Consider the following 144179-nt stretch of genomic DNA (forward strand, 5'->3'; position numbering starts at 1 on the left):
CAAGTTCTCAAAAGAAGAATTAAAAATAATAGAAGCACTTTCATAACAATAGCAAAAACATTTTCTGGTGCATACAGCCTGAAGGATTTTACATGGGTTCAAGCCCCTCAGCATACTATGGTGGGAGTGCCTTACAGAGTGGCCTTTCCCCATTGAGGCTTTGTGGCAGCTGCCCCAAGCATTAGTGCATCCCTCAGCATGTAGCACTGAACCTTGGGATGTACCAGTCTGCAACACTTGGTCATGGACAACTCTTTGCACTGGAAGGCCAGCAAGTTTCGGGCAGACCAAAGTGCATCGTTTGCCGAGTTGGTGGCAGGGGTCGGCAACATATCCATACATGGACACCAGCATCCATGGTAAAAGCTTTTGAGGTCCGTAACTGGTAATTTCAGGGATGAGAAATTTCCCATTGGCTTCTTCAGACCGGCTTTTTAAAAAATTGTAGTTTCATAGTTGACATGCTGATGCAGAACAGTGCTTCCAAACTCCAGACAGATTTGTGGTTTTCCGGTGGTCCATTTCTTTTTAAAGTCCACTGGAAAACCGTGAATCTGTCAAGAGTTCGGACGCGCTATTCCCACTCTCAGCAACAGTCATAGAGAAAGTGAGACGGGGAGACAGAGCAGGGGAGAGAGAGTGGGAGAGTAGGGAGAAAGAGAGAGAGAGTGGGAGGAGAGAGAGGGGAGAAAGTGAGAGGGGGACAGAGAGAGAGTGGGAGGGGGACAGAGAGAGGGAGAGGTGGGGAACAGAGAGAGAGAGGTGGAGGGATAGAGAGAGGTGGGGGCAGAGAGAGAGAGAGAGGGGGACAGAGAGAACAGGGATGACACAGAGAGGGGGGATAACACAAAGAGGGGGACAGTGCTCTGCCCATCAACCATAAGCAGTGTCCAGCCTTCCTTTGGCCATTTCAGTTGTTTGGCTATCTTTTCAAAGGAAATGAAAATGTCTCTATGTCCCTTTCCTCAAACTCAGGGAGTGCTTGTATAAGTTTAAACAGCCTTTTGCTGGGTCCTGGGCTGGAGTCCACTTCTTCCTCACCAGAATCTGGCCTCAAGACCACTACGGTCACTGACCCGAAACATTAACTCTGCTTCTCTTTCCACAGATGCTGTCAGACCTGCTGAGTATTTCTAGCATTTCTTGTTTTTATTCAAGACCACTCTGTTGTCTTAGTTCCATCTTTTTAAATTTGAATTCCTTTCCCTCTCTTTCTCTTGCCCTTTCCCTCTCCTTGTCCTCAAACTCAAGTTTTTCATTGTCACTTCTTTTTCAAACTCAAATTTAAGTTTTTCTATTTCCTTTTCCTGTTCAAGTTTCATTATTGCTATTACTTTTTCTTTTTCCTGATGAAGCTTACATTTTTCCATTTCCTGTTCCTGCTGAAGTTTTTTTCATTTGTAACTGAATTTTAGCTCATTCAACCCTCTGATTTCCTTTATTCTTCTTCCAATTTCAAATGTTGGGCTATTACTTCAATTATCTCTGCTTTTTTAGCTCCTGATTTTAATTCTAACCCCAATTGTGCTGCCAAATCCTTTAGATTAACCTCGGTTAAGTTTTGCAAGTCACTGAGGGATACATCCTCTTCCCCAGAAAAGGTTCAACAACTGCTCCAGACATTCCAGTGGTGTAGCCTTTACTCTATTACCCAAAAAATATGGTTCTTTTATTTTCCTTTTTCAATTATTATTACCCCACTTACAATTGAACATTGTCAGCATTGGGTTTAAATCCCGACAAGAGCCCCCAATTAATATGTTACGACCAAGGCAGGAGGAGTGCACTGTTAATTCAGTCCCACTTCTCCACAGGTCACAACATATATTTAAATTTTCCCACTTAACCGAAACCATCAACCAGATACTCTATTTTTCCCCCAAAATAAAGCACACCAACCAGGTTTCTTTACTAAACAATTGAATTATCCGTTTATTATAAAACAAGTCTTAACCAATAATGAAGTAGAATACACACACAAATCAAAATATTAAAGCCACTTATTTTATCCTAGCCCTCATGCACACACACTTACATACATAACCGGTTAACAGGAATAAAAGGGATTTTTGTTCAAAGCTGTTACAAAGAAATATAAGGAATAAAAAATACTTAGGCTGAAAAGAAGGTATGGAGGTCCTTTGTTTTGGCGAGGTGGCCAAAAGGTGAATAGGCAGCTGTCAATGAAATCTTCCGAGAACAGTTCTTTCCAGGCGATGTTGATGGTCTGTTTGGTTAGGCTTCCAAAAATTTCAGCATGGAAAGCTCTAGTCAGGCTTTACAGCAGGAAGCAGCAACAAGGACTTTTCTTAAATAAAAACAAGAAATGCTGGAACCACTCAGCAGGTCTGGCAGCATCTGTGAAAAGAGAAGCAGAGTTAACGTTTCGGGTCAGTGACCCTTCTTCGGAACTTTTCTTAGGTTTTATAGCAGCAATATAGCAGTAAAGGTTTCTTCAAATACAGGGGAAACAGTACAACTTGATGCACGAATTCTTCAAAGTTTTTTTTATTCATTCATGGGATGTGGGTGTCACTGGCTAGGCCAGCATTTATTGCCCAACCTTAATTGTCCTTGAGAAGGTGGTGGTGAGCTGCCTTCTTGAACCGCTGCAGTCCATATGGGGTAGGTACACCCACAGTGGTGTTAGGAAGGGAGATTTTGACCCAGTGACAATGAAGGATTGACGATATAGGGTTCCAGGTCAGAATGCTGTGTGGCTTGGAGGGGAACATGCAGGTGTTGGTGTTCCCATCCATTTGTTGTCTTTGTCCTTCCAGGTGGTTGAGGTCACTGGTTTGGAAGGTGCTGTCTAAGGAGCCTTGGTGTGTTACTGCATTGCATCTTGCAGATGGTACACACTGCTACCACTGCACGTCGGTGGTGGAGGGAGTAAATGTTTGCGGATGGGGTGTCAATCAAGCGGGCTGCTTTGTCCTGGATGGTGTCGAGCTTCTTGAGTGTTGTTGGAGTTGCACCCATCCAGGCAAATGGAGAGTATTCCATCACACTCCTGACTTGTGCCTTGTAGATGGTGGACAGGCTTCGGGGAGCCAGGAGGTGAGTTACTCACTGCAGGATTCCTAGCCTCTGACCGGCTCTTGCAGCCAACGGTATTTATATGGCTACTCCAGTTCAGTTTCTGGCCAATGGTGACCCCCAGGATGTTGATAGTGGCGGATTCAGTGATGGAATTGCCGTTGAATGTCAAGGGGAGATGGTTAGATTCTCTCTTATTGGATATGGGGTCATTGCCTGGCACTTGTGTGGCATGAATGTTACTTGCCACTTATCAGCCCAAGCCTGGATATTGTTCATGTCTTGCTGCATTTCTACACGGACTGAAGATGGTTGGGCCGAGGACACTACCCTGAGGAACTCCTGCAGTGATGTCCTGGAGCTGAGATGATTGACCTCCAACAACTACCTTCCTTTGCGCTAGGTATGACTCCAACCAGCAAAGAGCTTTCCCCCTGATTTCCATTGACCTAAGTTTTGCTAGGGCTCCTTGATGCCATACTCGGTCAAATGCTGCCTTGATGTCAAGGGCAGTCACTGTCACCTCACCTCTTGAGTTCAGCTCTTTTGTCCATGTTTGAACCAAGGCTGTAATGAGGTCAGGAGCTGAGTGGCCCTGGCAGAACCCAAACTGATCGTAGGTGAGCAGGTTATTGCTAAGCAAGTCCTGCTTGAGAGCACTGTCGATGACACCTTCCATCACTTTACTGATGATTCAGTAGACAGGACATACCGGGGAATTTTCCACATTGCTGGGTAGATGCCAATGTTGTAGCTGTACTGGAACAGCTTGACTAGGGGTGCAGCAAGTTCTGGACCACAGGTCTTCAGTACTATTGCCGGAATATTGTCAGGGCCCATAGCCTTTGTAGTATCCATTGCCTTCAGTCATTTCTTGATATCACATGGAGTGAATCGAATTGGCTGAAGTCTGGCATCTGTGATGTTATGGACTTCAGGAGGAGGCCGAATGGATCATCCACTCGGCACTTCTGGCTGATGATTGTTGCAAATGCTTCAGCCTTATCTTTCGCACTGATATGCTGGGCTCCCCCATCATTGAGGATGGGGATATTTTTGGAGCCACCTCCTCCTGTTAGTTGTTTAATTGTCCACCACCATTCATGGCTGGATGTGACAGGACTGCAGAGCTTAGATCTAATCCGCTGGTTATGGGATCGCTTAGCTCTGTCTATCGCATGCTGTTTACGCAGTTTGGCACACAAGTAGTCCTGTGTTGGAGCTTCACCAGGTTGACACCTCATTTTGAGGTATGCCTGGTGCTGCTCCTGGTATGCCCTCCTGCACTCTTCATTGAACCAGGGTCGGTCGCCTGGCTTGATGGTAATGGTAGAGTGGGGGATATGCTGGGCCATGAAGTTACAGATTGTGTTTGAGTACAATTCGGCTGCTGCTGATGGCCCACAGCACCTCATGCTTGCCAAGTTTTGCACTGCTGGATCTGTTCGAAATTTATCTCAATTAGCACAGTGGTAGTGCCACACTGGAGGGTATCCTCAATGTGAAGGCGGGACTTCATCTCCGCAAGGGCAGCTCGGTGGTCACTCCTACCAATACTGTCATGGACAGATGCATCTGCGGCAGGTAGATTGGTGAGGACGAGGTCAAGCATGTTTTCCTCGTGTTGGTTCCCTCACCACCTGCCACATACCCAATCTAGCAGCTATGTCCTTTAGGACTGGGCCAGCTCGGTCAGTAGTGCTGCTACCGAGCCACTGTTGGTGATGGACATTGAAGTCCCCCACCCAGAGTACATTCTGCACCCTTGCCACCCTTAGTGCTTCCTCCAAGTGGTGATCAACATGGAGGAGTACTGATCCATCAGCTGAGTGAGTGTGGTAGGTGGTAATCAGTCGGAGGTTTCCTTATCCCAGTTTGACCTGATGCCATGAGACTTCATGGGGTCCGGAGTCAATGTTGAGGACTCCCAGGGCAACTCCCTCCCGACTGTATACCACTGTGCCACCACCTCTGCTGGGTCTGTCCTGCCGGTGCAGGGATTCTTCAAAGAGAGAAAGATATCAGCTGTCTTCTCCTGGTCGGCACACAGCAACTCCTTCCTTCTGTTTTTAGCCAAAGCAACTGGCTTTTTTAACAAAATGAAACCAACTTTTTCCAGAAACAGCTCTACAACAACCATAAATCCTGGCCTGTCATTCCCTTGCGAACATCCTTTCAGAGTCACAAGCACAAATCCCTGCTTGGTTATTTGCAAACGGATGCTCTCCAGCAAGACCTGTCCGCCAGCCAACCTTCTGTTCACCTACCATTTTGTTTTTTAAACCACAAAGTTCAGCGATCTCTGTATGACTCAATGTCCAGAATTCAACTATAGGATCTTGAAGACATATTTTACAAAAGAAACGGAAGTAGTCTCGTTATAATAGTAAATGGTTGCTTTTCAAACTGGAGGATGGTGGACAGTGGTGTTCCCCAAGGGTCAGTGTTGGAACCACTGCTTTTTTTGCTATATATATCAATGACTTGGATCTAGGGATACAGAGTAGAATCTCAAATTTGCTGACAACATCAAACTTAGAAGTGTGGCAACCAATGAGGATGATATGAACCGCCTGCAACAGGACATAGGTAGCCTTGCAAAATGGGCAGAGAGGTGGGAGATGGAATTTAAAACTGACAAGTGAGGTGATGCATTTTGCTGGAAGGAATAGGGAGAGGCAATATAAACTTAAGGGCACAGTTCTAAAGAGTGTGCAGGAACAGAGGGACTGGGGGTGCATGTGCATAGATCTTTGAAGGCGACAGGACATATTGAGAGAGTGGTTAGTAAAGCATATGGGATCTTGGACTTCATAAATAGAGGCACTGAGCACAAAAGCAGCGAGGTTATGCTGAACCTTTATTAAGCTCTGGTTAGTTTCCAACTGGAGTATTGCGTCCAATTCTGGTCACTGCACTTCAAGAAGGATTTGAGTGTCCTTGAGAGGGTGCAGAGAAGATTTACCAGAATGATTCCAGCAGTGGAAGATTTTATTTGGGTTAGGTTGGAAAAGCTGGGTTTGTTCTCCTGAGGAGATTGAGGCGAGATTTAATAGAAGTGAACAGGATTATGACAAGCTTAAATAAGTTAGACAAGGAAAAACTGTCCCATTAACAAATCGTACCAGGACTAGGGGGCACAAAATTTAAAATTTTGGACAAAAGATGCAGGGGAATATGAGGAGTCACATTTTTTTTCACGCAGTGGATGGTAATGGCCTGGAACTCGCTGTTCACAAGTGGTGGAAGCAAATGACTTCCAAGAGGAAGTTGGATGGCCACCTGAGAGTAATAGACTTGCATGTGTCATCGGATCCTGTCATCAGTACATGGGTAAAGGCCTGCTACCAACCCGACCCTAACGGGTCCCGACGACGTGTCGGGTTCGGGCCAGGTTGGGTCGAACTTACGGGTCCGGCATCGGGCTTGTTCGGGTTTCCTTTGCACACCTTTATTCCACCTGTACTGTAAATGACTCCATCACTCTGTCTCCACAGATACTGCCAGACCTGTGGAGTATTCCAGCACTTTCTGTTTCTATTACTGATTTCCAGGATACGCAATATTTTGCTTTTATTTTAATGCCCTGAACATATTCTGGGGAATCATTGTCCTTGAGCTTTGAGTTGTGTTGCATCTCCCAGTTGATGTCTATATGAACATGATGGAATCAGTGAATTTTACAGCACAGAAGGAGGCCTGTCCACCCGCCCAGCCTGGGCCGCCCTTTGAAAGAAATGTCAGTTTAATCCCACAATCCAGCTTTTCCCCATCACCCTGGAAACGAGTCCTCTTCAAGGACATGGCCAATTGCCTTCTGAAAGTTCCTATGAATCGATTCAGACAATCCGCTCCAGTTTTAAATCTTCTAACTCTGGAGAAATTTGCCCTCAATATCCTTTTGCTTTCTTTAAGAACCGTTTTAAACGCAGGACCCGTTTGCTCAAAGCAACCACCAGGTGGCGCATTACTCGCACTTGCGCAAATGCAGCATCATCGATTAAAACGTCACTGTCCTTGACGTCAGGGGCAGTAATAAAGATGGCGCTGCTCAATTTGATATAAAGCAAATCTCTTCGACGCTTCCGTCTGCTCGCCGCTCCCCTCTTGGGCTCCGCCGCTCGTATTGCGAAGTTCAATGGCGGGGCTTTGACGCAACATCCACCACAGTTGAGAATATTTCCCATGCCACAGCAGGCCTGTGCGCAGGCGCAGGACTCGTTTGGAGCATGCGCAGTTCAAGCCGCATCGACAGCCGGGGAGCGGCGGCTTCAGAAACACCCGGGTGTAGGCCTCAACACTCCCAATTAGAAGCTGCGGGTCCCGCGTTTGCACCGAGCGGAGCGGCAGTTGCAGGGCTTCTCCTGGTAATAGTCCCGGGTTAATGACCACCAGCTTTCCAGCGCTTTTGGAGGAACTAAGGATTAATAAACTGTAATATCAAAGAGCAAAACTTTAAAGGAAACTTAGCTCAGTTATAAAGGGGTCTGGGGGAGGGGGGAACCATTTGGGACACAGCACAGGGCAGGAGGTCCCCCTTCCTGCTTCCACAAAGACTCCTCTTGTACTGTGCTACACCTGGGCAGGGCTGGCTCAAGGTGAGCTCTGGACTGGGAGAAGTGGGGGATATCAGGGCAGGCACACACACGCACCCTTCCTGGGTTGTTTTCCTGGAGTTGTGTCGGTGAGTGTTTCTAAACCTTGTCTCCCTATTAATGCTGGTGGATTGCTGTGAGTGTTGGACTATATTGCCTCTGTCATCTTCCTCCTTCTCCCACTCCAAGTTCCAGACTGTAGGCTGCAGCGGCTCAACGCGCCTGAAACGTTAACTGTTTCTCTCTCCATAGATGCTGATGAACAGCTGAGTATTTTGAGCATTTTCTCCTTTTGAGATTTCTGGCATCTGCAATATTTTGCTTTTTTATTGCAACCATTGCTCACAGAACTGAGTCGAGAAACTTAGATGGACCAATTAAGAGCTGATTTGTACGGGGTGGAGGTTGGCTGTGGCAGTCAGTTCCCCCACCTCTTCAGGGTTTCCGAAGAAGGGTCACTGACCCGAAACGTTAACTCTGCTTCTCTTTTCACAGATGCTGCCAGACCTGCTGAGTGGTTCCAGCATTTCTTGTTTTTATTTTTAGTTTAGAGATACAGCACTGAAACAGGCCCTTCAGCCCACCGAGTCTGTGCTGACCATCAATCACCCATTATCTTCAGTATATCTTGTTTGTTGTATCAGTTTGAGCTGTAGTGGAGATGGAGGAGAAGCTGTTGGGTTTAATCCAAGTACGTTTAAGCCCAGTCGGGCCCAACAATGTCCAATGTTTTTTTATTTAGAGATACAACACTGAAACAGGCCTTTCGGCCCACCGAGTCTGTGCCGACCATCAACCACCCATTTATACTAATCCTGCATTAATCCCATTACCCTCTCACATCCCCACCTTCCCTCAATTCCCCTACCACCTACCTATACTAGGGGCAATTTATAATGGCCAATTTACCTATCAACCTGCAAGTCTTTGGCTGTGGGAGGAAGACCATCGAGAGGGGCAGATTCCAGGGGAGATGTATTTGCTAAACAGACACCAACCACTTAATCTAAAAGAGTATTGTTTTAGTAACAAGTATTTCTGTAGAGGTTTTTGATCCATTTTACATATATAGATTTTTTTGTTTCATCCTTGGGATATGGGCGTCACTAGCAAGGCCAGCATATATTGCGAATCTCCAGTTGCCCATTGAGAAGTGATGGTGGGTCTCTTTCTGGAACTGCTGCACTGTCCTATTAAACACTCACTGGATAGGGACAGCATTGGTTAGATACAGAATAAAGCTCCCTCTACACTGTCCCAACAAGCACTCCGAGGACAGATTTGGACATGTTACCAATACCTTCCCAGGGTACCATCTTTCCCTAGTGGACAATGTGCAGCAGGGTGCATGCGTGGCCATGAAGCAGGAGGAGAGAATGTTATGAATTTCTGTCCTATACTGACGGTGATGGTTTTTGTAAACTTTATAGGGTTTAATAGGGAGGATTTACACACTGCAAACTCAAGCCAAGAGGAATGTTAGTCTCTTCTGAATTTCGATCATGGACTGACACTGATGGCTTTTGTAAAATCCTTTTACAGGATATTAGAAGGGAAGAATTTGCAGACAGGAAACTCAACCAAGCATCACGTCAAGATCTGACAGTCACTCAATTCAGCAGGACCTGAATATTGGCTTTGAATGTAGAAGGAAAAAGGTTTGTCTGTTCTGTCTGTGGGAAAAGATTTTCAGGTATCAATGTGACTGGAAAAGCACCGAGATACACAATGTCCTGGTTAGACCACACCTGGAGCATTGTGTTTGTTCTGGGCACCCCACCTCAGGAGGAATATGGAGGGAATGCAGCATAAAGGTCTGCAAAGGAAACCTGACCGAGCCCAAATGCTGGACCCGGATGTGCGACCCGACCCGAACCATGTCACGGGTCAGGTCGGGTAGCAGGCCTTTACATCAGTCCATGGGTAAAGGCCAGTTACCTTACCTGACCCGACCCCGATGGGACCTGACGACGTGTTGGGTCGCCTTTACCTCACAGATAAGGCTATCTAACAGGGCATTGCAGTCCTTTAATGCAGCGTAGATTTACCTCAATTATATGTGGACTCCAAGGGTTAAATTACAAGAAGAGATTACACAAATAAGTCGTAGAGTCATTCAGGCACAGAAGGAGGACACTCAGTTTTTTGATTCCATGCCAGCTTCTGTAGACAATCCAGTCAGACCCATTCCCCTGCTCCATCTCCATAGTCCTTCAGGTTTATTTCCCTCAAGTCCCCATCCAATTTTCTTTTGAAATCATTGATTATCTCTACTTCCACCACTATCGTAGGCAGCAAGTTCCAGGTCATTACTACTCGCTGCGTAAAAAGAAAAACCTCTTCCTCACATTCACACTGTATCTCTTCCCAGAGCCTTAATCTGTGTCCCCTCGTCTCTGTCCAGTCAACTAATGGGAACAGCTTTTCTTTGACTACCTTATCAAAATCTGTCAATTTTGAACACCTCTATCAGAACTCTCCTCAATCTCCTTGGCTGCAAGGAGAAGGAGAACAACCCAAGCTTCTCCAACCTGTGCCCTCTCAAGGACCTTCATATCCTTCCTAAAGTGTGGTGACCAGAACTGGCCGCAATACTCTAGTTGTGGCCTAAACAGAGATTTATAAAGGTTCAGCATAAGTTCCCTGATTTTGCAATCAGTACCTCGATTTATGAAGCCCAAGATCCCAAATACTTGGCCAACTACTCTCCCAATGCCATCTTCAATAATCTATGCCTTAAATCCTGGTCATAAATCTCCAGGTCCCTCTGTCCCTGCACGCTCTTGAAAGCTGTGCCATTAGTTATGTATTGCCAGAATGCATCACCTCACTGTGAGGGTTGTATTCCCTGGAATTTAGAAGATTAAGGGGTGATTTGATCAAAGTTTTCAAGATATTAATTGTAACTGATTGGAAGTAGGGTAAATAGAGAGAATTAGGGATTTTTAAAAAATCTTTTAGGGGATGTGGACGTCTCTGACAAGACCAGCATTTGTTGCCCACTTGTAACTGCCCTTAACAACTGAGCGGGTTGCTTGACCATTTCAGAGGGCAGTTAAAAGTCAACCACATTGCTGTTGGTCTGGAGTTACATGTCGGTAAGGATTTCCTTCCCTAAAAGACATTAGTGAACCAGATGGGTTTTTATGACAGTCGATGATACTTTCATGGCACCATTACTAAGACTAGCTTACAATTTCAGATATTTTATTAATTAATTGAATTTAAATTCAATTAATCAGCTGCCATAGTGGGCTTTGAAACCATGTACCCAGGGCATCAGTCTGGGCCTCTGGATTTCTAGTTCAGTGACAGCACTACGCCTCCGTCTCCCTTCAATTTAGGATCTAGTACTAGCGGGCATAGGCTAAAACCTAGAGTCAGATCTTTCATTAATCCACTGTAGGCACTGTAAATGCGAGGTTTTTTCCAGCTCTGGGCCCTGTAAACCAAAGCATTAATCCAGCCCTGGACCCTTTAAGCCTTAATCCACCCCTGAGTCCTGTAAACCTGAGCATTAATCCACCCCTGAGCCCTGTCAACCTCAGCATTAATCCACCCCTGAGTCCTGTAAACCTGAGCATTAATCCACCCGAGTCCTGTAAACCTGAGCATTAATCCACCCGAGTCCTGTAAACCTGAGCATTAATCCACCCCAGTCCTGTAAACCTGAGCATTAATCCACCCGAGTCCTGTAAACCTGAGCATTAATCCACCCGAGTCCTGTAAACCTGAGCATTAATCCACCCCTGTCTTGTAAAACTGAGCATTAATCCACCCGAGTCCTGTAAACCTGAGCATTAATCCACCCGAGTCCTGTAAACCTGAGCATTAATCCACCCGAGTCCTGTCAACCTCAGTGTTAATCTATGTCTGCTGCTATAAACCCAACATTAATCCATTGCAAGCCTTGTAAACCAGAGCATTAATCCACCCCGAGGCTCTGGAAACCCAAGCATTAATCGATTCCTGGGCCCGATAAATCTGAGTATTAATCTACCGCAGGTCCTGTAAATACGAGCATTATCTCTGGGACTGTAAACTTGAGCATTAAGCCACCCTGGATCCTGAAACCCAAGCATTAATCCAACGAGTCCTGTAAACCCAAGCATTAATCCAGCACTGGGCCCTCTAAACTGAGCATTAATTAAGCCCTGGGTCCTGTAAACCCGAGCATCAAGCCGCCGAGTCCTGTAAACCCGAGCATCAATCCGCCCAGTCCTGTAAACTCGCGCATCAATCCGCCAAGTCCTGTAAACCCAAGCATCAATCTGCCGAGTCCTGTAAACCTGAGTATCAATCCGCCGAGTTCTGTAAACTCGAGCATCAATCCGTCGAGTCCTGCAAACCCTCGCATCAATCCGCCAAGTCCTGTAAACCCGAGCATCAATCCGCCGAGTCCTGTAAACCCGAGCATCAATCCGCCCAGTCCTGTAAACCCGAGCATCAATCCGCCGAGTCCTGTAAACCCGAGCATCAATCCGCCCAGTCCTGTAAACCCGAGCATCAATCCGCCCAGTCCTGTAAACTCGAGCATCAATCCGCCGAGTCCTGTAAACTCGAGCATTAATCCGCCCAGTCCTGTAAACCCGAGTATCAATCTGCCGAGTCCTGTAAACCCGAGCATCAATCCGCCCAGTCCTGTAAACTCGAGCATCAATCCGCCGAGTCCTGTAAACTCGAGCATCAATCCGCCCAGTCCTGTAAACCCGAGCATCAATCCGCCCAGTCCTGTAAACCCGAGCATCAATCCGCCCAGTCCTGTAAACTCGAGCATCAATCCGCCGAGTACTGCAAACCCGAGCATCAATCCGCCCAGTCCTGTAAACCCGAGCATCAATCCGCCCAGTCCTGTAAACCCGAGCATCAATCCGCCCAGTCCTGTAAACCCGAGCATCAATCCGCCCAGTCCTGTAAACCCGAGCATCAATCCGCCCAGTCCTGTAAACCCGAGCATCAATCCGCCCAGTCCTGTAAACCCGAGCATCAATCCGCCCAGTCCTGTAAACCCGAGCATCAATCCGCCCAGTCCTGTAAACCCGAGCATCAATCCGCCCAGTCCTGTAAACCCGAGCATCAATCCGCCGAGTCCTGTAAACCCGAGCATCAATCCGCCCAGTCCTGTAAACCCGAGCATCAATCTGCCGAGTCCTGTAAACCCGAGCATCAATCCGCCGAGTTCTGTAAACTCGAGCATCAATCCGCCGAGTCCTGTAAGCCCGAGCATCAATCCGCCCAGTCCTGTAAACCCGAGTATCAATCCGCCCAGTCCTGTAAACCCGAGCATCAATCCGCCCAGTCCTGTAAACCCGAGCATCAATCCGCCCAGTCCTGTAAACCCGAGCATCAATCCGCCCAGTCCTGTAAACCCGAGCATCAATCCGCCCAGTCCTGTAAACCCGAGCATCAATCCGCCGAGTTCTGTAAACTCGAGCATCAATCCGCCGAGTTCTGTAAACTCGAGCATCAATCCGCCGAGTCCTGTAAACCCGAGCATCAATCCGCCCAGTCCTGTAAACCCGAGCATCAATCCGCCCAGTCCTGTAAACCCGAGCATCAATCCGCCCAGTCCTGTAAACCCGAGCATCAATCCGCCCAGTCCTGTAAACCCGAGCATCATTCCGCCGAATCCTGTAAACCCGAGCATCAATCTGCCCAGTCCTGTAAACCCGAGCATCAATCCGCCGAGTCCTGTAAACCCGAACATCAATCTGCCCAGTCCTGTAAACCCGAGCATCAATCCGCCCAGTCCTGTAAACCCGAGCATCAATCTGCCCAGTCCTGTAAACCCGAGCATCAATCCGCCCAGTCCTGTAAACCCTGGGCCATGCTGCCTCCTCAGGCAGCTCCTCCTAGGTGATGGTGGCGGAGATGAATAGCCTGGGTCCGGAGACCCGGGCAGGGTCTGTACACAGGCAGAGCCACTGCTGGGCCAAGGGCCCAGGAAGACCACACCGGGAACGGAGTTCGGGCGGGAAGCACTGGTAGACATGCAGCTCGGCCGAGGTACCTCCATCTAGCTGAAGGAGCCAGAACATCAGGTACTGAAGAGCGTCTAGCATCTTGGTTAATGAGGACATGTGCAGTGAGGCGTCTTCACTATGTCAGTAAAGGAGCTGAAGCCCTGTCAGTCACGGAAAGTTTTGGCGGGCTGACAAAAGTCAATGGCAGATTTCCAACAGTAATTTTTCATCCTTGGCGGGCTGGATGCTGGCCTGTGGGCCGTATGTTGGACAACCTGCTCTAATACAATCCTTGATTTCTTTCATTAGCCTTGGTTGGAACACTTTTCTCGTTGGGTTTTTTTTGCATTAAATGAATGTTTTTTTGTTGAAAACTATGTATTAGTTCTTTAAATGTGAGCCATTGCCTGTCTGCCTTCACATCTTTTAACATAGTTTCACAATCCACCATAGCTAATTTGTCCCTCATACTTCATAGTTTCCTTTGCTTAGATTTAAGACCATAGTTTCTGATTGAACTACGTCACTTCCAAACTTAATGTAAAATGCGATCATATTATAATCACTCTTTCCTAAAGGCTCCTTTACAACAAGACTATTAATTAGCCCTTTTTCATTGCACAATACTAGATGTAACGTAGCCCGTTCCTTAGTTGGTTCCTCAACATACTGTTCTGGAAAACCATCTCACATACATTCCAAAAATTTGTCCTCCACAAAATTAGTACTAATAAAGTTTAACTAGTTTGCATGTAGATTGAAATCCCCTTGATTACTGTATTACTCTTGTTACATGTACCTCTAATTTCTTGATTTATACTGCGATTTACATTACCACTGCTGTTTGGCTTATAAACAACTCCCACCAATGTTTGCTGCCCATTGCTGTTTCTTAATTCCACGCAAACAGATTCTACGTCTTGATCTTTAGAACTAAGGTCATCTCTCACTACAGTACTAATGCTCTCTTTAATTAACAGAGCTACCCCCACCACCTTTTCCCAGCTTTCTGTCCTTCCTGAATGTCACATATCCTTGGATATTCAGGTCCCCCCTTTGGTTTCCCTGTAGTCATGTCTCTGTAATGGCTATCAGGTCATTCATATGAATTTCTGTTTGAGCTGACAATTCATCTGTTTTATGGCGAATGCTGCAGGCATTCAACTACCGAGCCCTTAATTCAGTTTTGTTTTACTGTTTTTGTAAACTCTGGCCCTATCTGCTGGCACACTCTGAAGTTTGCAATCATTGATATTCTGATCATCATTACCTTTATTGCTACCTTGATCATTTCCCTTTAGTTTACTCAGTCTTCCCCTGCATGATCCCTTCCCCCTCTATTTAGTTTAAAGCCCTTTACTCCCAAGTTATACGACTCACTAGAACACTGGTCCCAGCATGGTTCAGGTGAAGTCCATCCCAAAGGTACAACCCCCCACTATACCCAGTACTGGTGCCAGTGCCGCACAAACCGAAACCCACTCGTCCCACACCAGTCTTTGAGCCACCCATTCATCTCTCTAATCTTATGTACTCGAAGCCAAATTGCACATGGCTCAGGTAATAAGAGATTATTACCTTTTGAGGTTCTGCTTTGCAATTTGGTTCCGAGCTCCTGATACTCTTTCCTGGTCCTATTTATGTCATAAACGTTAGCATTAATCCACCCCGAGGTGTGTAAACAAAGCATTAATGCACCCCTGCGTCCTGTAAACCTGAGCATTAATCTACCCTTGGGTCCTGTAAACCTGAGTATTAATCTACCCTTGGTTCCTGTAAACCTGAGCATTAATCTACCCTTGGGTCCTGTAAACCTGAGTATTAATACATCCCTGGGTCCTGTAAACCTGAGCATTCATCTACCCTGGGCCCTGTAAACCTGAGCATTAATACATCTCTGGGTCCTGTAAACCTGAGCATTAATCTACCCCTGGGTCCTGTAAACCTGAGCATTAATACATCCCTGGGTCCTGTAAACCTGAGTATTAATCTACCCCTGGGTCCTGTAAACATGAGCATTAATCTACCCCTAGGTCCTGTAAACCTGAGCATTAATCTACCCCTGGGCCCTGTAAACCTGAGCATTAATCTACCCTGGGACCTGTAAACCTGAGCATTAATCTACCCTGGGTCCTGTAAACCTGAGCATTAATCTACCCTGGGTCCTGTAAACCTGAGCATTAATCTACCCTGGGTCCTGTAAACCTGAGTATTAGTCTACCCTGGGCCCTGTAAACCTGAGCATTAATCTACCCCTGGGCCCTGTAAACCTGAGCATTAATCTACCCCTGGGCCCTGTAAACCTGAGCATTAATCGACCCTGGGCCCTGTAAACCTGAGCATTAATCGACCCTGGGCCCTGTAAACCTGAGCATTAATCTACCCTGGGCCCTGTAAACCTGAGCATTAATCTACCCTGGGCCCTATAAACCTGAGCATTAATCTACCCTGGGCCCTGTAAACCTGAGCATTAATCTACCCTGGGCCCTGTAAACCTGAGCATTAATCTACCCCTGGGCCCTGTAAACCTGAGCATTAATCGACCCTGGGCCCTGTAAACCTGAGCATTAATCGACCCTGGGCCCTGTAAACCTGAGCATTAATCTACCCTGGGCCCTGTAAACCTGAGCATTAATCTACCCTGGGCCCTATAAACCTGAGCATTAATCTACCCTGGGCCCTGTAAACCTGAGCATTAATCTACCCTGGGCCCTGTAAACCTGAGCATTAATCTACCCTGGGCCCTGTAAACCTGAACATTAATCTACCCTGGGCCCTGTAAACCTGAGCATTAATCTACCCTGGGTCCTGTAAACCTGAGTATTAATACATCCCTGGGTCCTGTGAACCTGAGCATTCATCTACCCTGGGCCCTGTAAACCTGAGCATTAATACATCCCTGGGTCCTTTAAACCTGAGCATTCATCTACCCTGGGCCCTGTAAACCTGAGCATTAATCTACCCCTGGGTCCTGTAAACCTGAGCATTAATACATCCCTGGGTCCTGTAAACCTGAGTATTAATCTACCCCTGGGTCCTGTAAACATGAGCATTCATCTACCCTGGGCCCTGTAAACCTCAGCATTAATCTACCCTGGGCCCTGTAAACCTGAGCATTAATCTCCCCCTGGGCCCTGTAAACCTGAGCATTAATCTACCCCTGGGTCCTGTAAACCTGAGCATTAATCTACCCTGGGCCCTGTAAACCTGAGCATTAATCTACCCTGGGTCCTGTAAACCTGAGCATTAATCTACCCTGGGCCCTGTAAACCTGAGCATTAATCTACCCCTGGGTCCTGTAAACCTGAGCATTAATCTACCCTGGGTCCTGTAAACCTGAGCATTAATCTACCCTGGGCCCTGTAAACCTGAGCATTAATCTACCCTGGGCCCTGTAATCCTGAGCATTAATCTACCCTGGGTCCTGTAAACCTGAGCATTAATCTACCCTGGGCCCTGTAAACCTGAGCATTAATCTACCCCTGGGTCCTGTAAACCTGAGCATTAATCTACCCTGGGCCCTGTAAACCTGAGCATTAATCTACCCTGGGTCCTGTAAACCTGAGCATTAATCTACCCTGGGCCCTGTAAACCTGAGCATTAATCTACCCCTGGGTCCTGTAAACCCAAACATTAATCCACCCCTGGGCCTTGAGACTTAAACATTAATCCTCCGCTGCTGGACATACACAGAATTACAGACTAGAAACAGGCCGTTTGGCCACACTAGTCTGTGCTGTCGTTTCTCATCCACAAGAGCTTCCTCCCATTCTAATTACCTCATCCAACCCTGCTCACATATCGCTCTATTTCCTTTTCCCTCATAGATGTATTGAGCTTCTCCTTAAACATATCATTGCTATCTGCTTCAACCACTCCATGTGGCAGTGAGTTCCACATTCTCGGCAATCTCTTGAGTAGAGAAATTCTTCTAAGTTTTCGATTTAACCTGTTAATGTCTGTCTTATATTGCTGCCCTCTAATTCTGACTCACTGATAACTTTAAAAACCCCTATCAGATCTCTTCCTAGTCTTTTCCAGAGAAAGGAGCCCCAGCCTGCTCAATCTTGCTGGATAGTAGCATCCTCTCTGGTGACATCTTTGTAAATCTATTCTGCACTTTCTTCAGTGCTTCAATATCCTTTTTTAATATGGAGACCAGAACTGCTTACAGTCCTTCTAAGCGAGTCTCTATAAATTTAAGATTCCATCCCTGCTGTTGCAGTGTATTCCTCCAGAAAAGAACATCAGTTCTTTCTCTGCTCTCATTGATTTGTGTTGCTCCTTTTAGTGATTTAATTGGCTCTGTTCCCAGATCTCTTTGCTCCTCTGCTCCATTTAATTTCTTGCATTCTAACCAATAACTGGCCTCCTTGTTCCTCGTCCCAAAATGAACCAGCTCACATCTCACTATGTTGCATTTCATTTCCCATTTATCTGTCTAGTCTGCCAGCCTATTTATGTCTTCCTGGATTTCAATGCAGTCCTCTACATTATTAGTTCTACCAATAATTTGGTGTCATCTGCAAATTGTGAAGATATCCTTCTAATTCCTGAGTCCGTATCTGGGTAAAGAACATAAGTCCCAGCGTACTTCGCGCCATAGTTGAGGCTCACACACTCAGATTTCTGTATAGTTTATTCACTAATTTTGTTCATTGTCTCTATGGCCCCTCTGTCGATGGGATGACACTAAAATAATCATCCATTCAACAATTGGAGCTTTTAATGGTGGATTAATTACCCAGGATCCCCCACGGGTCAGAATGCCCCCTATTATTGGCTGCAGGAGCCCAATGCGCCAGCGCGGGATTGGACTGTGATTGAAACATATACGATCCTGAGGGGTCTTGACAGGGTGGATGTGGGAATTTCCCCTTGTGGGAGAATCTAGAACTAGGGGTCACTGTTTAAAAATAACAGGTTAAAAATAACATTTAAGACAGGTGAGGAGAAATTTTTTCTCAGGGTTGCGAGTCTTTGGAATTCTCTTCCTCAAAAGGTGGTGGAAGCAGAGTCTTTGAACATTTTTAAGGCAGAGGCAGATAGATTCTTGATGAGCAAGGGGGTGGAAGGTTATCGGGGGTAGGTGGAAATGTGGAGTAATCAGTTTAGCCATGAACTTATTGAATGGTGGCGCAGGCTTGAAGGGCCGAGTGGCCTACTCCTGCTCCTAATTCTTATGTAGTGCGGGTTGTGGAGATGGACTGAAGTGGAACAGATGGCTTGGGAGATGGGAGGAGATTATGGGTGTAGGGGACGAATTGGAGCTGTGGGTGAGCTGGGAAGCTTCATAAACACCTGGGGTAGGCTTGAGTCACCAAATAAGAGCCCACAGGCCCCTTCATGCCGCACGGTGAAAGACCTAGGCAAGCAGGGCACTGCCCGCCATCTTGGGGTCAGGATGCATACTCGACCATCTTGGTGATGGCACAGAGAGCAGGCAGGGCTTCAGGGTCTCTGTTCCCAACTGGGTCCTAGTGCCCGGGAGATGGAGCATCCTGGACAACAGGGTTTTCAGCAGCTTCACCCACTCACAGGCTGCATGTGATTTTTGCAGCCTAGAGGAGTCCATGGGCCATGGATATATTCAGTGTGAGAGGTTAAAGTCTCTGTATAGTTACCTGAAGGAGCTGCTGCTCAACTTAGAATCATAGAAATTCACAGCACAGACTTAGAATCATAGAAATTCACAGCACAGAAGGAAGCCGACAAGGAGCCACCCAGCCTGATTCCACTTTCCAGCTCTTGGTCCATAGCCTTGTTGGTTACAGCACTTCAAGTGCATATCCAAGTATTCTTTAAACGTTATGTGGGTTATGCTCCCAGGCAGTGAGTTCTAGCTCCCACCACCCTCTGAATGAAAACATATGTTCCTCCCCTCTAAACCTCCAACCTCTTACCCTAAATCTGTGCCCCCACGTTCTCGACCCCTCTACCAAGGGGAATAGGGCCTTCCTATCCTCTCTATCTGGACCCCTCATAATTTTATACACTTCTATTAGGTCTCTCCTCAGCCTCCTCTGTTAGAAAGAAATCAACCCTGGCCTATCTAATCTTTCCTAATAACTAAAATCTCCAGTCCAGGCAACATCCTTGTAAATCTCTTCTGTACACTCACTAATGCAATCATATTTTTCCAATAGTCCTGTGACCAGAACTGCATGCAGTACTCCAGCTGTGGCCTAACCAGTGTTTTGTATTGTTCCAGCATAACCTCCCTGCTCTTATATTCTCTGCTTTGGCTAATAAAGACAAGTGTCTGGTATGCCTTCTTGACAAGCATCTCTATCTGTCCAGCCACCTTCAGGGATCTGTGGACATGCACACCAAGGTCCCTCTGTTCTTCTATACTTCTCAGTGTCCTGTTGCTTATTGTATATTCCCTTGCCTTGTTAGCTGTCCCCAAATGCATTACCTCACACTTCTCCAGATTGAATTCCATTTGCTACTGTTGTGACCATCTGACTTGTCCATTGATATCTTCCTGTAGTCTACAGCTTTCTTCTTCATTATTAAGCACACAGCCAATTTTAGTATCATCTGTGAACTTCTTAATCGTACCTCCTACATTCAAGTCAAAATCATTGATATATACCACAAAAAGCAAGGGACCGAGTACTGAGCCCTGAAAACAGTCTTCCAGTCGACTATTACCCTTTGCTTCCTGCCTTTGAGACAATTTTGGATCCAACTTGCCACTTTGCCCTGGATCCTGTTGGTTTTACTTTCATGACAAGTCTGCCATGTGGGGCCTAAAAAAAAGCCTTGGTTACACTTAAACCCACTCTTCTGATCTTTGGTTGCTCAGTGTGGAGGGGTTTGGGTAAGTCGGAGGATCTTCTCCTGGACCTGCTGTTCGGCCTGGTTAAAACAGCAATGTGTAGGTCCAGGATGTGTGGGGACCATGTTGGGGGTGATGTGTCACTCTGGCTGCTGGTCCCTCTCTATGGTCTTGTCCGTGCCGGAGCTGCCCTGGAGAAGGAGCACACTTAATACCTTCTGCAACTGGTGGACACTTCAGGGTACAGTGTGTCTCACAGACACTGAGAACAACATTCTGGTTTAGTTGGGAGGTTCCCTTTGCTTTTTTTGTGACATTGTTATTTACTTTGGCATCTTTTTGTTTGAATGGACCACATATTTGCGGGGTGGGGGGGGAAACAAGAGAGGAAAGAATGTTCCATAGAAACATGAATAGTCTATTCTGAATTTCAATCCTGCACTGAGTGGCAGTTTTTGTAAACTCTTTTTACAGGGTGTTGGAAGGGGAGGATTTGCAGACAGGAAACTCAAATTAAACATCACATCAAGATCTGATGGAGTCACTCAATTCATCAGGACCTGAATATCATTGACCTTTGAATGTGGTAGGACAAATGTTCATCAATTCTAAGTGGGAAAAGATTTCAAACATCGTTGTGACTGGAAAAGCACCAAGACACACACACACACACACACCTGAGTGAGAGTGTTCCAGTGCAGTGACTGTGGAATGAGCTTCAACCAGTTACACAGCCTGAAAAAACATCGCATCATTCACAGCAGGGAGAAACCGTACACATGTTCTGTGTGTGTGGACGAGTCTTCAATTGACTGTCCAACCTGGGGAGATACAAGGAAACCTGCACCATGGAGAAACCTTGGAAATGTGTGGACTGTGGGAAGGGATTCAATTACCCATCCCGACTGGAAATTCATCGACGTAGTCACACTGGGGAGAGGCTGTTCACCTGCTCCAAGTGTGGGAAGGGATTCAATTACCCATCCCAGCTGGAAATTCATCAACGCGCTCACGCTGGGGAGAGACCATTCATCTGCTCTGTGTGTGGGAAGGGATTCACCCGGTCATCACTCCTACTGTCACACCGGCGAGTACACACTGGGGAGAGACCATTCACCTGTTCTGAGTGTGGGAAAGGATTCAGTCAGTCATCCCATCTCCTGAGACACCATCTGGTTCACTCTGATGAGAGATGTTTTGGATGTTGTGAATGTGAGAAGAGTTTTAAAAGCAAAAATGATCTGCTGTCACACCAACGCACTCACAATGGAGAGAGGCCGTTTACCTGCTCTGAGTGTGGGAAGGGATTCACTCAGTTATCCCATCTCCTGAGACACCAACTTGTTCACTCTGATGAGAGATGTTTTAGATGTTCTGAATGTGAGAAGAGCTTTAAACGCAAAAATGATCTGCTGACACACCAACGCATTCACACTGGGGAGAGGTCATTTACCTGCTCCGTGTGTGGGAAGGGATTCACTCGATCATCCAACCTGCTGACGCACCAGCGAGTTCACACTGGGGAGAGGCCGTTCGCCTGCTCCGTATGTGGGAAAGGATTCACTCTGTCATCCGATCTCCTGAGACACCAACTTGTTCACTCTGATGAGAGGTGTTTTGTATGTTCTGAATGTAAGAAGAGCTTTAAAAGCAAAAGGGATCTGCTGATACACCAACGCATTCACACTGGGGAGAGGCCGTACACCTGCTACGTGTGTGGGAAGGGATTCACTCGGTCATCCCACATGCTGAGACACCAGCGAGTTCACACTGAGGAGAGACCGTTCACCTGTTCCAAGTGTGGGAAGGGATTCGCTCGATCATCCCATATGCTGAGACACCAGCGAGTTCACAAGTGACTACAGGGGTTGGATTCTGCTTTTATTGTTGCTGTTAATCACATCCAGAACTGAACCATGATTGGAAGCCTGTTTCCAGTGGAGTTCCACAGGGCTCAATACCAGGTCCGTTGGTTTTGGGGTATTTATCAATGATGCAGATTGAGGAAAGGACAGGGATTGGCTGCAATTAACCAAAATATAAACTTAAACCAGTGTGAGTAATAGAGTAGATTAGGTTATAATGTGAGATGTTTATACCTATAATTGTGAAACTATAAGAAATAACAGGCAGGGTAGTTTACGGATAATGAGAAAAATGTTGAAGCGAAGTAACAGCTGGGAACCTGGGAATGTGTCCTTGTAAATCACAGATTAGAGAAGTTCCAGCTGTCTTTTCCTCACTTACTGCCAAAATCCAGCAGAGAAGACAAAGAAGAGTCAGGTACCAGAGCTGGATCACTACGAGGTATAAAAGTGAGAGGATACTGATGTATGGGGGCAGTCGGGACTGGAGACACCAGAGATCAAGCCCAGGGTGCCCGAGGTTCCATCCAGCAGGCTGACCTCGTATAAGTGACTGGACACGCGGAACTTGCATGTTACTCTGATTGATGGATCAATATCAGCTACGGTAGAGGACAGAGAATTGCTCAGCTTATATTTCTTAATAAAGAATTAAAGTTGTTGGCACTGGAACTCAAACATGTGAATTAATAAGACAAGGTGTAAGCTAGAATCTTACCGCTCTTTGCTGTTCTGCTCCTCTACACCTCTTCAACTTTTACCATTCAGTGCATATTTTATCTTTTTAACTTAAAAACAGTATCATCTTATATTTCCCTGTATTAAATTAAATCTGGCATCCACGTGTCCCATTTATTAGCCTGTGTATTCACACTGAGTCACTTAGATTATATTTCACAGTTTCCCATGCTCCCTATTTTAAAGTCATCTGGAGATTTTGATCTTGTGTCCCATATACCCAAGTCCAGATCATTTCTCTATATTGAGAAGAGCAATGGTCCCAACACTGACCCTGGGGAACACCACCGTTTCCATCCCTCCAGTCTGAAGAACATCCATTAACCACTTCTGTCTGTTTTCTGCCCTTTACCCAACTTCCTATCCATGCTGCCCCACTCCCTTTAATACCGTGAGTTTTAATTTTATCAACAAGCCTCCTTTCTGGCACCTTATCAAACACCTTTTGACAAAACATCTACACAACATCCACTGCATTTCCTTTCTCACTACACTGTTATTCCCTCAAATACTCCCTGCTGTCTGGCCTGAATGAATCTATTTCACTAACAAATGTTGAAATACTTGCTGCACACCTACAGTGTTTCATCTGTTTGGAAGCCACAACAGAAAGGGCCTGTTTGTTCCTGGAGTTTGAGACAAATCAGCTTTCAAAATAATGCAGAGTTTGGGCCAATGAGGGAGATCCGGGATCAGCCCCACCCACTGTGTCACAGGCCCCGCCCCTCACATACTCCGATTGGCTGGACAACCAACCGACTACTCGGTCTTCCAGCCGCCTCACTTTTCTGATCGGTCGGAGATCCCGCCAATGACCCGGGCAGTCAGAGTGTCCATAAATGAAGGAGAAATAATTCAGTATTTTTGGGAGGTTGGTTTGTGTAAACAAATAAATCCATGATTTTACTGAGACTCTTTTCCACGTCCCAGCTCCTGTAAATACTGGGTGTAAAGGGAGCGGACTCTCAGGAGCCTCCATCCTTAAGCCTGGCTACCTGACGACATAAATAAAAGCAAAATACTGCGGATGCTGGAAATCTGAAACAAAAACAAGAAATGCTGGAATCACTCAGCAGGTCTGGCAGCATCTGTGGAAGAGAAGCAGAGTTAACGTTTCGGGTCAGTGACCCTTCTTCGGAACCCTGACGACATGTCGGGTTCAGGTTGGGTCGGGAAGTCACGGGATCAGGCTTACCCATGATTGCCCACAACTCCAGCTGCAGGAATAACCTGCTGCTGGAACAGATGAAGGAGATTTGGGTCGGGCGTGGCTGTGGTTGGGTCAGGTTTAAATTTTATACCTGAGCTAGGCATTATTCCGCATCACTGGCTGCTCGTGCGTAAGTGATCTCCTATCAGATTAATGTGCTTCTGCTGTGTGTGTTTAATAAAGCGCCTGAAAGCCTCACTGTAACATTCTCACATTTCCTAGCTGCAGTGGAATGTCCGTGCTGTCTGCTTCCTCTCCAATATCACCCTGATCAAACTCAATGAGCAATCCCATCTCCAAAGGGAAATGTCTCTTTAAACCTGACTGTTTTGGCAGTTCTGCAGCTCATTTCACACTAAGTATGTCAGAATGAAAAGCTTTAACAACAGCCAATGTTTCACAAAGAGACAATGTGATTGACCCATATCTGTTCTCCAAAATGGCCAAGCAATCCATTTGTTTGTACAAACATGCTACATAAAAGATGAAAAAGAATAAAAAAGGATGGCAGTGACCTTGGCACCGGAAATAACAATAGCTAGGCAAGCCTTGTCAACCCTGCAAAGTCCTCCTTACTAACATTTGGGGGCTTGTGCCAAAATTGGGAGAGCTGTCCCACAGACTAAAGGCCTGCTCGGGTATAAAATTGAAACCCAACCCGCACGCGACCCAGGCCCGAGTCCTTTAATTTTTTTTCGCGCCCGTTCCGACCTGAATATTGCAATAAATTTAATGATATCAAACATGTTATTGTGCTCTACCTTGTCCAAGTAGTAATACTTGTGATCCTGTTCATCAGTTCTGGCAGCAGGCTACTCCTGCAGATGGAGTTGTGGGGAATCATGGTTGAGCCTTAATCCCGTGAGTTCCCAGAGGCAGCACAATCCAGCCCGACCCGAGCCCGACGGCTGGACTCGGAATATAGACCCGACCCGAACTTGACACGTAGTCGGGTTCGGGTCGGGTAGCCAGGCTTTACCACAGACTAGTTAAGCAACAGCCTGGCATTGTCATACTCAGCAAACCATACCTTACAATGTCCCAGACACCACCATTGCCATTCCTGGGTATGCCCTATCCTACCGGCAGGACAGACTCACCAGAGGTGGTGGCACAGTGGTATACAGTTGGGAGGGAGTTTCCCTAGGGGCCCTTAACATTGACTCTGGACTGCACCCAAATTATTGGAATCTATTCTGAGAGACAGGATAAACTGTCACTTAGAAAGGCACAGGCTAATCAACGATAGCATAGATTTGTTGAGGGTAGATCTTGTTTGACCAACTTGATCGAATTTTTTGAAGAAGTAACAAGGAAGATAGATGAGGGTAGTGCAGTTGATGTGGTCTGCATGGATTTTAGCAAGGCTTGTGAGAAGGTCCCACATGGCTGGCTGGTTAAAAAAAATAAAATCCCATGGGATCCAGGGAAATGCAGAAAAGGTGGATACAAAATTGGCTCGGTGGCAGGAAACAAAGGGTAATTGTTGACAGCTGTTTTAGCGACTGGAGGGCTGTTTCCAGTGGCATTCCATAGGGCTCAGTACTGGGATCCCTGCTTTTTGTGGTATATATTAACGATTTGCATGTAAATGTAAGGGGCATGATCAAGAAGTTTGCAGACGACACAAAGATTGGCTGTGTGGTAGGTAGCGAGGAGGATAGCTGTAGGCTGCAGGAAGATATTGACGGTCTGGTCAGATGGGCAGAAAAGTGGCAAATATTACTCAACCTGGAGAAGTGTGAAGTGATGCATTTTGGGAGGTCAAACAAGGCAAAGGAATACACGATTAATTGGAAAATACTGAGAAGTGTAGAGAAAGTGAGGGACCTTGGAGTGAATGTCCACAGATCCCTGAAAGTAGCAGGACAGGTCAATAAGGTGGTTAAGAAGGCATACGGAATCCTTTCCTTTATTAGCCGAGGTAAAGAATATATGAGCAGGGTGGTTATGCTGGAACCATATAACTCATTGATTAGGCCACAACTTGAGTACTATGTGCAGTTCTGGTCACCTCATTACAGAAAGGATATAATTGTACTAGAGAGGGTACAGAGGAGATTTACGAGGATGTTGCTGGGTCTGGAAAAATGCAGCTATGAGGAAAGATTGGATAGGCTGGGGTTGCTCTCCTTGGAACTGAGAAGGCTGAGGGGAGATCTGATTGAAATGTTCAAAATTTTAAGGGGCCTGGATAGAGTGGAGGTGAAGGGTCTATTCACCTTAGCACAGAGGTCAGTGACAAGGGGGCATAGATTTAAAGTGATTGGTAGAAAATTTAGACGAGAGATGAGGAAATACTTATTCACCCAGAGGGTAGTGGGGGTCTGGAACTTACTGCCTGAAAGGGTAGTTGAGACAGAAACCCTCAACTCATTCAAAAGGAGTCTGGATATGCACCTCAAGTGCCGTAATCTGCAGGGCTATGGACTAAATGCTGGAAGGTGGGATTAGAATAGGTGGATCGTTTTTCGGCCGGAACAGACACGATGGGCCAAGTGGCCTCTTTCTGTGCCTTAAACTTTCCATGATTCTTTGAAGTCATGGCATCAGGTTAAACATGGGCAAGGAAACCTCCTGCTAATTACCACCTACTGCCCTCCCTCAGTTGATGAATCAGTACTCCTCCATGTTGAACACTACTTGGAAGAAGCACTGAGCAGGGCAAGGGCACAGAATGTCCTCTGGGTAGGGGACTTCAATGCTCATCACCAAGAGTGGCTCAGTAGCTCCATGACTGACCGAGCTGGCTGGGTCCTAAAGGATATAGCTGTTAGACTGAGTCTGCGGCAGGTGGTGAGGGAATTGACAAGAAGGCAAAAACCTACTAGACCTTGTTATCATTAAACTACCTATTGCAGATGCTTCTGTCCATGATAGTATTGGTAGGAGTGATAACCACACCATCCTTGTGAAAACATCTTCACACTGAGGATACCCTCCATCATGTTGTGTGGCACTAATATCGTGCTAAATGAGATAGATTCAGTACAGATCTAGCAGCTCAAAACTGGGCATCATGAGATGCTGTGGGCCATCAGCAGCAGCAGAATTGTATTCAACTACACTCTAACGTGATGACCCGACATATCCCCCTCTCGTCCATTACCATCAAGCCCAGGAATCAACCCTGGTTCAATGAAGAGTGTAGGAGGGCATGCAAGGAGCAGCACCAGGCATACCTATAAATGAGGTGCCAACCTGGTGAAGCTACACAGGACTACTTGCATGCCAAACAGCGGAAGCAGCATGCAATAGAGCAAGTGATCCCACAACCAACGGATCAGATCAAAGCTCTGCAGTCCTGCCACATCCAGTCGTGAATGGTGGTGGACATTAACAGGAGGTGAAGCCTCCACAAATATCCCAATCCTCAATAATGGAAGAGCCCAGCACATCAGTGCAAAAGAAAAGGATGAAGCGTTTGCGACCATCTTCAGCCAGAATGCCGAGTGGATGATACATCTTGGCCCCTGAGGTCCCCAGCATTACAGATGATAGTCTTCAACTGGTTCGATTCACTCCATGTGAGATCAAGAAATGGCGAAAGGCACTGGATACTGCAAAGGCGATGGTTCCTGACAGCATACCAGCTGAGTGCTTAAGCATTGTGCTGCAAAACTAGCTGCACCCTTAGCCAGGCTGTTTCAGTACAGCTAAAACACTCGCATCTACTGGCAGTGTGCAAAATTGCCCAGGAATGTCCTGCCCACAAAAAGCATGACAAATCCAACCCAGCCAATTACCGCCCCCTCAATTTTATCTCGATGATCAGCAAAATGATGGAAAGTGTTGTCGACCGTGCTATCAAGCAGCACTTACTCAGCAATAATCTGCTCAATGATGCTCTGTTTGGGTTCTGCCAGGGCCACTTGGCTTCTGACGTCATTACAGCCTTGGTCCAAACATGAACAAAAGAGCTGAACTCAAGAGGTGAGGTGAGAGTGACTGCCCTTGACGTCAAGGCAGCAGTTGACCGAGTGTGGCATCAAGGAGCAAAATTGGAGTCAATGGGAATCAGGGTGAAAAGTCTCTGTTGGTTGGAGTCATCGATAGCACAAATGAAGATGGTTGTCGTTGTTGGAGGTTAATTATCTCAGTCTCAGGACATCACTGCAGGAGCTCCTCAAGGCAGTGTCCTAGGTCCAACCATCTACAGCTGCTTCATCAATGACCGTCCCTCCATCATAAAGTCAGAAGAGGGAATGTTTCCTTATGATTGCTCAGTGTTCAGTATCATTTGCGACTTCCTCAGATACTGAGGCAGTCCATGTCCACATGCAACAAGACCTAGACAACATTCAGGCTTGGGCTGATAAGTGGCAAGTTACACATTGCCAGGCAATGATGATCTCCAACAAGACAGAATCTAACCATCCCCCCTTGACATTCAAAGGTGTTACCATCACTGACTTTCCCCACCATCAACATCCTGGTGTTACCATTGACGAGAAACTGAACTGGCCCAGACACATATATGTTGTGGTGACCAGTGCAGATCAGAGGCTGGGAATTCAGCAGCGAGTAACTCACCTCCTGACTTCACAAAGCCTGTCTATCATCTACCAGGCACAAGTCAGGAGTGTAATGGAATATCTGCACTTGCCAGGATAAGTGCAGCTCCATCACTCAGGAAGCTTGACACCATCCAGGACAAAGCAGCCCGTTTCATCGGCAGCCCATTCACCACCTTAAACAGTCAATCCTTGCACCACCGACGCACAGTGGCAGCAGTGTGTACCATATACAAGATGCACTGCAGCAACTCACCAAGGCTTCTTTGACAGCACCTTCCATATCCGCAATCTCGTCCACCTAGAAGAACAAGGGCATCAGATGCATGGGAACACCATCTGCAAGTTCCCCTTCAAACCACACCCCATCCTGACTTGGAAATATATTCCCGTTCCTTCACTGTCACCAGGTCAAAATCCTGGAACTCCCTCCTGAACAGCACTGTGGGCGCACCAGCACCAGATGGACTGCAGCGGTTCAAGAAGGCAGCTCACCATCACCTTCTCAAGGGCAATTAGGGATGGGCATCAAATACTGGCCTAGCCAGCAATGCCCACATCCCATGAAACGAATAAAAACAAAAGAAAAGGTCAACAGACCGAAGGACATTTGTGGGCTTTGGTGTCACTGGGCTACAGGAGGCTATTTTTGATAGAAGGAAAACTCACTCTAACCCCCCTCCACCCTCTCTCTCTCTTTCGCTATTTATGGACACTGCTGCTGTAATTGTTCCTCTGACATTTCCTTCCTTTTCCCTCCTATACTCCTAATACCCAACCCTACACAATCTCCCTCCCCCTACATCCTCACTGTGCTGGAATCTGCACCAGGCTCCCCATCTGCTCCTTGCTCTCTCCCTGGATCCTACTGAAAACTACAGTACTCAGTCTTCCCCTCCTGAAGTCTACAGTGTCAGGAAAACATGATACGCCAAATGAGAAATATTAATTCATCAGTTGGAAACTTACATTAAACTTTTAATGGAAAAAAAATGCTCCAGTTAACTTAAACAAAACTGACAACTAAGATGGCCACCACAATTTGCATCTGAAATACCAGGAGATCGAATTGGAGACACAAGTCTAACAAGAAGTCCATCCAGGAAAATGCTTTGGCTAACTGAATAGATTATCCAGATCACCCTTGTTAGCGGAACATTCAAAACCATCTCAAAGCATTCACGAGTGGAGATGTCCCTCCAGGAAGTAAGCACTGAGAGAGGTTTTGGGTTTTAGACTTTGGACTTCATTAAAAACAAAGGGGAATGAGGGGACGCAGTGAGAAGATACATTTGCCTGAGTGAGAGACATTGCCAGAGTGAAACTGGAATTTGGTGCACATGGGAATTCGGTGCAGAGGGGAAAAGGGAGGGCTCCTTTTCCTAACTTTTTAGCCTCCAGCAGCTGGTGAGTCTTCTTCCTTTGACTCCAAGGTAGGTGATTGGTTGGTGAGTTTTTGATCCTTTACCTTTCAAAACTCAGGTCATTTTAGAAATTGTAAGGTTTTTATTTGGTAAAACTAGTTAAGCTTAGTCGATTGGGAAACAGTGATAGAGTTAAGAAAGTGATTAAGTAATTAAAGTGAATTAACTACTAGCATAAGTAACAATGGCAGGACAGGTGTTATGTTCCAGCTGTGGTATGTGGGAGCTTTTGGATGCCAAGGCGATCCAGGGCAAATAGGTCTGCAGAAATTGGAAGCAGCTAGAGGAATTCCGGATCAGGATTATTGATCTGGAAGCCGAACTGCAAACACTGCACAACATAAGGGAGGGGGAGAAATACCTGGACAGTTTGTTCCAGAAGACGGTGACACCTCTTAGAACAGGGTCATCTGTTTTGGTCAGCAGTGAGAGACACGAGGATGTGACCGTGAGTGAGGCAGGTAAAGGGACTGAGCAGACAGTAGTGGAGGAGCCTCAGACTTTGCAATTGTCAAACAGGTTTGAGGTGCTGTCAACCTGTGAGGATGAAAGCGAGGTCTGCAAAGTGGATGAGCAGACTGGCCATGGCACTGTGGGACAGGAAGCCATTCAGGTGGGGGGAGCAAAAAGGAATGTAGTGGTAGTAGGGGATAGTATAATGAGGGGGATCGACACTGTTCTGTGCAGCCAAGAGCATGAGTCCAGAATGCTGTGTTGCCTACTCGGTCACAGGGCTGGATAGGAACTTGGAGTGGGAGGGGGAGGATCCAGTTGTCGTGGCCCATGTACGTACCAATGACAGAGGCAGGACTAGGAAAGAGGTTCTGCTTAGACAGTATGAGGAGCTAGGCACCAAACTGAAGAGCAGAACCTCAAGGGTAATAATCTCTGGATTATTACCTGAGCCACGTGCCAATTGGCAGAGACACATAAGATTAGTGAAATGAATATGTGACTCAAAGACTGGTGTGGGAGAAGTGATTATCGATTCATGGGGCACTGGCACCCATACTGGGGAAACTGGGGGTTGTACCTTGGGACAGTCTGCACCTGAACCATGCTGGGACCAGTGTTCCAGCAAACTATATAATCAAGGGCTTTAAACGAAACAAGGGGGGGTGGGTGAGGGATCAAGCCTGGGTAGATGTAGCAAACCAAAGGGTAGAGTCAAGGCAGTAGAGCTGAATAGTAAAATGGGAAATGAAGGTCAGAGAATGGCAGGAAGGGACAGAGAGAAAAAAATAATAATAACATACCAACAGTCAAGACTAGATGTTACAAAGATAACAAAAGGACAATGTTACAACCAGGTGAGAAAGGTGTCTAGGGGTCCCTTTTAGTCTTCACCTGGTCTTACTGTACAACGATTTAATTTTTAAACACAGCATGTTTTGAGATCCCCCTTGTTAAATCCTTAGAGTCATAGAGTTATAGAGCACAGAAACAGGCCCTTCGGCCCATCATGTCCGTGCCAGCCATCAAGCAGCTAACTATTCTAATCCCATTTTCCAGCACTTGGCCCATAGCCTTGTATGCTATGGCATTTCAAGTGCTCATCTAGATACTTCTTAAATGTTGTAAGGGTTCCTGCCTCTACCACCCCTTCAGGCAGTGCGATCCAGATTCCAACCACCCTCTGGGGGAAAAAACTTTTCCTCAAATCCCCTCTAAACGTTCTGCCCTTACCTTAAATCTATGCCTCCTGGTTATTGACCCTTCCGCTAAGGGAAAAAATTTCTTCCTATCCACCCTATCTATGCCCTTCGTAATTTTGTACACCTTAATCAGGTCCCCCTCAGAACTTCTCTGCTCTAAGGAAAACAACCCTAGCCTTTTCAGTCTCTCTTCATAGCTGAAATGCTCCAGCCCAGGCAACATCCTGGTGAATCTCCTCTGCACCCTCTCCAGTGCAATCACATCCTTCCTATAGTGTGGTGCCCAGAACTGTACATAGTACTCCAGCTGTGGCCTAACTAGCATTTTATACAGCTCCATTATAACCTCCCTGCTCTTATTTTCTATGCCTCGGCTAATAAAGGCAAGTATCCCATATGCCTTCCTAACCCCTTTATCTACCTGTGCTGCTGCCTTCAGTGATCTATGGACAAGTACACCAAGGTCCCTCTGCCCCTCTATACTTCCTGCGGTCCGACCACCCGTTGTATATTCCCTTCCCTTGTTAGTCCTCCCAAAATGCATCACCTCACACTTCTCAAGATTAAATTCCATTTGCGCTGCTGTGCCCATCTTACCAGCCCATCTATATCGTCCTGTAATCTAAGGCTTTCCTCCTCACTATTTACGACACCAGCAATTTTCATGTCATCTGCGAACTTACTGATCATAACTCCTATATTCGCGTCTAAATCATTAAGAAACACTACAAACAGCAAGGGTCCCAGCACCGATCCCTGCGGTACACCACTGGTCACAGGCTTTCAGTCGCAAAAACAACCCCAGACCATCACCCTCTGCCTCCTGCCACTAAGCCATTTTGGATCCAATTTGCCAAATTGCCCTGGATCCCATGGGCTCTTACCTTCTTAACCAATCTCCCATGTGGGAACTTATCAAAAGCCTTACTGAAGTCCATGTAGACTACATCAACTGCTTTACTCTCATCTACACATCTGGTCACCTCCTCGAAAAACCTAGTCAAGTTAGTTAGACATGATCTCCCCCTGACAAAGCCATGCTGACTATCCTTGATTAATCCCTGCCTCTCCAAGTGGAGATTAATCCTGTCCCTCAGAATTTTTCCAATAGTTTCCTTACCACTGATGTTAGACTCACTGGCCTGTAATTACCTGGTTTATCCCTGCTACCCTTCTTGAATAATGCTACCACATTCACGGTCCTCCAGTCCACTGGCACCTCTCCTTTGACCCTGCTAAAACCGCTAATACATCCTCCCTTTCAATGCTGATTTGTTCAAGTATATCACAATCCCCCTCCCTGATCTCTATACCTACATCATCCTTCTCCATATTGAACACAGATGAAAAGTAATCATTTAAAACCTCACCTACGTCCTCCAGCTCCACACACAGATTGCCACTTTGGTCCCTAATGGGCCCTGCTCTTTCCCTGGTTATCTTCTTGCCCTTAATATACTTATAAATGTCTTAGGATTTTCCTTTATCTTGCCCGCCAGTGTTTTTTCATGGCCCCTCTTCACTCTCCTAATTACTTTTTTAAGTATCCCCTACACTCCCAAACTCCTCTTGGGCTTCCGCAGTTTTCATCCCCTGAATCTGCCATAAGCCTCCTTTTTTTTCCTTATCCAATCCTCTATATCCCTTGACATCCGGGGTTCCCTGGACTTGTTGGTCCTGCCCTTCACCTTTACGGGAACATGTTGGCCCTGGCACTATTTCCTTTTTGAATGTTACTGTTCCCAGTTATGTACTGGCTCTAAAAGCTCTCCTGTATGTACTTTAAGAATTCTGCCCCTTTTAAGCCTTTTGCACTTAAGACTATCGCAGTTAATATTGGGGAAGTTAAAATCCCCTACTATTATTAGCCTATTATTTTTACATCTCTCTGAGATTTGCCTACATATCTGTTCCTCTGTCTCTCCTTGACTGTTTGGAGGCCTGTATGTAGTACACTCCCAGCCAAGTGATTGCCCCCTTTTTGTTTTTATGTTCTACCCATATGGCCTCATTTGAGGAACTTTCTAAGATGTCATCCCTCCTTACTGCAGTAATTGACTCCTTGATCAATAGTGTTCGCTTGTGCCTTAACAGGTCTATATTTGCTTTGCCTGCCAACAGACTTAATTTCTCTTCTATATCTGGCAGTGCATCACCCCCTACTGTACCTCCACTCTGCATCCTATCCCCCTGCCAAATTAGTTTAACCCCCCCAACAGCACGAGCAAACCTCCCAGCAAGGAGGTGGAGGGGTGAACCGTTCTGGTTCAGGTGCAACCCATCCAACTGTACAGGTCCCACCACTTTCCAATTATAAGGCAAAGAAATGAGCGCAAACAGGCTTTCTTAGGTTTAAAGAAGAAAAGTGAAATTTATTAAAACTTAAACTCTAATTCGGTTAACAGGTACACGCCGTGCCCCACGCTTGCATGCATATGCAATATGCGCATGCAAATAGAGACAGAAAAGAGCAGAAGAAAAATAAAGTAGAGAGGTTTGAGGCAATCTCTGAAGAGAGGTTTTTGTTACTGTGCTTCAAGCTCGCTGTAGTCCTTGCTTGTAGGTAGATCTTGCTTTTTGTTGGGGCCCAGTATTCTTCTTAAACCTTGTTCACTGTAGGAGACTTTTCTCTTTTGGGGTTCCTGTGTCTTCTGTGGTTTTCAGTTCCGTGGGAAAGAGATGGAAGCAGACAGGAGTGGCTGCAGCAAGCCAGCCACGAGAGTTCTTGTCAATCCAGGAGCAAACAGCCTTCTGAGTTTTAAAATTCTATGGCAAGTTCAAATTCAAAAAGCTTCGACAGCCAGTTCGAAATGTGACTAGACTGGTCGGTCACGTCTGTTTGTGTATTCGGCCATCTTAACAGTTAACCTGGAATGCCAGCTTCTCTACCTTCAACGTCTGGTAATCAAAAATTCCATTGTGGATTAAATTAGAGCAGGGAGTGGCCCCTTTGCCCTTTCCAAGTACTGTCTGTTACTATACAAATGTCTTTCCAGTGAAGGGTCTGGTGATTTGTTTCTTTAAAAAACAAGTTATTTCTGTACTCGAGTAACAGTTTAAAAGTCAATGCTCGTGTGGCAAAATTAATGTGTCTCATTCTTGGCAGGTGGGGGCCTACAAAGAACAAAGAACAGTACAGCACAGGAACAGGCCATTCGGCCCTCCAAGCCTGCGCCGATCTTGATGCCTGCCTAAACTAAAACCTTCTGCACTTCCGGGGTCCGTATCCCTCTATTCCCATCCTATTCATGTATTTGTCAAGATGCCTCTTAAACGTCTCAATGGTACGTGCTTCCACCACCTTCCCCGGCAACAAGTTCCAGGCACTCACCACCCTCTGTGTAAAGAACTTGCCTTGCACATCCCCTCTAAACTTTGCCCCTCTCACCTTAAACCTATGTCCCCTAATAACTGACTCTTCCACCTTGGGAAAAAGCTTCTGACTATCCACTCTGTCCATGCCGCTTATAACTTTGTAAACCTCTATCATGTCGCCCCTCCACCTCCGTCGTTCCAGTGAAAACAATCCGAGTTTATCCAACCTCTCCTCATAGCTAATGCCCTCCAGAGCAGGCAACATCCTGGTAAACCTCTTCTGTACCCTCTCCAAAGCCTCCACGTCCTTCTGGTAGTGTGGCGACCAGAATTGCATGCAATACATGACACCTCCACGCCCAGGGGAATGAAATGTGATTTGAAAAAAAGTCACACGTCATTAAAAGGTTTGAGAGAAATATAGGATACAGAAAGAAGAACCATGCATTTCTCTCATTCATTCCATTCATTCATCAATCTTAAAAAGCCTATTAAAATCCTCTTTTCTGGGTGCCAGTGCTGCTTTGATTTCCCCTTTTTTAGCATCCCAGTAGCCAGGTGGTTCTTTGGGGAAGCTTTTCTTCAGTTTTCCCATTGCCATGACTGCCTAGGGTTTTGTTCCTGTTGAGGTAATGTTTTTTTTCCAGGAGAGTTGGTATTGGGCAGGTCTATCCTGAGCTGTCTTTCAGTGCTTTGCTAAGTCATGCAAAGGCTTTTGGCTTCAGAGGATGGGTGGTTTCCTTTTCCTCTGACTGTGAGGGAGGATTCTTTGTTAATCTCCCTTTTGTTCTCTGGGACATTCCTGCCTGCAGGTATTCGTGCAGACTAAACTGCACTCTCCTGTGGCACTTTGACTAGTTGACGCAGCACTCTCTCAGTTTCTGTGCCTCCTAGAGGACTCTCTTTGTCTCTGCAGGTTCCTGTAAATGCCGTCAGCAACTCTGGTGGGGTGCTTCTAGAGTCTGCATTTACGTAGGAAGGTGTGGGGTCTAACTTTTCACATTTTTCGGGGGTGGCTGACCAAACAGTAAGGGTTTTCATTTGGAATTCCTCCCCGGCTTCCTTTAACCTGCCCTCTTGGTCACTTTTTCCCCTTCTCGTTCTAAACTTTTGCCAGCCATGTGTCTGCCTGTCCCCTTTTGTTCTTGGCGGGGGTCCCTTACAGTTCACCAGCCCTCTGCTGGAGGGTCCTCCTAACACTGGTACAGGACTTAGGGGTGCAGGTTTCACTGTAGGTTGGGGTTTCCCCTCAACCTGGCACATGTGGCAACTCCTGCAGTACTCCACTGCATCTTTGTGGAGTTTTGGCCAGTCAAATTGCTGTCTAATGTGGGCTTTTGTCATTTGTATACTGGCATGTACAGCTGCTGTAGTTTCGTGGGCCCTTCTTAATATTTCTCTCCGGTACCTCTGCAGCAGCAGGAACTGGTGAATTACTGTGCACTCCTTGCTCTCAGGTCAGTGAGGAGAACTCCATTTCCTCATCAGTACCTCATTCTTTAAATAGTAGTAATCAGGGACTTCCTCTGCTTCACTTTTAGACTGGGCAGCCTGTGCTAACTCTTGCAATACTGGGTTGGCTCGCTGAAGGTTGAAGGTTGATAAATCCCCTGAACCAGATGAGCTGCATCCCAGAGTATTGAAGGAGGTGGCTATAGAGATAGTGGATGCATTGGTGGTTATCTTTCAAAATTCTATAGATTTGGAAAAGGTTCCTTCAGACTGGAAAGTAGCAAATGTGACCCCGCTGTTTAAGAAGGGAGGGAGAATGGAGAACTGCAGACCTGCCAGTTTGACGCCAATAGTAGGGAAAATGTTGCAATCGATTATAAAGGATGTGAGAACTGGACACTTAGAAAATAATGATATGATTGGGCAGAGTCAACATGGATTTACGAAAGGAAATCATGTTTGACAAACCTGTTGGAATTTTTTGAGGATGTTACCTGTAACATAGATAAAGGAAAACCAGTGGATGTGGTGTATTTGGAACTTCAGAAGGCTTTTGATAAGGTCCCACACAGGAGGTTAGTAAACAAAATTAGAACACATAGGATTGGGGGTAGACATAAATGGGTCATTTTCTGGTTGGCAAGATGTAATGAGCGGTGTGCGAAAGAGATCAGTGCTGGGACCTCAACATTTTACAATTTATATAAATAACTTGGGTGAAGGGACCGAAGATATGGTTGCTAAATTTGCTGATGACACAAAGAAGTAAGAAATGAAGTTGTGAAGAGGACATGAGGCTACAAAGAAAGGTTAGGTGAGTGGGCAAAGATCAGGCAAATGGAGTATAATGTGGGAAAATGTGAAATTGTCCATTTTGGGAGAAAGAATAAAAAAGCATATTATCTAAATGGTGAGAGACTGCAGAGCTCTGAGATGCAGGTGGATCTGGGTATCTGAGTGAATCACAAAAGGTTAGTATGCAGGTACAGCAAGTAATTAGGAAAGCTAATAGAATGTTATCATTTATTGCGAGGGTAATTGAATACAAAAGTAGGGAGGTTATGCTTCAGTTATATAGGGCATTGGTGGGACCGCATCTGGAGTACTGATCTCATTTAAGGAAAAATGTAAATGTGTTGGAAGCAGTTCAGGGAAGGTTTACTAGACTATTACCTGGAATGGCGGGTTGTCTTATGAGGAAAGGTTGGACAGGCTAGGCTTGTACCCACTGGAGTTTAGAAGAGTAAGAGGCAACTTGATTGAAACATATAAGATTCTAAGGGATCTTGACAGGGTAGATGTGGAAAGGATGTTTCCTCATGTGAGAGAATCTAGAACTAGGGGTCACTGTTTAAAAATAACGGGTCACCCATTTAAGACGGAGATGAGATTTTTTTTCCCTCAGAGGGTGGTGAGTCCTTAGAACTCTCTTCCTCAAAAGGCGGTGGAAGCACAGTCTTTGAATATTTTTAAAGCAGAGGTACATTCTCGATAAACGAGAGGGTGAACGGTTATCGAGGGTGGGAATGTGGCGTTGAGGTTACAATCAGATCTGCCATGATTTTGTTGAATGGCAGAGCAGGCTCGAGGGGCGGAGTGACCTACTCCTGCTCCTAATTAGTGTGTTCATAATATACTAGTATGGATTGAGAATTGGTTAACAGACAGAAAGCAGAGAGTAGGAATAAATGGGTCATTCTCAGGATGGCAGGCTGTTTCTAGTGGGGTACCGCAAGGATCAGATTTAGGGTCGCAGCTGTTCACAATCTGGATAAATGATTTGGATGTGGGGACCAATTGTAATATTTCCAAATTTACTGATGCCACAAAAGCAGGTGGGAAGGTAAGTTGTGCGGAAGATGCAAGCGGATTTGGCTTCAAGCGGATTTGGACAGGCTAAGTGAATGGGCAAGAACATGGCAGATAGATATGATGTGAATAAGTGTGAAGTGATCCACTTTGGTAGAAAAACAGAAAGACAGAAAATTTCTTATGGCGAGAGGTTGGGAAGTGATGTGTCCAAAGGAACCTAGCTGTCCTTGTTCATGAGTCACTAAAAGCTAGCATGCAGGTGCGGCAAGAAGTTAGGAAGGCAAATGGTATGTAGGCCTTCATTGCAAGGGGTTTCCAGTACAGAAGTAAAGTCTTGCTGCAGTTGTAGAGAGCCTTGGTGAGACCGCACCTGGAGTATTGTGTACAGTTTTGGTCCCCTCATCTAAGGAAGGATACACTTGCCATAGAGGAAGTGCAAAGGAGGTTCACCAGACTAATCCCTGGGATGGTGGGATTGTCTTGTGAGGAGAGATTGAGGAAACTGGGCCTGTATTCTCTAGAGTTTTGAAGAATGAGAGGTTATCTCATTGGAACTTACAAAATTCTTACAGGGCGTGATAGGGTGGATGTAGATAGGATGTTTCCCTTGGCTGGTGAGTCTAGAACAGGGGACATATTCTCAGAATAAGGGGTGGGCCATTTACGACTGAGATGAGGAGGAATTTCTTCACTGAGGGTGGTGAATGTTTGGAATTCTCTACCCCAGAGGGCTGTGGAAGCTCAATCACTGAGCATGTTCAAGACAAAAATTGATAGATTCCCAGAGACAGTGACATCAAGGGATATGGAGATAGCACAGAAAAGTGGCATTGAGATAGATGATCAGCCTTGATCTAATTGAATGGCGGAGCAGGCTCGATGGGCTCAATGGCCTACTCCTGTTCCTATGTTCCTAATGTTCACTGTTTTATATTTGGGCCTGGGGGAAACCTGTCACCAGGTTTCTTGGAGGCACCCAAGATCACGCCGTTGGCACCAGCTGGACCTCATCGTCACAAGGCGAGCCTCTCTAAACAGCGTTTAAATCACACGCAGCTTCCACAGTGCGGACTGCGACACTGACTACTCCCTGGTGTGCAGCAAGGTTAGCCTCAAACCAAAGAAGCTGCATCACTCCAAGCAGAAGGGCCTTCCGCGCATCAACACTAGCAGAATTTCACATCCACAGCTGTTACGTAAGTTTCGAAATTCACTCGGAAAAGCCCTTCAGAACACTCCCACAGGGGATGCAGAGACCAAGTGGGCCCACATCAGAGACGCCATCTACAACTCAGCAATGACCACCTATGGCAAACGTGTGAAGCGGAATGCAGACTGGTTTCAATCTCACATTGAAGAGCTGGAACCTGTCATAGCCGCTAAGCGCATTGCACAGCTGAACTACAAGAAAGCCCCCAGCGAGCTAACATCCGTATCACTTAAAGCAGCCAGAAGCACTGCACAAAGAACAGCCAGGCACTGCGCAAATGACTGCTGGCAACACCTATGCAGTCATATTCAGCTGGCCTCCGACACCGGAAATATCAGAGGAATGTATGATGGCATTAAGAGGGATTTTGGGGATTGCCCCCCTCAAATCTAAATTAGGGGACACATCACTGACCAACGCAAGCAAATGGACCGCTGGGTGGAACATTACCTAGAACTGTACTCCAGGGAAAATGTTGTCACTGAGACCGCCCTCAATGCAGCCCAGTCTCTGCCAGTCATGGATGAGCTGGACGTACAGCCAACAAAATCGGAACTCAGTGACGCCATTGATTCTCTAGCCAGCGGAAAAGTCCCTGGGAAGGACGGCATTACCCCTGAAATCATCAAGAGTGCCAAGCCTGCTATACTTTCAGCACTGTACGAACTGCTTTGCCTGTGCTGGGATGAGGGAGCAGTACCACAGGTCATGCGCGATGCCAATATCATCACCCTCCATAAGAACAAGGGTGACCGCGGTGACTGCAACAACTACCGTGGAATCTCCCTGCTCAGCATAGTGGGGAAAGTTTTCGCTCGAGTCACTTTAAACAGGCTCCAGGAGCTGGCTGAGCGTGTCTACCCTGAGACACAGTGTGGCTTTCGAGCAGAGAGATCCACCATTGACATGCTGTTCTGCCCTCGACAGCTACAGGAGAAATGCCGTGAAATGCCCCTCTATGTTGCTTTCATTGATCTCACCAAAGCAGACCTTGTCTCACCTTGTCAGCAGACGTGGTCTCTTCAGACTAGTAGAAAAGATTGGATGTCCACCAAAGCTACTAAGTATCATCACCTCATTCCATGACAATATGAAAGGCACAATTCAGCATAGCAGCGCCTCATCAGACCCCTTTCCTATCCTGTGTGGCGTGAAACAGGGCTGTGTTCTCGCACCTTCACTGTTTGGGATCTTCTTCTCACTGCTGCTCTCACATGCGTTCAAGTCTTCAGAAGAAGGAATTTTCCTCCACACAAGATCAGGGGGCAGGTTGTTCAACCTTGCCCGTCTAAGAGCGAAGACCAAAGTACGGAAAGTCCTCATCAGGGAACTCCTCTTTGCTGACGATGCTGCATTAACATCTCACACTGAAGAGTGTCTGCAGAGACTCATCGACAGGTTTGCGGCTGCCTGCACCAAATTTGGCCTAATCATCAGCCTCATGAAAACGAACATCATGGGACAGGACATCAGAAATGCCTCATCCATAAATATCGGCGACCACATTCTGGAAGTGGTTCAAGAATTCACCTACCTCAGCTCAACTATCACCATTAACCTGTCTCTCAATGCAGAAATCAACAAGCGCATGGGAAAGGCTTCCACTGCTATGTCCAGACTGGCCAAGAGAGTGTGGGAAAATGGCACACTGACACGGAACACAAAAGTCTGAGTGTATCAAGCCTGTGTCCTCAGTACCTTGCTCTACGGCAGCGAGGCCTGGACAACGTATGTCAGCCAAGAGCGACGTCTCAATTCATTCCATCTTCGCTGCCTCCGGAGAATCCTTGGCATCAGGTGGCAGGACCGTATCTCCAACACAGAAGTCCTCGAGGCGGCCAACATCCCCAGCATATACACCCTACTAAGCCAGCGGCGCCTGAGATGGCTTGGCCATGTGAGCCGCATGGAAGATGGCAGGATCCCCAAGGACACATTGTTCAGCGAGCTCATCACTGGTATCAGACCCACCGGCCGTCCATGTCTCCGCTTTAAAGACGTCTGCAAACGCGACGTGAAGTCCTGTGACATTGATCACAAGTCGTGGGAGTCAGTTGCCAGTGATCGCCAGAGCTGGCGGGCAGCTATAAAGGCGGGGCTGAAGCGTGGCGAGTCGAAGAGACTTAGCAGTTGGCAGGAAAAAAGTCAGAAGCGCAAGGAGAGAGCCAACTGCGTAACAGCCCTGTCAACCAATTTTATCTGCAGCACCTGTGGAAGAATCTGTCACTCCAGGCGCTACTTCACAAACCACTGACCACCTCCAGGCGCTTACCCATTGTCTATTGAGACAAGGAGGCCAAAGAAAAAGAAAGAAAGAAAGAAAGAAAGGGATAACCTTCACTGTTTTATATTCGAGTCTGGGGATTAATATTCACTCAAATCATAGTCTTAGAATGCTTACAGAAGGAGGCCGTTCAGCCCGTCATATCTGTACTGGCTCTGAAGGAGCAATTCAGTTGGAGCCACTCCCCTGCCTTCTCCCTGTCGCCCTGCACATTCTTCCTTTTCAAATAACAATCCAATTCCTTCTTGAATGCTTCAACTGAACCTGCCTCCACTATACTCCTATAAACCCCGGGGCAATGCGGGATCCACACACAGAGTGCAGCCCCAGGCCCCAAAAAAAGAATAGGGAAAAATTTCTGATTTATAAACACCCGTTGAGGCCTCAGACCCTGAATAAGAAGTTCCAGGTCTCGAGTTTGCACTGAGCAGGGCAGCAGCTGCAGGGCTTCTCCCAGTGGCAGTACTCTTTCTAGGGGACAATGTGCAGCAGGGCACATGTGCAGCCATCCTGGGCCAGGAAGCAGGAGGAGAGAATGTTGTGAATTTCTATCCTGGACTATCAGTGATGGCTTTTTTCAACTCCTTTTCCAGGACCCCAGATACCTGAGTGGTGACAACGTATATTCAGTGAAAACAATAAGTGATGTTACAACGCAACAGATAGGTGATTGGTTCGTGAGTAATACAATTGTCTATATTTCTGTAAGTGAGGGCAGAGGGTTAAACTAAGAACTTTAGTTAATTGCCTGATACGTTTTTAAGTTTGGTAAATTTTAAATTAGGTCTGTTTAAGTAGGCTCAATTCGAAGTAAGTCTTAGGTATTATTTAAAATAACCTCCCTATAAAATAAAGTGATGTCAGTGGAGTGGAAGCAGTTACTAGTCTAATAAATAGAATTATGGTAGGTCATCTCAGTCCTGTTAGATACACATCCTGATCCATGTGGGAACTCCAGGAAACTACCCGTGTACTGGATGGGTAGGAAGTAAGGGGCGGCACAGTGGCGCAGTGGTTAGCACCGCAGCCTCACAGCTCCAGTGACCCGGGTTCAATTCTGGGTACTGCCTGTGTGGAGTTTGCAAGTTCTCCCTGTGTCTGCGTGGGTTTTCTCTGGGTGCTCCGGTTTCCTCCCACAAGCCAAAAGACTTGCAGGTTGGTAGGTAAATTGGCCATTATAAATTTCCCCTAGTATAGGTAGGTGGTAGGGAAATATAGCAACAGGTGGGGATGTGGTCGGAATATGGGATTAGTGTAGGGTTAGTATAAATGGGTGGTTCATGGTCGGCACAGTCTCGGTGGGCCGAAGGGCCTGTTTCAGTGCTGTATCTCTAAACTAAACTATTGTCAGCTTGAGTCCTGGGTTTCGGAGCTTGAGCAGCAATTGGTGTCACTGCGGCTCTCCCGCAAGGCTGAGAGCTATGTTCATAGCACGTTTCTAGACGTAGTCACCCCACAGCTTAAGAGTGAACGGGCATAGGGGGAGTAAGTGACGACCAGGCATGTAGTGCAGGAGTCCCTTGAGTGCAACTCATTTTCCAATGCTAATTGGAGGAGAAACCTTTTTATACGGTGAATGCTTAGGATCTGGAAGTCACTGCGTGAGAGTGTGGTGGAGGCAATTTCAATCATGGCTTTCAAAAGGGTTTTAGGTAATTATCTAAAGAGAAGAGATTTGCAGGACTATGGGGAAAATGCAGGGGAGTGGAACCAGTTGAGTAACTCTTAGAGATCTGGCACAGACCTGATGGGCTGAATGGTCTACTTTGTGCTGTAACCATTCTATGATTTTAGGTGATGGTATGCCTTCCTCTTGAATCACTGCAGTCCATGTGGTGCTCCCACAATGGTGTTAGGGAAGGAGTTACAGGATCTTCACTCAGCAATGATGAAGGAACAGCGATATATGTTCACGTCAACAAGAAGTTGTATTTATATACCTATTAACATTATGAAACATTCCAAGGTGTTTCACAGGAGTGTTCTAAAGCAACATTTAACACTGAGTCACCCTCAGGATATATTAACACAAATGACCAAAAGCTTGGACAAAGAGTTAGATTTTAAGGAGTGTCTTAAAGGAGGAAAGTGAGGTAGAGAGGTGGAGAGGTGTAGGGAGGGAATTCCAGAGCTCATGGCCTTGGCATGACCACTAATGGTGGAGCAATTAAAATCGGGGATGCTCAAGATGAGCCCTGATATGTCGGAGGGTTGTAGGGTTGGAGGAGATTATAGAGATAGTGAGGGGCGAGGCCATGGAGCCATTTGAAAACAAGCATCAGCATTTTAAAATTGAAGTGCTGCTTAACCAGGAGGCTGTGTGGTCTTGGTGATGGCGGGAATATGTGGTCAGAAGCTGACCATAGATGCTGCCTGACCTGCTGAGTATTTGCAGCACACTCTGTTTTTATGTCAGAAGCTCATCTTGGGTTCAGATATGACACCAAGGTTGTAAACAGTCTGGTTCAGCCTCAGTTGTCAGGAAGAAGGATGGAGTCAGTAGCTAGGCTGTGGAGTTTGTAGTGGGGACTGAAGACAATGGCTGCAGTCTTCCTAATATTTAAATGGAGAATTTCTGTTCATCCAGTACTGGATGTCAGGCAAGTCAGGATGGTGTGTGACTTGGGGGAGGGGGGGAATGGTGTTCACATACACCTGCTACTCTGGTCCTTCGAGATGGTAAAGGTTGAGGGTTTTAGAGGTCAAAGTTCTGGTTGAGTGCAGATATATAAAATCCCTCTCCTTTCCCCCTGCCGCTCCCACCTGTCCCCCTGCCCCTCCCATAGAGGTTAGAGTCTTGTGTAGGCCCAGACCGGGTGGTGGATTCCCTTCACTGAAGGACATCAGTTGGGTTTTTACAACAATCCAACAGCTTTCATGGTCACTTTTTCCTCGTGCCGGCCCCACAGATTACCAGATTCATTCAGCTCCATTTCACAAACTGCCTTTGTGTTTTTGTGTTCTCTCACGCTCCCTTTTTTTCCTACTTTAAATGAATTCCACAGGGCATTGGAAGGGGAGAATTTTCAGTCAAGAAACTCAAAGAAACATCACACCAGGATCTGATGGAGTCACACAATTTATTATAACCTGAATATCTTAAGATTTTGAACATGAAAAGTAAGAGCACCATTCACAGTGGGGAGAAACCATACACGTGTTCTGTATGTGGAAGAGGCTTCAGCCATTCATCAGGCCTGTCGCAATGCAAGCAAAATCACACTGGGAAGAAACCATGGGAATGTGGGGACTGTGGGAAGGGATTCAGTTATCCACTTCAGCTGGAAACTCATCAGCGCAGTCACACTGGGGAGAGGCTGTTCACCTGCTCTGCGTGTGGGAAGGGATTCACTGATTCAACTAATCTGCTGCGACACCAGCGAGTTCACACTGGAGAGAGGCCGTTCATCTGCTCTGTGTGTGGGAAGGGATTCCCTCAGTCATCCAACCTGCTGACACACCAGCGAACTCACACTGAGGAAAGGCCATTCACCTGTTCCGACGGTGGGAAGGGATTCACTCGGTCATCCACTCTTCTGAAACATCAGCGAGTTCGCACCGGGGAGAGACCATTCACCTGGTCTGGGTGTGGGAAGGGATTCACTCAGTCTTCCCATCTGCTGAGACATCAGCGAGTTCACAAGGAACTACTGTGGTTTTATTTTCCTGTTAATCACATCCAGGACAAAACTATGTTCAATGGATTCTGTTTCTGCTGATAATAAACTCCAGCCCAGTTATAGGGGCTAATATTCTGGATAAAAGTCAAATAAATCAGTTTTGTGTTAAACACAGTGTGTGGAGTCTTCTTAATATCTCTCTAATACAACTTACTTCCTTTTGAAGTGTTCAAGGTTTTGGAGAGGAATGTCTCCCCGTCTCCTCCATCCTCACCTCCCACAAGAAGTGTTGTCACTATCATCTAATCATCTCCCTCTGCTGCTTCCCTCCCTTCCACTGACCCACTGGGCCAAACTGCCTCTAAAGCTCCCCTTGTCTGAGCCCTGAACTCACATCTTTCTTTAGTTTCTCTCATTTCTCCCTTCATGCCCTCTCACACCTCATCTTGTCCATGAGACCCACATCCTGCTCTCTTGACCATATTCCCACTAAACTGCTGACCACCCAACTTCCCCATGTTAGCTGATATTGTTAATGGTTCTTTCCTTTCAGATACTGTCCCATTCTCCTTTAAATTTGCCGTCATCACCACACTCCTCAAAAAAACTCCTGACCCCAGCATCATTGCAATCTACTGCCTTCTCCAGCCTCCCATTCCTCTCCAAAACCTTGAACATGTTGTCCACTCCTAAATCTGTGCACATCTTTCCCGGAACTCCATCTTTGAATCCCTCCAATTAGGTTTCCACCCCCGCCACAGTATTGAAACGGCTCTTATAACAGTCACAAATGACATCCTGTATGGACTGTGACTGAGGTAAACTATTTCTTCTCATCCTTCTCTACCTGTCTGCAGCCTTTGGCACATCTGACAACACTATCCTCTTCCAACAACTCCACTGTTCAGCTGGGTGGGACTGCACTCCCCTGGTTCCATTCTTATCTATCTAATCACATCCAGTGTATCACCTGCAGTGGTTTCTCTTCCCACTCCTACACAGATACCTCTGGTGTCCCCCAAAGATCTATCCTTGGCCCCATCCTACATTCTGCACCTCACCGACATCATCTGAAATCAGAGTTAGTTTTCACATGTATGCTGACCACATCCAGCTGTACCTCACCACCACCTCTATAGGTGAGATTTCTCTTTTTATTGAGTCTTTCTCACTTCTAACTCTTGTCCAGACAAGACCATGACCACTGCGCCACACCATCCGCGAGGCAGAGAACCATGTGGATAGCACGTTTCAGGAGGTAGTCACACCAGAGCTTAAGAGAGCACAGGCAGAGAGGGACTGGGTGGCTGCCAGACAGACAAGAAGGTCAAGGCAGGTAGTGCAGGAATCCCTGGAGGGCATCCCACTTTCTAACCGGTATTCAGTTCTGAATACCGATTGGAGAGAGGGTTCCTCTGAAGAGTGCTGTGAGACCCGGAGCTCAAGCTTCTGAAGCCGGTGACACTTGCTGCAGATGTGTTTGTCAAGGACACATGATATGTCTACGACTTCCCACATGCCACTGGAGGCACATTCCGCTTGGCCAAGCTGCCCTGTCATTACTTAGCTTGACAAATTAATTATTGCTTGTGTAATAAGTGGAATAACTTACCAGTTATTTGCCAATCAGCTTCTTCCCTTGTACCTTGGAGGCTGAAAAGGCAGAAAAGTAAAGAAAGTCAGCAAAGAACACCTCCTTCTACTCGTCTGTGAAATCCCTCACACACGACTCACAGCCTCACGCTGTCCAAACAGCACTATTCTAATTAGTAATTATTAATAAATTACACTAATTAAAAAACCTCAGTAGTACTAACCTTCTCACTTACAAGGTAGTTATTTGAGGGTTTTTTTAAAAAATATTTTTTTTTCTCTAATTTTCTTAAAGCTATTTACAGGCAAGTGGAACACAAAAAACAGTGCACTCTTCCCACCTCGGTCATAACATCGAATTGTAGGCTTGTCTGGGATACCCAAAGTCGACGATGTAAGTGGGGTGATACTAACTGAAAAGAGGAAAAGAAAAAACTAGGTGTCTTGTGCATTAGAGTAAAGTTTACACTACCGGAATGTCTTTGTCAGTTACTATGACCTTTCTGGGGAAGGAGGATGTATCCCTGAGTGATTTGAGAAACTTAACCAAGGCTAGGCTAAAGGATTTGGCAGAATTGTTGGTGTTAGAGGTAAAACCAGGAGCTAAGAAAGCAGACCTAATTGCAGTAATAGCACAGCATTTGCAATTAGAAGAAGAGGAAGGCAAACCAAATGGTAGTACAGTTGAATTAGCTACAATACAGTTGGAGATGAGGCAGCTTGAACTTGACCAACAAAAGAAAGCAATAAAATTGGAAAAACTTAAGCTTGAATTTCAAAGAAAAAGTGAGGAGGAAATTTCAATTAAAAAGATGGAACTAAGATAAAGAGTGGTCATGACTCCAGTGAAAATTTTGGTGAGGAAAGATCTGACTCCAGCCCAGGACCCAGTGGAGAGCTGTTTAAATTTGTACAAGCCCTCCTGAAGTTTGAGGAAAGGGACACAGAGGCATTTTTCATTTCTTTGGAACAGATAGCCAGACAGATGAAGTGGCCGAAGGAAAGCTGGACACTGTTTATGCAAAGCAGGTTGATAGGCAGAGCTCATGAAGTTTATGCCATGCTTTCTGAGGAGGCTTCTGCAGATTATGAGATGGCAAAAAAGGCCATTCTCGCTCCTTATGAGTTGGTTCCTGAAGCTTATTGGCAGAAATTTCAGAACCTCCGGAGACAGCCTGGGTAAACTTATATAGAATTTGAGAAGGTAAAGCAAATTAATTGTGATCGTTATGTGCAGGCACTAAAGGTAGAGGACATGTGTGAGAACCTTAGGGAATTAATTCTCATGGAAGAATTTAAAAGTTCAACCCCTCTGTTATTAAGAACTCATGTAGAAAACCGGAAGGTTTCAACAGACAGACAGGCAGCGGAAATTGCTGATGATTACGAACTTGTTTACAAGCCCAAGCCCTTTGTCTATCACTCCCACAAATCTGAGAAGGATAGAAGGTGGGAGGGTGAAAGCAAGGCAAGTAGCTGAGGACAAGAAAAGACAGCTGGGAATTCCCCAGGATCTCCTCCTAAGGCCAGAAATGAAGGTGCTGAGGGTGGAAGAGAGGTCCAAAAGCCTAAGTGTTACCATTGCCACAAGGTGGGACAGCTTCATGCAGAATGCTGGAAGCTGCAGGGTAAACCTATGGGACTTAATGGAGTGTACAGGGCCAATGCAGAGAAAAGGGCCCTGACTGGGAGTATGTGAGATCAGGTTGTAGCTCTGACTGCAACTGTAAGGCCATGTACAAAAATTATTGTGAGTGCTGGAGACATGAACAAGATACCTGAGAGTTATAGGGAATTCTTGTAAAAAGGAAAAGTAACTCCTAAAAATAAGCCAGGCTTATTTTATTGCCTCTTTTTCGCCTGAGGTTTGTCTGGGACAGTTATGTGCTTCCAATGGGTTTAAAGTTTCTCTAGTATCAATTTGCAATAACCTGGGATGGGCATCTTAATAACCATGTGGTTGTGGGGGAATCTTGGTGTCGACAAATTTCCATGATTGTCTAAGGTGAGCTCTCCTGCATGCACAAGCTTTAACCCCTCAGCTGCTGTTTCTGCAGCATGTGGTTCTAACTCTTCAGGTTCCAGTACCTTGACAATTTCTCTCCCTATGGTGGTATTGGGTGATAAATTGGTTTTAAGCCCCTGTGAAATATCTGAGATTCCTTCTGGGCCCTTGTTCTTCCTGGAGTCTGAAGTGATGTTGTTGGATTTGATTAGCTCTGGGCTTGAGCTCTGATCATTGGATTCAGCAGTGGATATATCCACCCTCACTTTGAGTCTTCTGGTGAGTCACACAAGTGCTGCTCACTTTAGGGCATTTTTGTTCCCCTTTTCTCTATCCTGTGGGGAGGGTCTCTTTTATAATTTCCCCCATGTCCTCTGGAACATACCTGCTCGCAGGTATCTGTCCAGCTTCCACTGCAGTCCCCTGCGGCACTTTGACTAGGTGAGGCATCACCCTCACTGTTGGTTTGCCTTTTTGGGAGCTTTCCTTGTCTCGGCAGGTTTCTGTAAATGCTGTCAGCAGCCTTGGTAAGGTACTTCTCTGGCCTGCATTTACATAGGAGGGTGTGGGGCCTAATTTTCCTACCTATTCAGGGTTGGCTGACCGGACAATAGGAGGTTCAATTTGGGAATTCTCCTTTAACCTGTCCTCACTATCCTTTTTATCCCCTTCCTCCCGAACTGTCTGCCAGACGGGTGGTTGTCTGTCCCCTTTTGTTTTCGACAGCGGTCCCTCACAATTCACCAGCCCTCTGCTGGAGGGTTCCCCAAAAGCTGGTACAGGAATTAGGGGTGCAGAGTTTACTGCAGGTTGGGGCTTCCCTACAACCTGGCACATGTGGCAAGTTTTCCAGTACTCCGCTACATCTTTGCGAAGTTTTGGCCAGTCAAACTGCAGTCTTATGCGGGCTTTGGCTTTTCGTACATTGACATGTACCGCCAGTGTAAACTCATGGGCCATTCTTAGTATTTCTTTACGATACCTCGGCGGCACCACTATCTGGTGAACCACTGTCCACTTTTTGTCCCTAGGTTCATGAGGAGCGCTCCACTTCCTCATCAGCACCTCATTCTTTGCATAGTAGCAATCAGGGACACCCTGTGCTTCAGTTTCAGTTTGGACAGCCTGTGCTAACTTCCTTAATACTGCGTTGGCCTGTTGAGCCTCAACTAGGGAGATTGGTTTAACCCATTCCCTGGGTCCTCTAGCTCTCTAAAGAAAGTCTCAGACAACCTGACAGCATGGTCATCTGTCTGCAGTGCCAGTTCAGTCACCTCTGAGGGAGCTGGTTTGGCTATGGCCCAAGTCACTACCCAATCAGGGGAAATGCAGGGGACCATCTCCTGCAACTGCCCTGTCTCTCTGTCCTCCTTTGGTCTCTCTACCACTATTGGGGAGACTACCACCTTCGCCCCCGCTAGATCATTACCCAGGAGCAGGTCGACCCCATTCACAGGCAAACTAGGGACAATCCCTTTCGTCCTGAAACTAGGTTGCACTCCAAGGGTATCTGATATAAAGGTACGGGTGTACACCACCCTCCGATACCATTCACTATCATTCTCATATTCACTGCACTCTCTGGGGGGTAGGTCATGCTTTTTCCCAGCAAAAGGGATCTGGTGGCCCCTGTATCCCTGAGTATGACGATGGGCTTGCTTGCCCCACTCGAGGGGTATGGAGTTACTCTCCTTTTGGACACAAAATCCTAATAACCTTCAGGGATCTGGTTATATTTTCCTGCACCCATAGCAGTATTTTTTCTGGGTCTTACTCCTGTTGCAGTTAAAGCCACAGCCTGCTCTGCTGTGCTTTCCATCAGGGCCCCTTCTCCTGCACTGATTAATCCTGCAGGCTTTTCCCGCGGTTTCCAGCAGTCAGCTCGGAGGTGACCTGCCTTGTTACAGTGGAAACGCACAGGTCTCCAGGTCTCACTGCTGCTCTCAGCACTGTCTTTTTTGGCTTGAGGAGGGCCCCCTGTATGTCCAGCTTTCCTCTCTCTCCCAGGACTGTTTAGGTTCCTATCACCACCAGCCCCCACCCCCCCACCACAACCATTTATCCTTTCCGGGTTGTGGGGATGACTAGGGAAGGGTCTTCCTTGGGGTATGGACTTATATATGAGAGCAAACTCATCAGCTAGAACTGTGATTTGCCTGGCCTTTTGAACCTTTGCTCCTCCACATGGGTTTTTATGGAAAAGGAAGAGTTTTTAAATTCCTCAAGAAGAATCACCGCTCTGAGATTTTCATATGTGAGCTGTACTTTAAGGGCCCTTATCCACTGGTCAAAAGCCAGCTGCTTACTCCTTTCAAACTTGAAGTAAGTTTGGTCAGGCTGTTTCTGGAGGGTTCAGAATTTCTGGCGGTACGCTTCCGGTACTAGCTCATATGCCCCGAGGGTAGCATTCTTAGTCAAGTCATTTCTAATGAACTTTCATCTAGCAACACTGATAAACCTCATGGGCTTTTCCTTGCTTTGTAGCAGTCGGGTCCAGCTCTCGGTCGGCAGTTTTAACTGTTTTGCAAGCTTTCAAACGTGACAAAAAACGCTTTCACATCCCCCTCATTGAACTTTGGAATCAACTGGGAGAACTTTAAGAGTTCAACCACACAGTCCTGAGTTAAGTGTAGCTTCCATACTGGCCATGCTTTCACTGGGGTTACTGTGTCGCCCCCTAGCTAATTCAAGCTGCCTTAGCTCCCTTTCCTCCTGCTCCTTCTGGAGAATTCTTTCTCTCTCTCCCTCTTTCCCAGTCTTCCAATTCGAGTTTCCTTGGTTCAAATTGTATTTTCGCTAACATTACCCTGTCTGAGTCTGACTCCAATCCTGTCTCTGAATCTTCAGGCTCAAGTGAAAAATGGTTGGCCACAAGTCTTAGGATTTCGGATTTCTTAGCTTTTGTCTGAAACATAATCCCAAACTGCCCAGCTACATTCCTCAACTCTTCCCTCGATAAACTTATACCAAGTTACTTCACCCTGGCTTGGGAAGGTACTGGCTTCGGATGCAGACATGTTAGTATTCGAGTAGCAAAACGACAAGAAAAACTGTATTGAAGTTTTTTTTATATAGGGATCAATTTGGTTTCCCACTTGCAATTTCTTGTTTGTCTGTGAGTAACAATCACAGACTAAAGCCCCCAAATTTCTGTTAGGACCAGATGAGGAGGGGAGTCTCAGGCTCCCCTTTTGCCCCTTCTCTGATTTGACCACAACAGGTTTTATCCTTTTTTAACACAGTGATTGAACCTACCACCTCAGTGCGCTTGCTCCTGCTCCTCTAATATAATTGCCAAAGAACCAATCAGACAGGTTTTCTTGACTTTAAACAAGAAAGATATGTTTATTATTCTTAACACTCTAAACCAGTTAAAATACGCTATGCATCCATGCCTACATTCACACAGAGTCTCACAGACACAGACAAATAGATTACAGATAGAAAAACAGAGTTGGGTGGTTGGAGTAGAGTCCAGAATAAATGGAATTTAAATACTGTTTATCAGTCCCAGAGTCCTTAGTTGAAACTGTAGTCCTGAAGTCCTCGCTGGGCCACATGCATGGGGATTTGATCTTTGCCCCCTGAGTGTTGGTTCTGCTGGTCTGTAGCAGTTGCAGCTGGGTCTTCTCTGGATCTGTATTGGAGAAAGAGAGATAGAGAGAGATGTTCTGTGGATGGCTTCTTGGTTACTGTCCTGGTTTCTGTCTGAAAAAAAATCTTACTGTCTCTCCAGAGCTGCGTAACAGTCACTTGACATTCCCAAACCTCTTTATGTTTGTTTTAAATGAGGTCCTTCTAGTAGCTTCTCTGATATTCAAGGCTTTACCTCCTCAAGCTTTCCAGTCACACTAGATGGGGGTTGGCTCTTTCAATGTCAATGGGTGTCAATGGCTCCTGACAATTGTGTTGAAGAAGTCATTTCAGGTAATTTAATCAGAGAGTACCCCATTGTTATGGCTAGGTTGCCTCATTCATGTTGTCTCCAGTCTTCTCTGTTGATGTTTCATATGTAAATTGCAGTGGCCATCTTAGCTGCCAGCTTTTCTTTTTAAAAGTTATTTGTAACACTTTCCAGTAAAAGTCTCAGGCAAGGTTCCAACTGATGAAATTAATATTTCCCATTTGGCATGTAGGGTTTTCATGACACTTGCCAAAAATCAATTTGAAAAAGGGAGAGTATCCTACCTCAGGCATAGAGTCAGTCAGGTAAGGACGAGTGCTGCCAAGAACAGCAAAAGTACAAGCATTGGTGGAGTTCCCTACCCCTAAGACAAAGCAAGATATCATGAGGTGTTTGGGATGTGTGGTCTGCAAGTTTGTACCAAATTTTAGTACTATAGCTTCTCCACTGACAGATTTGCTACAAAAAAGGAACCCAAGGTAGTGAGGTCAGGGGAGTGTCAAGCATCTTTTGAGAGCTGAAAACCATTTTGATTTCTGAACCAGTGCTAGTCCAAATTTCACTTATTCCTTCAAGATGGCAATTGATGCTAGTGACCTGGGGGTGGGTGCAGTCTTGTTACAAGATGATGAGTCAGGCATAGAAAGGCCAATTGCAATTCCAAAAAGCTAACTTGAAACCAAAAAAGATTTTCAACCATGGAAAATGAAACCAAGGGCTTATTACCAGCTCTTGAGCATTTTGAGGTCTATGTCCACCATGACTACAGACAAACACTGGTATACACTGATCATAGCCCCCTAGCCATTGTGGAAAATTCAAAAACTAGAATGCCAGACCATTTTGATGGATATTACAACTTTAATACTTAAAGATTATCCACATTGCAGGGAAAAAATAATGTAATTGCAGATGCTTTGTCTAGAATCTATGTTTGCTTTGAGTTTTCTGAATGCCAAGATGGTACAGAGCTGTACTGTATTAGCTACAGGTAAAGAGTGAATTAGAGTGTAAATGTGTTTTAATAATGTTTCATTTTCTATCTTTTCACTCTTTGTAGTGAAACACATTTAAAAATGGTGTTTCATTCCTCCAAGGATGGAGGTGTCTGGAAAGTGCTTCCATTATTTTTAATATTTTTATATTTTTGAGGACTCCATGGATTTTTTTTTTACCAAGTTCATCAACAGGACATGATGTTGTTTGAAAGCCACCTGTGCTGGAGGCCACCTGTGATTTGGGCTTAGAAAACTCTTGGAGACTTGGGGGGCTGGGGGGCGGGGGGGGGGGGGGGGTGGTGGGGTGGTGGTGGAATGGTTACAGAGAAGCCACATGTCAAGGTTTGTGGAGGTCAGGAGGTCAATTCACTGTTTGGGGTTTGAACATTGTTTTCAGTTTTAGTTCTGGTATGAACTGTTTGAAGACAGTTGGTGTTTTCCTGACAAGGAGAAAAGAAATCACCCAGCTCACCTCCTTCTCTACCTTTCTGAAGAAATCCTGCCAGGATCCAATGTGGAAAAAAGGTCCCTGGTCCGTATAGCTCCTGAGCAGCTGGAAAAATATTGCAATTCAAGTATGTGCTGGCAGGAGAAACTTGATGCCTCATTTCTCCTAGAAAGCCTACTAGAAAAATTCTTGACATCTCCAGAAAGGACTGCTTCTTAAATTGATCCCAGTGACCCATCTCCGTCTACCCAGATGCCAAACCAAAAAACTGACAACTGACTTCCTTCCATATCTTCTTTCTTTTTTCATCAAGAATTAGCAAGTATTTGCCCAAAGTAGTTTTTTTGTAACAGACCTCTGCACTGTGAATTTCTGTATTTTTTGCAGTGTGTTAGTGTAGTTGGGGGATTTTTAAAAAAGGGATATTTCATACTTTAATCTGTGTTAATGCTTTGCTTTGTTACTGGTTAAGTCTTATTTTATAATAAACTGATAATTTTGTTGTTTATTAAAGAAACGTGGTTGGTGTATTTTCTTCTGGGATAAAAATAATAAAGTATATGATTTGCTGTAACGGTAACCGGGTAAACATTTAAATAGATGTTGTGACCTGTGGAGAAGTGGAACTAGAAAAGACAGTGCACTCCTCCCATCTCGGTAGTAACAATTCGCAAACTAGTTGGGTTTTTATGACAATCCAACAGGTTTCATGGTCACTTTTTTCTGGTGTCAGCTGCACAAATTACCAGATTTTTTCTGCTCAATTTCACAACCTGCCTTTGTGTTTTTGTGGGTTCCCTCACACTCCCTTTTTCTGTTTCAAATTAGCTGCGTTTGCTGACAATGCAACCACTAGGTGGCGGAGTACTTGCACACGCGTAAATGCAGGCTCTTCAACTACAACGTCAGTGTCTGCAACGCTCAGGCAGCTTCCAGGAATAAAGATGGTGCTGCTCAATTTATCACAGGAAATGCTTATGGCTAGATCGTTCCAGCAAATTAACCTTACATTAAGTCGGATGGAAGCCCAGTAATATGCTACTATGTAGTTATAGGATAATAACGGTAATCCTCAGATCCACTTAATATTCCAGAATCCTATTAAATATAAAAGGAATTTTATGATTGAATTTCCATTGGAAGATAGTGAATTGGCACCCCGATCAATGGAAAAGAAAATCAGGCAGAGTATAAAATGTGCTGCCAATTCATTATGTGATTTGTTTATATGACTGACCAGGGCTGATTTCACCCGAACGCAGCTACTAGCTCCTGCCTCACTGGCCACTCTACCCCCTTGGCAACTCGTTTTCTCTCCCTCCTCCCTACCAGCCGCTTCCCACACCTCCCCACCCCCCAAGCCACTCGCTCCAGACCTCACTGCTCCGCCCCAAACTTCCCTGGCTGATTGTTCCCCGCTCGTGCCACCCCGCTCTCCGACTGCTGGCTCCCCCCGCCCCCCCAGACACTCGCTCTAGGTCATGCTGCTTCCCTCCTCTCGGCCACTCAATCCCACGTTTCAGCAGTCACCAGGCACCGCCCGAAGAAGTGAGGGGTGATGTAGGAGCGAGTGGCTGAGTGGAGGGAAGCGGCGCGGATTAGAGCTAGCGGCTGGAGGGAGGGTGGGGAAGTGGGGAATGAGTGGCCGATGAGCGGGGCGGCATGAAGCGAGTAACAATCAGCCAGGGGAGTGGGGGGAGCAGCGAGGTCTGGTGCAAGCGGCTGAGATGAGGAAGCATTGAAGCCTGGAGCAAGTTGCCGAGGTGGGGGGTTGGGGGGAGGGGGGGGGGGCGGTGCGGGGGAAGAGCTCCAGCCTCAAAGTCTCCCATTCAGCCGCTTCCTCCAGCCGAGTGGGGGCTGGATACCTGATGACGCTTTATCGCGAATGCGTGAAGGTGGACCTGCCGTGGATACGCTATGACCTTGGTGCTGCGCGATGACGTCATCCCGCCCATGCACCAGTAAGTCCTGGCAAGATGTTGCTGCGCATGTGCGCAACTTGGCGTACTCTGATGATGTCAGTGGGCTGTTGCATTGCCAGAAATCATTTTGTTTTAAATTTGCAGACCGGAAACTCAAACCTCACATTACGTGAAGATCTGACAGAGTCACTCAATTCATCAGGACCTGAATATCATTAGATTTTGAATATGGAAGGGAAAAGCACTGTTCACAGTGGCGAGAAACTGTACATGTGTTCTGTGTCTGGACAAGGTTTCAATTGACCATCTGGCCTGTCCAGACACAAGTGCAGTCATACCAGGGAGAAACTATGGAAATGTGGGGACTGTGGGAAGGGATTCAATTACCCATCTGAGCTGGAAACTCATCGGCGCAGTCACACTGGGGAGAGGCCGTTCACCTGTTCTGTGTGTGGGAAGGGATTTACTCAGACATCCAACCTGCTGACTCAAAAGTATTCATGCTGTTGAGAGGCTGCTTAACCGCTCTGACTACGAGAACAGCTTTAAAAGCTCTCTGACTTTTGTTATTAGTTGTTTGCAGGACGTGGACGTCGCTGGCTACGCGAGCATTTATTTCCCATCCCCAATTTCCCTTGAACTCAATGGCTTGCTCGGCCATTTCAGAGGACATTGCTGTGTGGCTGACGTCACATGTAGGTCTAAAGGACATTAGTGAAACAGATGGGTTTTTACAACAATCAACAATGATTTCATGGTCATCATTAGACTAGTTTTTTAGTTCCAGGTTTATTAATTGAATTCAAATTTCACCATCTGTCGTGGTGGGATTCTAACCCATGTCCCCAGAGCATTAGCCTGGGCTCTAGATTACTAGTCCAGTGACATTACCACTACGCCATTATGACTTTGTCAAGTACCAGTTCATTCATATTGAGAGAGAGTTCTGTTGCTCTCACCGTGGTAGGTGTTTAAACGATCACAGAACCCCTTGAACACGAACATACTTGCACTGGGGAGAGGTCATCCATCTGCCCCGTGTGTGAGAATGGATACATTCATACGATCATCCCACATTGCTACACAGCAATAACAGACCTTTCAAATGTTCTGAATAGAGAGCTATAAAACCACAAGTGAACTGCTGATACACCAGCGTGTTCACAATGAGGAGAGACCGTTCACCTGCTCTGAGTGTGGGAAGGGATTCTCTCATTCAACCTATCTGCTGAGACACCAGCAGGTTCAGAAGTGACTGCAGGGGTTGAATGCTGCTGTTTTGCTGCTGTTGTTCATTCTGACAGTTGGGATTTGCATCTGCTGATGTGAATAACCCCTATAACTGGACAGGAGTTTAATTTTTTGAGATCTGTCAAATGAATTAATGTTGTTTAAATGAATACTATTTCAGGTCATTAATTTCTTCAAGATAAGGGGAGACTAATTGATGTCCTGGTATTGACTGTTCACATCCATGCAAGAATTTTAAAAATGTGAGCATCGCTGGCAAGGCCAGCATTTATTGCCCATCACGAACTGCCCTTGAAAAGGTGGTGGTGAGCTGCCTTCTTCAACCGTTGTAGGCCATGTGGTGCAGGTACACAAACAGCGCTGTTAGGGAGGGAGTTCTTTGATTTTGATCCAATGACGGTGAAGGAACAGCGATATAATTCCAAGTCAGGATTGTGTGTGGCTTGGAGGGAAACTTGTAGGTGTTGGTGTTCCCATGGTTCTGCTGCCCTTGTTCTTCCAGGTGGTAGAGGTAACGAGTAGATTAGTGAGGATGAGGTCAAGCAGGTTTTTCCCTCTTGGTTCTATCACTACCTGCTGAAGACCATGTCTGGGAGATATGTCCTACAGGACTTGGCCAGCTTAGTCAGTAGAGATGCTACCGAGCCACTCTTGGTGGGCATTGAAGTCCCCACCCAGAGTATATTTTGTGCCCTTGCTACCCTCAGTGCTTCTTTCAAGTGGTGTTCAGCATGGAGGAGTACTGATTCGTCAGCTGAGGGAGGACGGTAGGTGGTAATCAGCAGGAGGTTTCCTTGCCCAATTTCACCTGATGCCTTTGGAATTCATAGGGTCTGGAGTTAATGTTAAGGATTGCCTCCCAGGCAAATCCCTCCCGACAGTATACCACTGTGCTGCCATCTCCGGCAGGACAGGCCCAGCAATGCTGATGGAGAAGTATAGGATATTGGCTGCAAGGTATGATTCTGTGAGCCAACTACTATTACGAACAGGCAGTTAATTTAATATTTTTCTGTCTGATCAAATTTCTATTTTTGTCAACCACCTGTCCGTAACTAGATTAGTAATTGAATTTCGTTCCTGCCCTTAAACCCTCATAGTAAATGACCAGTTCAACAACACGGATTTTAAAGTTAAAAGTGAACTGGACTAAACTGGAGGGCAGAGTGGGTCAGAGGCTATGAATCCTGTGACGAGTAACTCACCTCCTGACTCCCCAAAACCTGTCCACCATCTACAAGGCACAAATCAGGAGTGATGGAATACTCTCCACTTGCCTGGATGGGTGCAGCTCCAATAACACTCAAGAAGCTCAACACCATCCAGGACAAAGCAGCCCACTTGATTGGCACCTCATCCACAAACATTCACTCCCTCCACCACCGACGCACAGTAGCAGCAGTGTGTACCATCTACAAGATGCACTGCAGCAACGCACCAAGGCTCCTTAGACAGGACCTTCCAAACCCGCAACCTCTATCACCTAGAAGGACAAGGGCAGCAAATGCACGGAAACACCACCACCTGCAAGTTCCCCTCCAAGTCACACACCATCCTGACTTGGAAGTATATCGCTGTTCCTTCACTGTTGCTGGGTCAAAATCCTGGAACTCCCTCCCTAACAGCACTGTGGGTGTACCTACTTCACATGGACTGAAGCGGTTCAAGAAGGCAGCTCACTACCACCTTCTCAAGGGCAATTAGTGATGGGCAATAAATGCTGGCCTAGCCAGCAACGCCCACATCCCATGAATGAATAAAAAAATAGGTTTTATTAACACTCAAACTCGGGAAGGGGTTTAACTTCGCCAAGCACGCTTACATTCAGGGAAAAGTTAAAGGCATAAAAAGGCAAGGACATTTATTAAATGGAAACTTATCTTAACTACGAGCTAATATGGATTTCAGTTAAAACTAGTATCCATGAATATTAAAAAGTGTCCAAAAGTTGGAGATCACCAATTAGAAATGAAGAGTAGAGGAGGAGCTGTTGGAAATATCTCTTCTCTTGCATATTTCTTTTTCTTTGCATTCTCAAAGGAGACCGCTAAATTGCTGAAGTCACCTTATTTTAGACGGAGAGAACATTGGTAGAAATCAGACTTTTCTGCTGTTACTGCAGCTTGTCTTCGAGCTGGTTTGTTTCTTGCTGGATTTTTCAATGTGTGGCTTCTCTTTAATTTTTCTTGTTGAAAAGGCCTTAGAGAGAAAAGTCAATGCAGCTTGAAGACAGGCTGTGGCTTCTTGCAGGGAGATGTGTCTCTAGCACACGGCAGCTGTATAATAGAAGACAGGCTGTACTCAAACAGTTACAGTTCCGAGTCCACACAGGTTGAAAAGGGATTTCCTGGGTCCTAAAGCTAGATTCTTCACAAGTGGCTGTCCTACCTGACCTCACGCCTCCATTTTTACAATCAGAACACAGAAGTACAAACTTAGAACATGCCGTATAAAATGGCAGTTGACATTAATACTCAAATGCACAACATAATTCACAAGGGGGTTCGCATCCATTCATGACACTATGTCAGGCTATTGCTTTACTAGTCTGTGGGACAGCTCTCCCAATTTAGGCACAAGTTCCCAGATGTTAGTGAGCAGGGTTGACTGGGCAGGTTATGCCATTGTCATTTTCAGGGTTTAGATTGTTGGCAGGTGGCCTGTCCAGTTTTATTCCCACTTGACTTTTCTGATACAACTGAGTGGCTTGTGTCAAGCAGGTTGCAGTAGTCTGGAGTCACAGATAGGCCAGACTGTGTGAGGATGGCAGATTTCCTTCCCTAAAGGACATTAGAAAAGCATTCCAGTACTTTCAGGATCACAACTAGCTTTTTATTTCCAGATTTATTAATTAATTGAAATTAAATTTCTCCAGCTGCTGGTGGGATTTGAATTCATGTCTCTGGAGCATTAGTCTCAGCCTCTGGATTACAATTCCAGTAACATTACCACTAAGCTACCATTCTCTTCCAGGCTGATGTGATTCTGTTAAACTGCCGATGTGCTGTTTTTCTGCTCCACATTTTGCCTGCAATGGAAAATGACTGAATCTTTGTCCCAGTGTAACCTATGCTGTTATGAAATGTGAGTGTAGATTAATGAGCTTCACATCCTTGCTCACGTTTGCTGTGATTGTGTACACAGGGGATGTGTAAAGAGTTGGTCTTTGCCTGGAGATGTGAGACAATGTCCCAGACACCGCCATCACCATCCCCAGATTTGTCCTGTCCCACTGGCAGGACAGACCCAGCAGAGGTGGCAGCACAGTGGTATGCAGTCAGGAGGGAGTCACCCTGGGAGTCCTCAACAATGATTCTGGACCCCGTGAAGTCTCATGGCATCAGGTCAAACATGGGCAAGGAAACCTCCTGCTGATCACCACCTACTGCCGCCCCCCCCCCCCCCCTCCACCCCCTCAGCTGATGAATCAGTGCTTGTCCATGTTGAACACCACTTGGAAGAAGCACTGAGGGCGGCAAGGGCACAAAATGTACTCTGGGTGGGGGACTTCAATGTCCATCACCAAGAGTGGCCCGGTAGCACCGCTACTGACCGAGCTGGCCGAGTCCCAAAGGACATAGCTTCTACACTGCGTCTGCGGCAGGTGGTGAGGGCACCAACAAGAGGGCAAAAACATTCTTGACCTCGTCCTCACCAATTTGCATGCCGCAGATACATCTGTCCCCGACACTATTGGTAGGAGTGACCACCACACAGACCTTGTAGAGACAAAGTCCCATCTGAACATTGAGGATACCCTCCATCATATTGCATGACCACCTTGCTAAATGGGATAGATTTAGAACAGATCTAGCAACACAAAACTGGGCATCCATGAGGCGCTGTGGGCCATTAGCAGCAGAAGAATTGTATTCAACCACAATCTGCAACCTCATGGCCTGGCATATCCCCCACTCTACCATTACTATCAAGCAGGAAGATCTACCCTAGTTCAATGAAGAGTGCAGGAGGACATGCCAGGAGCAGCACCAGGTGTACCTCAAAATGAGGTGTCGACCTGATCATGCTACAACTCAGGACTACTTGCATTCCAAACAGCGGAGGCAGCATGCATTAGACAGAGTTAAGCGATCCCACAACCAACGGATCAGATCCAAGCTCTGCAGTCCTGCCAGATCCAGTCATGAATGGTGGTGGACAATTAAACAACTGACAGGAGGAGGTGGCTCCACAAATACCCCATCCTCAATGATGGGGGAGCCCAGCACATCAGTGCGAAAGATAAGGCGGAAGCATCTACAACAATCTTCAGCCACAAGTGCCGAGTGGATGATCCATCTCGGCCTCCTCACAGATGCCAGTCTTCAGCCAGTTCGAAAAAAAACTCCACGTGATATCAAGAAACAACTGAAGGCACTGGATACTGCAAAGTGTATGGGCCCTGACAGCATTCTGGCAATAGTACTGAACACGTGCTCTAGAACTAGCCGTGCCCCTAGCCAAGCTGTTCCAGTACAGCTACAACACTGGCATCTAACTGGCTATGTGGAAAATTGCCCACATATGTCCTGTACACAAAAAGCAGGACAAATTCAACCCAGCCAATTCCTGCCCAATCAGTCTACTCTCAATTATCAGTGAAGGAAGATGTCGGCAACAGTGTTATCAAGAAGCACCTGCTTAGCAATAACCTGCTCAGATTGGGTTCCACCAGGGCCACTCAGCTCCTGACCTCATTACAGCCTTGGTTCAAACATGGATAAAAGAGCTGAACTCCAGAGGTGAGGTGAGAGTGACTTCCCTTGACATCAAGGCAGCATTTGACTGAGTATGGCATCAAGGAGCCCGAGCAAAACTGGAGTCAATGTGAATCAGGGGGAAAACTCTCCGCTGGTTGGAGTCATACCTAGCGCAAAGGAAGATGACTGTGGTTGTTGCAGGTCAATCATCTCAGCTCCAGGACATCACTGCAGGAGTTCCTCAGGGTAGTGTCCTAGGCCCAACCATCTTCAGCTGCTTCATCAATGACCTTCCTTCAATCATAAGGTCATAAGGGGGGATGTTCGCTGATGATTGCACAAGGTTCAGCACCATTTATGACTCCTCAGATACTGAAGCAGTCAGTGTAGAAATGCAGCAAGACATGAACAATATCCAGGCTTGGGTTGATAAGTGGCAAGTAACATTCAAGCCACACAAGTGTCAAACAAGAAAGAATCTAACCATCTCCCCTTGACATTCAATGGCATTACAATCACTGAATCCCCCACTATCAACATCCTGGGGGTTACCATTGACCAGAAACTGAACTGGAGTAGCCATATAAATACCATTACCTGAAACGTTAAATCTGCTTCTCTCTCCACAGATGCTGCCAGACCTGCTGAGTATTTCCAGCATTTCTTGTTTTTACATGTTAAATATAAATATTGCCAGGTAGCTGCAGCTTGTTAGATCAGACCTCGAGAAGAGAGAGCTCTGAATCCACTGTATTATCTCTGCTGAGACCAAGTGGGCCCACATCAGAGACGCCATCTATGAGTCAGCTTTGACCACCTACGGCAAACGTGTGAAGAGGAATGCAGATTGGTTTCAATCTCATATTGAAGAGCTGGAACCTGTCATAGCCGCTAAGCGCATTGCACTGTTGAACTACAAGAAAGCCCCCAGCGAGTTAACATCCGTAGCACTTAAAGCAGCCAGAAGCACTGCACAAAGAACAGCCAGGCGCTGCGCAAATGACTACTGGCAACACCTATGCGGTCATATTCAGCTGGCCTCCGACACCGGAAACATCAGAGGAATGTATGATGGCATTAAGAGAGCTTTTGGGCCAACCATCAAGAAGATCGCCCCCCTCAAATCTAAATCAGGGGACATAATCACTGGCCAACGCAAGCAAATGGACCGCTGGGTTGAGCACTACCTAGAACTGTACTCCAGGGAGAATGTTGTCACTGAGACTGCCCTCAATGCAGCCCAGCCTCTACCAGTCATGGATGAGCTGGACATACAGCCAACAAAATCGGAACTCAGTGATGCCATTGATTCTCTAGCCAGCGGAAAAGCCCCTGGGAAGGACAGCATTACCCCTGAAATAATCAAGAGTGCCAAGCCTGCTATACTCTCAGCACTACATGAACTGCTTTGCCTGTACTGGGACGAGGGAGCAGTACCTCAGGACATGCGCGATGCCAATATCATCACCCTCTATAAAAACAAATGTGACCACGGTGACTGCAACAACTACCGTGGAATCTCACTGCTCAGCATAGTGGGGAAAGTCTTTGCTCGAGTCGCTTTAAACAGGCTCCAGAAGCTGGCTGAGCGCATCAACCATGAGGCACAGTGTGGCTTTCGTGCAGAGAGATCGACCATTGACATGCTGTTCTCCCTTCGTCAGATACAAGAGAAATGCCGCGAACAACAGATGCCCCTCTACATTGCTTTCATTGATCTCACCAAAGCCTTTGACCGCGTCAGCAGACGTGGTCTCTTCAGACTACTGGATAAGATTGGATGTCCACCAAAGCTACTAAGTATCATCACCTCATTGCATGACAATATGAAAGGCACAATTTAACATAGCGGCACCTCATCAGACCCCTTTCCTATCCTGAGTGGCGTGAAACAGGGCTGTGTTCTCGCACCCAAACTTTTTGGGATTTTCTTCTCCCTGCTGCTCTCACATGCGTTCAAGTCTTCAGAAGAAGGAATTTTCCTCCACACAAGATCAGGTGGCAGGTTGTTCAACCTTGCCCGTCTAAGAGCGAAGTCCAAAGTATGGAAAGTCCTCATCAGGGAACTCCTCTTTGCTGACGATGCTGCTTCAACATCTCACACTGAAGAGTGTCTGCAGTCTCATCGACAGGTTTGCGGCTGCCTGCAACGAATTTGGCCTAACTATCAGCCTCAAGAAAACGAACATCATGGGACAGGACATCAGAAATGCTCCATCCATCAATATTGGCGACCACGCTCTGGAAGTGGTTCAAGAGTTCACCTACCTAGGCTCAACTATCACCAGTAACCTGTCTCTAGATGCAGAAATCAACAAGCGCATGGGAAAGGCTTCCACTGCTATGTCCAGACTGGTCAAGAGAGTGTGGGAAAATGGCGCACTGTCACGGAACACAAAAGTCCGAGTGCATCAAGCCTGTGTCCTCAGTACCTTGCTCTATGGCAGCGAGGCCTGGACAATGTATGTCAGCCAAGAGCGATGTCTCAATTCATTCTATCTTCGCTGCCTCCGGAGAATACTTGGCATCTGGTGGCAGGACCATATCTCCAACACAGAAGTCCTCGAGGCGGCCAACACCCCCAGCTTATAGACATTACTGAGTCAGCGGCGCTTGAGATGGCTTGGCCATGTGAGCCGCATGGAAGATGGCAGGATCCCCAAAGACACATTGTACAGCGAGCTCGCCACTGGTATCAGACCCACCAGCCGTCCATGTCTCCGCTTTAAAGACGTCTGCAAACGCGACATGAAGTCCTGTGACATTGATCACAAGTCGTGGGAGTCAGTTGCCAGCGTTCGCCAGAGCTGGCGGGCAGCCATAAAGGCTGGCTAAAGTGTGGCGAGTCGAAGAGACTTAGCAGTTGGCAGGAAAAAAGACAGAAGCGCAAGGGGAGAGCAAACTGTGTAACAGCCCCGACAAACAAAATTTTCTGCAGCAGCTGTGGAAGAGCTTGTCACTCTAGAATTGGCCTTTATAGCCACTCCAGGCGCTGCTCCACACACCACTGACCACCTCCAGGCGCTTACCCATTGTCTCTCGAGATAAGGAGGCCAAAGAAGATCTCTGCTCTCCAGATGAGGTAACTATACTCTGTCTGTGTTATTGTAGTGCTGTTAATAAAGTCAATAAGACACAACCTGTTGTTGTAAGCTTGATTATTTGGTGTCTGAACTGACAAGATTTCATATTTACAGTCAACAAGATGAACAAGAAAACACCTCAGAGCCCAATATTTCAGCTCAATATTCACAGGTCTTTTATCTAACACCTTGAGTGGACAGAATAGAGAAAGATCCCAACTGTAAGAAACCCTTGAATCATTTGAAAATATCTTTCAAATGCTGACAGGTTCCAACTGTCAGTTTCCATTACATTTAAGTCAATGGAAGACGAGAGGGCAGTTTTTCTGGAACTGTACAAAACACTAGTTAGACCACAGCTAGAGTACTGGGTACAGTTCTGGTTACCACATTACATGAAGGGTGTGATCACACCAGAGAGGGTGCAGAGGAACTTTACGAAAATGTTGCCAGGTCTGGAGAATTTTAGCTATGAGGTGAAGATTAGATAGGGGGATTATTTTCTTTGGAACGGAGGAAGCTGAGAGGAGATTTAATCAAGGTGTATATAATTAGGAGGGGCCTAAATAGAACGGATAGGAAGGACCTATTTCCACTAACAGAGAGGTCAATAACCAGGGGCATAGAATTAATGTAATTTGTAGGATTAGGGAGGAGTCGAGGAATCGTTTCATCCAGAGGCTAGTGGGGTCTGAAACTCATTGCCTGAAAGGGTGGGAGTGGCAGAAACCCTCATCACATTTAAAAAATACTTGGATATGCATCTGGGGTTAGGTTGAATAACTCTTTTTCACTGGCACAGATACAATAGGCTGAAAGGCCTCCTCTGTACTCCAAGTGTTGATGTGATGGTTCAAGCCAAGAGATGCCAGGTACCGGGAGCAGCAGGAGCAGTAAATAAAATCTAAATGTCAGTAAGTACCGATACAGTTTATCTGCATCTAGTTCTATTTGAATAACTACTGCTGAATGTGGCCCTCACCCAGTGCCAGGATATCAGATCAGACCCACCATGGAAGATGAGTTTGACATCCCTGAAGTAGACAATGTCAACCGGGTCCTCCATGTCTCTGTAACCTCCTCCAGCCCCACAACCCTCTATGTAAATACAAGCTGTTGTTGTTGGATTACACCCCTTCGATAGACAATGTCAACCGGATTCCTCTCATCCATCAACGCAGCAACTTCATCACAAAACACAAACAAGTTGGTAAGACAATCTTCTTTTCCGGAAGCCGTGTTCCTTCGCTTGCCCAGTGATCAGAAACAGCATCGCTTAGGATCCCATCATGCATCTTGCCTGTGATCGAGCTAACACTAATGGGCCTGTAGATCCCTGGCTCTGATTTGTCCCCGATTTGGAAAATGAGAATTACGTGAGTTACCTTCCAATCTCAGGGAACAATCCTGGACTCTATTGAGCTGTTGAAGATATGGGCAAGGGTCTTCCAGAGCACTCATCCCATCTCATAAACACACTTGGGAGGATATCATCAGGACTTGGAGCACCATCTAATTTGGGATTTCCTATTTTATCCAGGATGACAATCCCTTTCTATTTTAATATTTATGACGTTATTGTCGACAGCACATCCCACAGCTGGAATCTGAGCATCATCCACAGGAGTGCAGACAGACGTGAAATTGCCGTTTAACAGCTCTGTCATACCTGGCAATCTATTCAATCTGTCCTGAACTGTCTCTCAGTGACTCTAAACCATCTTTAACTGCCTTCTCACTCCTGATGTAACTGGAAAAGCTTTTGCTATTATTACCACAATTATGCACCATCTTTTTTTCCAAAGATCTCTTAGCTTCTCTCATGGCTGCTTCTGTCTCCCTTAATTGTGGGTGATATTTGTCCCTATTCTCCTGGAAACTGAATTCATCTTGTTCCAAACTGGGTTCAGTGTAAGACAGTTTGGGGAGTCAGGCATCATTCACCCCTAGACCTACTGACAGGTAAAACCCAGACAGTTCCTTAGTAAGGATTCCTCTGATTCTTCACCATGTATTTGTCAGGATACTGAAACCCAGCTTTCTTACAGTCCACTCCTGGAGACCACACTCCCTGAGCCTACAATCCTCAACAGGGTCAGTGGTGGAGTTTCACAGCAGGAGTGATCCCAGAGTAACTGTCGGGATCTCACCCCTGTGGACGTTCTGAGTTGTGCATTTTTAGTTCTCCTCGTGTCACACATCAATAAAACAGGAAATTCCTGAAAACATGCTGCAGGTCCTTCTTCATCTGGAGATCTGCTGTATAATAGTACCAGAAGTTAACAGGCTCCTGTGAACTCCTCCATCTACTATTTTAATGCAGACTTTAACCAATTTATTTCAAACAGGTTTATTTTAAATGATAGACTAAGTAGACTCAGGACTCTCACAAAACACGTTAAATCTTCATGGAATAATTACCACAGCCATTTTAGGACTGGAAACTTAAACCTACAGTTTCAATTGCAGTCAGGAAAAAAAAAATCACAGTTTTACACCAATCTCTGATTTGACAGCATGTTTCCAGCATTCACTGTTGTTCTTCCTGATTCCAAACGCAGTTGTAAAGGAGCCTTCTGTTTCATGCTCAGGAGTTCTGAACCATGGAACAGAGCGGCTGGGACACATTTCTTACATGCCTCAGGATTAACCCGCATGGGGACTTTGCTGTCAGTGAAGAGAGACAAGAAAGACCAAAGTGCATTTGTCCCTCTCAGTGTGACTCTGAAGCATTGTTCCCACCACCATCCACCACCCCCCCCCTCAGATTGTCCTTTCTAAGCTCCAGCCAGGTGATGCTAAATACGTAGGTAGGAAGGACAAAAACCTACAACAATTGTTTAAACAAAAGCTGAATTATTTGACAGATATCCAGAGTATTAAACTCCAGCTCAGTTATTGGTTTACAGATCAGAAACAAACCCTAATGGTCAGAATGAAAATGATTCAGTTCTGTTTGTGATTCACAACAGCGATAACTGTAGAATGCAACCCCTGCAGTCAGATGTGAAATTGCTGGTGCCTCAGTAAGTGAGAGGAACGGGTGAATCCTTTCCCACACATGGAGCATGTAAACGGTTTCTCCCCAGTGTGAACTCGCTTGTGCCTCAGCAAGTGGGATGAACGGGTGAATCCCTTCACACACAATGAGCAGATAAATGGTTTCTCCCCAGTGTGAACTCGCTGGTGTGTCAGTAGATCCTTTCTGCTTTTAAAACTCTTCTCACAGTCAGAACATTTAAAAGGTCTCTGATCAGTGTGTACAAGTTGATGTTGAATGAGGTGGGATGACTGAGTGAATCTCTTTTCACATATGGAGCAGGTAAATGGTTTCTCCCCAGTGTGAACTCGCTGGTGTGTCAGCACATTCTTTTTGCTTTTAAATTTCTTCTCACAGACAGGACACTTAAATGGTCTCTCATCAGAGTGAACAAGTTTGTGTTCAGTGAGATGGGATGATTGAGTGAATCCCTTCCCACACATAGAGCAGATGAATGGCTTCTCCCCAGCGTGAAAGCGCTGGTGTGTCAACAGGGCAGATGACTGAGTGAATCCCTTCCCACACACGGTGCAGGTGAATGGCTTCTCTCTAGTGTGAATACGGCCATGGGTTTCCAATTCTAACAGGTAGTTGAAACCCTTCCCACAGTCTCCACATTTACAAAGTTTTTCGCCAGTGTGACTGTTTTTATGTCGCAGCAGGTGGGATGGACGGGTGAATCTCTTCTCACACACACAGCAGGTGAACGGCTTCTCCCCAGTGTGAACTCGCTGGTGTCTCAGCAGGTGGGATGAATCAGCGAATCCCTTCCCACACTCGGAACAGGTGAACGGCCTTTCGCCAGTGTGAGTGCGCTGGTGGGTCAGTAAATCCTTTTTACTTTTAAAATTCTTCTCACAGTCAGAACATTTAAAAGGTCTATTATCAGTGTGAACAAGTTGGTGTGTCAGCAAGTTGGGTAACTGCGTAAATCCCTTCCCACACACAGAGCAGGTGAATGGCCTCTCCCCAGTGTGAGTGCGTTGGTGGATCAATAGATCCTTTGTACTTTTAAAGCTCTTCTCGCAGTCAGAACATTTAAACGGTCTCTTATCAGAGTGAACCCGCTGGTGTGACTGGAGGTTTGACAAAGCATTAAATCCCTTTCCACATTCAAGGCAGGTGAATGGCATCTCTCCAGTGTGAAGTCGCTGGTGTGTATAGAGGCTGGATGACTGAGTGAATCCCTTCCCACACACAGTGCAGGTGAACGGTCTCTCCCCAGTGTGACTGCGTCGATGAGATTCCAGGTCTGACGGGTAATTGAATCCCTTCCCACAGTCCCCACATTTCCATGGTTTCTCCATGCCCTTGTGTGTCGCCAGGTTGGATGATCAGTTGAAGCTTCATGCACACACAGAACACAAGTATGATTGCTCTCCACTATGAATGGTGTGATGTTTTCTCAGGCTATGTAACTGGTTAAAGTTTTTTTCCACATTCAGTGCACTGGAACACTCTCACTCGGGTGTGTGTGTCTCAGTGCTTTTCCAGTCACGCTGATGTTTGAAATCTTTTTGCACAGACAAATATTTCTTCTTCCACATTCAAAGGCCGATGATTTTCAGGTCCTGAAAAATCGAGTGACCCTATCAGATCTTGATATGGTGTTTGGTTTGAGTTTTCTGTCTGCAAATCCTCCCCTTCCAAGATACTGTAAAAGGAGTTTATAAAAGTCATCACTGGATAGAAATTCAGGACAGACAATTCCAGTTTCTGTGGAAAATTCTTTCTTCTCTTGTTCCCCCAAAGTTGTAAATCCCCATTCCACACACACTCCCTCCTCCCTGTGCTGAATCCAAACCCATCGCACCATCTCCGCCACTTCTTTCTTCCACCGCCAGTTTTCTCTCTCCCTCTACTCTGGCTGGGTTCAGTTCTCCAGCCCCTGTGTGCAGAGTGAGAATAAAATTAAGGAATCAGTGAGATTGATAGAATTTTGTTAACCAAAGATATTAAGGGATATGGAACAAAGATGGGTATATAGAGTAAGGTCACAGCTTAACCTTGATCTCATTGAATTGTGGAATGGGCTCAAGGGACTAAATAGCCTCCTCCTGTTCCAACAATTCTATGCTCGGGCAGATAGGGAGAAAGTATTGCCTCTGGTGGGGAAATCAAGAAAGGGACATAATATTAAAATTAGGATTCGGCCATTGAGAAACATAATAAGGAAACAGTTTTCACAGAAATGGGAGCAGAAATCAGGAATTCTCTCTCCCTAAAAGGCTGTGGGTCAACTGGAGCTTTCCAGACTGAGATGGATGGATTCTTGTCAGCGGAAGGTAATAAGGGATATGGAGCTAAGGTGGGTAAATGGAGCTGAGGTGCAGATCAGCCCTGATCTAATTGAATGCAGGCGCAGACCGAGGCACCTGAATGGCCTCCCCTGTTCCTAAACATCCTGTCAACACCCACTGTCCTGACTCACAGGTGAAGAGTGGCTAATTAACTGGTCCTGGAGCTTCAGCGGAGCCTGTGGAACAGTGTCTTCAGGAGAGGAGGAGAGAAATTGGTGAGAAAACCCGAGTGCAGAGTGACAAAAGAAATGAGTCAATGACCTTCTCTTCCAGACTCATTGAGATCAACTATTTCAGATCAGAACCACTGATCCCATTTTTTCAGACTGCAGCAGCTGTTGGTAATGCTTCTGCTGCTGCCATTTACACTTCCTCTAGAACCATCTTTTAGTTTTAGTTTAGAGATACAGCACTGAAACAGGCCCTTCGGCCCACAGAGTCTGTGCCGACCATCAACCACCCATTTATACTAATCCTACACTAATTCCATATTCCTACCACATCCCCACCTGTCCCTATATTTCCCTACCACCTACCTATACTAGGGGCAATTGCTAATGGCCAATTTACCTATCAACCTGCAAGTCTTTGGCATGTGGGAGGAGACCGGAGCACCCGGAGGAAACCCACACAGACACAGGGAGAACTTGCAAACTCCACACAGGCAGTGCATAGAATTGAACCCGGGTCGCTGGAGCTGTGAGGCTGCGGTGCTAGCCACTGCGCCGCCCACTGTTTCTTTACTTGTATCATTACACCTTCTGCCTTACACCATCCTCCCTTTTATTATTTAATCTCTCCCTCTCCTGCCTTCCACCCTATCACAAACCTTCCCTTTTGTTGCAGCACAGAAGGAGGCCATTTTATCAAATCTCTTCTTAACCTTATGTTCTCCAAGGAAAATAATGCCAACTACTCCAATCTATCCACATAACTGAAATTCATCATTCCTGGAACCATTCTTGTGAATCTATTCTGTACTCTCTATTAAGGTAGAATGTTTAGATTGGAAGAGGGCTAATTTCAACACAATGAGAAGGGATCTAGCCAGGGTGAAATGGAACCAAAGACTGACAGGAAAAGCTGCATCAGAACAATGAGTTATCTTTAAGGAAGAGATACTTCAAGTACAGGCTAGGAACATTACAACAAGGGTGAAAAGAAAGGGAACCAAAAACAGGGCTCCTTGGATGATGAGGGAGATAGAGATTATGAAGAAACAAAAAAAGGTGTACGATGCATATCAGGTGAATTTTCCAAGTGAAAATCAGGCCATATGCAATAAGATGGGAAGGGAGGTGAAGAGGAAAATAAGACTGGCAAAGAGAGAATATGAGAATAGAATGGCAGTTAACATAAAAGGGAGCCCAAAAATCTACTGGCATGTAAATAGCAAGCGAGAATTGAGAAGATGAGTGGGGCCTATTAGGGAGAGAGAGGATAATATATGCTTAGAGACGCAGGGCAAGGCTAATATACTTAATGAATACATTGTATCAGTGTTCGCTAAGGAAATGGAGGATGACAAAATTGCTTGAAACGGAGAGAGTAGAGGCAAGGGATCGTGTAAAAATTGAGAGGGCAGTACAAAGAAGGCTGGCTATGCTTAAGGTCAACAAGTCACCTGGTCTGGATGGCTTGCATCCCAGGTTGCTAAAGGAAGTGGGGATGGAGATAGTGGAAGGGTTTGCCATAATCTTCCAATCTTCCCTGGATACGGGGGAAGTGCCAGAGGATTGGAGAGTGATATATATATATTTTTTATATAAAGTTAAATATCCGTTTCATGTAAAAATTGTTAGCATGATCTGGTTCAAAGTGAAGGGACCTTCACTCCAAAGTCCCTTACTTCCTCTACACTTCTCAGTATTTCCCCATTAATCGTGTATTCCTTTGTCTTGTTTGACCTCTCCAAATGCATCAGTTCACACTTCTCCAGGTTGAATTCCATTTGCCAGTTTTCTGCCCATCTGACCAGTCCACCAATATCTTCCTGCAGCCTACAGCTATCTTCCTCGCTATCTACCACACAGCCAATCTTTGTGTCCGCTGCAAACTTCTTGATCATGCCCCCTACATTTACATCCAAATCGTTAATATATACCACAAAAAGCAGGGGACCCAGTACAGAGCCCTGCAAAACAACATTAGAAACAGCCCTCCAGTTGCTAAAGCGCCCATCAACAATTACCCCTTGTTTCCTGCCACTGAGCCAATTTTGTATCTACCTTGCTGCATTTCCCTGTATCCCATGGGATTGTATTTTTTTAACCAGTCTGCCATGTGGGACCTTGTCAAAAGCCTTGCGAAAACCAGTACTCTGTTTCCTGTCACTCAGCCAATTTGGTATCCAAGTTGCTATTGTCCCTTTTATTCCATAAGCTATAAATGTGCTCACAAGTGCAGCACTTTAACAAATGCTTTTTGGAAGTCCAGGTACACCACATCAACGGCATTAAGCTCATCAATCCTTTCTGTTACCCCAAAAAACTCCAGAAAGGTAGTTAAACGCGATTTGGCCTGAACAGATCCGTGCTGGCTTTCCCCAATTAACCGGAATTTGCCTAAGAGACTAATTTTTTCCCTGTCTCTGTATTTGATTAAAATCTATTCCTTCTCTAACTATTCGCAGTTCTGATGAACAGTCACAGATCTGAAACGTTAACTCGGTTTCCCTCTGCACAGATGCTACCAGACCTGCTGAGGATTTCCAGCGTTTTCCATTTTTCTCCGGTGCGGAAACGACGGGTCGAATGGCCTCTTTCCGTGCTGCAACAATTCTGTGATTTCCGCCTTTGTCTCAATGATTTTCTTTCCTGGTCACTGCAACCGTGAAGCCACACACACTGTGTCGTCAGCAAAGTGACTGCACATGCGCCCATCTCCCTGAACGAGATTCACCTTCCTTTACCAAGCTGGCGGCAAGTTGCCTGGGTAACCCGAACCTGACACTGCAGGGGAAGCCTCCCTGATCTGCCCTGACTTCTACTTGCAAGATGGCGGCCAGTGACCATGATTGTTCGGGCCTCTCACCGCGGAGGAAACATGAGACCTGGAGGTTCTTATTCAGGGCTTGCAGCCTACACCAGGTGTTTCTGAAGCCACTCCGCCCACCCGCCAGCTCCATTCCTCCCCTGCGCCCCGCCAACTCTCACCCACTACAAATGTGACTCCAGTCCGCGCACTGCTTCATCAAATGACAGTGCGCATGCTCCAGATACAGTCTAGCACCTGCGCGCTGGGTTCCTATAGTGTGAATAGACTATAGTCACGTCTGCGTGGAATGCTGGGACATAGCTCCGTCATTGCAATACCCGGTCCTGGAAGTGGTTAATAACCGATTGTGAACTCTTTTGATCTCATTATCGAAGGAAGGAGTGAGGGTAATGAAGATTCACTGGACTGATGTGGGATATTGAGCTTAATAAATAGACCTCTCATAAATAGAAGTATGAGATACAAAAGCAGGGAGTTTATGCTGAACCTTTATAAAGCTCTGGATCGGCTGCTACTGGAGTATTGCGTCCAATTCTGGTCACGACACTTAAGGAAGGATGTGAGGGTCCATGAGAGGGTGCAGAGGAAATTTACCAGAATAGTTCCAGGGATGGAGGATTTTAGTTACAAGGTTAGTTTGGAAAAGCTGGGTTTGTTTGCTTTAGGACAAATGCGATTGAGGAGAGATTTAATAGAAGTGACAGGCTTAGATAAGTTAGACAAGGAAAAACTGTTCCCATTAACAAATGGTACAAGGACTAGGGAACACAGATTGAAAGCTTTGGGCAAAAGATGCAGGGGGAATATGAGGAAGCACTTTTTACGCAACAGGTGGTGATGACCTGGAACTCGCTGCCCACAAGGTTGGTGGAAGTGGAGACAATCAATGACTTCAAGAGGAAGTTAGAAAGCCACCTGAGAGAACTAGACCTGCAGAGTTATGTAGATCAAGCCGGGGAGTTTGACTACTGCACAGCTATGTGGAGAGCCGGCATGGACTCGATGGGCCAAATGGCCTCCTTCAGTGCCATGAATATAACTATGATTCTTAGAGTCATAGAGAGATACAGCACTGAAACAGGCCCTTCGGCCCACCAAGTCTGTGCCAACCAACAACCACCCATTTATACTAATCCTACATTAATCCCATATTCCCTACCACATCCCCAGGCATACCGCACAGGCAGTACCCAGAACCAAACCTAGGTCTCTGGAGCTGTGAGGCTGCAGTGCTAACCACTGTGCCACCCCGTGCCACTAGCCTACATTCCCTCGAGTTTAAAAGAATTTGAGGTGACCTCATTAAAAACATATAAAATTCTTAAGGGTCTTCAGTTATGAAGACAGATTGGAGAAGTTGGGGCTCTTTCCTTGGAGAAGAGAAGGCTGAGAGGAGATTTGATAGATGTGTTCAATATCATGAGGGGTCTGGACAGAGTAGATAGGGAAAACTGTTCCCACTCATGAAAAGATCAATAGCGAGAGGGCACAGTTTTAAAGTGATTGGCAAAAGAAGCAAAAGCGACATAAGGAAAAATGTTGTCACACAATAAGTGGTTAAGGTCTGGAAGGCACTGTCTGAGAGTGTGGTGAAGGCAGGTTCAATGGAGGCATTCAAAAGGGAAAAGGAGAAATGAAAAAAGGAAAAGGAAGAATGTGCATGGTTACAGGGAGAAGGCGGAAGAATGGCATTGGTAAATTGCTCATTCAGAGGGCAGACACGAGGGACTGAATGGCCTCCTGTGCTGTAACAATTCCATGATTCTGTGATTATATGACAGACAGTAGACATTATTTGAGGGACTAACAGTGTCATGCAAAAGGAAATGCAGTGGGTGTTGTGTAGATGGATTGTCAAAAGGCATTTGATAAGGTGCTGGACAGGAGGCTTGTTGATAAAACTAAAGCTGACTGTAGTAAGGAGACAGGCTTGTGTTGCTGGTGCCAGGGCCCTACCGACACATCTGCCTTATCCTGAAACAGACCAAGGTTCCTTGGGACAGAGCCGTACAGACCCATCTCTCTTATCCTGTAACAGATTGGGGTTCCTGGGGACAGGTCCCTACAGACTTACCTCCTTTATCCTGTAACAGGTCAGGGTTCCTGGGGACAGTCCCTTACAGACCTGGTGACTGGGCCATACAGCCACATCTCCCTTATCCTGTAACAGACCAGGGTTCCTGGGACAGACCCATCTCTCACCTCAATGGTGACCCAAGAATATTGTGTAAAACTTGTGAATGGGTCTGATTCGCTATTTCACCACCCAATCAGACAGGCTCCATCTGAAGGAGACTCTCTGATGAAGTCTGATGACTATTAAACTCTCCCCAGGTGGCAGGTTCTGTGGAAGATCCCAGCCTTTGTCATCTCTCTTGGTTCTCAGAGGACTTTGTCACGAGTTGAGTCTCTCTGCAGATGGTGCTGGAGTCGATGGGGTTTGAAACCTTAACTCAGTGGGTCTCCTCACTCTGCTCTCACCCGCAACCTTTAATGATCAGCAATGGGATTGAGTCTGTCCCTTTTCAACTGTTCAGCATCCTGGCAGGGGGCCCATTGCCCCTTGGTGTTTGCATTGACCAGTGAATGGTTAGCTGTGCATCTGTGCACTTCCCCAGATATCCGAGGGATTTGAATGGTGGGAGAGAACACAAGGTGTCTCTTTATATAAGGGGGCGTCCTTCTCTCACCCGACTGGGGCTCAAGGGCTGAAGGAGGTGAATCCAGGGTGGGGGCTGATGCTGCTTTGAACTGTGTGGGCGATGTGAGATATCAGGGCTGAAACTCCTCTCCTGGCCCATTGTTGCCACTGGTACATTTCACCATGAATATGGTGGACTGTCTGGGTTACAGTGTCTCCTCATTTAAACATAGATGATGCAGTGTAGGAGATGAGGAAGGAGGCTGCTAATTCCCAGGGGCAGTTCAAAGTGTTTTGACTGGTGAGTCCAGCAGTGAAACTGAAACCAAACCAAAGGGAACAAATAAAGATCCAATCCAAGGGAACAAGTAATGGGAAAATAGGAAGAAACCAAAACCAGCTGGAAATGGGTTTGATTTTTCAGGGCAATTTCACTGACTGTTAGGGTTAGGTGTTTGGTGAAACGACAGGATGTGTAAGATTCGTGTCTCTTAACTTTGTAAAATAAGTTCACCGGGGCAGTTTTGAGATAAGGAGTGGAACAAGGAAGAACAGGATGAAAACAGTTGGCATCTGTTGTTTTGAAGGAAATTCATCCTTTCTCAGATCTTGTTCACAGACGATAAAGATCTCAAAGCTTTCCTTAACAAGTTGTAGAGTCAGGATTGGAAGGGAGCAACAAGGTTACGTTTCTACCCAGGAAAAGGAAAAGTGGCAGTATTGCTTATTTCTCTAATATAAAAGCAAAATACTGCGGATGCTGGAAATCTGAAATAAAAACAAGAAATGCTGGAACCACTCAGCAGGTCTGGCAGCATCGGTGAAAAGAGAAGCAGAGTTAACGTTTCGGGTCAGTGACCCTTCTTCGGAACTGACAAATATTAAAAAAGTCACAGGTTATAAGCAAGTGAGGTGGGGGTGGGGCAAGAGATAACAAAGGAGAAGGTGCAGATTGGACAATGCCACATAGCTGACCAAAAGGTCATGGAGCAAAGGCAAACAATATGTTAATGGTGTGTTGAAAGACAAAGCATTAGTACAGAATAGGTGTTAACGGACTGAACATTGAACAGCAGCAAGTACAAACATGAAAAAAAAACAGTGGGTAAGCAAACTGAACAAACTAAGATTAAATGAAATAAATGCAAAAAAAAAAGGTTGTAAAAAATGTAAAAAAGAAAAAAAGAAGAAAAAAGAAAAAATAACTAAAAATGAAAGTAAAATGGGGGGCTGTCATGCTCTGAAATTATTGAACTCAATGTTCAGTCCGGCAGGCTGTAGTGTGCCTAATCGGTAGATGAGATGCTGCACCTTGAGCTTGCGTTGATGTTCACTGGAACACTGCAGCAATCCCAGGACAGAGATCTGAGCATGAGAGCAGGGGGGAGTGTTGAAACGGCAAGCAACCGGAAGCTCAGGGTCCTGCTTGTGGATCGAGCGGAGGTGTTCCGCAAAACGGTCACCCAGTCTCCGCTTGGTCTCCCCAATGTAGAGGAGACCACATTGTGAGTAGCGAATACAGTATACTACATTGAAAGAAGTACAAGTAAATCGCTGCTTCACCTGAAAGGAGTGTTTGGGGCCTGGGATAGTGAGGAGAGAGGAGGTAAATGGGCAGGTATTACACCTCCTGCGATTGCAGGGGAAGGTGCCATGGGATGGGGACGAGGTGGTGGGGGTAATGGAGGAGTGGACCAGGGTGTCACGGAGGGAACGATCCCTTCGGAATGCTGACAGGGGAAGGGAGGGGAAGATGCGTTTGGTAGTGGCATCACGCTGGAGGTGGCGGAAATGGCGGAGGATGATCCTTTGGATATGGAGGCTGATGGGGTGGAAAGTGAGGACAAGGGGAACCCTGTCACGGTTCTGGGAGGGAGGGGAAGGGTTGAGGGCAGAGGTACGGGAAATGGGCCGGACACGGTTGAGGGCCCTGTCAACAACAGTGGGGGGGAATCCTCAGTTGAGGAAAAAGGAGGTCATACCAGAAGCACCGTCATGGAAGGTAGCATCATCAGAGCAGATGCGTCGAAGACGGAGAAACTGGGAGAATGGAATGGAGTCCTTACAGGAGGTAGGGTGTGAAGAAGTGTAGTCGAGGTAGCTGTGGGAGTCGGTGGGCTTATAATGGATATTAGTAGACAACCTATCCCCAGAGATGGAGACAGAGAAGTCGACGAAGGGAAGAGAAGTGTCAGAGATGGACCATGTAAAGGTGAGAGAAGGGTGGAAATTGGAAGCAAAGTTGATAAAGTTTTCCAGTTCGGGGCGGGAGCAGAAAACGGCACCGATACAGTCATCAATGTACCAGAAAAAGAGTTGGGGGAGGGGGCCTGAGTAGGGCTGGAACAAAGAATGCTCAACATATCCCACAAAAATACAGGCATAACTAGGACCCATGCGGGTACCCATAGCGACACCTTTTACTTGAAGGAAGTGCGTGGAGTTGAAGGAGAAGTTGTTCAATGTGAGAACAAGTTCAGCCAGGCGGAGGAGGGTGGTGGTGGATGGGGACTGGTTGGGCCTCTGTTCCAGGAAGAAGTGGAGAGCCCTCAAACCATCCTGGTGGGGGATGGAGGTGGAGAGCGATTGGACGTCCATAGTGAAGAGGAGGCGGTTGGGACCAAGAAACTGGAAATTGTCAAAATGACATAGGGCGTCAGAAGAGTCACGAATGTAGGTGGGAAGAGACTGGACCAGCGGAGAAAAGATAGAGTCAAGATAGGAGGAAATAAGTTCAGTGGGGCAGGAGTAGGCTGACACAAAGGGTCTGCCGGGACAGTCCCATTTGCGGATTTTGGGAAGGAGGTAGAAGTGGGCTGTCCAGGGTTGCGGGACTATGAGGTTGGAAGCTGTAGGGGGAAGATCTCCAGAGGAGATTAGGTCAGTGACAGTCCTTTGGATGGTGGCTTGATGTTCGGTGGTGGGGTCATGGTCCAGAGGGAGGTAGGAAGAAGTGTCTGTGAGTTGGCGTTGAGCTTCTGCAAGGTAGAGGTCGGTACGCCATACAACAACAGCACCACCCTTGTCTGCAGGTTTGATGACCATGTCGGGGTTAGACCTGAGAGAACGGAGTGCCTCAAGTTCAGAGGGGAACAGGTTAGAGTGAGTGAGGGGGGCAGACAAATTGAGATGACCAATGTCTCGCCGACAGTTTTCAATGAAGAGGTCAAGAGCGGGTAAGAGGCCAGGGGGAGGGGTCCAGGTAGAGGGAGAATGCTGGATGCGGGTGAATGGGTCTGCTGGTCGGGAGGAGGACTCCTGGTCAAAGAAGTGAGCCCGGAGGCGGAGGCGATGGAAGAAGAGCTCAACGTCATGCCGAGCACGAAATTCATTGAGGTGGGGGCGTAAGGGGATAAAACAGACCTTTGCTGAGTACAGAACGTTCAGCATCAGAGAGGGGGAGGTCAGAGGGTATAGTGAATACACGGCAAGGGGTCAGATCAGAAGGGGTGGGGTCAGAGGGAAGTGAAGCGGAAGGAGGATCTGGAGGAGGATTCGTCCCCATCAGCTGCTGGAGCTTGCGTTCCTTGACATCTGAAAGAAAGAAAAAAAGTTTTTTGTTAATGTGTCAGATGAGATGAAAGATGAAATGAAACTGCGGAGTAGAACAGCTTTGAGATAAGGTGAGGTGGTGCTGCTGGAGAGAGAGGTCCAGTGTATGCATGTGGTGGCACATAGCACTGAGGGGAACAGTAGGCAGGGAGCAGATGATGAACGCAAAGGGACTGGTGGTCTGAGGTGCATTTGTTTTAATGCAAGAAGTGTAGTAGGTAAGGCAGATGAACTTAGGGCTTGGATTAGTACCTGGGAGTATGATGTTATTGCTATTACTGAGACTTGGTTGAGGGAAGGGCACGATTGGCAACTAAATATCCGAGGATATCGATGCTTCAGGCGGGATAGAGAGGGAGGTAAAAGGGGTGGAGGAGTTGCATTACTGGTCAAAGAGGATATCACAGCTGTGCTGAAGGAGGGCACTATGGAGGACTCGAGCAGTGGGGCAATATGGGCAGAACTCAGAAATAGGAAGGGTGCGGTAACAATGTTGGGGCTGTACTACAGGCCTCCCAACAGCGAGCGTGAGATAGAGGTACAAATATGTAAACAGATTATGGAAAGATGTAGGAGCAACAGGGTGGTGGTGATAGGAGATTTTAATTTTCCCAACATTGACTGGGATTCACTTAGTGTTAGAGGTCTAGATGGAGCAGAATTTGCAAGGAGCATCCAGGAGGGTTTTCTAGAGCAGTATGTAAATAGTCCAACTCGGGAAGGGGCCATACTGGACCTGGTGTTGGGGAATGAGCCCTGCCAGGTGGTTGAAGTTTCAGTAGGGGACTACTTTGGGAATAGTGATCACAATTCCGTAAGTTTTAGAATACTCATGGACAAAGATGAGAGTGGTCCTAAAGGAAGAGTGCTAAATTGGGGGAAGGCCAACTATACCAAAATTCGGCAGGAGCTGGGGAATGTAGATTGGGAGCAGCTGTTTGAAGGTAAATCCACATTTGATGTGTGGGAGGCTTTTAAAGAGAGGTTGATTAGTGTGCAGGAGAGACATGTTCCTGTGAAAATGAGGGGTAGAAATGGCAATATTAGGGAACCATGGATGACAGGTGAAATTGTGAGACTAGCTAAGAGGAAAAAGGAAGCATACATAAGGTCTAGGCGGCTGAAGAAAGACGAAGCTTTGGAAGAATATCGGGAATGTAGGACCAATCTGAAACGAGGAATTAAGAGGGCTAAAAGGGGTCATGAAATATCTTTAGCAAACAGGGTTAAGGAAAATCCCAAAGCCTTTTATTCATATATAAGGAGCAAGACGGTAACTAGAGAAAGGATTGGCCCACTCAAGGACAAAGGAGGAAAATTATGCGTGGAGTCAGAGAAAATGGGTGAGATTCTAAACGAGTACTTTGCATCGGTATTCACCGAGGAGAGGGACATGACGGATGTTAAGGTTAGGGATAGATGTTTGATTACTCTAGGTCAAGTCGGCATAAGGAGGGAGGGAGTGTTGGGTATTCTAAAAGGCATTAAGGTGGACAAGTCCCCAGGTCCGGATGGGATCTATCCCAGGTTACTGAGGGAAGCGAGAGAGGAAATAGCTGGGGCCTTAACAGATATCTTTGCAGCATCCTTAAACACGGGTGATGTCCCGGAGGACTGGAGAATTGCTAATGTTGTCCCCTTGTTTAAGAAGGGTAGCAGGGATAATCCAGGTAATTATAGACCGGTGAGCCTGACGTCAGTGGTAGGGAAGCTGCTGGAGAAGATACTGAGGGATAGGATCCATTCCCATTTGGAAGAAAATGGGCTTATCAGTGATAGGCAACATGGTTTTGTGCAGGGAAGGTCATGTCTTACCAACTTAATAGAATTCTTTGAGGAAGTGACAAAGTTGATTGATGAGGGAAGGGCTGTAGATGTCATATACATGGACTTCAGTAAGGCGTTTGATAAGGTTCCCCATGGTAGGTTGATGGAGAAAGTGAAGTCTCATGGGGTCCAGGGTGTACTAGCTAGATGGATAAAGAACTGGCTGGGCAACAGGAGACAGAGAGTAGCAGTGGAAGGGAGTTTCTCAAAATGGAGACGTGTGACCAGTGGTGCTCCACAGGGATCCATGCTGGGATCACTGTTGTTTGTGATATACATAAATGATTTGGAGGAAAGTATTGGTGGTCTGATTAGCAAGTTTGCAGACGACACTAAGATTGGTGGAGTAGCAGATAGTGAAGGGGACTGTCAGAGAATACAGCAGAATATAGATAGATTGGAGAGTTGGGCAGAGAAATGGCAGATGGAGTTCAATCTGGGCAAATGCGAGGTAATGCATTTTGGAAGATCCAATTCAAGAGTGAACTATACAATAAATGGAAAAGTCCTGGGGAAAATTGATGTACAGAGAGATTTGGATGTTCAGGTCCATTGTTCCCTGAAGGTGGCAACACAGGTCAATAGAGTGGTCAAGAAGGCATACGGCATGCTTTCCTTCATTGGACGGGGTATTGAGTACAGGAGTTGGCAGGTCATGTTACAGTTGTACAAGACTTTGGTTCGGCCACATTTGGAATACTGCGTGCAGTTCTGGTCACCACATTACCAAAAGGATGCAGATGCTTTGGAGAGGGTGCAGAGGAGGTTCACCAGGATGTTGCCTGGTATGGAGGGCGCTAGCTATGAAGAGAGGTTGAGTAGATTAGGATTATTTTCATTAGAAAGACGGAGGTTGAGGGGGGAACCTGATTGAGGTGTACAAAATCATGAGAGGTATAGACAGGGTGGATAGCAAGAAACTTTTTCCCAGAGTGGGGGATTCAATTACTAAGGGTCACGAGTTCAAAGTGAGAGGGGAAAAATTTAGGGGGGATATGCGTGGAAAGTTCTTTACGCAGAGGGTGGTGGGTGCCTGGAACGCGTTGCCAGCGGAGGTGGTAGACGCGGGCACGATAGCGTCTTTTAAGATGTATCTAGACAGATACATGAATGGGCAGGAAGCAAAGAGATACAGACCCTTAGAAAATAGGCGACAGGTTTAGATAGAGGATCTGGATCGGCGCAGGCTTGGAGGGCCGAAGCGCCTGTTCCTGTGCTGTAATTTTCTTTGTTCTTTGTTCGAGTGTGGATCTCAGGATGCGGTGAGAGTAGCAGTCCGAGGAATGTTGTATTTCTCGGAGATAGCTGTAGTCCTGGGTGGATTCAAAGCATGATGGGTGAAACTGCAGTTGGAATCCACGTGGAATAAGTCGGAGCCGGAGACAGTCACTGAGGAAGGAGATGTGGCTGTGAAAACGAGTTTTGGTAGAAACTTTATCAAACACCAGGAGGGAAATAGAAAGCAATGAAGGTGAACAAGGTAAAAGATTATTTTATTGCTTATTTCTCTGTCTGTTTCATTAGAAAGGAGAAAAGATCAAAAATGGAACAGTTGATAACAGGATCCCGATTAGTCTCCTCTTTCTTTAGAGAAATCAAGACTTGACACACCATGTGTTGGAAAAAAAGCTGATTTATTTGACATTGATCCACTATATTAAACTCCAGCTCAATTATGGGGGTTATTAACGTCAGCAGAAACAAAGCTCAACTGTCAGAATGAACATCATTCAGTTCTGGATGTGATTAATAGAAGCAACAACAGCGGAATCCAACATGCAGTCACTTATGAATTCGGTGGTGTGAATTAGCAGGGTGGATGAGTGAGTCAATCATTTGCCACACACAGAGCAGGTAAATGGCCAGTATGAATTCGTTGGTGTATCAGCAGATCCTTTGTCCTTTTAAAACTCTTCTTTCAGACTGAACATGTGAATGGTCTCTTATCAGTGTGACTAAGTTGCTATCTCTGCAAGATTGATGATGGAGTGAATCCTTTCCCACAGATGGAGCAAGTGAGCAAATGAATGTTCTATCCCCTGTGGGAACTTGCTGGTGTGTGTCAGAAGGCTGAGTGAATTTATGAATTTCTCCCACAGTCAGAGCAGGTGAACAGCCTCTCCCCAGTGTGAACTCGCTGGTTTTTCAGCCAGGTGGATGAATGGGCGAATCCCTGCCCGCACACGGGGCAGGTGAACGGCCTCTCCCCAGGTGACTGCTTTGGTGTTTCAGCAGATCCTGTTTCTTTTTAAAGCTCTTCTCACAGTCAGAACATTTAAAAGGTCTGTCACCAGAATGAACAACTTGGTGTCTCAAAAGATGGGATACCTTAATGAATCCCTTCCTAAACAGCCTCTCCACACTGCGTCGATGAATTTCCTGCTCTGGGATGGGTAATTAAAACCCTTCCCACAGTCCCCACATTTCCATGGTGTTGGTGTCTGTGTGTCTGTCCAGGTTGGATGATCAGTTGAAGGCTCGTCCACACACACAACACATATACAATTTCTCCCCGCTATGAATGGTGTAATGTTTTTTCATGCTGTGTAGCTGGTTAAAGCTCATTGCACAGTCAATGCACTGGCATACTCTCGGTTGTGTGTGCCTTGGTGATTTTCCAGTCACACTGATGTTTGAAACCTTTTCCAAAAGACAGAACAGTCAAACGTTTCTCCTTCTACTTTCAAAGGCCAATGATATTCAGGTCCTGATGAATTGAGTGACTCTATCTGATCTTGGTGTGATGTCTGGTTTTAGTTTCCCATCTGCAAATCCTCCTCTTCTAATACCCTGTAAAAGGAGTTTACAAAAGTCATCAGTGTAAGTACAGGATAGAAATTCAGAACAGACAATTCTAGTTTCTATGGTACATTCTTTCCTCTCTTGTTCCCCCAAAGCTGTAAATCCCTGTCCCACACACTCTCCCTCCTCCCTGTGCTGAAATCCAAACCCATCACACCATCTACACCATTTCTTTCCTCCACTGCCAGTTTTGTTCCCTCCCTCTACTCTGACTGGGTTCAGTTCTCCAGCCCGTGTGCAGAGTGAGAATAAAATCAATGGACGGAATTTTACGGTGACTGGAGGGGAGCTGTCCACTGACTGAAAAGTTGGTGGCAATCCTGCCTCTACTGGGCCTGGGGATCCGGATTGGATTTTATGGTCCCCAGGCTCTTAACTGGTCTCGGTGGGACTTCCTAACTCATTGAGGCAGGAAGCCCTGCCTAATGGAACCGCCGGCCAATTGGGACGGCAACTCACAATCCCAACAGCTTTACTGGGAGTGTGGCCACTGCTAGGATTGCATCCCAGCTGAAAACTGAAGATGTTGGCGAGCCCTGGAAAATGGGGAATGGGAATGGGGCCTCGCTGGGGGTGATCAGTCGGGCCCCGGCGAGGCGTGGCTCGATTCATGGGGTGGGGGCCGTGTTGGGCATTGGGAGTGGTTGGGGCAGCGGGGGCGGCCCTCTGTTGGGCACAGGGTACCCGATCAGGAGGGTCACCTCCCAGGACGTCAAGCAGCTTGCCTGAGGCCTCGGCTGCCCACCTGCCTTTTTCGCCCGCTAACAGCCCGCTCTTTGGGGGCGCATAAAATTCCGGCCAATAAATCAATGATTTTCTCTACTTGACACTGGGACTCTGAAGCCCTGCCCACTCTGTGTCGTCACCAAGATGGCAGCACATGCGCACTGCACATCGCTCAACCAAGATGGCGGCCGTTACCGGGAAAAAGTCCCGGAGCTGTTAACGCGGTACCTGGAAGTTGTTATTCGGGGCTTGCGGCCTGCACCAAGTGTTTCTGAAGCCTCCCACTCACCGGCTCCATTCCTCCCCAGCACCACTCCGACTCTCACCCGCTGCAAGGCAAGTGCACTCGCACAGCTCTGATCACAGTGACACTGCGCATGCTCTAGATACAGTCCAGCACTACGCCTGCGCGCTGGGCTCCTCTGAAATGATTGGGGGAACATTCATTTCTTAACCTGATGATAACATGTTAACATTCTGGGTTAGATTTTTTTATTAAAATGGAACACGTTAACTCATTAAATCATCTTGTGAATGATGTCATCCTCTTTAGTCAATCAGTGCAATAGTAATTCTCACAGTTTGTCCCTGAATATCTCATCTCTTTCTGATAAGTTTGTATTCAATCCATCTTCTGAGCCTCTGGCTTGGTGCCGAAAACATATCGTGTCTGTCCTTTCAGATCATTAATCTATTAACGTCTGTTCACAGGTTTCAATCAATCGGACCTCTTTGAACCTGCGGATTCTTAACTTTAATGTGTGTAAGCGTCTTAACTATTGAGAAATGTTGAATAAAGTTATTAGAAACAGGAACATAGGACTTAGGAGCAGCAGTAGGCCATTTGGCCCTTCACGCCGGTGCCGTCATTCAATATGATCATGGCTGATCCGGTTGTGGATTCAACTCGGCCCCCATGACCATTGACTCCCTTATCAATCAAAAATCCATCTCACTCAACCTTGCATATTTTCAATAACCCAGCCTCCACTGCTTTCAGGGGAAGAGAATTCCACAGACTAACGATCCTTCCAGAAAAACGTTCTCCTCATCTCTTATTCTTTAACTGTGTTCCCTAATTCTTGTCTCCCCCACAAAAGGAAACATCCTCCCTGTTTCCACTCTATTAAGTCCCCTCAGGATCTTATATCTTTCATCCATCTAAATTCCAAAGGGTATAGGACCAATCTGTTCAACCTTCCTCAGGTTATTCAGGTCTTCTCTGCCTGGCCCACCTAGAGTCATAGAGAGATACAACACTGAAACAGGCCCTTCGGCCCACTGAGTCTGTGCCAACCATCAACCACCCATATTATACTAATCCTACATTAATCCCATATTCCCTACCACATCCCCACCTTCCCTCAATTCTCCTATGACCTACCTACACTAGGAGCAATTTACAATGGCCAATTTACCTATCAACCTGCAAGTCTTTGGCTGTGGGAGGAAACCAGAGCACCCGGCAGAAACCCACACGGTCACAGAGAGAACTTGCAAACTCCACACAGGCAGTACCCAGAACCAAACTCAGGTCGCTGGAACTGTGAGGCCGCGGAGCTAACCACTGCGCTGCCGTGCCACCTCTCTCTTCATTTCCCACCTCGCGGCTCTAAAAGATTCTTCCTTTTGTAGCCTCAAAGCTTATCTCTATTTCTATTTCTCCTTGTAACCTATCTTAGAATTCTATTCATCAAACAGACCATCAAATATAAAAGTAATTAGCATCATCTGGAATACCAAGAGAAAAGCTGAGGCTGTAATTACCTCGGGATGTTGTCCTGTAATGTATACTCTTTCCCACCAGGGCTGATCACCCATGGTGATAATAAACCGCTCAATGTTTTCATTTTTGTTGTTGCCTCTGTCCCAGATGTTGTTCAATATAGATTTAAGGTTCAAAGGGATGGAATTGGAAGATGAAAACTTCTGACAGTTCCTGGAGAGCAATCACAGTATTGCTGCAGCACAGGAGGCCATTCGGCCCATTGTGTCTGTGCTGGCGCTCCGACAGAGCAACTTACCTCGTGCCAATCCCCCCATTCTCCCCATAACCCTGCATGTTCTTCCTTTTCAGATAACAGCCCAATTCCCCCTTGAAAGCTTCGATTGAACCTGCCTCCATCACACTCTCATGCAGTGCATTCCAGATCCATACCACTCGCTGCATAAAATTTTACATTCAGTTTGAGGGAGAGAAGAGTGGTTCCAAGACTAGTGTTTTAAACTTAAATAAGGGCAATTATGAGGGCATGAAAGCGGAGCTAGCTAAAGTGAACTGGCAAATCAGGTTAAGGGATAGGTCAGTAGAGATGCAGTGGCAGACATTTAAGGGGATATTTCAGAATACGCAGAATAGATACATTTCAACGAGAAAGAAAAATTCCAAGGATGGTACCGTCATCCATGGTTAACTAAAACAATTAAAAGTAGTACCAAACTTAAAGAAAAAGCCTATAATTGCGCAAAGATGGGAGGCAGGTCAGAAGGTTGGACAGAATATAAAAAACAGCAAAGGATGACTAAAAGATTGATAAGGAAGGTAAAATTAGAGACGAGAGAAAGCTAGCTAGAAATATAAAGACAGTAGGAGTTTCTATAGATATTTAAAAAAGAAAAGAGTTAACAAAGTGAGCGTTGGTCCTATAAAAAGTGAATCTGGGGAATTAATAATGGATAATAAGGAGATGGCAGATGAATTGAACAGATATTTTGCATCGGTCTTCACTATTGAGGATACAAGTAACATCCCAATATTAGCTGTAAGTCAGGAAATGGAAGGGAGAGAGGAACTCAAGAAAATTACAATCAGCAGGAAAATGGTACCAAACAAATTGTTGGAGCTGCGGGCTGACAAGTCCCCGGGTCCTGATGGACTTCATCCTAGGGTCTGAAAAGAACTAGTTAGTGAGATAGTTGATGCGTTAGTTTTAATTTTCCATAATTCCCTAGATTCAGGGAGGGTTCCTTTAGATTGGAAAATAGCGAATATTCAAAAAGGGAGAGAGACAGAAAGCAGGAAACTACAGGCCAGTTAGCTTAACATCTTTCTTAGGAAAATGTTTGAAGTGATTATTAAAGATGTTATAGCAGGGCTTTTAGAAAAATTCAAGGTAATCAGGCAGAATCAACATGGTTTTGTGAAAGGGAAATCATGTTTAACCAATTTACTGGAGTTCTTTGAGGGAGTTACATGTGCTGTGGATAAAGGGGAACCAGTGGATGTATTGTACTTAATTTCCAGAATGCTTTTGATAAGGTGCCACATCAATGGTTATTGCAGAAAATAAAAGCTCATGGTGTAGGGGGTAACATATTGGCATAGATAGAAGATTGGTTAGCTAACAGGAAACAGAGAGAAGGCATAAATGGGTCATTTTCCGGTTGGCAAGATGTAATGAGTGGTGTGCCACAGGGATCTGGGGCCTCAACTTTTTACAATTTATATAAATAACTTAGAAGAAGGGACTGAATGCATGGTTGCTAAATTTGCTGATGGCACAAAGGTAGGTAGGAAAGTAACTTGTGAAGAGGATGTAAGGAGGCTACAAAGGGATATAGACATGTTAAGTGAGCGGGCAAAGACCTGGCAAATGGAGTATAATGTGGGAAAGTGTGAAATTGTCCACTTTGGCAGGAAGAATAAAAAAGCATATTATCTAAATGGTGAGAAATTGCAGAGCTCTGAGATGCAGAGGGATCTGGGTGTCCTAGTGCATGAATCACAAAAGGTTAGTATGCAGGTACAGCACATAATTAGGAAAGCTAATAGAATGTTATCAATTATCGTGAGGGGAATTGAATACAAAAGTAGGGAGGTTATGCTTCAACTATACAGGGCATTGAGACCACATCTGGAGTACTATATACAGTACTGGTCTCCTTATTTAAGGAAGGATGTAAATGCATTTGAGGCAGTACAATGAAGGTTTACTAGACTAATACCTGGAATGGTGGACTGTCTAATGAAGAAAGGTTGGACAGGCTAGGCACATATCCACTGGAATTTAGAATCAAGGAATCACAGAATAATACAGTGCAGAAGAGGCCCATCGAGTCTGCACCAATGTATTAAAGACACCTGATCTGTCTACCTAATCCCATTTGCCAGCACTTGGCCCATAGCCTTGAATGTTATGACGTGCCAAGTGCTCATCCAGGTACTTTTTAAAGGATGTGAGGCAACCCGCCTCTACCACCCTCCCAGGCAGTGCATTCCAGACCGTCACCACCCTCTGGGTAAAAAAGTTCTTCCTCAAATCCCCCTTAAACCTCCTGCCCCTCACCTTAAACTTATGTCCCCTCGTAACTGACCCTTCAACTAAGGGGAACAGCTGCTCCCTATCCACCCTATCCATGCCCCTCATAATCCTGTACACCTCGATCAGGTCACCCCTCAGACTTCTCTGCTCCAGCGAAAACAACCCAAGCCTATCCAACCTCTCTTCATTGTTTAAATGTTCCATCCCAGGCACCATCCTGGTGAATCGCCTCTGCACCTCCTCCAGTGCAATCACGTCCTTCCTATAATGTGGCGACCAGAACTGCACACAGTACTCCAGACTTCTTAACTAATATGGCCTCACCAAAGTTCTATACAACTCCAACATGACCTCCCTGCTTTTGTAATCTCTGCCTCGATTGATAAAGGCAAGTGTCCCATATGCCTTTTTCACCACCCTATTAACCTGCCCTTCTGCCTTCAGAGATCTATGGACAAACACGCCAAGGTCCCTTTGTTCCTCGGAACCTCCCAGTGTCAGGTCATTCATTGAATACTTCCGTGTCACATTACTCCTTCCCAAGTGTATCACCTCACACTTTTCAGGGTTAAATTCCATCTGCCACTTTTCTGCCCATTTGACCATCCCGTCTATATCTTCCTGTAACCCAAGACACTCAACCTCACTGGTAACCACTCGGCCAATCTTTGTGTCATCCGCGAACTTATTGATTCTACCCCCCACATCGTCATCTATGTCATTTATATAAATGACAAACAGTAGGGGACCCAGCACAGATCCCTCTGGACGCCACTGGATATTGGCTTCCAGTCACTAAAACAGCCGTCTGTCATCACTCTCCGTCTCCTACAGCTAAGCCAATTTTGAATCCACCTTATCAAGTTACCCTGTATCCCATGTGCATTTGCTTTCTTGATAAGTCTCCCATGTGGGACCTTGTCAAAGGCTTTGCTGAAATCCATGTAAACTACATCAACTGCTCTACCCTCATCTACACACCTGTTCACATGCTCAAAAAATTCAATCAAATTTGTTAGGCATGACCTCCCTCTGACAAAGCCATGCTGACTATTCCTAATCAAATTTTGCCTCTCCAAGTGGAGATAGATTCTCTCCTTCAGAATTTTCTCCAATAGTTTCCCTACCACTGATGTGAGACTCATTGGTCTATAGTTCCCTGGCTTATCTCTACAACCTTTCTTAAATAGTGGGACCACATGAGCTGTTCTCCAGTTCTCTGGCACCTCCCCCGTGGCCAGAGAGGAATTAAAAATTAGGGCCAGAGCCCCTGCAATCTCCACCCTCACCTCCCACAGCATCCTGGGACACAAATCATCCGGACCTGGATATTTGTCTACTTTTAAGCCTGCCAAAACCTCCAATACCTTGTCACTCCCTATGACAATTTGCTCAAGAACTTCACAGTCTCTCTCTCTGAGTTCCATATCTACATCCTCTTTCTCTTGGGTGAAGACAGATGTGAAGTATTCATTCAACACCCTACCAATGTCCTCTGGCTCCACCCACAGATTTCCCCCTTGGTCCCTAATGGGTCCTACTCTTTCACTGGTTATCCTCTTCCCATTGATATACTTATAGAATATCTTGGGATTTTCCCTACTTTTACCAGCCAGAGCTTTCTCATATCCCCTCTTTGCTCTCCTAATTGCTTTCTTAAGCTCCATCCTACACTTTCTGTACTCCACTAATGCTTCCGTTGATTTGCTCTCCTTGTATTTGCTAAAAGCCTCTCTTTTCCTTCTCATCATACCCTGAATGTTTATGATTATGATTATGATTAGAGATACAGCACTGAAACAGGCCCTTCGGCCCACCGAGTCTGTGCCGAACATCAACCACCCATTTATACTAATCCTACACTAATCCCATATTCCTACCAAACATCCCCACCTGTCCCTATATTTCCCTACCACCTACCTATACTAGTGACAATTTCTGGTCATCCATGGTTCTCTGGGCTTGTTGCTCCTACCTGTTACCCTAGAGGGAACATGTTGGGCCTGTACCCTCCCCATTTCCTTTATGAATGCCTCCCACTGCTCGTCAGTAGATTTACCGACAAGTAATTCTTTCCCGTCTACCTTGGCCAGATCCTGCCTTATTTTACTAAAATTCGCTCTCCCCCAATCCAAAACATTTTTTTGCAACTTGTCTATTTCTTTCTCCATAACAAGCTTAAATTGTACCATGTTGTGGTCACTATCACCAAAATGCACCCCCACCAACACATCAACCACCGGTCCGGCTTCATCCCCCAGAATTAGGTCCAGCACTGCACCCTCCCTCGTTGGATCCTGTACATATTGAGCTAAAAAGTTCTCCTGTATACATTTTAAGAACTCCACTCCTTAACACAATGACTATCCCAATTAATGTTGGGAAAGTTGAAATCACCTAATATAATTACCCTATTATTATTTTTACACACCTCTGCGAATTGCGCACATATTTGCTCCTCAATTTCCCGCTGACTATCTGGGGGTCTATAATAAACACCTAACAATGTGGCTGGTCCTTTTTTATTCCTAAACTCTACCCATAAAGCTTCATTTGATGCCCCCTCCAAGATATCATCTCTCCTTACTGCAGTAACTGACTCCTTAACTAATATTGCAATGCCCCCTCCTCTTTTACCCCCTCCTCTGTCTCGCCTGAAGATTCTATATCCCGGGATATTGAGCTGCCAATCCTGCCCCTCCCTCAACCATGTCTCCGTGATGGCTACTATATCACAATTCCACGTGTCAATCCTTGCCCTTAACTCATCCGTTTTACCTGTAAAACTCCTGGCATTAAAGTAGAGGCCTTCAATCCTGTTCTTACTCCCTTGAAACTTACTTCCGCTGTATTCCCTCTGACCTGTTTGCTTTCCTGTGTTTAGCTGTGTCCCTATTCTGCTAGGAGTCTGCGTCCCCTCCCCCTGCCAAATTAGGTTAAACTCTTGATTAAACGACTTGATTGAGACATTTAAGATCCTGAGGGGTCTTGACAGGGTGGATGTGGAAAGGATGTTTCCCCTTGTGGGAGAATCTCGAACGAGGGGTCACTGTTTAAAAATAAGGGGTCGCCCATTTAAGACAGAGGTTAGGAGAAATTTTTTCTCTGAGGGTCCTGAGTCTTTGGAATTCTCTTCCTCAAAATGCAGTGGAAGCAGAGTCTTTGAATATTTTTAAGGCTGAGGTAGATAGATTCTTGATAAGCAATGGAGTGGAAGGTAATCGGGGGTAGGTGGAAATGTGGAGTAATCAGTTCAGCCATGAACTTTTTGAATGGCGGAGCAGGCTCGAGGGGTCGAGTGGCCTACTCCTGCTCCTAATTCGTATGTTCATAATTTTTTCCCCCCTCCTGTCATCATTAATTAATGTATATTTGCCCATTAATAAATGTTCACTTGAATTTCTCTAACATTGTGGCCCTTGCAGCCACCGATTCTTTATCCCAATTTTACTCAAGCTGGTTGGTGTGAGGCAAAGTGTTGTGCATCGGATGGAACAAGAAATGTCCCCGTGTGTGTTTGTGCTGATTCTAATTAGCTGCATTACAAACCTTCCTCTCTCCGAGCAGACGATGTTGGTCCTCTGAGAATCCCATTGAGTGATTTGAATGGTACAATTAAAAGATTTTTCATCCAGGGTGAAACCACAGGCTGACCGTGTGCTGTGTAAAACCTAGCACCAATACAACCAGGCCCCACTTCTCCCGGAACACATGAAGTGTTTGGTGCTTTCTAGATCCCTTCCTTTCCCTTCATTAATCTCCTCGGATAATTCACAAATTCCTGTGTACATCATCTTCCAATACGTCTATGATCTCCACTTTAAATCTTTCCATCGATCTTACCCAACCGATGGCAATGCCGTTATCAGAGGAATCAGTTTGGAAATAATGTCACTCTGATTGCAAGTTTTCCTGGAGTAATACACTGATCCAAATCTTCCCACCTAACACCAATCCATATCCCCAGCTGAGTTCCAGATTTTAATTTGATTGTCTGATATAGAAAACATATGTCATTTAACCCCTTTGAACCTGATTCTGCACATTCCCTCCATACATTCTGCAAGAGATTGTCTTTGAGGTGGGTTGTTCCTTTATAGTCTATGCTGTTCTGAATGCTGACAGTATTAACCCTATCCCTAACCTGTCCTAACCCTTCTGCCAGTTCATTTATTGAAACCAAGGACTCGCTTTTTTCTAATGGTGACATCCCATCTGCCCAGTTATTCCAATAAACCAGCCCTTGAATTGTCTGTGCATTGTTGCATCATGTTCCTACATTGTCTTAGTAAAACTATGCACCATTTCCCTTAACGATTAAAATCTTCATACATTTGTTGACATAAATCAGAAGACAAGGATACAGAAGAAAAATTGAACAGAGTGGGAATAATCCGGAATCACAATTCACGAGTCCGTTTACAGGTTATTCCAGAAGATGGGGGCACTGAGGATCCTTTTCTCTCCTGTTTTATCTGTGTCAGCCCTACCTTGCAAGTTCAGTCCACAGGTTCCACCGGTAAATGCATAATCGCTTTCCATCACCTTATTGCAAACTCCATCTAAACTAAATTTGTCCAATCATCCCATAATTTTGTCAACAAGCGTCCTGCCCGGCACCTTCTCAAACACCTTTTGACAATTCATCTACACAAAATCCACTGCGTTTCCTTTCTGGCTACACTATTATTCCCTCGAGATTTTAAATGGCCTTTGCAATCAATGATCCACAGTGTACTTATTGCTGGAGCCCAGTCAGACTGCAAGAGCCCAGGGCGCAGGCGCAGTGCTGGACTGTATCTGGAGCATGCGCAGTGTCAATGTGATCAAAGCTGTGTGTGCTCGAGACGCTTTTGCAGCGGGTGAGAGTTGGCGGGGCGCAAGGGAGGAATGGAGCCGGCGGGTGAGCGGAGAGGATTCAGCGACACCTGGTCTAGGCTGCTAGCCGTTTGCAGCTCCAGGGCTTTTTCCCAGGAACAGGTCCAGGATCACGGCCGCCATCATGGTTGAGTGGGAAGCAGAGTGCATGCGTGGCCATTGTGGTGACGACACAGAGTGGGCGGGGCTTCAGGGTCCCAGTGACCAGGAGATAAAATCATTGACTCATTGATTTTATTCTCACTCTGCAAACAGGGGCTGGAGAACTGAACCCAGGCAGAGGGAGGGAGAGAGAAAACTGGCAGTGGAGGAAAGAAATGGTGCAGATGGTGTAATGGGTTTGGATTTCAGTACAGGGAGGAGGGAGAGTGTGTGGGACAGGAATTTACAGCTTTGGTGGAACAAGAGAGGAAAACATGTTCCAGATAAATTAGAATTGTCTGTTCTGAATTTCTATCCTCTACTGACAATGATGACTTTTGTAAACTCCTTTTACAGGATATTAGAAGAGGAGGATTTGGAGACAGGAAAGTCAAATATCACATCAAGATCTATCAGTCATATGATTTATCAGGACTTGAACATCATTGGCCTTTGAATGTGGAAGGAGAAATATTTGTCTATTCTGTCTGTGGGAAAAGATTTCAAACATCAGTGTGACTGGAAAAGTACCGAGACACACAAACCTGAGTGAGTGTGTTGTACTGCGTTGACTGTGGAAAGAGCTTTAACCAGTTAGATAGCCTGAAAAAATTCACACCATTCACAGCGTAGATAAACTGTACACTTTCTGTTTGTAGACGAGGCTTCAACTGATCATCCAACATGCAGAAACACAAGGATACCCACACCACGGAGAAACCGTGGAAATGTGCGGACTGTGGGAAGGGATTCACTTACCCATCTGAACTGGAAACTCATCGACGTAGTCACACTGGGGAGAGACCATTCACCTGCTCAGTTTGTGGTAAGGGATTCACACAGTCATCCAGCCTCTCTACACACCAGAGAATTCATACTGGCGAGAGGCCTTTCACCTGCCTTGAATGTGGGAAGGGATTTAAAGCTTTATCAACTCTCCGGACACACCAGCGGGTTCACTCTGATAAGAGACCGTTTAAATGTTCTGACTGTGAGAAGAGCTTTAAAAGCACAAAGGATCTATTGACACACCAACGCACTCACACTGGGGAGAGGCCATTCACTTGTTCCGTGTGTGGGGAAGGATTCACTCAGTCATCCCACCTCTTGAGACACCAACTTGTTCACTCTGATAACAAACCTTTTCAGTGTTTTGACTGTGAGAAGAGATTTAAAAGAAAAAAGGATTTACTGAACCACCAACGCACTCACACTGGGGAGAGGCCATTCACATGTTCCATGTGTACGAAGAGTTTCACTTGTTTATCCCATCTTCTGACACACCAACTTGTTCATAGTGATAAGAGACCTTTTAAATGTTCCGACTGTGAGACGAGATTTAAAAGCAAAAAGGATTTGCTGAAACATCAACGTATTCACACTGGGGAGAGGCCATTCACCTGCTCCATCTGCCAGAAGGGATTCACTCGATTATCCCACCTTCTGGTACACCAGCGAGTTCACACTGGGGAGAGACCGTTCACTTGCTCCATTTGTGGGAAAGGATTCACTCAGCCATACCATCTCACTGAACACCAACTTGTTCACACTGATAAGAGACCTTTCAAATGTTCTGTCTGTGATAAAAGATTTAAAAGTAAAAGGAATCTGCTGGCACACCAGCGAGTTCACACGGGGGAGAGGCCATTCACCTGCTCTGCATGTGGGAAGGGATTTGCTCAGTCAAACAACCTGCTGAGACACCAGCGAGTTCACAAGATATTGCAGGGTTTGGATTCTGCTGTTATTGCTGCTGTTAATCATGTCCAGGACTGAATCCTGACTGGAAGCCTGGTTTCCAGTTGGGTTTCCACAGGGCTCAGCACTCGGCCGTTTGCTTTTTGTGGTATATATATCAATGGTTTAGACTTAAATATAGGGGCCATGATTTAGAAGTTTGCAGATGATGGAAAAATTGGTTGTGTGGTTGACAGTGAGGAATAAAGCTATAGAATGCAGGAGGATATCAATGGACTGGTCAAATGGGCAGCAAAGTGGCAAATGGAATTCAACCTGGAGAAGTGTGAGCTAATGCATTTGGGAAGGAAAAAGAAGGAAATGGAATGCACAATGAGTGGTAGGATCCTGAAAAGTGGAGAGGATAAGAAGGACCTTGAAATGCATGTCCACAGATTCCTGCAGGTAGCAGGACAGATAGATAAGGTGGTCAAGAAGGCACACGGGATATGTTCCTTTACTAGCCAAGGCCTAGCGTGTAAGAGCAGGGGAATTATGCTATAACACTAATTAGACTCCCCCTCCCTGTCCCCTCCCCAACAGCAAGAGAACTGTGTGCAAATCTGATTTCTGCATTAATCAACTATAAAGTAAGACTAGATCAATTAATTAGCATAAAACTAAAGTCAGTTTGATTTATCATCTAAAAACAGTCAGTGTTTAATTAATCAATCAGATCTAGGAGATAAAGTTATAGAACAAAGGATAATGATAATAAAAGATTCCGAATTTTTCAGTAAATTAAAATCTGAGATATATCGATAAGAGTTAAGTCAAACAGTTAATTTAACTCCCTATAAAGCACAAAGGAAGCAGCTGACCAGGGAGCAGCTGATGAATCCTTATTTATTTAAGTCTTAAGTTTATTTCCGTGCAGTCAATTAATACTCGAACAAATAAAGGCATGACAGGGCATGTCCAGTGGCAAATCCAGTACACTTCTCGTGTCCTGGATAACCACATATGCAGGAAGGGTCATCAGCTAAAGCAAAGGGTAATGGTCAATAATTATTTTTGTGACTGGATAGCTGAGGGAAATTGATTACAAAGGTAGGGAGGTTATGCTTCAGTTATACAGGACATTGGTGAGACTACATCTGGAGTACTGTGTGCAGTATTGGTCTCTTTATTTAAGGAAGGGTGTAAATCATTGGTGGCAGTTCAGAGAAGTTTTATTACACTAATACCTGGAATGGGCAGGTTGCCTTATGAGGAAAGGTTGGACAGGCTAATCTTGTATCCGCTGGAGTTTAGAAGAGTAAGAGGCGACTTGAATGAAACATATAAGATACTGATAGGGTGGATGTGGAACGGATGTTTCCTCTTGTGGGAGAATCTAGAACTAGAGGTCACTATTTAAAAATAAGGGGTCACTCATTTAAGACAGAAATTAGGAGAAATTTTTTCTCTGAGGGTCGTGAGCCTTTGGAATTCTCTTCCTCAAAAGGCAGTGGAAGCAGGGTCTCTGAATATTTTTAAGGCAGAGGTAGATAGTTTCTTGATAAGCAAGGGGGAGAAAGGTTATCGAGGGTAGGCGAGAATGTGGAGTTGAGGTTACAATCAGATCTGCCATGATCTTGTTGAATGGTGGAGCAGGTTCGAGGAGCTGAGTGGCCTACTCCTGCTCCTAATTCGTATGTTCTAGTGGGGTTCCACATGGTTCAGTACCAGAAATTGGCTAGCTGAAAGAAGACAGAGGGTGGTGGTTGATGGTAAATGTTCATCCTGGAGTTTAGTTACTAGTGGTGTACCGCAAGGATCTGTTTTGGGACCACTGCTGTTTGTCATTTTTATAAATGACCTGGATGAGGGTGTAGAAGGGTGGGTTAGTAAATTTGCGGATGACACGAAGGTCGGTGGAGTTGTGGATAGTGCCAAAGAATGTTGTAGGTTACAGAGGGTCATAGATAGGCTGCAGAGCTGGGCTGAGAGATGGCAAATGGAGTTTAATGCGGAAAAGTGTGAGGTGATTCACTTCGGAAGGAGTAACAGGATTGCAGAATACTGGGCTAATGGGAAGATTCTTGGTAGTGTTGATGAGCAGAGAGATCTTGGTGTCCAGGTACATAAATCCCTGAAAGTTGCCACCCAGGTTAATAGAGCTGTTAAGAAGGCATATGGTGTGTTAGCTTTTATTAGTAGGGGGGTCGAGTTTAGGAGCCACGAGGTCATGCTGCAGCTGTACAGAACTCTGGTGCGGCCGCACCTGGAGTATTGCGTGCAGTTCTGGTCACCGCATTATAGGAAGGATGTGGAAGCTTTGGGAAAGGTGCAGAGGATATTTACTAGGATGTTGCCTGGTATGGAGGGAAGGTCTTACGAGGAAAGGCTGAGGGACTTGAGGTTGTTTTCGTTAGAGAGAAGGAGGAGAAGAGGTGACTTAATAGAGACATATAAGATAATCAGAGGGTTGGACAGGGTGGATAGTGAGAGCCTTTTTCCTCGGATGGTGATGGCAAACACGAGGGGACATAGCTTTAAGTTGAGGGGTGATAGATATAGGACAGATGTGAGAGGTAGTTTCTTTACACAGAGAGTAGTAGGGGCGTGGAACGCCCTGCCTGCAACAGTAGTAGACTTGCCAACTTTAAGGGCATTTAAGTGGTCATTGGATAGACATATGGATGAAAATGGAATAGTGTAGGTCAGATGGTTTCACAGGTCGGCGCAACATCGAGGGCTGAAGGGCCTGTACTGCGCTGTAATGTTCTATATCAATATTGTTACGACCGACCGCTCAAGTCAAAGCTACCAATCAAAATAAACGGAGAAATGCACCGTTGATTCAGTCCCATCCCTTCACAGATTGCCTAACATATCATTTTAAACTTTCCAAATTAAAGAAAGACACAGCCAAATTGTACCATCTATTAACCCCTGAATGAGGCTAACCAAACCAGGTGTCTTTAGATCAACAAATTAACTGTTTAATTGGAAAAACTAAATTCTTAAACACTGCTAGGATATAAACAACATTTAAAATAGAAAAAAATTAGAGTCCTTGCAATATTTACGCTCCTGCCAAAGTGAAATCTTCCAATATGGAATAGTCCAAAGTTGCTTGAAGTCCTCACAGCCATCCGATGGAAAAACAAAGGGTTCTTCAACAGTAGAACCGTCCATAGTCTAGTTCAGCAGTTGACTTGATGCTCTTCTTTTCCAGTGATGAATTTCAACAATTACAGTTCAGTAGCTAAAGGAATTTGGTTATTTCTTTTAAGAAAGTAATCTGGCTTAGAGTCATAGAGTTATACGGCACAGAAACTGCCCTTCTGTCAATATTCAGTGTATTCACACCAAATCTGTACTAATGCTTTGTCTTTCAACACACCGTTAACATATTGTTTGCCTGTTCTCCGTGACCTTTTGGTCAGCTATGTGGCCTGGTCCAATCTGCACCTTCTCCTTTGTTATCTCTTGCCCCACCCCCACCTCACTTGTTTATAATCTGTGACTTTTCTAATATTTGTCAGTTCCGAAGAAGGGTCACTGACCCGAAACGTTAACTCTGCTTCTCTTTCCACAGATGCTGCCAGACCTGCTGAGTGATTGCAGCATTTCTTGTTTTTGTTTCAGATTTCCAGCATCCGCAGTATTTTGCTTTTACTTCTGTCTATTGTGTCTGTTATTCCCATTAATCGTATATTCCTTTGCCTTGTTTGACCTCCCCAAATGCATCACCTCACACTTCGCCAGGTTGAATTCCATTTGCCACTTTTCTGCCCATCTGACCAGACTATCAATTTGGAGTCATAGTTATACAGCACAGAAACAGGCCCTTCGGCCCATCGTGTCGGTGCCGGCCATCAAGCATCTAGGGCGGCACAGTGGTTAGCACCGCAGCCTCACAGCTCCAGCGACCCGGGTTCAATTCTGGGAACTGCCTGTGTGGAGTTTGCAAGTTCTCCCTGTGTCTGCGTGGGTTTTCTCCGGGTGCTCCGGTTTCCTCCCACAAGCCAAATGACTTGCAGGTTGGTAGGTAAATTGGCCATTATAAATTGCCCCTAGTATAGGTAGGTGGTAGGGAAATGTGGGGATGTGGTAGGAATATGGGATTAGTGTAGGATTAGTATAAATGGGTGGTTGATGGTCGGCACAGACTCGGTGGTCCGAAGGGCCTGTTTCAGTGCTGTATCTCTAAACTAAACTATTCTAATCCCATTTTCCAGCACTTGGCCCATAGCCTTGTATGCTATGGCGTTTCAAGTGCTCATCTAAGTACTTCTTCAATGTTGTGAGGGTTCCTGCCTCTACCACCCCTTCAGGCAGTGCGATCCATATTCCAGCCACCCTCTGGGTGAAATTTTTTTTTCTCAAATCCCCTCTAAACCTCCTGCCCCTTACCTTAAACCCCTGCTTGACATCAGAATTTTGAGACTATAATAAATAGGGTTTAAATAAGCCAAGAGAGAGCTCTCATTTCCTTCAGTATATGGTGGTCCAGCTGTCTGCCTGTTTCTCAGAGTTAGAACAATCTGTTTCCTTTATAAGCCAGTTCAAACATCAATCGGCAACAATGTATTTTGTGTCTTTGGTCCTGAGTGGCTGTATCCTATGGCAACGAGAATGCACTCTTTGAATCATAGTCTGAGTCGCTGTATCCCGGGGCATTGAGAATGCATTCTTTGACTCAGTCTCTGGAGCTTGTTGCCTTAAAGCAGCAAGGTTTCTTTTCCAGCCTTAAAGGCACACCGCATTCTTCCCGAGAAAAAAACTACAGGATCATAATATCATGTCAGGATGCATCAGTAGACTTTAAATTAGGGGGCATGATTAACAAGTTTTCAGCAAATGGTTGATAGTGAGGAGAAAACTGTAGACTAAAATCTTGAGGGACAGAATTAATCTCCACTTGGAGAGGCAGGAATTAATCAGGAATAGTCAGCATGGCTTTGTCAGGGGGAGATCATGTCTCACAAACTTGATTTGAATTTTTCAAGGCGGTGACTAGATGTGTTGATGAGGGTAAAGCAGTTGATGTAGTCTACATGGACTTCAGTAAGGCTTTTGATAAGGTCCCGCATGGAGATTAGATAAGAAGGTAAGAGCCCATGGGATCCAGTGCAATTTGGATCCAAAATTGGCTTAGTAGCAGGAGGCAGAGGGTGATGGTCGAGGATTGTTTTTGTGAGTGGAAGCCTGTGACCAGTGGTGTACCGCAGGGATTGATGCTGGGACCCTTGGTGTTTGTAGTGTACATTAATGATTTAGACGTGAATATAGGAGGTATGATCAGTAAGTTCGCAGATGACACGAAAATTGGTGGTGTCGTAAATAGTGAGGAGGAAAGCCTTAGGTTACAGGATGATATAGATGGGCTGGTAAGATGGGCGGAGCAGTGGCAAATGGAATCTAGTCCTGAGAAGTGTGAAGTGATGCATTTTGGGAGGACTAACAAGGCAAGGGAATATACAATGGATGGTAGGACACTAGGAAGTACAGAGGGACTTTGGTGTACTTGTCCATAGATCACTGAAGGCAGCAGCACAGGTAGATAAGGTGGTTCAGAAGACATATAGAATAAAGGCATATAGCCTTTATTAGCCGAGGCGTAGAATACAAGAGCAGGGAGGTTATGATGGAGCTGTATAAAACGCTAGTTTGGCCACAGCTGGAGTACTGTGTACAGTTCGGGGCACCACACTATAGGAAGGATGTGATTGCACTGGAGAGAGTGCAGAGGAGATTCACCAGGATGTTGCCTGGGCTGGAGCATTTCAGCTATGAAGAGAGTCTGAAAAGCCTAGGGTTGATTTCCTTAGAGCAGAGAAGGCTGAGGGGGGACATGATTGAGGTATACAAAATTATGAGGGGCATTGATAGCTTGGATAGGAAGAAACTTTTTCCCTTAGCAGACGGGTCAATAACCAGGGGGCATAGATTTAAGGTAAGGGGCAGGAGGTTTTGAGGGGATTTGAGGAAAAACTTTTTCACCCAGAAGGTGATTGGAATCTGGAACACACTGCCTGAAGGGGTGGTGGAGGCAGGAACCCTCACAACATATAACAAGTATCTAGATGAGCTCTTGAAATGCCGCAGCATACAAGGCTATGGGCCAAGTGCTGGAAAATGGGATTAGAATAGTTAGGTGCTTGATGGTTGGCACGGACACGATGGGCTGAAGGGCCTGTTTCTATGCTGTATAACTCTATGACAACAGGAAGATATGAATGGACTCGTCAAGTGAGCAGAAAAGAAGAAAATAGAGTGAAATCTGGAGAAATGTGAGGTAATGCATTTGGAGAAGGCTAACAAGACAAGGGAATACAGTTTTACTGGTAGAATACTGAGAAGTCATAGAGTCATAGAAAGATACAGCACTGAAACAGGCCCTTCGGCCCACCGAGTCTGTGCCGACCATCAACCACCCATTTATACTAATTCTACATTAATCCCATATTCACACCACCTATCTACACCAGGGGCAATTTACAATGGCCAATTTACCTATCAACCTGCAAGTCTTTGGCGGTGGGAGGAAACCGGAGCACACGGCAGAAACCCACGCAGTCACAGGGAGAACTTGCAAACTCCACACAGGCAGTACCCAGAACTGAACCCGGGTCGCCGGAGCTGTGAGGCTGCGGTGCTAATCACTGTGCCGCCCAAATTTACACCATTAGACACTCTTGTTAATATCTGCTTAACTGGCCAGCAATGGAATACTATTGAAATACATGCTATAGCAGCAATGAATTAAAAAAAAAACCATGTCCTAACAATTACCCAACTGTTTGCAGGAAATGTGATACCACTGTTGTTTACAGTCTTTTAGTCTTCATTTGTACACTTGCAAGATTGTCATGGTAACATTATGATATGATGCTATCTAACCAATCTTCCGGTTCCTCCTCAGGGTTAAGCTTCTTAACTGTTTCTGCTGCTTGTGAATTTGTGTAGAGGAACAGAGATTAGAAGTAATTTGCAGAAGGATTAGAGGGGAGTGGAGAAATCATTTCACCCAGAGGGTAGTGGGGGTCTGGAACGCGTTGCCTGAAAGGATGGTAGAGGCAGAAACCCTCACCATATTTAAAGAAAAAACACTTAGATATGCACGTGGAGTGTTGTAACCTACAGAACTACAGACCAAGAACTGAAATGTGGGATTAGGCTGAATAGCTCTTAATTCAGCTGGAGCAAATATGATGGGCTGAATGGCCTCCTTCTGTGCTCTAAAATTTCTCTCCTATTCTGACAGTTGGGGTTTGTTTTTACTGATACTGATAACCCCTCTAATTGGGCTGGAGTTTAATATTCTGGGTAGATTGGAAATAAATTAACTTCGGTTTAAACATGCTGTTGTAGATTTTTGTCTTTCCCACCTGAGTGTTTAGCATCACCCGGCTGGAACTCAAAGGACAATCGTGGGGAGGATCGTACAGCTGGAACAAAACTTTAGGGCAATACTGAGAGGGATAAACGGCACTTTGGATCTTTCTTGTCTCTCTTCACTGACAGCAAAGTTCCTGTGTTGGTTAATCTTGAGACGTGTAAGAAATGTGTCCCATTCGCTCTCTTCCATGGTTCAGAGCTCCTGGGCACGGAACAGAAGGCTCCTTTACAACTGTGTTTAGATTCAGGAAGAACAACAGTGAATGCTGGAAACGTGCTGTCAAACCAGAGACTGGTGTAAAACTGTGATCTGTTCTTGACTGAAAGTGAAACAGCAGGTTTAAGTTTCCAGTCTGAAAATAACTGTAAATAAAAGCAAAATACTGCAGATGCTGGAAATCTGAAATAATAACAAGAAATGCTGGAAATACTCAGCAGGTCTGGCAGCATCTGTGGAGAGAGAAGCAGAGTTAACGTTTCAGGTCAGTGAGCCTTCTTCAGAAGGGTTCTGAAGAAGGGTCACTGACCTGAAACGTTAACTCTGCTTCTCTCTCCACAGATGCTGCCAGACCTGCTGAGTATTTCCAGCATTTCTTGTTTTTATTTCTGAAAATAACTGTGGTAGTTATTCTATGAAGATTTAACAAGTTTGCGAGACAGTCCTCAGTCCATCATTTTAGACAGCAGGATAACTAAAAATACACAACTCAGAACATCCACGGGGGTGCGATCTCAACAGTTACACTGGGATCACTCCCGCTATGGAAATCCACCACTGACCGTGCCGAAGGCTGTAGGCTCAGGGAGTACAGCCTCCAGGAGTGGACTGTCAGAAGGCTGGGTTTCAGTATCCTGAAAAATACATGGTGCAGAACCAGAGGAATCCTTACTAAGGAATTGTCTGGAATTTTACCTGCCAGTGTAGGTCCAGGGGTGAATGATGCCTGACCCCCCAAACTGTCTTACATTGAACTCAGTTTGGAACAAAATGAACTCAGTTTCCAAAGAATAGGAACAAGTATCACCCACAATTGAGAGAGACAAAAAGCAGCCATTAGAGAAGCTGAGAGACGGTGCACAATTGTGGTAATAATAGCAAAAGCTTTTCCAGCTACATTAGGACTCAGACGTAGTTACGTAGAGTTACGAGTATTACTGTGAGTACTGTGATGGAAATCACATCTGCCAAATGGAAACACATTAATTTTGTCATGTGGGACACTACTTGAAACCTTCTACTGGACATTGCAAATAACTTGTTTGAAAAAAGCAGAGCTGAGTGGCTGAAAACTTAGTTGCACGTTTGCATTCTGAAAGACATGAATGGAGAGACAATGGGGGTGCTCCTTGATTAATTAACAAGATTATTTTTGTCAATAGTGGCGATCAACATCCGTTTACTGTGTAAGAGCCAGAACTCCACCCCTCCACCGAGTGTGTCTGGAAAGCTTTGAAATTCAAAAGCCCTCCAAGAAGCTGCTGTTTCAAACAGAGAGGGTCACATGACCTACCTGCCGGCCAGACTGGGGCTTTTTGAATTGTGCCACACAAAGGGAAAGGACTGCAACCGGACTGACAGAAGAAAAAGTCCCCCCCTCTCTCTCTCTCTCCAGCAAAGTCCCGGGGAACCTATGGTGACAGCTTAGACTTCAAGACTACGGCTGCCGGGTACCAGAGAAACAAGTCTGGAATTGTGCACGTGGCCCCAGCGAGGACTCCCAGTCCTTAACTGCAATCAAGGACATTACATCAAGGACACAAAAGATAGCACCTGTACTCCATTTATTGCCAACTCTACTTCAATCCCTGCAACTCTTTCATCCCCTCTGTATCGGTTTGTGTGTGTGTGTTTCTCTCGTATGCATGCAAGCGTGGTTGCATCATGTATTTTAGTGATTTTAACCGAGTTAGAGTGATAAGGCTAATAAACTTACATCCATCTTGTTTAAACCTAAGAAAACCTGTCTAATTGGTTGATTTGCAATTGTACTGAGAGTGCAATGAGCAAGGGAGTAAGCTAAAATTACTGTGTTTTTAAAGATAAAACCTGTTATGGCCAAACCAAGAAAGGGGCAAGAGGAGAGCCTGAGACCCCTTCCTCACCCAGTCGTAACAGAAATTTGGGGGCTTTCGTCCAAGATTGGACCCACAGACAAACAAGAAATTGGAAGTGGGAAATCAAATTGAGCCCAATCAAAAAGAGAAAATACTTCAATACAGGTTTTCTTGTGGTTTGTGGGCTCGAATACTAACATGTCTGTAACCGAAGCCAGTACCTCCCCAAGCTAGGGTGAAGTCACTTTCCATGCCATATCTAGGATTTCGGAACTCTTAAGACTAGTGGCCAACCATTTCTCCCTCAAACCTGAAGAAAGAGACCGAGTTAGAATTGGAGTCAGACACGGTAAAGTTAGCTGAGAACCAATTTGAAATGAGGAAACTAGAATTAGAAGACAAGGGAAAGAGAGAGAAAGGAAGAGACAGGAGAGAAAAAGAGAGGCAAGAAAGAGAATAGACAAGAAAGAGAGAGAGAAAGAACTTTCCGGAAGGCACAGGAGGAAAGGGTGCTATGGCAGCTTGAGTTATCTAGGGGGCGAAAGAGTAACCCCAGTGAAAGTATGGCCAATATGGAGAATACAAGTAATTCGGGGCCTTGTGCTGAGCTTTTGAACTTTTCCCAACTGATTCCAAAGTTCAATGAGATAGATGTGGAAGCATTTTTTGTAACTTTTGAAAATTTTGCAAGGCAGTTAAAATGGCCGGCTGAGAGCTGGACCCTCCTGCTGCAAAACGAGTTAAGAGGAAAAGCCCATGAGGTTTATTCCCTGTTACCAGATGAGAGTTCATCAAATAATGATCTGATTAAAAATGCTATCTTCGAGGCATATAAGCTCTTACCAGAAGCTTACCGCTAGGAGTTCCGAACCCTCTGGAAACAAGCTGATCAAACTTACTTAGAGTTTGACAGGAGTAAGCAGCTGGCATTTGACCAGTAGTTGAGGGCTCTGAAAGTACAGCCCACCTATGAAAACCTCAGAGTGGTGATTTTGCTAGAGGAATTTAAAAACTCCCTCTTTCCATAAAGACCCAAATGGAGAAACAAAAAGTACATAGAGCGAGGCAAGCTGCAGTTCTAGCTGACGAGTTCACTCTCATTTACAAGTCGGTTCCCAAGGGGAAACTCTTTCCTAGTGACCCCCACAAACCCGAAAAGGACAAAGGGTGGGAGGGTGATAGGAGCCCAAGCAGTCCTGGGAGAGAAAGAAAAGCCGGACACACAGGGGGCCCTACTCCAGCCAAAAAGGATAGAGCTGAAAGAAGGAGTTAGACCTGGAGACCTGTGTGCTTCCATTGTAATAAGGCAGGTCATCTAAGAGCTAACTGCTGGAAACTACGGGGAAAGCCTGTTGGGTTAATCAGGACACACCTGCTTAGTGCAGGAGAATGGTCTCTGATGGAAAGCACAGCAGAGCAGGTGATGGCTTTGACTGCAGCAGCAGTAAGACCCAGAAAACATACTGCTGCGGTGCAGAAGAAATTACAAGGACCCCTGAAGGTTATCAGGATTTTGTATCTGAAGGGAGAGTAACCCCATATCCCTCGAGTGGGGCAAGCAAGTCCATAGTCATATACAGGGGTCACCAGATCCCTTTTACTGGGGAAAGGCCTGACCTTTCCCCCAGAGAGTGCAGTAAATACCAGAATGGTGGTGAATGGTATTGGAGGGCAGTGTACACCTGTACCTTTTGTTATAACCCTGTAGTTTTTTTTTTGGGAGGTATGTGGTGTGTCTTTCAGACAGTAAAGGATCAGTACTGCTTTAAGAATAAGCAAACCTCAGGAGTTACCGAGAAGGTGCATTCTCATTGCCTTGGATACAGCCACTAGGACTGAGTATCGAGAGATACATTTGTTAAAATTTAATGTTGAACCGGCTTATAGTACAAACAGCCTGTTCTAACAGAGACACAGAGAGACAGCTGTGTGTTAGCAGCTGAAAGAAGAGCTCTCAACCCATTTCAACTGAAGGAAGAAAATTTAGTCTGTTTATTTATTATCTCTCAAAATTGTATAAAAGTCAAGCCAAAACAGAGATCTCTGATAATTAAAACTGAAGGAAGGAAAGTTAGACTGTGACAATCTTCTTTCCCTCAAAAATTCTAAAGCCAAATTGATTCATTTAAAAAGTGTTTGCAAGTTGTTAATTGTGTACAGTTCGGAGCACCACACGATAGGAAGGATGTGATTGCACTGGAGAGAGTGCAGAGGAGATTCACCAGGATGTTGCCTGGGCTGGAGCATTTCAGCTATGAAGAGAGTCTGAAAAGCCTAGGGTTGATTTCCTTAGAGCAGAGAAGGCTGAGGGGGGACATGATTGAGGTATACAAAATTATGAGGGGCATTGATAGCTTAGATAGGAGGAAGCTTTTTCCCTTAGCAGAGGGGTCAATAACCAGGGGGCATAGATTTAAGGTAAGGGGCAGGAGGTTTTGAGGGGATTTGAGGAAAAACTTTTTCACCCAGAAGGTGATTGGAATCTGGAACACACTGCCTGAAGGGGTGGTAGAGGCAGGAACCCTCACAACATTTAACAAGTATCTAGATGAGCTCTTGAAATGCCGCAGCATACAAGGCTATGGGCCAAGTGCTGGAAAATGGGATTCGAATAGTTAGGTGCTTGATGGCTGGCACAGACACGATGGGCTGAAGGGCCTGTTTCTATGCTGTATAACTCTATGACAACAGGAAGATATGAATGGACTGGTCAAGTGAGCAGAAAAGAAGAAAATAGAGTTAAATCTGGAGAAATGTGAGGTAATGCATTTGGAGAAGACTAACAAGACAAGGGAATACAGTCATAGAAGTATACAAGCACTGAAACAGGCCCTTCGGCCCACCGAGTCTGTGCCGACCATCAACCACCCATTTATACTAATCCGACATTAATCCCATATTCCCACCACCTATCTTCACCAGGGGCAATTTACAATGGCCAATTTACCTATCAACCTGCAAGTCTTTGGCAGTGGGAGGAAACCGGAGCACCCAGCGGAAACCCACGCGGTCACAGGGAGAACTTGCAAACTCCACACAGGCAATACCCAGAACTGAACCCGGGTCGCCGGAGCTGTGAGGCTGCGGTGCTAATCACTGCGCCACTGTGCCGCCCAAATTTACACCATTAGACACTCTTAATATCTGCTTAACTGGCCAGCAACGGAATACTATTGAAATACATACTATGGCAGCAATGAATTAAAAAAAAACCATGTCCTAACAATTACCCAACTGTTTGCAGGAAATGTGATGCCACTGTTGTTTACAGTCTTTTAGTCTTCATTTGTACACTTGCAAGATTGTCATGGTAACATTATGATATGATTGTTACTATTTAAAGAATGAGGTACTTATGAGGAAGAGGAGTTCTCCTCACAGATCTGAGGACAAAGAGTAGACGGTGGTTCATCAGTTAGTGGTGACACCGAGGTACCGGAAAGAAATGTTAAGAATGGCCCATGAGATTACAGTCAGTTTACGAAACATGCCAGTTTACGAAAAACCAAAGCCCGCATGAGGCAGCAGGTTGACTGGCCAAAACTCCACAAAAATGTAGTGGAGTACTGTAAAACCTGCCACATGTGCCAGGTTGTGAGAAAGCCCCAACCTACAGTGAAGTCTTCACTCCTAATTCCTGCACTGGCATTTGGAGTATCCTCCAGCAGAGGGCTGGTGAATTGTGAGGGACCCCTGCTGAGAACAAAGGGGGACAGAGGGGCACAGGCCTGTCAGAGAGTTAGAGAGGCAAGCGGGAAAAGGGACAAAGAGGACAGGTTAATGCAAGTCTGGGAGGATTCCAAAATGAAAACCCCTACTGTCTGGTCAGCCAACCCTGAAATGTTGAAAAAATTTGACCCCACATCCTCCTATGTAAATGCAGACAACAGAAGCAACCTACCAGAGCTGGGAACAGCATTTTCAGAAATCTGCAGGGACAAAGAGAGTCCTCAAGGGGGCAGAGAAACAGTGAGGGTGATGCATCACCTAGTGGAAGTGCCACAGCGACATGCAGTACAATTTGAACAAATATCTGCAAGCAGGAGTGTCCCAGACGACAAAGAGAAGATTTTATTTTCAATTCATTCATGGAGTGAGGGCATTGCTGGCTAGGCCAGCATTTATTGCCCATCACTAATGGCCCTTGAGAAGGTGGTGGTGAGCTGCTTTCTTGAATCACTGCGGTCCATGTGGGGTAGGTACACCCATAGTGCTGTTAGGAAGGGAGATTTTGACCCAGTGACAATGAAGGAATGGCGATATAGTTCCAAGTCAGGATGGTGTGTGACTTGGAGGGGAACTTGCAGGTGGTGGTGTTCCCATGCATTTGCTGCCCAAGTCCTTCTAGTTGGTAGAGGTCGTGGGTTTGGAAGGTGCTCTCTAAGGAGCCTTTGTTGCTTTGCTGAAGTGCATCTTGTAGATGGCACACACTGCTGCCACTGTGCATCAATAGTGGAGGGAGTGAATGTTTGTGGATGGGATGTCAATAAAGTGGGCTGCTTTGACCTGGACGGTGTCGAGCTTCTTGAGTGTTGTTGGAGCTGCACCCATCCAGGCAACTGCAGCTTATTCCATCACACTCCTGACTTGTGCCTTGTAGATAGTGGACAGGCTTTGGTGAGTCAGGAGGTGAGTAACTTGCCACAGGATTCCTAGCCTCTGATCTGATCTTGTAGCCACGATATTTATATGGCTACTACAGTTCAGTTTCTGGTCAATGGTAACTCCCAGGATGTTGATAGTGGGGGATTCCGTGATCATAATGCCATTGAATGTCAAGGGGAGATGGTTATATTTTTTCTTGTTGGAAATGGTCATTGCCTGGCACTTGTGTGGTAAGAATATTACTTGCCACTTACCAGCCCAAGCCTGGATATTGTCCAGGTCTTGCTGCATTTCAACACAGATTACTTCAGTACCTGAGGAGTCACGAATGGTGCTGAACATTGTGCAATCAATAGTGAACATCTCCACTTCTGATCTTATGATTGAAGGAAGGTCATTGATGAAGCAGCTGAAGATGGTTGGGCGTAGGACACTACCCTGAGGAATGCCTGCAGTGATGTTCTGGAGCTGAGATGATTGACCTCAACAACCACAACCATCTTCCTTTGCACTAAGTATGACTCCAACCAGCAGAGAATTTTCCCCGATTCCCTTTGACTTAAGTTTTGCTAGGGCTCCTTGATGCCATAATCGGTCAAATGCTGCTTTGATGTCAAGGGCAGTTACTCTCACCTCACCTCTTAAGTTCAGCTCTTTTGTCCATGGTTAAACCAAGGCTGTAATGAGGTCAGGAGTTGGGTGGCCCTGGCAGAACCTAAACTGAGTGTCACTGAGCAGGTTATTGCTAAGAAAGTGCCACTTGATAGCACTCTCGACGTCACCTTCCATCACTTTACTGATGATCGAGAGTAGACTGATAGGGCGGTAATTGGGCGGGTTGGACTTGTCCTGCTTTTTGTGTACAGGACATACCTGGGAAATTTTCCACATTGCCGGGTAGATGTCAGTGTTGTAACTGTACTGGAACAGCTTGGCTAGGGTCACGGTAAGTTCTGGTTCACAGTTCTTCAGTACTATTGCCGGAATATTGTCAGGGTCCATAGCCTTTGCAGTAACCAGTGCCTTCAGTCATTTCTTGACATCATGTGGAGTGAATCGAATTGGCTGAAGACTGACATCTGTGATGCTGGGGACTTCAGGAGGAGACCGAGATGGATCATTCACTCGACACTTCTGGCTGAAGATTGTTGCAGATGCTTCAGCCTTATCTTTTGCACTGATGTGCTGGGCTCCCTCCATCATTGAGCACGGGGATATTTTTGGAGCCACCTCCTGCAGTTAGTTGTTTAATTGTCCACCACCATTCATGACTGGATGTAACAGGACTGCGGAGTTTAGATCTGATCTGTTGGTTATGGGATTGCTTAGCTCTGTCTATCGCATGCTGCTTACGCAGTTTGGCATGCAAGTAGTCCTGGGTTGTAGCTTCACCGGGTTGACACCTCATTTTGAGGTATGCCTGATGCTGCTCCTGGCATGCCTTCCTGCACTCTTCATTGAACCAGGATTGGTCTCTCGGCTTGATGGTAATGTTCAGGTTGGGTATATGAGGTTACAGATTGTGGTTGAGTACAATTCTGCTGCTGCTGTGGCCCAAAGTGCCTCATGGATGCCCAATTTTGCATTGCTAAATCTGTTCGAAATCTATCCAATTTAGCATGGTGGTAGTGCCACACAACACGATGGAGGGTATCCTCAATGTGAAGGCAGCGCTTCATCTCTGCAAGGATTGTGTGGTGGTCACTCCTACCAATACTGTCATGGACAGATGCATCTGCAGCAGTCAGACTGGTGAGGATGATGTCAAGTATATTTTTCCCTCTTGTTGGTTCCCTCACCACCTGCCACAGACCCAGTCTAGCAGCTATGTCCTTTAGGACTCGGCCAGCTCAGTCAGTAGCGGTGCTATCGAGCCACTCTTGGTGATGGACATTGAATTCCCCCACCCAGAGTACATTCTGTGCCTTTGCCACCCTCAGTGCTTCCTCCAATTGGTGTTCAACATGGAGGAGTACTAACTCATCAGCTGAGGGAGGGTGGTAGGTGTAATCAGCAGAAGGTTTCCTTGCCTATGTTTGACCTGACACCATGAGACATCATGGGGTCCGGAGTCAATGTTGAGGACTCCCAAGGCAACTCCCTCTTGACTGTATACCACTGTGCCGCCACCTCTGCTGGGTCTGTCCTGCTGGTGGGACAGGACATACCCAGGGATTGTGATGGCAGTGTCCAGGACATTGTCTGTAAGGTATGATTCCTTGAACATGATTATGTCAGGCTGTTGCTTGAATAGTCTGTGGGACAGCTTTCCCAACTTTGGCACAAGCCCCCTGATGTTAGTAAAGAGGACTTTGCAGGGTCGACAGGGCTGCGTTTGCCGTTGTTGTTTCCGGTGCCAAGGTCGATGCCGAGTGGTCCGTCCGGTTTCATTCCTTATTGACTTTGTAGCAGTTAAATACAACAGAGTGGCTTGCTTGGCCATTTAAGAGGGCGTGTAAGAGTCAACCACATTCATGTGGGTCTGGAGTCATGTGTAGGCCAGACCAGGTAAGGACAGCAGATTTCCTTCCCGAAAGAGCATTAGTGAACCAGATGGGTTTTTACAACAATCAACAATGGGTTCATGGTCATCATTGGACTAGCTTTTAATTCCAGATTTCTTAAATTAATTCAAATTCCGCCTTCTGTTGTGGTGGGATTCGAACCCATGTCCCCTGAGCAATACCCTGGGTCTCTGGATTACTAGTCCAGTGATGATATCTCTACGCCACTACCTCCCCACTCAAGCAACGAATCCTTCCCCACAGTCAGGTGAAAAGGGAACCAACAATGCCCTGAAATAAGCAGCACTTGGATGACTCACCAGAGCACTGAAAATGAGGTCAGAGCGGATCCACCCATTGCAGACTTCCATCATCAGAGCTCAAACTCAGAACTAATGCAATCTAACAATCTCCCTGCAGGCCCAACAGGAACAAAGGCACACTAGACAAGTATGGAAATATGCAAACATCGAAACTCCCCAAAAATCACATGTTCATCCCCAACTTATTGCAAGCTGATATTAAAGAAACTTTAAACTCCTTGGGCAACACATAAATATCTCAGGCCCAACTCAAGGGGAAAGGGGCAGTTTAAAGCACCACTGCTACCAAGAAAAAGACAGACTGAAACAATTTTTAAGATTTCTGAATGGATGAGAGTGAATGAGAGAAATGCATGAGTGCTTTCCTGTATTTTCTCTTCCTTCTAACTTATAATGAAATGCTACCAATATCACATTTCATTCGGCATAGGGCGGAGGTGTGACAGAAATCAAACCTGTCAAATGGAAACATATTAATTTTGTCATATAGGACACTACTTGAAACGTTTTACTGGACATTGCAAATAACTTGTTTTAAAAAAGCAGAGCTAAGCAGCTGAAAACATGGTTGCACATTTGCATTCTGAGAGACATGAATGGAGAGACAATGGGGGTGCTCCTTGATTCATTTAACAAGATTGTTTTTGTCAATAGTGGTGATCAACATCCTTTGACTGTGTAAGAGCCAGAACTCCACCCCCTACTGAGTGTGTCTGGAAAGCTTTGAAATTCAACAACCCTCCAAGAAGATGCTGTTTCAAACAGAGAGATGGTCACATAACCTACCTACTGGCCAGACTGGGGATTTTTGAATTGTGCCACAAAGAAAGGGAAAGGACTGCAACTGGACTGGCAGAAGGAAAAGTCCCTCTCTCTTTCCCTTTGTCTCTCTCTCCAGCAAAGTTCCAGGCAACCCACGGTGGTAGGGAACCCACGGTGGCAGCTTAGACTTCAAGACTACGGCCTTCTGGTAACAGAGAAACAAGTCTGGAATTGTGCGTGTGGCCACAGTGAGAACACCCAGACCTTAAGTTCAATCAAGGACATTACATCAAGGACACAAAAGACAGTACCTGTATTCCATTTATTGCCAACTCTACTCCAACCCCCCAACTCTTTCTTCCCCTCTGTATCTATTTGTGTGTTTGTGTTTTTCTCTCATATGCATGCAAGCGTGGTTGCGTCATGTATTTTAGTTATTTTAACCGGTTAGTGATAAGGCTAATAAACTTGTATCTTTCTTGTTTAAACCTAAGAATACCTGTCTGGTTCATTTGCAGTACTGAGAGTGCAGTGAGCAAGGGCTCACTGAGGGGGTAAGCTAAAATCACTGTGTTTTTAAAGATAAACCCTGTTATAGCCCAACCAGGAAAGGGGCAAGAGGGGAGCCTGAGACCCTTTCTCACCCAGTTGTAACAGTACATCGAATCAACAGCAGTGGCTCTCAGTGTTTTTGTTGAAGGACCCCTTTTCAAAAAGATTAATAATTATGGACACCTCCTGCACCTAAATTTTACTATAAACTCCTTGGACATTTATATTTCTGAATGTAAAACTCATCAGTGTCCTGTTAAAGCGACTTGCAGGAAATTTTGCCAGGGCTGTTCGATATAGTGAACATTGATGTGATTGTTGATGTGAAAACTTTTAACCTCCCTTCAGCTGAAAGGTAACCCGACAGGAAATATCCACTGAGTCTCATTGTAAAATTAATTAGAAATGAAAATGATACAGTTGAGCATTAATTCGGCTTTATATCACCTCCCAGTGGGACCGTCCTGTCCTGTTGGTGTTGGGTCAGGCCCTGTCCAGCTCCACTAGCCCTGCTAACATGGGCCATCTTGACAGCCATGTGTGTGAAAGACAATCCCAGATCTGATTTGTTCCAAATTAAATTTAACGTTTCATATTTCAGTCCTGGAGACAGTATGTTTCTGAAGGGTACGCTTATCATTACAGTGACAACATGCACATGTGTCCACCCATTGATCTCCCTGGACTCAACATCGCCTCACAGTTAGGGTCATGTATTTATGAAGGGGAGGTTGTTGACCTGTCTAGACCAACCTGAATACCTTTGCTACATAACTCAGGTCAGTTGCTCAACATACTGCTCTAGAAAACCATCCCTAACACACTCCAGAAACTCATTCTCCTCAGCTTTAGTGCGCATTAGATTTAGGGCATCAGTCTCGTTGATCCTGTAAAATAGAGGAACACATGAGCAGGAGGAGGCTATTCAGACCCTCCAACCTGTTCCACCATTCAATTACCTCTGTCTGTCTTTCACTCTCTCTGTCTATCTATATCTGTCTTTCTGTCTCTCATTCCCTCTGTTAGTCTCCCTGTCTATCATGTTTGGTCTGACTTTCTATTGCACTGACAATGATTATCGCCTAGCTGGTACTACAAGGTCAACACAACACACGCCATGAGCCTAGGGCTGTGACCTCATACAGACACAATTTGACCAATATTCCCAGTCATTTCCAATCAAGAAGGGTTTAAACTAGCTTTGCAGGGGGCTGGGAACATGAGGGGTAGCTCAAATTGGAAGGAAGTAAAGCTGGTAACAGGAGGTACAAAAGTAGTAATCGACATTAGAAGGCAGGCAAAACAAAGGCGAGCATCAACTAGGCATAGAATGCAGAAAACAAGGTTAAGGGCACTCTACCTGAATGTACGCAGCATTCGCAACAAGGTAGATGATTTAAAGGCAAAATTGAGGTAAATGTGTGTGATCTAATTGCCATAACAGAAATGTGGCTACAGGGTGACCAAGGTTGGGAACTGAATATTCAAGGATATTTGACATTTGGGAAGGACAGGCAAAAAGGAAAAGGAGGTGGTGTTGCGCTGATAATAAGGGATGGGATCAGTACATTAGTAAGGGAAGGTCTCAGATTGGAAGAACAAGTTGTGGGATCTGTTTGGGTGGAGCATGAAAAACACGGGCAGCAAACATTGGCAGGAGTTGTGGATAGGCCACCAAACAGTAGTGGTAGTATGGGGCATGGTATTAATCAGGAGATTAGCGAAGCATGTCACATGGGTAATACAGTAATCTCGGTGACTTCAATCTGCATATAGACTGGATAAATCTAATGCACACTAAAGCTGAGGAGAATGAATTTCTGGAGTGTGTTAGGGATGGTTTTCTAGAGCAGTATGTTGAGCAACTGACTTAAATGGGTTATTTTAGATCTAGTATTATGTAATAAAAAGGGTTAATTAATAATCTTGTAAAAGAACCTTTAGGGATGAGTGACCGTAATACAATTGGAAAAGTACATTAAATGGAATGACAGTACACAGGCAATGGAAAACCTTTAACGAATTATTACATAGTTTACAGAAACTGTACATTCCTTCAAGTCACAAAAACCCCAAAAGAAAAGACAGTCAACAGGCTAACAAAAGAAGTTAAGGATTGTATAAGATTAATAGAAAAGGCCTATAAAGTTACCAGAAATAGGAATAAACCTGATGATTGGGAGGATTTTAGAATATAGCAAAGGAGGACCAAGAAACTGATAAAGAAAGGGAGAAAAGAATACGAATATAAATGAACAAAAGACATAAAAATCGACTAAAAGCTTCCATAGGTATGTAAAAAGAAAACGTTTGGCTAAGACAAATGTGGGTCCATTACAGGCAGAGTCAGGAGAATTTAGAATGGGGAATAGAGAAATGGCAGAGAAGCTAAATGATTACTTTGTTGTCTGTCTTCATTGAGGAAGATACAGAAATCTCCTAGAATTAGAGATCCAAGGGACTAGGGAGAATGAGGAATTGAAGGAAATTAGGATTAGCAAGAAAGTTGTATTGAAGAAATTAATGGGGCTGAAGGTTGATAAGTCCCCGGGACCTGATATTCTACATCCAGAGTGTTGAAAGAGATAGCTATGGAGATAATGAATGCATTGGTGATCAACTTCCAAAGTTCTATAGATTCTGGAATGGTTCCTGCAGATTGGAAGGTAGCAAATGTCACCCCACTATTTAAGTAAGGGAGAAAACAGGGAACTTCAGACCTGTTAGCCTTCCATCAATAGTAGGAAAAATGTTAGAATCTATTCTAAAGGATGTGATAAATAGACACTTGGATAATAATAATCTGATTGAGTATAGTCAACATGGATTTATGAATGGGAAATCATTTTTGATGTATCTGTTGGAGTGTTTTGAGGATGTTCCTAACAGAATTGACAAAGGGGAGTCGTAGTATAGACATAGTATACTTGGTTTTTCAAAAGGCTTTCGATAAAGTCCCCCACAGGAGGTTGGTTAGCAAAATTAAGGCAAATGGGAATGGAGGTTAACAGGCAGAAAACAGAGAGTAGGAATAAATGGGTCACTCTCACATTGGCAGGCTGTGACTAGTGGGGTACCACAGGGATCAGTGCTTGAGCCCCAATTGTTCACAATATATAGATCAATGATTTGGATGTGGGGATCAAATGTAATATTTCCAAGTTCGTGGATGACACAAAACTAGATGTGAATGTGTGTTGTGAGGAAGATGCAAAGCGGCTTCAATGGGATTTGTACAGACTTAGTGAGTGAGCAAGAACATGGCAGATGGAATGGAATGTGGAAAAATGTGAGGTCATTCTCTTTGGTAGGAGGAATAGATGTGCAGAGTATTTCTTAAATGGTAAGAGATTGGAAAGTGTAGATGTGCAAAGGGACCTGGGTGTCCTTGTCAATAAGTCACTGAAAGCTGACATGCAGGTGCAGCAAGCAATTAGGAAGGCTAATGGTATATTGGCTTTATCACAAGAGGATTTGAGTACAGGAGTAGTGAAGTCTTGCTTCAATTGTATAGAACCTTAGTTAGACCGCACTTCGAGGACTGTGTGCTGTTTTGCTCCCCTTACCTTAGGAAGGATATTATTGCCATAGAGGGAGTGCAACAAAGGTTCACCAGCCTTGTTTCCCGGATGGCTGGACTGTCCTATAAAGAGAGATTGTTGAAACTGAGCCTGTATTCTCTAGAGTTTCGAAGAATGAGAGGTGATCTCATTGAAACCTACAAAATACTTAAAGGATAGACAGAATAGTTGCAAGTGAGATGTTTCCCCTGGTTGGGGAGTCTAGATCCAGGGGACACAATTTCAAAATAAGGGGAGAGCCACTTACGACTGAGATGAGGGGAAATTTCTTGAGAAATCATTGAAAGTTTTAAGGCACAGAAAGCAGCCACTTGGCCCATCGTGTCTGTGCCAGCCAAAAAACGAGCCAACTATTCTGATCCCACCTTCCAGCATTTGGTCCATAGCCCTGCTGATTACGGCACTTGAGGTGTATATCCAGACTCCTTTTCAATGAGATGAGGGTTTCTGCCTCAACTACCCTTTCAGGCAGTGAGGTCCAGACCCCCACCACCCTCTGGGTGAAAAAGTATTTCCTCATCTCCTTACTTTTTATACCAATCACTTTAAATCTATGCCCCCTCGTCACTGACCTCTCTGCTAAGGTGAATAAACCCTTCACCTCCAATCTATCCAGGCCACTCAAAATCTTGTGCATTTCAATCAGATCTCCCCTCAGCCTTCTCTGTTCCAAGGAGAACAATCCCAGCCTGTCCAATCTTTCCTCATAGCTGCATTTTTCCAGACCTGGCAATATCCTCGTAAATCTCCTCTGTACCCTCTCTAGTGCAATTACATCCTTTCTTTTTTTTTTTAGAACATTACAGCGCAGTACAGGCCCTTCGGCCCTCGATGTTGCGCCGACCTGTGAAACCATCTGACCTACACTATTCCATTTTCATCCATATGTCTATCCAATGACCACTTAAATGCCCTTAAAGTTGGCGAATCTACTACTGCTGCAGGCAGGGCGTTCCACGCCCTTACTACTCTCTGAGTAAAGAAACTACCTCTCACATCTGTCCGATATCTATCACCCCTCAACTTGAAGCTATGTCCCCTCGTGTTTGCCATCACCATCCGAGGAAAAAGACGCTCACTATCCACCCTATCTAACCCTCTGATTATCTTATATGTCTCTATTAAGTCACCTCTCCTCCTCCTTCTCTCCAACGAAAACAACCTCAAGTCCCTCAGCCTTTCCTCGTAAGACCTTCCCTCCATACCAGGCAACATCCTAGTAAATCTCATCTGCACCCTTTCCAAAGCTTCCACATCCTTCCTATAATGCGGTGACCAGAACTGCACGCAATACTCCAGGTGCGGTCTCACCAGAGTTTTGTACAGCTGCAGCATGACCTCGTGGCTCCGAAACTCGACCCCCCTACTAATAAAAGCTAACACACCATATGCCTTCTTAACAGCCCTATTAACCTGGTTAGCAACCTTCAGGGATTTATGTACCTGGACACCAAGATCTCTCTGTTCATCTACACTACCAAGAATCTTCCCATTAGCCCAGTACTCTGCATTCCTGTTACTCCTTCCAAAGTGAATCACCTCACACTTTTCCGCATTAAACTCCATTTGCCATCTCTCAGCCCAGCTCTGCAGCCTATCTATGTCCCTCTGTACCCTACAACATCCTTCTGCACTATCCACAACTCCACCGACCTTAGTGTCATCTGCAAATTTACTAACCCACCCTTCTACACCCTCTTCCAGGTCATTTATAAAAATGACAAACAGCAGTGGCCCCAAAACAGATCCTTGCGGTACACCACTAGTAACTAAACTCCAGGATGAACATTTGCCATCAACCACCACCCTCTGTCTTCTTTCAGCTAGCCAATTTCTGATCCAAAGCTCTAAATCACCTTCAACCCCATACTTCCGTATTTTCTGCAATAGCCTACCGTGGGGAACCTTATCAAACGCCTTACTGAAATCCATATACACCACATCTACTGCTTTACCCTCATCCACCTGTTTGGTCACCTTCTCGAAAAACTCAATAAGGTTTGTGAGGCACGACCTACCCGTCACAAAACCGTGCTGACTATCTCTAATGAACTTATTCTTTTCAAGATGATTATAAATCCTGTCTCTTATAACCTTTTCCAACATTTTACCCACAACCGAAGTAAGGCTCACAGGTCTATAATTACCAGGGCTGTCTCTACTCCCCTTCTTGAACAAGGGGACAACATTTGCTATCCTCCAGTCTTCCGGCACTATTCCTGTCGACAATGATGACATAAAGATCAAGGACAAAGGCTCTGCAATCTCCTCCCTAGCTTCCCAGAGAATCCTAGGATAAATCCCATCTGGCCCAGGGGACTTATCTATTTTCACACTTTCCAAAATTGCTAACACCTCCTCCTTGTGAACCTTAATCCCATCTAGCCTCGTAGCCTGAATCTCAGTATTCTCAACAACATTTTCTTTCTCTACTGTAAATACTGACGCAAAATATTCATTTAACACTTCCCCTATCTCCTCTGATTCCACACACAACTTCCCACTACTATCCTTGATTGGCCCTAATCTAACTCTAGTCATTCTTTTATTCCTGATATACCTATAGAAAGCCTTAGGGTTTTCCCTGATCCGATCCACCAATGACTTCTCGTGTCCTCTCCTTGCTCTTCTTAGCTCTCCCTTTAGATCCTTCCTGGCTAGCTTGTAGCTCTCAAGCGCCCTAACTGAGCCTTCACGTCTCATCCTAACATAAGCCTTCTTCTTCCTCTTGACAAGCGCTTCAACTTCTTTAGTAAACCACGGCTCCCTCGCACGACAACTTCCTCCCTGCCTCACAGGTACATACTTATCAAGGACACACAGTAGCTGCTCCTTGAATAAGCTCCACATTTCGATTGTTCCCATCCCCTGCAGTTTCCTTCCCCATCCTACGCATCCTAAATCTTGCCTAATCGCATCATAATTTCCTTTCCCCCAGTTATAATTCTTGCCCTGCGGTATATACCTGTCCCTGCCCATCGCTAAGGTAAACCTAACCGAATTGTGATCACTATCACCAAAGTGCTCACCTACATCTAAATCTAACACCTGGCTGGGTTCATTTCCCAGTACCAAATCCAATGTGGCATCGCCCCTGGTTGGCCTGTCTACATACTGTGTCAGAAAACCCTCCTGCACACACTGGACAAAAACTGACCCATCTAAAGTACTCGAACTATAGTATTTCCAGTCGATATTTGGAAAGTTAAAGTCCCCCATAACAACTACCCTGTTACTCTCGCCCCTGTCGAGAATCATCTTCGCTATCCTTTCCTCTACATCTCTGGAACTATTCGGAGGTCTATAAAAGACTCCCAACAGGGTAACCTCACCTCTCCTGTTTCTAACCTCGGCCCATACTACCTCAGTAGACGAGTCCTCAAACGTCCTTTCTGTCGCTGTAATACTCTCCTTGATTAACAATGCCACACCCCCCCCTCTTTTACCATCTTCTCTGTTCTTACTGAAACATCTAAATCCCGGAATCTGCAACATCCATTCCTGCCCCTGTTCTACCCATGTCTCCGAAATGGCCACTACATCGAGATCCCAGGTACCAACCCATGCTGCAAGCTCACCCACCTTATTCCGGATGCTCCTGGCGTTGAAATAGACACACTTTAAACCAGGTTCTTGCTTGCCAGTGCCCTCTTGCGTCCTTGTAACCATATCCCTGACCTCACTACTCTCAACATCCTGTACACTGGCACAACAATTTAGGTTCCCATTCCCCTGCTGAATTAGTTTAAACCCCCCCGAAGAGCACTAGCAAACCTCCCCCCCAGGATATTGGTACCCCTCTGGTTCAGGTGAAGACCATCCTGTTTGTAGAGGTCCCACCTACCCCAGAAAGAGCCCCAATTATCCAGGAAACCAAAACCCTCCCTCCTGCACCATCCCTGCAGCCACGTGTTCAACTCCTCTCTCTCCCTATTCCTCGCTTCGCTATCACGTGGCACGGGCAACAACCCAGAGATAACAACTCTGTTTGTTCTCGCTCTAAGCTTCCACCCTAGCTCCCTGAATTTCTGTCTTAAATCCCCATCTCTCTTCCTACCTATGTCGTTGGTGCCTATGTGGACCACGACTTGGGGCTGCTCCCCCTCCCCATTAAGGATCCCAAAAACACGATCCGAGACATCACGAACCCTGGCACCTGGGAGGCAACATACCAACCGTGAGTCTCTCTCGTTCCCACAGAACCTCCTATCTGTTCCCCTAACTATGGAGTCCCCAACGACTAATGTTCTGCTCCTCTTCCCCCTTCCCTTCTGAGCAACAGGGACAGACTCTGTGCCAGATACCTGTACCCCATTGCTTACCCCTGGTAAGTCGTCCCCCGCAACAGTATCCAAAACGGTATACCTGTTGTTGAGGGAAACGGCCACAGGGGATCCCTGCACTGCCTGCTGGTTCCCTCTCCTTCCCCTGACGGTAACCCATCTACCTACTTCTTTTACCTGAGGTGTGACTACCTCCCCATAACTCCTCTCAATAACCTCCTCCGCCTCCCGAATGATCCGAAGTTCATCCAGCTCCAGTTCCCTAACGCGGTTCTCGAGGAGCTGGAGTTGGGTGCACTTCCCACAGATGCAGTCAGCAGGGACACCCTTGGCGACCCTTACCTCCCACATTCTGCAGGAGGAACATACAACTGCCTTAACCTCCATTCCCACTATTCCAAATTCCCAACAAATCTACTGAAAAACCAAAAACAAAAAGTCAAAACTTGTTAGGTTAGCAATCCAATGGACAGAACTTCCTAAATAAAAAGCTTACCTTATCAACACACCAGAGTCCTTTTTTTTTTGGTTGGAGGAGGGTGGTGGGTGGGAGACACTACACGTGTAGTGTCTCGGGTACAGCCACCACACAAATATATACCTTTTTCCTTACCCAGCAGTCCCCTGGTCCTCCGAAAACAAAAGGGAATTCACTTTTAAACTTACACTGAAATTGACTTCACAGCTGTAAGCCCGTTCACGCACCTCCGTTGCTATCAAAGCTGCAGTCACCGAAACTAAAAGAAAGAGATTTTAAACCACACAAATATATACCTTTTTACTTACCCAGCAGTCCCCTGGTCCTCCGAAAACAAAAGGGAATTCACTTTTAAACTTACACAGAAATTGACTTCACAGCTGTAAGCTCGTTCACGCACCTCCGTTGCTATCAAAGCTGCAGTCACCGAAAACTGAAATTGACTTCACAGCTGTAAGCCCGTTCACGCACCTCCGTTGCTATCAAAGCTGCAGTCACCGAAACTAAAAGAAAGAGATTTTAAACCACACAAATATATACCTTTTTACTTACCCAGCAGTCCCCTGGTCCTCCGAAAACAAAAGGGAATTCACTTTTAAACTTACACAGAAATTGACTTCACAGCTGTAAGCCCGTTCACGCACCTCCGTTGCTATCAAAGCTGCAGTCACCGAAACTCTTTCTGTAACAAGGTGACCAGAACTGCACACAGTACTCAAGTTGTGGCCTAACCAATGAGTTATACAGTTCCAGCATAACCTCCCTGCTCTTATATTCTATACCTTGGCTAATAAAGGAAAGGATTCCGTATGCCTTCTTAACCACCTTATCGATCTGTTCTGCTACCTTCAGGGATCTGTGGACATTCACTCCAAGGTTCCTTACTTCCTCTACACTTCTCAGTATTTTCCCATTAATCATGTATTCCTTAGCCTTGTTTGACCTCCCCAAATGCATCACCTCACACTTTGCTGGGTTGAATTCCATTTGCCACTTTTCTGCCCATCTGACCAGACTATCAATTTGGAGTCATAGAGTTATACAGCACAGAGGCAGGCCCTTCGGCCCATCGTGTCTGTGCCAGCCATCAAGCACCTAACTATTCTAACCCCATTTTCCAGCACTTGGTCCGTAGCCTTGTATGCTATGGCATTTCATGTGCTCATCTAAATACTTCTTCAATGTTGTGAGGATTCCTGCCTCTACCACCTCTTCAGGCAGTGCATTCCAGATTCCAACCACCCTCTGAGTGAAATTTTTTTTCCTCAAATCCCCTCAAAACCTCCTGCCCCTTACCTTAAATCTATGCCCCCTGGTTATTGACCCCTCCGCTAAGGGAAAAAGTTTCTTCCTATTTAAGCTATCAATGCCCCTCATAATTTTGTATACCTCAATCATATCTCACCTTGGCCTTCTCTGCTCTAAGGAAAACAACCCTAGCCTTTTCAGTCTCTCTTCATAGCTGAAATGCTCCAGCCCAGGCAACATCCTGGTGAATCTCCACTGCACCCTCTCCAGTGCAATCACATCCTTCCTATAGTGTGGTGCCCAGAACTGTACATAGTACTCCAGCTGTGGCCTAACTAGCATTTTATACAGCTCCATTATAACCTCCCTGCTCTTATTTTCTATGCCTCGGCTAATAAAGGCAAGTATTCCATATGCCTTCCTAACCACCTTATCGACCTGTGCTGCTGCCTTCAGTGATCTATGAACAAGTACACCAAGGTTCCTCTGACCCTCTGTACTTTTTAGGGTCCTACCATCCATTGTAAATTCCCTTGCCTTGTTAGTCCTCCCAAAATGCATCACCTCACACTTCTCAGGATTAAATTCCATTTGCCACTGCTCCGCCCATCTTACCAGCCCATCTATATCATCCTGTAATCTAAGGCTTTCCTCCTCAATATTTACGACACCACCAATTTTCATGTCCTCTGCAAACTTACTGATCATACCTCCTGTATTCACGTCTAAATCATTAATGTACACTGCAAACAGCAAGGGTCTCAGCACCGATCCCTGTGGTACACCACTGGTCACAGGCCTGCACTCGCAAAACGACCCTCGACCATTAACCTCCACCTCCTGCCACCAAGCCAATTTTGGATCCAATTTGCCAAATTGCCCTGGATCCCATGGGCTCTTACCTTCTTAACCAATCTCCCATGCGGGACCTTAACAAAAGCCTTACTAAAGTCCATGTAGACTACATCAACTGCTTTACTCTCATCTACACATTTCGTCACTGCCTCAAAAAATTCAATCAAGTTAGTCAAACACAATCTCCCCCTGACAAAGCCATGCTGACTATCCCTGATTAATCCCTGCCTCTCCAAGTGGAGATTAACCCTGTCCCTCAGAATTTTTTCCAATAGTTTCCCAATCTCCGATGTTAGCCTCACCGGCCTGTAATTACCTGGTTTATCCCTGCTACCCTTCTTCCTGCAGCCTACAGCTATCCTTGCTACTACCACATGGCCAATCTGTCATCTGCAAACTTTTTGATTGTGCCCCCTACATTTACTTCCAAATCGTTAATAAAAACCACAAAAAGCAGGGCACCCAGTACTGAGCCCTGCGGAACGCCACTGGAAACAGCCCTCCAGTCGCTAAAACACCCGTCAACAATTACCCTTTGTTTCCTGCCACTGAGCCAATTTTGTATCCACCTTGCTGCATTTCCCTGTATCCCATGGGATTTTATTTTTTTAACCAGTCAGCCATGTGGGACCTTGTCAAACGCCTTGCTAAAATCCATGTAGACCACATCAACTACACTACCCTCATCTATCTTCCTTGTTGAGTCTTCAAAAAATTCGATCAAGTTGGTCAAACAAGATCTCCCTTTAACAAATCCATCCTGACTATCCTTGATTAACCTAAGCTTTTCGAATTGACAGTTTGTCCTGTCTCTCAGAATAGATTCCAATAATTTGCCCACTACTGAGGTTAGACTGACTGGCCTGTAATTATTCAGTCTATCCTTTGCTCCCTTTTTAAAGAGAGGTACAACATCAGCAGTTCTCCAGTCCTCCGCCACCACACCTGTATCCAGTGAGGACTGGAAAATGATGGTCAGACCTTCTGCTATTTCCTCTCTTGCTTCTTTTAACAGCCTTGGGTACATTTCATCTGGCCCTGGTGATGATTTTCAAGGATGCTAATCCCATTAATACTTCCTCTCTCCCTATGTTTATCACATCCAATAAATACCTACATCGTCCCCCTTTTTTGTGAAGACAGATGCAAAGGTTCTCAGAGGGTTTTGAATCTTTGGAATTCTCTACCCCAGAGGGCTGTGAAAACTCAGTCATTGAGCATGTTTAAAGCAAAGATTGACACATTTCTAAATACGACTGACATAAAGGAATATGGGGATAGTGTCGGAAAAAGGCATTGATGAGGATAATCAGCCTTGATTGTATTGAATGGCAGAACAGGCTTGATAGGCTGAATGTCCTACTCCTGTTCCTATGTTCCTAAAGGCTTCTGTTAAATACATTTCCTGAGTGGATTTAATTTTAAATCAGGTTTACAGGCATGATGCTCTATTCACACATAGAAGTTGAGATAGATGCTGTGGGACACACACTAAGTCCAGTAGCTGAAAATGATTTAACAGAATGAGTTTTGTTTTTAGTGACCGATACCTTGTTACTGATACCTTCCCTGGATTCCGGAGAGGCACTCCGGAAGGTATGGGGAGCTGGGACTTGTCCACAAGAGTAACGGAAGATATGAGATTGAAATAATCCAGAGGTAGAAAGGAGAAAAGGCCCACAAATGGAACAGTAGGCAACATCTCCTCTTATCTTGGAGAAATTAAGGACCTGACACAGTGTGTGTTTGAAAAAAAATTAATTCGTTTGACAGATATCAGAATATAAATAAACCCCAGCTGTCAGAATGAACATGGTTCACTTCTGGGTGTGATTAACAGCGGCAATAACAGCAGAATCCAATCCCTGCAGTTACTTGTGAACTTGAACATACATACGAATTAGGAGCAGGAGTCGGCCACTCGATCCCTCGAGCCTGCTCCGCCATTCAATAAGTTCATGGCTGAACTGATTACTCCACATTTCCACCTACCCCCGATAACCTTCCACCCCATTGCTTATCAAGAATCTATCTACCTCGGCCTTAAAAATATTCAAAGACTCTGCTTCCACTGCGTTTTGAGGAAGAGAATTCCAAAGACTCAGGACCCTCAGAGAAAAAATTTCTCCTAATCTCTGTCTTAAATGGGCGACCCCTTATTTTTAAACAGTGACCCCTCGTTCGAGATTCTCCCACAAGGGGAAACATCCTTTCCACATCCATCCTGTCAAGACCCCTCAGGATCTTAAATGTCTCAATCAAGTCGTTTAATCAAGAGTTTAACCTAATTTGGCAGGGGGAGGGGACGCAGACTCCTAGCAGAAACAGACTCCCAGCTAAACACGGGAAAGCAAACAAGTCAGAGGGAATACAGCGGAAGTAAGTTTCAAGGGAGTAAGACCAGGATGGAAGGCCTCTACTTTAATGCCAGGAGTTTTACAGGTAAAGCGGATGAGTTAAGGGCAAGGATTGACACGTGGAATTGTGATATAGTAGCCATCACGGAGACATGGTTGAGGGAGGGGCAGGATTGGCAGCTCAATATCCCACTTGCTGGTGTTTTACAGGTTGGATGAGTAAGTAAATCCCTTCCCATATACACAGCAAGTGAACAGTCTCTGCCCAGTGTGAACAGCCTGGTGTGACAGAAGTTTGACTGACGGAGTGAATCCATTCCCAATATAGAGCAGGTGAATGCCCTCTCCCTAGAGTGAATACACAAATGTTTCTGGAGACTGGATGGGGTCATGAATCCCATCCCACAGACGGAGCAGGTGAACAACCTCTCCCCAGTGCGACTGTGTCAATGAGCTTCCAGTTCATACAGATAATTGAATCCCTTCCCACAGTCCCCACATTTCCACCATTTCTCCATTGTTCTGGTGTCCTTGTGTTTCTTCAGGTTGGATGATCAGTTGAAGCCTCATCCTCACACAAGACACATGTACTAGAGCATGGCCACCCAGCCCGAACCCAACGGGACCCAACGACATGTGTCGGGTTTGGGTCAGGTCGGATCGCTCTTCCGGGTCCAGCATTCGGGCTCGGGTTGGGTCGGGTCAGACACGCCCTAACAGCCTTGCGTTACAATTGTGTTCGTGAAACACTGGAAACTGCAGATCTTTTGAAGTGTGCTTCCTACTCTGCTTGGTATTTCAACTTACTGTGTACTAATCACTAAATGGTTCTTGCATACATTGTAGCAGGACTCAGACCCAGGCTCATAATTATCTGGTTCGCCCTTTCTTGCCCTTTCCTGATTCTAGGGGTGTTGAAGGTCTTTGCTGTTTTAATATTAATGAAATATTTACAATGTAATCAGTTGCTGCACTGTTATGTAATAAGATGTTTTTAATGAGTTCTATTTTTCATTGACACAAATTTAACCTTTCTGTTTTGGTTTATCTCTTGGTTTTCCTCCGCACTTTGTATTCTCAGCAACAAAAGCAGTTTAACAGATTTAATTTGCATTAATAGGAACTTGGCCCTTTTCTTTAATGGCACAGTTTTCAAATGAATTGACTGCATCCTGTTAGGGGTTGGCAAGACTTCTCGTGCCTGCCTCAAAACATATTGTATTGAATAAAGAATGTAAAGTAAAGGAGGCTTGTAAGGTAAATTATGAGATTTAAAGGGGAAAGACAACGAATTATGCTCTGAATTTGGAATATATTCAATTAAGTGTGAGACCTGATAAATCGCTGCTTTTAGTTTAATGTGGCCTCAGTGTTTATGGATAATTAATGAAATTAAGAGGCATTTTTTATATACAAAGCTGGGCATTAGTACTTAATAATTGATATATAATTTTGAATATATTTTAATTTCTTAATTCATGCGACACCGCTAAACATGAAGCAGTCTTAAATCAGTTAATATTTTTGTTTGTAAAATCTGACCTACCGGATTAAAATATTAAATCAAGGAGAGACATTTCAAAGATTACTGGACCAGTAATCCAAAGGCCTGGACTCAAGATCCAGTGACAGCCAGGACGTCAAGGTGGGAAACACTCTGCACTAGTCTGCAGTGAGCGATTCCGTCGAAGGTAGAGAACAACCTTTTTAATATAAGATGTATATTTTATAATAATTAATCACTCAGGACCTTCCTGGTCTCTGCATCTCAACTGCTCACTGGATAAACTTGCAGCAAGTATTTCAACGTGTAAAGCAGGAGTCTAGGTAATGTATAATGATATTTTCTGAGCCTTCAGGCAATGCTGTGTTTATTTTAAGCAATACAGATACAGATACAGTGTGGGACAACCTGTCTGGGAACAACGCCATGGGTTTCTGTTTAACTAGTGACAATCACTAACTTCTATGGTAACAATCTTTGGCTCACCACCTCCGGTACATGGCTCCAATCTTAACGTACTTTTTAAACAATCTTTCAAGTCCAGTTACAGTTTTTGTTGCTTATCTGCACAAGCTTAAAAAGTGAAAAATGGAAGTTAGGTTAACTGAACATCCCGGTGGTCGGGTTGGATCAGGTCGGGCGCGGGAAAAAATGAAAGGACTCAGGCCAGGTCGGGCTCAGGTTGGATGTGGTTGTGTTGGGTTCGGGTCGGGTTTCATTTGCAGGCCCGAGCAGGCCTTTAACGTGTATGGTTTCTCTCCACTGTGAATGATGCAATGTTTTTTCAGGCTGTGTAACTGCTCTTTCCACAGTCAGTGCAGTGGAACACGCTCACTCAGGTGTGTGTGTCTCAGTGCTTTTCCAGTCACACTGATGTTTTGAAGTCTTTTCCCACAGACAGAACAAACATTTCTACTTCCATAATCAGAGGTCACATATGAATTCAGTGATTCTGTAAGATCTTGTCACAATTTTTGGTTTGAGTTTCCTGTTTGCATTTCCTCTCCTAATATCCTCTAAAGCTTCTTTACAAAATACATCACGCTAAGAACAGGACAGAAATTCAGAACAGATAATTCTAGTTTCTATGGAATACTGTTTCTCCTTTCATTCCCCAAATCTCTTAATCCCTGTCCCACACACTCCTCCCTTGCTCATTGTTCCAGATTCATTGCCAGTATTTTACTAATTCTTTTCTCCTCTCCATATTTTCTCTCTTCCTCTCCTTAAAGTGGTGACTCAAGCTGTGGGTCAGTCCCACTCATTAATTCTAATTCTGCCAAAAGATTCAGCACACAGCAGCAGCACATTATCTTTAATGATTTTATTAGTAGTATTGAATGTACAGTTGTGCAGAACAGAAAGTCCAGGGGTTAGCTCAGAGCTTTCTTCTCCCCTGGTCTGTTCTGACAAGCTGTGTCTATCTGAGATACATTTATACATACTTACTCACTCAATAAGTGATCAGTTCTCACTAGCTATGACACAAACTATGTTTATCTGAGTTTTATTTTACTTACTCACTCGCTAAGTGATTGAGTGTCACTGAACTGTGACATAAGCTGTCTCTATCTGAGGTATAGTGATACATACTCACTTGGGTAAGTAATAAGATCTCACTAACTATGACACAACCTGTCTCTTTGTGAGTTATATTTATATATGCTGTTACGACCAAGGCGGAAGCAACGCACTACCAATTCAGTCCCATCACTCCACAGATAATCCTATGTCTAAAGATGTTATAACTTCTTATTTTAACCTAATTCCCCCATTCACACACATACACTCAAAAATCACAGTTAACCAGTTTCATTTAAAAAAAATTATATTTCTTTCTGTTTCTTAAGAATAAATAAATAACTGGCATATAAGTCTTTGTGGGTTAGGTATTCTAATTTGAAAATAATCAAATGCCACTCAAAGTCTCCATGCAGATTTGATGAAATAGCCTCTTAGTAGAGAGGCATTCAAACACTTCGGCTGCAGCAGGCATCAAACAGTTCTTTCAACGATGAGCGCAGCAATAGGTCTACTTGAATTTTAAAACCGACAGTCTCTCAGTCAAAACTTTAATTCAGTAATACAAATGGGCTCTTCAAAGGGTTATTTTTCTCCTTAGGCAATTAACTCAGCCTGTAGCTAGTGTAGAATGTTTGCTGAGAGAAATAGACAGCTCTTTTCTTCAGTAGCACGCTTTGCTGGTAAGTCTCTCAAAACTGGTTTCAGCTGCTTTTTCCACAAAGTTCTTTTTATTCATTCATGGGATGTGGGCATCACTGGCTAGGCCAGCATTTATTGCCCATCCCGAATTGCCCTTGAGAAGGTGATGGTGAGCTGCAGTCCTTGTGGGGTAGGTACACCCACAGTGCTGTTAGGAAGGGAGTTCCAGGATTTTGACCCAGCGACAGTGAAGGAACGGCAATATACTTCCAAGTCAGGATGGTGTGTGACTTGGAGGGGAACTTGCAGGTGGTGGTGTTCCCAGGCATTTGCTGCCCTTTTCCTTCTAGTTGGTAGAGGTCGAGAGTTTGGAAGGTGCTGTCTAAGGAGCCTTGGTGCATTGCTGCAGTGCATCTTGTAGATGGTACACACTGCTGCCACTGTGCATCGGTGGTGGAGGGTGTGAATGTTTGTAGATGGGGTGCCAATCAAGCGGGTTGCTTTGTCCTGGATGGTGTCGAGCTTCTTGAGTGTTGCTGGAGCAGCACCCATCCAGGCAAGTGGAGAGTATTCCATCACAGTCCTGACTTTTGCCTTGTAGACGGTGGACAGGCTTTGGGGAGTCAGGAGGTGATTTACTCGCCACAGGATTCCAAGCCTCTGATCTGCTCTTGAAGCCACGGTATTTATATGGCTACTCCAGTTCAGTTTCTGGTCAATGGTAACCCCCAGGATGTTGATAGTGGGGGATTCAGTGATTGTCATGCTATTGAATGTCAAGGGGAGATGGTTAGATTCTTTCTTGTTGGAGATGGTCATTGCCTGGCACTTGTGTGGTGAGAATGTTACTTGCCACTTACCAGCCCAAGCCTGGATATTGTCCAGGTCTTGCTGCATTTCAACATGGATTGCTTCAGTATCTGAGGAGTCACAAATGGTGCTGAACATTGTGCAATCATCAGCGAGCATCCCTTCTTCTGACCTTATGATTGAAGGAAGGTCATTGATGAAGCAGCTGAAGATGGTTGGGCCTAGGACACTACCCTGAGGAACTCCTGTAGTGATGTCCTGGAGCTCAGATGATTGACCTCCAACAACCACAGCCACCTTCCTTTGCACTAGGTACGACTCCAACCAGCGGAGAGTTTTCCACCGATTCCCATTGACTTCAGTTTTGCTAGGGCTCCTTGATGCCATGCTCGGTCAAATGCTGCCTTGATGTCAAGGGCAGTCACTCTCATCTCACCTCTTGAGTTCAGCTCTTTTGTTCATGTTTAAACCAAGGCTGTAATGAGGTCAGGAGCTGAGTGGCCCTGGCGGAACTCAAACTGAGCAGCTTATTGCTAAGCAAGTGCCACTTGATAGCACTTCGATGACACCTTCCATCACTTTACTGATGATTGAGAATAGACTGATGGGGTGGTAATTGGTCGGGTTGGACGTCCTGCTTTTTGTGCACAGGACATACCTGGGCAATTTTCCACATTGCTGGTTGATGCCAGTGCTGTAGCTGTACTGGAACAGCTTGGCTAGGATTGCAGCAGGTTCTGAAGCACAGGTCTTCAGTACTATTGCCGGAATATTGTCAGGGCCCATAGCCTTTGCAGTATCCAGTGCCTTCAGTTTTCTTGATATCTTGTGGAGTCAATCAAATTGGCTGAAGTCTAGCATCCTGGAACTTCAGGAGGAGGCCGAGATGGATCAACTCGGCACTTCTGGTTGAAGATTGTTGCAAATGCTTCAGCCTTATCTTTCGCAATGATGTGCTGGGCTCCTCCATCATTGAGGATGGGGATATTTGTGGAGCCTCCTCCTCCAGGTAGTTGTTTAATTGTCCACCACCATTCACAGCTGGATGGGATCGTTTAGCTCTGTCTATCGCATGCTGCCTACACAGTTTGGCACGCAAGTAGTCCTGTGTTGTAGCTTCACCAGGTTGACACCTCATTTTGAGGTCCGCCTGGTGCTGTGCCTAGCATGCCCTCCTGCACTCTTCATTGAACCGGGGTTGGTCTCCTGGCTTGATGGTAGAGTGGGGAATATGCCAGGCCATAGGGTTACAGATTGTGGTTGAGTTCAATTCTGCTGTTGCTGATGGCCCACAGAGCCTCATGGATGCCCAGTTTTGCATTGCTCGATCTGTTCGAAATCTATCCCATTTCGCATGATGGAGGGTATCCTCAATGTGAAGGTGTCTCCATAAGGACTGTGTGGTGGTCACTCCTACCAATACTGTCATGGACAGGTCCATCTGCGGCAGGCAGCTTGGTCAGGACGAGGTCAAATATGTTTTTCCCTCTTGTTGGTTCCCTCCCCACCTACCACATACCCAGTCTAGCAGCTGTGTCCTTTAGGGCTCTAGGACTCTAGATTATTTTAGTTCTTATACCTTTGGTTACTCTCAAGTCCCGGCTCCCCATTTCTTCCACAGTGTCTCTGCTAGGTTGGGATCCAGGGAAGGTATCGGTAACACGCCCCGGATCACTAAACACAAAACCCAGTCTGTTAATTACTTTCAGCTTCTGGAATTAGCATGTGTCCCACAGCATCTCTCTCACCTTCGATGTGTGAATGGAGCATCACACCTGCAAACCTCATTTAAATTTCGATATATTCAGACAATTTGTTTAACAGGAGCCTGCAGGTTGATAAGACTTTCATCATGTTAAGCTGCCAGTGTGCTGTTGTACTGCTCTGCATTTTACCTCTATTGGAAAATGACTGAGTCTTTGTCCCAGTGGAACTTTTGCTGTTATGAAATGTGAGTGTAGATTATTGAGCCTCACATCCTTTCTCATGTCTGCTGCAATTCTGTAGAAAGGGGATGTGTAAAGAGATGGTCGTTAGATGGTGATATGGAACAAGGAAACAGTATCTGTTTGTGACAGTGACACAGCCTGTACTCACAGTCAGAACAATGCACAGATATCCTTGTGGTTATAGTTTGAGCAGGGGCAGCTCACAAATGCAGTGAAGAAGTTGAATATGAATATCACCAGTGTAGCTGCAGCTTGTTGGATGAGACCTGGAAAGAAGAGAGCTCTGAATCTACGGTATTATCTCTGTTCTCTGAATTGGTTAACTATAATCTGTATTATTGTAGTGCTGTTAATAAAGTCAGTAAAAGACAATCTATTGTTGTAAGCTTGATTATCTGATGACTGAAACCATAAGAATCAATATGCAGAGTTAACAAGATGAACAATGAAACACATCACAGCCCAATTTTTTTCTTCTTCTTATGGATGTGGGCTTCACTGGAAAGGCCAAGAATCCCTTCCCATAGTCCCCACATTTCCACCGTTTCTCTGTGCTGCGGGTGACCTTGTGTCTCTCCAGGTTAGATGCTCATTTGAAGCCTTGTCCACACATAGAACAAGTGTACAGCTTCTCCCTATTGTGAATGGTGGTATTTTGCTTTCATGCTGTGTAACTATTTTAAATTCTTTCCACAGTCAGTACAATGGAACACTCTCATTCAGGTGTGTATGTGTCGGTGCTTTTCCAGTCACACTGAGGTTTGAAATCTCAGATAAAGAACAGTCAAAGATCTGATATTCTGGTCCTGATGAACCGTTTGACTCTGCTTGATTTGTGTTTCCCGTCTCTAAATCCTCCCCTTATAATCCCCTGTAAAAGGTGTTTACAAAAGCCATCACTGTCAGTCCAGGATCGAAATTTACTATATTCTCTCCTCCTACTTCCTGGCCCAGGATGACTGCTCATGCTCGCTGCTGCACATTGCCTCCCAGAAAGATGGTGGCTGTTAACCCAGGCCTGTCACCGGGAGAACCCCTGCAGCTACCACCCCACTCCGTGCAAACATGGGACTGGTAGCTTCTTATTCGGGGTTTGAGGCCTACACCAGGCATTTGTAAATCAGATAATGTTTCCTATTTTATATTGGGGTCTGGGGCTGCACTCGGTGTGTTTGAAACCCGCATTGTCCCAGAGTTTATTGACCTGCTCCCTCCAGCCTGCTCCTTCCTGTTCCATTTCATTTCCTGCACTTTTGCTCTCATCCCTTCCCCCTCTCCCAGGAGCATGATAGGGTTCATCTTGTTCTCGCCTTCCACCCCATCCTCCATCATTTCCCCCACCTCCGGTGTGATGCCACCACCAAACACATCTTCCCCTCCCCTTTCAGCATTCTGGTAGGACCGTTCCCTCCACGCCATCTTAGTCTAAGCCTCTATCACATCAAACACCCACTTCCCTTCCCAGGCAAGTGCAGGAGTTGTAACACCTGCCTTTTTTAACTCCTTCCTCTCACTGTCCAAGGTTCCAAACACTCCCTCAAGATGTAACAGCAACTTACTTGCATTTCTTTCAATTTAGTATATTATTCATGATGCAGCTCCCTGTACATTGAGGAGACCAAATACAGATTAGGTGACTGCTTTGTGGAACACCTCCGTTCAATTTGCAAGCATGCCCTTGAGCTTCTGGTCCCGTCATCTTAATTATCTGTTCCGCTCCCACTCTGCCCTCGGCCTCCTACACTATTCAAATGAAGCTCAACAGAAGCTTGAAGAACAGCAGCTCATCTTTCAATTTGGCACTTCAGTCTTCTGGAATCAATACTGAGTTCAACAATTTTAGATCATTTCAGTTACAATTTAGTGAGAAGTAAACAGTAACCCCAGAACTTAACAGCACCTTCAGGAGAGATGGTAAGAAATCTCCGATGTGCAGAGAGAAAATAAAATTGCCTACAAATCCTTCCCTTCTAATACCTTGTAAAAGGAGTTTACAAAATTTATCACTGTAAGTACAGGATAGAAAATCCAAACCCATTGCACCATCTGAACCATTTCTTTCCTCCACTGCCAGTTTTCTCCCTCCTTCTACTCTGGCTGGGTTCAGTTCTCCAGCCCCTGTTTGCAGAGTGAGAATAAAATCAATAAGTCAATGATTTTCTCTCCTGGTCACTGGGACCTTGAAGCCCCGCCCACTCTCTGTGCCATCACAAAGATGGCTGCACATGCACTCTGCTTCCCGCTCAGCCAAGATGGTAGCTATTAACCTTGGCCTATTCCCAGGAAAAAGCCCTGGAGCCACAAACGTGGGTTCTGGAGGTTCTTAAATAAGAGCAAGACTTGGTGTAAAAACAGAAAGTGCTGAAAATATTCAGCAGATCTATCTGGCAGCATCTGTGGAGACAGAACCAGAGTTAACGTTTCAGGTCTGTGGCCTTTCATCAGAACTAGCAAAGGTTAGAAAAGAATTAGGTTTTAAGCAAGTGAAGGTGGGGGGAGTGGGGTGTTTGGTAGGGAAGAGAACAAAATGGAAGGTGTGTGATAGGGCAGAGGGAAGGAGAGATTAAATAACAACGATGTCATGGGACAAAGGCAAAGAGAGTGCTAATGGGTGTGGTGAAAGACAAAGCATTAGTCCAGAGAGAGCGTTAATGGCAGAAAAATGAACAGCTCTGTACAAATGCACAACATGAAAAACGGGCACATGGTTAAAATATAAAATAATAATAAAAAAGAAAAATATAAAAAAAGGCCAGTCATGCTCTAAAATTATTGAACTCAATGTTGAGTCTGCAAGGCTGTAGAGTGCCTAATCAAAAGATGAGGTGCTGCTCCTCGAGCTTGCGTTGATGTTCACTGGATCACTGCAGCAGGCCAAGGATAGAAATGTGCGCCTGAGAGCAGGGGAGTGCATTGAAATGGCAAGCAACCAGAAGCTCGGGGTCATGCTTTCAGACTGAGTGGAAGTATTCCGCAAAGCAGTCATCCAATCTACATTTGGTCTCCCCAGTGTTGAGGCGACCTCATTGTGAGCAGCGAATACAGTATCCTAAATTGAAGGAAGTACAAGTAAATCACTGCTTTACCTGGAAGGAGTGGTTGGGGCCTTGGATGGTGAGGAGCGAGGAGGTAAAAGGAGGAGTGCTACTAATGCTCTGAGATCGATGCAGGGCTTTCCCTTCTATGACAAGCCAATGTGGATTCAGTATGCAAAGACTGATTCTGATATTATTGCCACGAATGCCATCATTAATGCATAGGAGTGGTGGACACCTGTAAAATAATTAGTCACTTTTCACTGGCTGGTGATTTTAAAGAACATTTTAACAGTTCTTTTTTTTTAGAACATTACAGCGCAGTACAGGCCCTTCGGCCCTCGATGTTGCGCCGACCATCTGACCTACACTATTCCATTTTCATCCAGGCACTTCCCAATTCTGTAGTAATAATTGATATTATTGTGTTACACCTCCTGCAATTGCATGGGAAGGTGCCGTGGGAAAAGGATAAGGTATCACAGGTGATGGAGGAGTGGACCAGGGTGTCATGGAGGGAATAATCCCTTCAAAATGCTAACAGGGGAGGGGAAGGGAAGATGTGTTTGGTGATGGCATCATGCTGCAGATGACAGAAATGGCAGAGGATGATCCTTTGGATGTGGAGGCTGGTGGGGTGGAAAGTGAAGGCTAGGTCATGGTTCTGGGAGGGAGGGGAAGGGGTGAGGACAGAATTGCGGGAAATGGGTCGGACATGGTTGAGGGCCCTGTCAACCACATTGGGGGAATCCTAGGCTGAGGAAAAAGGAAGATATATCAGAAGCACTGTTATGGAAGGTTGGATCATCGGAACAGATGCATCAGAGATGGAGAAATTGGGAGAATGGAATGGAGTCCTTACAGGAGGCAGGGTGTGAAGAAGTGTAGTCAAGGTAGCCATTGGAGTCAGTGGGCTTATAATGAATATTATAAGAGATGGAGACAGAGAGGTCGATGAGGGGAAGAGAAGTGTCAGAGATAAACCATGTAAAGGTGAGAGAAGGGTGAATATTGGAAACAAAGTTGATGAAGTTTTCCAGTTTGGGACGAGAGCAGAAAGCGGCACTGATACAGTCATCAATGTACCGGAAAAAGAGGGAGGGAGGGACTGGAAGAACAAGAAATGTTCGACATATCCCACAAAAAGACAAGCATAACTAGGACCCATTTGGGTACCCATAACAACACCTTTTATTTGAAGGAAATGAGTGGAGTTGAAGGAGAAGTTGTTCAATGTGAGAACAAGTTCAGCCAAGCGGAGGAGGATCATGGATGGGGACCTGTTGGGCCTCTGTCAAGGAAGAAGTGGAGATCCATCACACCATCCTGGTGGGGGATGGAGGTGTAGAGAGATTGGACATCCATAGTGAAGAGGAGGCGGTTGGGACCAGGAAACTGGAAATTGTCAAAATGACGTAGGGCGTCAGAAGAGTCACGGATGTAGGTGGGAAGAGACTGGACCAGCGGAGAAAAGATAGAGTCAAGATAGGAGGAAATATGTTCAGTGGGGCAGGAACAATGGGTCTACCAGGGAAGTCCTGTTTGTGGATTTTCGGAAGATAGAAGCAGGCTGTCTGGGGTTGCGGGACTATGAAGTTGGAAGCTGTAGAGGGAAGATCTCCAGAGGAGATGAGGTCAGTGGCAGTCCTGGAGACAGTGGCTTTATGTTTGGTGATGGGGTCATGGTCCGGGGAGGGGGGTGGATGCGGGTAGGAAGAAGCGTCTGACAGTTGACACTAGACAAAAACAGCAAGTTTGGAGCGGGACACATTAGTGCCTGTGCGCTGTAGCTAAATAGGGCACATTCACTGCTGCGGGGAATACTGGGTAACAGAGGGCCCTTGAAGTTGGGTTTGTGTGTGAATTCTTCATTAATTTCATCTCAAAAGGATCACAGAGAATTACTGGTAAGATAATTTTTTAATGACTTTATCTTTCTGAAATTGTCTCACCGGTCCCCATGTCAGACAAAAATTGTAATGTGGCCCCCATGCAAAAAGGTTGGACACCCCTGCTTCAAGCCTTTAACCTTGTATTTCAAAATAACCTAGCAACTCTGTAGCACCTACCTAGCAACTAAGTATGTAAAAGACCAGTAACTGCAATGTGCATCATTTACTATTCAGTTTGAGGGCAGGTAATCTGAGTGGTCAATGTCATTTGAAAGTTGTCTGTATCATATAATTACATTATGTTAAAAGTGCACCTTTGCTAACAGGCAAGAGATTTGGCGTGGACATATAAATTGGTTAGTCTGGAGTACAATCTTACAGATAGTGACAAAACATTTGTAACTGAATAATACATGCAGTAACAACTGCTCAACTTTTTGCAGAAAAGCTTTTTGTTAATAATTATCTTTTCAGAGGTGAATCGGAATTGGCAGTGATAGACTGGGATATAGACATAGGTGAATTTAACAGAATCGCTTTATTAGAGGAATTGAAGGGTGCTCTTTATTTGTAATTGTGTTTATCTAATTTTGTCAATTGCTTTGGTGAGCAACTTACATTTTGTCCATGAGAGATTCTGTTAATTCTGTATTTTAGAATCCAGGACCTGGTTTCACAGCCTGTCAAGATGAATAAACTAGTCTTGGCTCCCTGCTGTTAATCTCTTTGTCCCTTCCTGTCCCATTCTGCTTTTCTGTTTTACATGACTTTTCTGAAGTACTATTCTCCTGATTTGTTGACTGCCCTAGTTTGAGATACATATTACAAGCAGATGAAGAAGTTGCACAAACAGAGACCATCTTGTCTTAACACACAATTGTCTTGTGGCAACATCAGTGTGAGAAATGGTCCATCTTCCCATTGATGATTTTTCTACTGTCATACCTCAATGCCCACAATAACAATCCCCTCTTTGAGTTTCATGGTTCATTGGATGAATTTGCACTGCTGACAGTGTGAATCTGCAGAGTTCATCCAATAAAGTTCATCTACCACCCGTGATATGCTGTAGCTAGCTCTATTCTGTCAACAAAAGTAATTTGATTTGGCATTGCATACTACCTAATACAGTTGTGCTGCTCTCCATTGATGTTTGTATGCTTAGCTACTTTATTTATAAATAAATAGATGAAAACCAACTGTAAATTGTCATGAACTGATGAGAACCAACTGTAAATTGTGTTTTGTGCATTTGAGTATGAATGTTAATTGCCATTTTGTACAGTATGTTAAGTTTTAGCTGTGTTCCACTTGTTAAAATGGAGGGGGGCGATCATGTGGTACAGCTTGTCCAGGAGCCACCCTATCCAGACTACCTGGATTTAAAACTGCAGCAGTTGAAGGTACAGTTTGTTCAGATTAGCCAGATGCCTGAAGCTGCACCCATCTCTCTACACTCCTCTGAGACTTTTCCGACAAGAAGCAAGAAAATGAAAAAGACACAGTCTGCAAGAAACAAAACTTGTTTTCTGCCAGTTTTCCTCTCCGTCTAAGAAAAAGGTGACTTCAGCAAATTAAGATACCTCCATTTCCCTTCAAGAGTGCAAAGTAGAAGAAATTTGTAGAAGAGACATTTCCAACAGCTCCTCCCCCATTTGACATTTCCAGTCGGTGATCTCCAGTTTGTTTGGACTTTTTGATAATTAAAGATGGACTCTACTGAAATTCAGGTTAGTTTACAGTTCTATTTAGTGAATGCCCTTGCCTTTTTATGCCTTTAACCTTTCCTTGTATGTTTGTAAGCATGCGTGACGAAGTTAAACCCCTTCCCGAGTTTAAGAGTGTGTTAATAAACCCTAATTCTTTGATGTAACTTTAACAACCGTGTTGTTGTGGTCATTTACCAGACAGGTTTTAAGGGAGGGAAAAATTCAATCACTAATCTTGTTTATGGACAGGTGGTTGGAAAAGGAGAAATTGGTATATATAAAAAAACTACCTGTTCAAAAAGAGAGAGAATGTGTTTTGATGGCATTAGATTGGCTACATACTTTATGTACAGCTTAATTGTCCCCATGTCTGTGGCTGATCCAATAATTTTGTCAAATATCCAGGGTGCAACATGTTGGTGCCTATCCCTGGGCAGTGCAAACATGAATCCTGTCACTGATTCCACAATTGCTGGAGTGGCAGAGCATCCACACTGTGCTCCATAGCCTATGTCAGCTCCCGCTTCAGCAACGTGTCCCTTGAATGATTCTTATGATTCTTCCCCTTCCTCCATCACCTTGCCCTCTCCATCCCCATAATCCCAGCCCCACACTCGATGCAGTGAGGACAAAGACATCAGGGGAGTGGAGAGGACAACGGGGTCAAGTAAGGCTGTGTGTTTTTTTATAAGCTGCCTGACAGTGGCTATTCACCTCACATTTCATCAAAGATCAACTTCCCTCTGGATTCAATGTTAAGGAATGTGTTTGGTGACAACACAACCACTAGGTGGCGCATTACAGGCATAGGTGTAAATCCAGCCTCATTGACTGAGACATCACTGTCTTCGGCGTCGCAGGCACCTGCCAGTAATAAAGATGGCACTGCTCAACTTAACACACAAAAGTGAATTAAACCCAAACCCCCTCCCCCCTCAATGTTTGCTTCCCCCCTTCCACTGGCTCCTTCCCATGCTCACTGCTTCAATGGCTGCAATCAGTTCCCTGCTCATGGCGGAGTCCAAAACTGGAGGCCATAAGACAGTCACTAATAAATCCAATAAGGAATTCAGGAGAAACCTGTTTACCTAGAGAATGTCTAGAATGTGGAATAGCATAAATGTGTTTAAGGTGAAGCTAGATAAGCACATAAGGGTGAAAAAATAGAAGGTTAAGCTGATAGTGTTAAGTGAAGTCTGGTAGGAGAAGCGTTGTGTGGAATATAAACACCAGTGTGGACCAGTTGGGCTGAATGACCTGTTCCTGTGCTGTAGGCTCGATGTAATTCTATGTAAACCTGAGCAGGATGATTATTCTGCTGCCAAGAAACCAGTTCCCCTTTGTTGGATACGAGCAGAGAACGAGAAAAGGAAAATTAATAATAATGGAACAGTATTACACTCAATTTAAAAAGAAATATGCTCCTGTTTCTAGGATGACCAACCTTACCTTGCGGCAACGCCTTGTCATTCCAGAAGACCCTATATTCATTGCTGTTGTCATCCCTGAGAGCAGCATTAAACCACCAAGAGATAGGACCAGAGGCAGCATTCTGAATGAAGCCCTAGAGCTGAGGTAGGTAATAAGTATTGGATAAGGTTTCATCCGAGATGTTTAATAGATGCTTTTGTTCTGGAAATTGTGAATATATGTACAAACCTAAAACCAGTGGAGGAATCCTTAATTGCCAGACCAGTCAATTGTAATAATGTGATTTGCAAACTGCATATTAAGTGAATAATCTTGGTAGGAAACCTATCAGGAATGTACAAACATGTGCATTGTGCAATGTCCTGTAAACTGTAAATTGGAATTTTTTCTAAATGGAACTAGTTCAATAGTAATTTAATTTGATAAACAATATAGAAACTATATAATCGCGCAATATATTGCAAAGAAGGTAACTCTTAATGCTTGTTTCATAAACCTAGTAAAGTGAGAATTTTGGAAATCAAACCCCAAGAACATCGAAGTCTCTCCATTTAGTTCTTTTCACAAATTGCTTTGTTTTAGCCCCCACTGAATAAAGTGAAAGTTATTACTAAGATAATCTACTCCATATTAAAAACTCACAAGCTACCTTAAGGGAAAAACTATTGTTGGGTAGCACTGCTAGTTGGTAAAAGGTTCTTGATTCAAATTCTGGTAGGGTGTATTCAGCATCTTAGGATATGAGAAGACAGAAGGAGACTACTTGCCATACTGTTGCAGTATCTGTCTCAGCATAGGTGCATCCAAAACAGATTGAATATATGTCTAAGGCAACATCTTTATGTCTTACCATTTTGTCCAAATAGGACCCATTCAGTGTGTACCCATGTTTTACATTCCAATGTATACTACCATAACACTTATTCGTTTTTTTAATATTCATTGGCTTATTTTGTAAAACTTCCTGTGAAAGCTGTTGATTTCCCCTACGCAAGTCATGTAATTACAACTTTCAGCATCTGTAAAATATCTAGTGTAAACAGAAGGGAGCACAAAACAGATTCCTTCCTCAGCCAGATGTAACCTTATTTTATTTCTCTTTCTGCTCATCGCTTTCTGCCCTGCATTGCCAAACCGCTCGAAAACAAGGTAGCTACTATTCTCTTACAATAGTACGAATTAGGAGCAGGAGTAGGCCAATCGGCCCCTCGAGCCTGCTCCGCCATTCAACAAGATCATGGCTGATCTGATTGTAACCTCAACCCAACATTCCTGCCTACCCCCAATAACTCTATGACTGTAACCTTTCACCCCCTTGCCAATCAAGAATCTATCTACCCCGCCTTAAAAATATTTTTTAAAATTTATTTATTTAGAGATACAGCACTGAAACAGGCCCTTCGGCCCGAGTCTGTGCCAACCAACAACCACCCATTTATACTAACCCTACACTAACCCCATATTCTCTACCACATCCCCACTATTCTCCTACCACCTTCCTACACTGGGGGCAATTTACAATGGCCAATTTACCTATCAACCCGCAAGTCTTTTGGAGGTGGGAGGAAACCGGAGCACCCGGAGGAAACCCACGCAGACACAGGGAGAACTTGCAAACTCCACACAGGCAGTACCCAGAATCAAACCCGGGTCGCTGGAGCTGTGAGGCTGCGGTGCCAACCACTGCGCCGCCTCTGCTTCCACTGCCTTTTGAAGAAGTGTTCCAAAGACTCATGACCCTCAGAGAAAAAATGTCTCCTCATCTCTGTCTTAAATGGGCGACCCCTTATTTTTAAAAAGTGACCCCTAGTTCTAGATTCTCCCACAAGAGGAAATATCCTTTCCACATCCACCTTGTCAAGACCCCTCAGGATCTTATGTTCAAATCAAGTCGCCTTACTCTTCTAAACTCCAGCAGATACAAGCCTAGCCTGTCCAACCTTTCCTCATAATACAACTCGCCCATTCCAGGTATTAGTCCAATGCTTCCAATGCATTTACATCCTTCCTTAAATAAGGAGACCAATACTGTATACAGTACTCCAGATGTGATTTCAACAATGCTCTGTATAACTGAAGCATAACCTCCCTATGTTTGCGTTCAATTCCCGTCACAACAGATGATAACACTCTATTAGCTTTCCTAATTACTTGCTGTACCTGCATACTAACCTTTTGCAATTGATGCACTAGGACACCCAGATCCTGCTGCATCTCAGAGCTCTGCAATCTCTCAGCATTTAGGTAATATGCTTCTTTTTTATTCTTCCTGTCAAAATGGACAATTTCACATTTTCCCACATTATACTCCATTTTCCAGATCTTTGCCCACTCACTTAACCTATCTATATTCCTTTGTAGCCTCCTTATGTCCTCTTCACAACCTACTTTCCTACCTACCTACCTTTGTGTCATCAACAAATTTAGCAACCATACTTTCAATCCATTCATCCAAGTCATTTAT

The 144179-nt window shown here is 45.3% G+C and overlaps 3 protein-coding genes across 12 annotated transcripts; 2 read left to right on the forward strand and 1 right to left on the reverse strand.

The window, feature by feature from the left end:
- Positions 1–7063: 7063 nt before the first annotated feature.
- On the forward strand, positions 7064–100102 carry LOC137381544 (zinc finger protein 91-like). Its single transcript, XM_068054240.1, has 26 exons — positions 7064–7723; positions 9177–9292; positions 34894–35071; positions 44866–45574; positions 47369–47467; positions 48159–48252; positions 48397–48541; positions 49578–49605; positions 51282–51456; positions 53215–53287; positions 53873–53973; positions 56324–56389; positions 56671–56844; positions 56934–57045; positions 57220–57313; positions 57469–57601; positions 66187–66256; positions 66471–66594; positions 73357–73555; positions 74172–74352; positions 85414–85605; positions 92957–92990; positions 93883–94050; positions 94265–94434; positions 94908–95036; positions 95226–100102. The coding sequence occupies exons 4-26, from the start codon at positions 44974–44976 to the stop codon at positions 96324–96326; spliced, it is 4263 nt and encodes a 1420-aa protein (XP_067910341.1). The 5' UTR covers positions 7064–7723; positions 9177–9292; positions 34894–35071; positions 44866–44973; the 3' UTR covers positions 96327–100102.
- LOC137381543 (zinc finger protein 436-like) lies at positions 21230–22240 on the forward strand. Its single transcript, XM_068054239.1, has 2 exons — positions 21230–21841; positions 22019–22240. Exons 1-2 carry the CDS (start codon positions 21230–21232, stop codon positions 22238–22240), a joined length of 834 nt encoding a protein of 277 aa, XP_067910340.1.
- On the reverse strand, positions 65460–94245 carry LOC137381325 (zinc finger protein 84-like). 10 transcript variants are annotated; one of them, XM_068053723.1, is made up of 3 exons: positions 94022–94245; positions 82879–84531; positions 65460–70312 (listed from the first exon to the last, which is right to left on the reverse strand). In XM_068053723.1, the coding sequence occupies exon 3, from the start codon at positions 69729–69731 to the stop codon at positions 68385–68387; it is 1347 nt and encodes a 448-aa protein (XP_067909824.1). In that variant the 5' UTR covers positions 69732–70312; positions 82879–84531; positions 94022–94245; the 3' UTR covers positions 65460–68384. The 10 variants fall into 10 exon arrangements, with proteins under 10 accessions (XP_067909824.1, XP_067909823.1, XP_067909822.1 ...); XM_068053722.1 differs by lacking the exon at positions 94022–94245 and adding an exon at positions 93081–93981; XM_068053721.1 differs by lacking the exon at positions 94022–94245 and adding an exon at positions 85559–85644.
- Positions 100103–144179: the final 44077 nt, after the last annotated feature.

Source organism: Heterodontus francisci, chromosome 22 (assembly GCF_036365525.1).
Source record: "Heterodontus francisci isolate sHetFra1 chromosome 22, sHetFra1.hap1, whole genome shotgun sequence".
Classification (NCBI taxonomy): domain Eukaryota; kingdom Metazoa; phylum Chordata; class Chondrichthyes; order Heterodontiformes; family Heterodontidae; genus Heterodontus; species Heterodontus francisci.

Bases quoted from the DNA above. Each gene is read 5' to 3' on its own strand.
- LOC137381325 (XM_068053723.1), bottom strand. From the start codon at position 69,731: ATGGAGAAACCATGGAAATGTGGGGACTGTGGGAAGGGATTCAATTAC.
- LOC137381544 (XM_068054240.1), top strand. From the start codon at position 44,974: ATGAAAAGTAAGAGCACCATTCACAGTGGGGAGAAACCATACACGTGT. The intron at 56,845-56,933 runs GTATTCATGCTG...AGTTGTTTGCAG, and splicing joins TCCAACCTGCTGACTCAAAA to GACGTGGACGTCGCTGGCTA. The intron at 66,595-73,356 runs GTAAGACAATCT...AACTATTCGCAG, and splicing joins CACAAAACACAAACAAGTTG to TTCTGATGAACAGTCACAGA.
- LOC137381543 (XM_068054239.1), top strand. From the start codon at position 21,230: ATGGAGAAACCTTGGAAATGTGTGGACTGTGGGAAGGGATTCAATTAC. The intron at 21,842-22,018 runs GTGTGTGGGAAG...TCTGAATGTAAG, and splicing joins AGAGGTCATTTACCTGCTCC to AAGAGCTTTAAAAGCAAAAG.